This window comes from Pelecanus crispus, chromosome 9 (assembly GCF_030463565.1).
Source record: "Pelecanus crispus isolate bPelCri1 chromosome 9, bPelCri1.pri, whole genome shotgun sequence".
Classification (NCBI taxonomy): domain Eukaryota; kingdom Metazoa; phylum Chordata; class Aves; order Pelecaniformes; family Pelecanidae; genus Pelecanus; species Pelecanus crispus.
The window spans coordinates 14,977,897-15,121,629 of NC_134651.1; the positions used below are offsets into that span (position 1 = coordinate 14,977,897).

The 143,733-nt window shown below is 42.6% G+C and overlaps 3 protein-coding genes and 1 pseudogene across 10 annotated transcripts in view; 2 read left to right on the forward strand and 2 right to left on the reverse strand.

The window, feature by feature from the left end:
• The first annotated feature begins 1,854 nt into the window (after positions 1–1,854).
• PLAAT1 (phospholipase A and acyltransferase 1) lies at positions 1,855–2,958 on the forward strand. The gene is made up of 3 exons (XM_009481331.2): positions 1,855–1,993; positions 2,173–2,441; positions 2,857–2,958. The coding sequence occupies exons 1-3, from the start codon at positions 1,855–1,857 to the stop codon at positions 2,956–2,958; spliced, it is 510 nt and encodes a 169-aa protein (XP_009479606.1).
• Positions 2,959–5,511: 2,553 nt separating this feature from the next.
• LOC104032410 (putative cation-transporting ATPase 13A5) lies at positions 5,512–41,670 on the reverse strand (annotated as a pseudogene).
• Positions 41,671–52,547: 10,877 nt separating this feature from the next.
• Positions 52,548–95,279, reverse strand: LOC104028375 (putative cation-transporting ATPase 13A4). The gene is made up of 30 exons (XM_075716037.1): positions 95,217–95,279; positions 87,420–87,593; positions 84,733–84,870; positions 81,831–81,901; positions 81,658–81,738; positions 80,711–80,780; positions 79,745–79,879; positions 79,250–79,322; positions 78,469–78,600; positions 77,078–77,248; positions 76,491–76,648; positions 72,983–73,171; positions 72,613–72,674; positions 71,742–71,892; positions 70,279–70,365; positions 69,428–69,581; positions 68,727–68,838; positions 66,762–66,886; positions 65,608–65,771; positions 64,426–64,548; positions 63,700–63,779; positions 62,300–62,342; positions 61,285–61,394; positions 60,365–60,461; positions 59,538–59,610; positions 58,124–58,298; positions 57,446–57,660; positions 55,847–55,935; positions 53,517–53,597; positions 52,548–53,051 (listed from the first exon to the last, which is right to left on the reverse strand). The coding sequence occupies exons 1-30, from the start codon at positions 95,277–95,279 to the stop codon at positions 52,830–52,832; spliced, it is 3,618 nt and encodes a 1,205-aa protein (XP_075572152.1). The 3' UTR covers positions 52,548–52,829.
• Positions 95,280–99,051: 3,772 nt separating this feature from the next.
• OPA1 (OPA1 mitochondrial dynamin like GTPase) overlaps positions 99,052–143,733 on the forward strand; it is a 75,025-nt gene continuing 30,343 nt past the window's right edge. For 3 of the 8 annotated variants that reach the window (XM_075716028.1, XM_075716025.1, XM_075716027.1), the window contains exons 1-28: positions 99,052–99,084; positions 102,423–102,741; positions 103,060–103,156; positions 104,358–104,465; positions 105,665–105,718; positions 106,355–106,422; positions 116,264–116,317; positions 119,050–119,154; positions 120,137–120,223; positions 121,141–121,254; positions 122,480–122,560; positions 122,929–123,003; positions 123,315–123,386; positions 123,551–123,650; positions 124,169–124,299; positions 124,830–124,902; positions 124,994–125,066; positions 125,831–125,946; positions 127,121–127,185; positions 128,157–128,233; positions 131,051–131,216; positions 131,743–131,895; positions 132,527–132,635; positions 133,253–133,332; positions 134,541–134,681; positions 136,047–136,163; positions 137,495–137,588; positions 138,926–139,036. In XM_075716028.1, the coding sequence (XP_075572143.1) occupies positions 99,056–99,084; positions 102,423–102,741; positions 103,060–103,156; positions 104,358–104,465; positions 105,665–105,718; positions 106,355–106,422; positions 116,264–116,317; positions 119,050–119,154; positions 120,137–120,223; positions 121,141–121,254; positions 122,480–122,560; positions 122,929–123,003; positions 123,315–123,386; positions 123,551–123,650; positions 124,169–124,299; positions 124,830–124,902; positions 124,994–125,066; positions 125,831–125,946; positions 127,121–127,185; positions 128,157–128,233; positions 131,051–131,216; positions 131,743–131,895; positions 132,527–132,635; positions 133,253–133,332; positions 134,541–134,681; positions 136,047–136,163; positions 137,495–137,588; positions 138,926–139,036 (2,869 nt within the window). In that variant the 5' untranslated portion in view covers positions 99,052–99,055. Of the gene's footprint in view, positions 99,085–102,422; positions 102,742–103,059; positions 103,157–104,357; positions 104,466–104,594; positions 104,618–105,664; positions 105,719–106,354; positions 106,423–111,481; positions 111,593–116,263; positions 116,318–119,049; positions 119,155–120,136; positions 120,224–121,140; positions 121,255–122,479; positions 122,561–122,928; positions 123,004–123,314; positions 123,387–123,550; positions 123,651–124,168; positions 124,300–124,829; positions 124,903–124,993; positions 125,067–125,830; positions 125,947–127,120; positions 127,186–128,156; positions 128,234–131,050; positions 131,217–131,742; positions 131,896–132,526; positions 132,636–133,252; positions 133,333–134,540; positions 134,682–136,046; positions 136,164–137,494; positions 137,589–138,925; positions 139,037–143,733 lie in introns of those variants that run through there. The other 5 variants (XM_075716026.1, XM_075716030.1, XM_075716024.1 and 2 more) reach the window with 4 other exon arrangements.

Sequence of the window (143,733 nt, forward strand, 5' to 3'; positions counted from 1 at the left end):
TCGTGCGCAAATGAACTGTCAACTTTATGCTGGAATTTCACCGCCATTATAAAAGCATTTGTCCTGCCTGTTCAGCGGCAGCTTCCTATTGCACTCTCGCGCTTGCCAGCAGTGCGATTCTGTGAACGCAGAGCGGTGCTGACCGCGCGCCTCCCGGTGCAGTCGGTGGGAGCACAGGCCAGGATCCCAAGCAACAGGGCCCAGCTGGGCCCAGGTCAAGCAGATTTCTGGGTTTCCATGGATACACCTTGCTATTTCAATACCTCAAGAACTGCCTTGGCTTTCCATTGCAAAGCCTCACAAATACTTCAGACTTGAAACAGGGGCTGATACGGAACACAGAATTGCAATTCAGTGCTCCACCAAATTAACTGTTTCATGTCAACAGAAGCCAGAAAGATGATAAATCTTCTGCTGTTCTAATCTTCTAAATCAACTGGCTTGCTCACCTGACTTTTGAAATGCTGGGCTTTAAATGCACTGCTTAGTTCTACTCACCCAGAGGACAGTTTTGTTGATAGCAAACCCTCCCTTTCAGCATCCTGCACTGGCAATAGCCAAGGAGACAGCCCTGCCTGCTCAGCTGCCTGCGCTGCTCGCCCCTCGGCTCAGAGGGCTCTTGTGGGCACAGCCAGGAGACTCCTCTGATGTCCTGAAGGAAATTCCTGGGCCACAACACGAAAGACACATGAAAAGCCATCCTAGAAATCTCTTTGTCCTAAAACGGCCATTGGGATTTACTCTGAGCTCCGCCTCCTTTGCTTCCCTCCGCCAGCAAAGCAGCGAAACGGCAGCTCTGCGTTGCCTGGGGATGCTCGCTCACCCTCGGCCCAGCAGCGCAGCTGCCCCGGCTCGGCTCGGCTCGGCTCCGCACACCGGAGCCCACCCCCGCGGCTGGCGGGGCCCCGGCAGAAGCTCCCGGCCCGTCTTCCCCGGGGGCAGGAGGAGCTTTTCCACCCGGCGGGCGGTTTTGGCAACTCCCTCTGCACAGAGCGGCTGCTGGCCGGCTGGCAGCTCTCCGGGGACCGTGCAAGCGCCGCCTGCCCGGAATGCGCCCGGCTCCTCGCCATTTATAGCGGCCGGGAAGGAAAAGGCAAGACCCGGCCCGGCTTGCGCCGCTGCTTCCCCCCGGGGCAGCAGCCCGGCCACGGCAGCAGCGGGACGGGCGCTGGGGGTGAGCGGGGCAGCTCCGGGGGGATGCGGAGCAGCTCCGGGGGCGGGGGCGGGAGCAGGCGCCTGCCGGCAGGATGTGGCCCCCTCCGGGGTGCCGGCGGCGGGCGCGGGTGTGCCGAGCTCCCGGGGGTGCCCCAGAGCCCGGGGACGGGCTCGGCACCCCGTGTGCCCCCCCGGGGAGCTGCGAGCCTGCGCCGGAGCTGGTCCGGTACTGGCACAGGCGGAGCTGCCAAAGGAGCACGGCCGGGAGGGGACCGGCGGAGCCTTGCTGGGGGGGGAGCGGTGGGGACAGTTCGGAGCGCTGGCCCGGGGAGGGGGCCGTGCGGGGGGCGAGCCGGGGACAGGCGCTAGGAGCTGGATGCCGGCCCGTAATGGCTTCGCCCTTCGCCTGCAGCGCTGGGCGGGCGGGGCGGCGATGGCCGTTCTCGCCCTACGGCAGCGCGTCGCCAGCGGGCGGGAGCGGGGGCCCCAGGCCGGGCCCCGCAGGGACGGGGAGCGGCAGCGGCAGCGGCACCGGCACGCAGCAGCCCGGTGCCCGCCGAGCGTGCCAGGCCCTAGCGACCTTCCTGCCTGCCATCCCCCAGCAGATGCCCTGCGCACATCCCGGACCTTCCCGCTCCGCCGCGCCTCGCGCCTCGCCTGCCCAGCGAGCGGGGCATGTCCTGACCTCACGCGCGTGAGATGGCAGCCGTCGAGAGCTTCAGCGCCACGCGCCCCGGTGACCCCCAGCCTGGGGACCTGATCGAGATCTTCCGGCCAGCTTACCAGCACTGGGCCCTCTACTTGGGGGACGGGTACATCATCAACGTGACGCCTGTAGGTAAGGCTGGTGCAGCCCAGCAGGGTCCAGAGGGGATTTTGGGGTGACCCAGGAGCCCTGTCTCTCTCCATGGGCCAGTGGTGGACCCTGTGCGTGGATGGCATTTCCAGGAGCTAGCCAGAAGGTCTCGAGGGGCCAGATGGGGGCTGCCTGGCTCACCCCATCCCTGCCTTCCCCAGATGAAGGGCCCCCAGCCACATTCGCCAGCGCCAAGTCAGTGTTCAGCAGAAAGGCCCGGGTGAGGATGCAGCTCCTGAAGGATGTGGTGGGAAACGACACCTACCACATCAACAACAAGTATGACGGCACCTACACTCCCCTCCCGGTGGAGGAGATCATCCGGCGTGCCGAGTACCTCATCGATCAGGAGGTGTCCTACGACCTGCTCGGTAACAACTGCGAGCACTTCGTGACGCTGCTCCGCTACGGCGAGGGTGTCTCTGACCAGGTAAGTAACATGGGGTAAGCCCCTGCATGCCTCGCAGCGCACCTCCTTGCTGCTCTCTGTCAGCCCTGGCCCAGGGCACAGCCTGCAAACTTCATGGGGACAGCAAAGCCCCAGGCATGGGGTCTAAACCATCGCTGCCTCTGGCCTCACCGGAGACCCTGACCCAGGAGGCTCACTGTGGTCCCTCTGCACCCTGATAGTGCCCTCTTACTGCATGGCACAGCTCAAGGATAAAAGCCTGCCTGTTACCCCTTCTGCTTATGGGGCAGGTGTCTCTCGCTCATTTAATTGCCTTGATTATCTCCACCTGCTCTTCATTAGCATGCCTGGGGGTAAAAAAAAAAAAAAAACCACCACAACAAAAAAAACCCCACTTCATTACGTTTCCAGCCTGTGTTTTACTTCCCCTTTGCAGGCCAACAGAGCAATCGGTGCTATTGGGTTTGTAACAGCTGCCGCCGGTGCCTTCTCCTTGCTGGGCTTGCTCCGGAGCAGATCCAGAGAGCGACAGTACTGACGGGCCACTGGGATGAGCCTGGAGCAGGGCTGGGAGCCCCTGGCCAGGAGGGACCTGGGATGGTTTGTGGCCAGAGCTGCCACTGAGACTTACTAACAACTCTCTCGCCCTTGCTGAGAGCAGCACTAGCCTGTTTGCCATATCTGCTTTTATTTCATTGCCTGTGATGATTTTTGTGGTGGTCTGGGAGCACTTGCAAGCAAATTCTCCATCCTTGCACTCCTGGTGCTCTGCTGCGGGCTGGTATGGGCTTTCTACACACATGCTGGGTTTATCAGCTACATCCTGCGGGCCCTTTCTGTGAATAACCTATTTTAATGTTAACGTGTTTTGGTTTGTGGGTTTTTTTAATTCAAAGTAATGCAAAAGTATTGCTGAGGGTTTATTGTGTGTCCTCCAGCTGAGGGCCTGTGCAAGTGGAAAACCCCAGATTCCCAGGCCTGTGAAAGGGCAGACAAGGCATGTACCGTGTCGTGGCACCTGTGCCTGCGGTGAGATGCTCTGAGGGTGGGAGGTACGAAGGGCAGGCAGGTCTTACAGGCTGTATCCCTCAGTGTTTTAAATGACTGCTCTGTTTTTGGCATGATGGTGTTTTGCTCAGTTTTCTCCTGCCTGGAAAGCATCCCTTTCCTTGGCTTCTCTGACTCCCTTTCGGAGCAGCAGACCCAGTTTGGGGGGGTGGGGGGTCTGACAAAAAAACCCAGCTAGCTTTTTCTCTGACAGCTGTTTGTTCTAGGTTGGGACCGCTGTACTACTGAAATTTCCCTCTTCATCCCTGTAAGTGCAGTAATTGTTGGCATTGGACCTGACCAAGCTTACTAGATGATCTTTAAGGTCCCTTCCAACCCAAACCATTCTATGATTCTACTCCTTGGGCTGCCAAAGCATTGAGGTTTAAAGAAAGACCACCATGGATTGCAAGGGCAGCTGGGAGCCTTTGCCCCCCAGAGCTGGGGCCATCAGCTCCTCAGTGACCAGAAGTAGAGTTTAAGCAGTTTGTAGCCCCAGCACAAGATCGATCTTCCTCCAGCGAGCAGGAAGGCAAAGCCAGGGTCCCTGCAGTGCTGCGAGCAGTGTACCTGGAGAATGAGCTGTGCAGCACCTATGCCCCATCCCCAAATCTACAGAGCCCCGCTATTTCCTTGTCACAGAGCTGATGTGTCATTTGTCTTAGAAGAAAACTGTTCTGGAAAAGTGTGATTTATTACTCTTTACCAGGAGTATCCGGTTTGTGTGTTTGGAACCATGTTATTTGCAGACTGCGTGTAAGAAATTAAATCTGGTGTTGCTTTCACCACATGCAGCTGCCTGGACTGTAAGAAGAGATGAGAGCAAAAGAGCTCTCTGTAAGAGGCTTTCTATTTTTGACTGCTCTTGACATGTACATAACAGGATCAGAAGTTTTTTTTAAACATCAGTTGTTTCAATGTTTGAAATAACAAAGCCAAGACTTCTGGTTGTATTTTGTAGTGCCCTCTGTTACTACATTTAAATAAAGTTCCTCTTTTTTAATATGGGAAAACATACTATAATAAAACTGAACCTCAAAGTCCTTTTTTGCCTCCTGCAAATGTATCCAAAAGTTCTTTCATGGCTAAACTAATTGGGAGGTTGAACTACTTGAAAGAGCAAGTAGAGAGGGGTTCAGCTTCTTGTGCCTGTCCAGCAGCCGTGTGCCAGAGCATGTTAAAACCCCTGCTTCTTGGCGTGACCTAGTTAAAGCAGGAAGCCAAGGCTTAGCTCTGCTTTCTGCTGTGTGACACCAAACCTGAGCCAGGACCTGGCAGCAGCAGAGCTCGAAGTGGGGGGGCCATGTGCAGCGGCTGTGCTGTCCTCTGCCTTTGCAAGCTTGAGTGGGGCAGATTCTCGCCGTCCTTCCCAGCCTGGTCTTGCAGCAATCTGTGAGCTTTAACCTTTCCTGTACTCAGAGCATTATGTCTGCAAGAACTGGCAAAGGACACTGGGTGAGGGCAGCGTATACACCCTCTCACATCTGTAATTCACTCTGGGATGCAAGAAAACTGGAATTACTTCATCTGGGGAACTTTCTCGTAGTTCTTGGAAGGTGCAGCATTTCCTTTAACTCGGACTTTTGCAATTGTATGCATGTTCCTCTGTGCGGTCAAGATTAGGTCACTTATTTTGGACTGCCTTTCCATCAAGCCCAGTGGAAGCCCGATGGGTTCAGTGACAGGATTTGGTGGAGCAGTGGCTGAAACACAGAGTGAAAGTGTGACTTGGAGCAGCAGAAGCCATTGCTTCGCTGTATTCAGTATTTCTGAGCCTTTCTAGGAGATGTTAATGCCTGAGACCCACTGTTGCCATGGAGTAGAGTCAAGGCTGTTATTTTACCAGCAGCCAAAAGAATAATCCTTGCTTGTGTGTGGGGGCACAGCCAGCACGGGCCCGCCTGCCGCTGAATGGATGGGTTTGTGCAGGGACTTCAAACAGCTGAATCTGGTGTGCATCAAAGGATGAAAACACAGGCTGTTCAGTGCAAGCCGGGGAAGCTGCCAGCACTGCGCAGCCCCACGCCCAGCTGCAGGGCCTCGCCTAGTCCTCAACACTGTATTCATGGCTGGGGTTAATATAAATCTCATCCGTGCTTTTTGCTGCAAAGTCTTTTGCATTTACGGGAGGCCAGCTGGGATCCCTCTGGAGCATCCTCTGCCATTTTTGGTACTGGCTGTTTGACTGGTACCCAAACCAGGTTAATCAGCAGCCAGAGGTGCTTGTTCTGCAAGATAACATCCTGTGGAGTGGCGTGGCGCAGGGTCAGTGCTGTTGCCCTTCACTAGAAGGGAGGAGCGCTCAGGGACAAAAGCCATCCCTTGCTACACATGCAATCCCCCTGAGCCCCGCAGTGCTGGATGGCTGCGTGCACTCCCCTTCAGTAACACGGCTGCCAAATGCCACCCTCCTCACCCACAGGAAGGCTCTACTCAGTTACATCAGGACAACGCTGATCTCAGTCTGTTTAGCTGAAGGGGATAATCAAGGGGCAAGATTTTCCTCCTGGGGCTGTGGGACAACCAGGCGCTGCTGCTCCTTGCAGGGGCCAATACCCAGTGCTGGATACAGCTAGCCTTGACCCACAAAACACTTTAGGGCTTAGTCATTACTGCAATATCCAGCTGCAAGCCAGCCTCTGGCCTGGTCGATTGTAGGACAAGAGGGAAATGGTTGTTTCAAAATCACTGCCAAGCACCTGACCCGTGCTGCAGTCTGCTCCCCTGCAAGCCAGGGCAGCAGGCTCCTCCCAGACAGCTGCACTTCAGCTCGCTCCCTTTCATAAAGGCTTAAGAGATGTGGTCTAAATCCTGTCTGGGGCTGCATAAAATGGATTTGACTGATACACATTGAGTCTTAAGGGAAAAAAAAAAAAAAAGCCTGAGGGTTTATGCTTCTGCAGGAAGAGAGTGTTGCTGCAAATGGGGGTGGAAAGACCTGACCAGACGCTGCTCCTGTTCACCTCCAGGAACAGGCAGCAAACAAATGCACTCACCTCCATAAAAAAAGATACACAAAAGGTGACCAAGAGCATCAGTAAGATGTAAACTCTCCAGATCACAGGGAACAGCAATTAGGTTTAAATGCCTTGCCAAGATTTGCATCTGTTCCTAATGATTTGAGAGGATGACTAACATTTTCTCAGTGGCAGGCATAGAGGAGGCAGTAGGAAGTGACAGTAATTCCTTGTCACAGAGATCTTGGGAGGTTTCGTGCCAGATTCCCCATGGCACAGAGCCACCTAACTCATCTTGGCTACTTAAGCTACTGCTGAGACCTGCAGACTTCTGGGGAGCTGCAGCTCACACAATGTGCAGCTCCTCTCCTGTGTATGTCCATCCTAATGCCAGGCCTCCACCCAAATCCATCCCGTGCAGGACGGCTGGGGACGAGCTGCAGGGCTCGGCCATTGCTGATGTTGGGCAGCACAGCTGGAAGCAGCTGCCTGCACTGTGCCCTGGCTGAGTGCCCGGGGGGGCCGAGGCAGCTGTGGCCCCACGTGAGTTCATGGTGCTCCGGGGGGTGGGGGGGGGGGAGCGGCAGCAATCCCTGCCCACTCGCTTCTCCGGCCAACAAGCCTCCTCCAACATGCAAAACCACAATCCAACCTATTGTGCTTTTCTGTTAAGAAGAAAAGCTCAGCACGCTATAAGCACTTTTTCTTCTCCTTGTTGCCACCCAGTCTTTAGAGGAGAGGAGGACTACCTCATTAATCAAGCCCTTGTCATAAGGATGTTACAGAAGTTTGAAAGGGTTGCCCAGTCAGCATCAGATCAGCAAATTCATTTCCAAGATGACTGTAGCTGTAGCTTCTGCTCTGTACACTTAGGTAAAGGGTCAGCAAAATATGTGGCATGAAAAGGAAATGCACATTCCATTTGCACTTACCTGCATGCCACTGTACTCAGCATCAATGTCGGCAAAGAAGAGGAGGAGGCAGGTTGCAAGCTGGAAGGCCAGGAGGACTGAAAATACATCTGGGGAAAGGAGAGCATTTGTGGCCCTGGGAGGGAGCGGGGTTGGTGACCAAACTCTGCAAATATGTTGACAGGAGCCCCAAATGCTAATGCTGTAAAACTGCCATAATGTAAAATGCCTTTCTTTCTTTTCCCCCGCAAAAGAAGAGCTGTGGAATTGAAACTAGAGGAGCTACTCCCCAGCAGCCTGTTGCAAAGCTCAGACCACCTACACTGGTTTTTCTTGCACAAGTGATTTGGCACGTTCTGAGTCTTATACAACCACAGAAGACTGCCTCGAAAGGGCACTGCTGGGAGCTACACGAGCATCCCTTCCCCTGCGCTCGCTCCTTCACGTGCTCAGCTGCACGCCTGGACCGCAGGCAGCAGAGGAGGCTGCTTGTTCTCATGGGCTGCCCTCCCAGGGAGGCCCAGGTGCTTCTTGCACCCAACAGGGTGCAAAGGTGGACATCCACAGGAAGAGTTTGTCTGGCTTTGTATCCTCTTCCAAAGGAGCAGGAGGCCACAGAGTGATGGCAAACGGCTCAGACATCTGGAGGTGCCAAACTCCTGGCAATTACCAGGAGCTGAGCATCTTAAAACTAGCTGGTAAATTGGGTCAACAGCTCCCAATGGCCTCCTGGCAACCTTCTCACTGCCAGGGAGGAGAGGGGACAGGGCTGAGTGGGTGGCAAAAACAAGGGAATTGCTCTTTGCTTCCTCCTAGGGATTGTCCCCAAACAGGGATAAAACACAGAGAAGCGTGTGCAGATTTCTCAGCTGACAGCGTCCTCTGTCCCATCTCAGCCTGGCTGCTTGCAGGGCAGCTTCTTTCAGGTCTCACCTGTCTTCTGCAGGTGATCAATGCCCTGTGAAATGCGTTTGGGACCTGCCTTTTAACAAAATACCTAACAAAATCAACTCTGCTAAGATTAAGCCAAGTCCTGCCCTCTCACCCATGAGCTGCAATTGCAAAGAAGCTATCAGTCAACCAATGGCTAGAAGGGCTAAATCATCTCGGCAAAACTCAAACAGAAAAAGAAAGGTTATTGTGACAGGATTTTAACAGTGATATTATCACGGGCTTTTCTCTCGTCTATAGGAATGGAAGTCAGGCAAGGTAAGACTGTGAATCTCAGAGGAACTCTTTGATGTGTGTATTTCAAAACAGATATATCTGATCCTCATGTGCTCTCTGTGTTCACAATAATACACAGTTCTGCTCTAAATCCAGCCCATCATCTTCTGGAAAGCATACGTTTCTCCAAAACAAGATGCAGTCTCCTTTTTCAGCTCTGCTGCTTATCTCTAGGAAGAAGCTAACATAAACAGTGTTCACTGAGCTTTTTTAGAAATGGAGAAGTAGGAGCTCACATACACCAACAATTATTTAACATGCCAGTCAGCAGTGTGGGTACGGAAAAATCCACAGCATCCCTTCCCTAGCAGCCTCTCCTGCCAGGGTTATTTTGGGGCAGGAATGAGAGTCTGTGGAGCACATGCTACTCCAGCTCTACTCACAGTTGGTATAGATGGGCTTCCAGAAGGGTTTTTCCCTTGGAAAACACAAAGGCCAGAATGATGCGGTTGATAAAAGACCGTGGCCACAGCGTAATGTCTTTGTAACCGAGGGCAGTGCTCTGGGCACCGCTGCTGGCAGCGTTTCCCCCTGGGCGGGTGGGGGACATGGTCTGGTTCCCTGGAGAGCGATGTCTGTAGGGTAACACCCAGCGTTTTGTTCCAGCTCTCTCCAGCAACAGTGAGCTGCAAACAGCAATTCCCTTTTCTTTCCGACCCAGCCTACTATAATCAGGTATTGCCCATAGGAGTGAAAACGACATGTTTTAAAACAAACAATAAAAACCCCCAACCCCCCCAAAAAACTCAGCTTAATTTTCTGGTTTGTGCCAAAAAAAGTGGGCAATGATAACAGTGTTCAAGAGACATGGTTATGAAGATGCGTGCCCCAGCTGCCTGCACACCGTGCCGGCACGCTCGGCTGTGATGCATCCATGCAGCCGCAGGGAAACGGCCCCGCTGAGCCCTGCCGTCCGGGAGCATCCCCACCGAAACGCCTCGCTGGGCCTCCTGCCCCACCGGTTCACTTCTGTGTGACAATATGCTGGTCGTCAATACATATATATTATATTATATATTATATTATATATTATATAACATTATAGATATATAATACAGTTGGGCTCTGGAATATGGAGAGAGACTTTTTACCTTTCACAAGAATGGAAACGAGACGGCTTCCGAGCTCGCAACTGCTTTTAAGCCAAGCTGGATTCCAGAAAAACCCAGCCCCGGGGCTGTTTATTTCCCGGAGGAGCTGGGCGGCCGGACCCCGGGGGAGGGCAGCCACGGGGAGTGGAGGGGCGCAGGCGGGTCCCCTGAGTGCCCCAAGCCGCTGCCCGGTGCCGCCCGGACGCACCGGGGATGGGCGCCCGCCGCAGCACGGCGCGGCTCCAGGGCACCGGCACCGCCGCTTCTGTGTTTCCAGATGGGCAGCGCCATGCATGCTTCAGAGGAGGCGTTTGAAAAACACGCGTGTGTCAGCCCTCGGGCCGGCCCGCTAGATTTCTGTGTGGCATCTGCAACAACTTAATTTTGTCTTGGCAACGCTCTGCCGAGTACACGCACAGTTTGGGGGGACAATTGTCCCACTCAGGTCCTGCGGCGTGCCCGGCTGCAGGCCATGGTGAGGCGGGAGTGTCCCCACACGCAGCAGCAACCTGGTCTGCAAGCTGGGGATCAGAGACAAAAAGAGAGACTTACCTCTGGCTGGCCAGCGCTACATACCAGGGCTGCTTCCAAAAGGAAGCCACAGGTTTGCATGCATGGAGAGCAGCAAGGTAGGAGACATGAGCTGGCTGGGAGGCGACAAGGGGCCGGCTTTGGATAGGCTTCAGTCAAGCTCACGGGAGAGAAACTGAAGACATTCGCAGTCTGTGGCAGCTCGGCCCACCAACGTCCCTCTGCATTTGCTGGGCAAGCAGAGCCACACACAGACCCCCATCCACTCATCACTGGTAACTGCTGCAAAGCCTGGCCCTAATAAGCAGGCAAGAAATGGTTTGATCTCCACTCTTTTCCATCTGAACCTCTTCTGAATCCCCCCCTCTGGAGAACACACAGAGAGAAGATGGGGAATATCATCGTCACTTGAAGGTGGGGATCTCCAGCGGAGTCTAAGAGCTGTACTGGGTCTCACGCCAGGGACACACAGGGGACCAGGAGCTGAAGTTACACTGTCTGAGTCCCATGAACAGTCAGAAGAGCAACTGCTCCTCTTCCAGTCGAGTCTCACATCCAAACCCTGTCGGTTATGTACAGAGTTCTGCAGCCATGTTTGCAAAGGACTGTGAGCCAAATCCCACACTCTGGGAATTGCTCTAGCATCAATGGTTATGATGTTACTGACAGCAGAACTTGGCTCCTTGTTTTAATTTTTATTGGGAAAAGAAGTCAACTATTTACACTCAGGCTTTCACACAGACACAGCTGGCTTCCCCGAGCTGCTTACTTGTTAGGCAAACCAAAAGGGTAATGACGATGTCTTGTATCAAACACTGGCGATTCCCAAAGATCTGCAGTTGCTGGAACAAAACCAAAAACTTTTAAAGGCAGCACCACCTGAGAACTGATGACAACTTTGACGATACAAACTGTAGCATCTGATGCTATTTCAGAGCAATGTCATGCCACAAACTGTAGCATCTGATGCTCTTTCAGAGCAATGTCATGCCAGCAACAGCAGCCTCACAGCCCTGATGCACCCCTATGAAGACTAGCAAGCCCAGCTTGTAGGCTGTCAGCTGGGTCCCACTGAACGAACCCCTTGCTAATTCATAGCGCTTGTGGGCAACCCAGTGGCATTTGAATGTTTTCCCGACAGATACCACTGTCCCTGGACCACCCAGATGAGGTCACGCACTCCCAGCCCACAGTAATAGCAATGACAGCCGGAGTCTCACTTTGTGCCAGGTTTGAAATGTCTTGAGGTAGTGGGGGCATGGACGAAGTTGGCGTGCCCACCCTCGTGGCTGGGGAAGCTGTCCCCATGTGGTGACCCACCAGTGCTCCCTGCTTGTCCCCACGCCTCGGCTGTACCTTGCAGATTCGCAGCAGCTCACTCGGTTTTCTGCCCTTCACCCTCCGCGGGACCGCGCACAGAAGATGTGCGTGAACTGAGGCAAGACAGGTGCCCAGAGTAAATCCATACATTAATTTCCTTCGCTGTTTTTCTTTTCATGGATTAAAATTTTAGAGGATTCATCACATAACTGGTGATACACAATGGTAATTCTTCCTTAACTACCCTCCTTCATCTGCCTGAGACTCCTTTTTCAAGATTTCTCCAGCTGAGAGAGGCAGCTGCTCTCCCAAAGCCCCTGTTTTACAGCAAGTCCTGCTCCTGGGCCTCCACCACCCAGCTAGGCAGGACTTGCCCCCCCTTCTATTTCCCTTTCTTCTTTTGGAAAAGATGAAGTTTTATCACTGGGCTTTTCCCCTGATTCTGGGGGTCCCTACCACCAAGCTACCCCCTGCCAGTAATTATCCAGCTTTTCACATCTTTGTTATTCCTTGAAGCCCTGTATGCCTTTTCTTCCCTGCCAAGTAGTACCACTAAAGATAAAAACCTATGGTGAGCATAGCGCACTGATAAAAGATGGGCATGAAACACCCAAAACACCAGAGCAGTACCAACAAACTGAATCAGGCCATGAAGGGTCAGGTATTTAACACAGCAAAGGAAGCAGCCAAAGCAGCTCGACCTTCCCTGCTCAGAACACAAAACAAAGCTAAAAACCCCACTTACAGCTACACTACTGCGGTTTTAGTGCTACAGGCAGTTTCTGCTTCTAAGGAGGGTAACTCCTTTTTTTAGGATCTTTAAGAAGAATAGAAAACAGTTCAAATTCCATATACAAGTATTTTGGCCTTAAGATACTGCAGAGCCACTTAAGTACCCTTCATCTGCAGTGTTTTTTTTTCTTTGGTTTTATTCTGCAGCCACAATTTTTATACCTGGATTAAGCTGCTCTTTCTTTTTCATTACTAATTTGCTCAACAGCTCTGGGAATCAAGCGCATTTCTACGCAAACAGGTAATTGTCTTTGCATAAATTCAGTTAAATGGCATTATTACTGGCTGTTCCATGGCTGTGTGCAGCATATGGATATCAATATTTTAAAGTGATATGACACACGAATGACATGAATGACAAGCAAATCTATTCTGTGGTCACTGTTATACCTGCCCTTTCATGTGACTCCCCTGCTGTACCTGTTGCAAGAATATCAGCCACCATGGGCAATGCTCTCCTAAAACCACAAAAAAACCTCCCATCACTGGTATTTGAGGATCAAAACCAATTCAAAAACCCTTCTGCTGTATTTTATATAGTTACTGAGGAATTAGGTTTGGTTTAGCAGCATCCTTGAGGGTAGGGCCTGCCCACTCGCGACCCCACACGCTGAGCTCAGAGCAGGCAGCAGCACACTGGGACAGCACCAGGGCAGCACCCAGCAGACTCACCTGATCAGCGCTGGCACACGCTGGATGTTGGGGATTTGGGAGGTGAAAGGTGAGGCCATGGATGCCTCCTGCTCTGACAGTGATATCCCTGCATGGGCCATTTTCAAAGCCTGAAATCCACAGGAGTAAGAAGATGGAGAGACATCCACCCACCCCTCCCACCCCGTGCAGTATGTTTACTGGTGCTTTACAAGTTTTGCTTCAAGTGTCCTTTGTAATTGATCTTCCTCTATTCTGTGGTCCAGCTGATCTCATTTTCCAGATATCTTCCCTTCCCTGGAGCTTAAATATTTATTTTGTTCATTTAATCCCACTATACCTATTTACAATCCTTTGAACTACCCTGTATGCTGTTTGCCTCACCGGAGTTTGTGCATACCTTGCCTGTTAAACAGTCTCCCAAAGTATTTAAATTACCATTTTATCCTCTTTCTATTCCTTTCAATCTCCTGTTCATATTTATTTTATTGCAGTCTTATGAGCTCCTTGTCACCTGGCCTTGTCACCTCTGGTTTAGTGCTCAGGTGTAGGCTACGGACAACTTTTACAAAGCAAGCTAATGCATTATTATAAAATTATATTATGATAACATTTATTATAATAATATAATAGAGACTATAATAATTATTTTTATGGCTAAGACCCTCAAATTTACAATTGTCAATTTGAACAAACGTGTAAGGAAAAGTCCCTTGCCCCTATTTCTGGGGGGAAAAAATCAAAATAGTAATCCTCTGTTATTGTGTATGTTAGTATAAAAAACAAAAAAAGCATGTAGATAGCATTTTACAGTGACAACACTGACCGAGTGTACCCATGGGCTAATTTGGGAAATGCTAGTGACAAGTGGTGTTGGGTAGCCCCTTGTCACAGCACTCCTTAGGTTGGAAGAGATGAAATCCAACAAGAACGGGAGATGAGCTCCTACGTACCCCGCAGTCATTGGCGCCATCACCACACATACCCCCCTAGTAACTGATGGAGGAAGAAGGAAGACACATAAACCTTGCACGTAGCTGTTTGATCCCGTGGTGGAGCACCTGTTGGCTTAGCACTTGCAGGTACATCAGATCAGGGGCCTCATGGTGGCCCTGGAGAAGGCGGTGGCTGTTTCCAGAGGACAAGCTGTATATGGGGAGAGGTTGGGGCAGAGCGTACAGAGCAAAACAGACACAGGAATTGCTGAAATAATACAGCAGCTCCCAAACCACAACACATGAAGTTCCTCTGAGAGGGCAGGAAAGTTCAGCCCTAGAAGAAGCACTACATAACCAATAATTAACTGGGTTTTTTTCAGAAAGGTATCACGTCTTGTTTATGCCTAGCATCCATAGTTAGCGTGAGTCCTGTTTGGGGAGGAAACATTCCTTTTGGGGGACCTGAAGGACCATGTTTGGGGTCAGACTCCCAAATGCACCAGGTTGTTTTCAGCTTTGCTAAAGCTGCAGCCAGGACAGCACCAGCAGCTGTGTGGGAGTTGCTGGGGGGGGCTATTTGTATATGTGGGGGTCTGCCTCTGTATTTTTATCTCAGCCTCATTTAATGCTGCCTTCTGTACTGCACCCTGATGGGTGCCTGACACTTGTAAAACCCTCTAATCCCATCTCCTGAACCCTACCATGGGTTTGCTACCCTTAGAGTTCAGGTTTCCTCTAACATGAGATTTATGCTGCTCTGTTTTCTGCCTTGCCTGCTCTGTAGGAGGTGCTGGGAAGCCAGCGATCACCACGTGCACTGCAGCAGCCTTTAGAGCAGCAAGGAGTTATAAGTGTTTCCCAAGTGCTGAACAGATGGTTGATGACAGCAGCAATAACACTGCTTGGCTTGAGGTTTCTCCTACCTGAAAATCTGGCCAGAGAGTATAAAATCCAAAAATCTGTCCCAGTGCCAGCTATTTTATGAACTGGGTGACAGGAGTTGAAGACTTCTGCTGCTAGATGTGGGTATTGCATGTTCCTGATGCCCCTGCTGAGCAGAGGCCGTTGTCAGCTATGGTAGTGGTACATGGGAATGGGATTGATGTTTTTAATTAAACTGAAATTGGGAAGGTGACCATGCATTAACTCCACTGCACAGCTGCTCGTAGCACCACAGCCACCCCTGTCATTTGAGGCCTTAGAAGATGCTGAAAGCAAGCTGTTTGGGTTAAACTCGAGGCATGGTGGGAGGCTGCCCAGAATTGTCAAAATGTGAAGTGACAACACTACAGCTGCTGACAGAAACTTTCTCCAGCTGGAACACCACTGCCACTTAACAAAACAGGGAGGGCAGGTAAGTTCTTTGTTTCCTCTGAACTTACTTTTGCCAGCAAGTTGTAGAAGTGCATTACAATACCCTGACAGGACTTTCCATTCATTGCAACATGGTAGCTGCAGATTTCTCCTTCCAAGGTGATCTCTTCCTTGGTATTAGCGCATACCTCCTAGAAATAAGACAGCATTTATTCTCAGACTGAGGTCATGACATGCCATTTCACTCCACATTGTCAGCCTCCCACCAGGCAACCAGGGACACAGCTTTCTGCAGCATCCTTTTGTAAAACTGTACACCTGGCAGTACTTGATTTTCTAGCTGTGTTTCCACACATAACTAATCCCTGTTAGCCACAGGCTGCTAGTTTAGACACTGAAGTTTTGTCCAGCAAATAGTAACACAGACTAGTATGTATAATTGCATTAATTCTGCACACTTCAAGTGTGATTGAAGTGGCCACTGCATCTGCAGAGCCATGCCAGTTATTCGTGTAGTTATTTTGCCCTGAGCAAAGAGCCATTGTATTAATTATTTCTCCCTAATAGGTTCATGGTCCATACCACACCTCCATATACCCGGGGGTAGATACAAACTAGCCCCCAGGTTTCCTCTGTTCCTCGGAGCTACTTACAAATCCTTAGCAAGGAGCCCAGGCCTAAGGAGCCTGGATGTTAGATATCAATTAGACATTAAAAGCTTTGTTAACTCCCCCGGCACCTGAAAGCAACCATCCCTGGCTGTGCTTACACGGGGAGCAGCTGTGTTTGCTTTGCTGTCTTCTGTCACTCACCAAGCAATGGAAACTGGAGTGGAGCCCTCTGGTCTGTTTGCTTCGACGAGGATGACTTCGCTGCCCGTGTGAATCATACCCACATTCCTGGCCACTGTGACACCTGTCTGCAGGTTGTCCCCTGCAAGGATAGTGGAGAGGCTTCATCTCCTGCTTCAGGCAGTTCTCCATCACCAGGAGGCTCAGGAACGCCAGCCCAGACTCTGCCTCCTCTCTTGGAGCAAGGACAGAAACACATGTGCTGTTTCCCATGGACAGCACAGAGAGCAAGACTCTCCCTGCAGTTTTTGTTCAATGGGAAAGGCATGCTCAGTGGGAAACAACTGCTACGAGTTCAAGACAAGCAGCGCTCAACAAGCGCCACCATTTCTGCAGCTTCAGCCAAGCTGCTGATCCACTACATTGCTGTCTCCAGGAAGGAGCAATTCAGCAGAGATGTGTGTGCAGAGAGAGGTATAGGGATTTGCAGGAACTGGCTGGCTGAAACCCACAGATTATGGCATACAGAATTTCTATTGCAGTCCCAATCCATTGCCATGTAGAAGCACAATAACCAGCTTTTATTACGCTTTGATAACAGATTCTGAAATTCAGCTCAGTGAGCCTTGCAAGAGCTCACTGTAAAGCAGGCAATTAACAGTGTAATCAGCATCTGCTGAGAGGAAGGTGTTACATGGTACAGCTTCCCAATAGGCTTCCTTTGGCAGGAGGGGAGGGGAAGGTTTGGGGCAGGTCGTAACAAATCGATAGGAAAGCAACCCCACAGCGATACCGGCGGCTCATCAGCACGCCTTACCTCTCTAGGTTGCTCACGTATACATCCTTTCCTAGGTTTAGCACTTCATGGTCCAGGGCAGTGACTCTGAAGCCTTGGTTTGTGTACATCTTAAGCTCCTTTAAGAAATTAGCTGGGACTGTTTACAGGAAAAAAGTTTCATAGTTAGAATATTCCATCCTTGCTGCTTGCCTTTCTAGGGTTAAATGGCTGTCCTTTAAACCACTTTATAGCCTTAGTTACAGCACTGTGGCCTCTCATAGAAGTCAGCTGTTTTGTGCCAAGGCTGTGTCACTGACTGTTCAAATAAGCAATCTATGCATCTGTTTTATACTTTTAAAATGCATGATAAAGTAGAGGTAGATAAGATGATTACTGGGCAGAGGACAAATGACTGACTGCATAATTCTGTCCTAAGCTTTACTGCATACATGCTGAATGACTGAGGAAATTGATTTTATATTTATGCCTTAATGTGCGAATTCTCCAAAATCCTAATTTTTCAATTCTCTGATCATTCCTGTGACTCGAAAAGCAAAGAATTCCTTTTAACTTTGCGGTATTTTGTACTTACTACATACTGCAATCACAGCTTTACAGTGCAGTACCTAATTACTCATTAAGCTTTAATCAATATAGAAACAATCAAGACAGGATAAGACGAGCAATTTAGAACCCTGAGAAAGTGGAACATAATTTTGAAGACATTTTTCTTGCTTATGTTGACTTGTTTGGAGGTTTGCGTCATTAGATCTTAGATGGTTCAAAACTATATCTTTCCATTTTCCCTAAAAGCATTTTCACCTGGTTTTGGGTCAGTGCCATCTGAAATAACAAAACACAGAGCCACAGACCATTGGTACTGTGTTTGCTTGGCATCCTTTTGAAGTATTCAGTGAATGTGACCTGAGCTTCAAGTTTGCAGACAAATTTGATTATAAGCCTATAATATTGTTCACATACAAAAAAGAAAAGCCTATGTTTACTTGCAGAGAGAGGACAGAAGTCTTGGCTCGGGTGTTAATACCAATTATCCTTAATAACAGTAATTTGCATATCCACAGCAAGTTTCCCATCACTGAGATTTAAAGCCCTTGCAGGCTGGGTCAGTAACTCAATGCTGAGTTTACAGGGCAATAAATTAGCAGGAAATTTAAGAACTTGTACAGCGCATCACACTTGCTGTGACACATGCAATTACCATGATCCTACGTCTGCTCTGGGTATCTTGACATACCAGCATTATTTATGCACTGTATCTTCAGCTGATGCAAGTCAGCTAAGGGATGTATAGGGGCTGAACCTCAGGCTGTGCATCTCACTTGCTGTTGGGCTGTGTGCATCTTTAACTTACAAACAAGCAATGGAAACTTGTTTGTAGTATTAATTAATGACATTTAACAAGGCCAAGGCTTGCTTGTGGGAAGAGTCATACACATGCAGTTGCAGTGTGGCCAGTGGGAAGAGTGAGTGCTGAAAACCTTTTAGGATTAGAGCCCAAACATAAACTTCAGTTTGGATTAAGTCCAAATAAACACTCTAAAGTTGCCCTTTCCCAATTCTGTACCAGTTCCTTGTCTACAAAAGCTGGACACTTTTTCTGATGCTCCTTTCATGTACAGGTCATTCTGTTCCTCTCTGATCTTCTGTGAAACAACAGACATCGTCTGCAGCCCAGAAGAAAATGGGAATTGATGTAGGATTGCTGTGCCTCCCATGGGAGCCTGGAGAGGTCAGGAAAGTGAGCTGTTATTTAAGTCATTGATTACACAAAGCAAATCTGTTCTGAACTTCAGCTCATTTGAGGCTTTTTTGCTAAGGTGATTTATTATTAATAAGAAATTATTTCCCTTTTGCTGCCTTCTGGCTATGGGATCAGATCACTGATTACAAGTTTAGGAACCACAGTCTCAAAAACTCTGTCTTCCCAGTGTACTTCCCAGGAACCTCAATGTTTTTCTTTATATTTAACTGATTTTCCAGGCTTTGTCCCATTCTTTCTCTTGATAGCCACATATTAATGTGATATTCCCTTATCTACAGTCCTGGGAACTAAAATTTGATGTGTTACAGTGACATTACCATGGAAACAGAGCAATCCTAGAAAGAAGATTGATTTTCTTGTTGCCACAGCACTGTCTTCCCGGTATTGCTAGCAGAAATCACACTCTTTCCACTGGGAGGATGCTGGCTGGTTCAACATTTGGACTGGAAACATAACAATTTTCAGCTGTCAAAACTTGGAGCTTCCTAAGTATTCTTTAAGAGGAGCGTGAAGAAAACACCACCATGCTTTGGGGTGATGCTGATAAATCTGCTAGTAGGGTTGCACAACCATTACCAGCAGGTCTCATGGACCCACGTCCATGCTTCTAGCTGTAATGCCTTGTCCTTACTCACATTGCCTCCTGCAGATGAACTCATGCTTTAGACATTTATTCTGTTTACACGGTTTCTCTGCATTAGTTTCCACTTAAACTGATTGTGTAGTTTCATTTTGCCAGGAGCTTTACAGGGTGAGGACTCAGAGAAGTCTGTATCTTTTATTAGCACAAATAGTGGAGTTGGAAATGAGGGGCTTTTAAGGCACATGAAGTGCTTTAGATGCCACTTCAGAGCAGCATCTCCACTTTAATCAGAATTTGCTTTTCTGGTGCTATGCTTCCAGGGTGTTTTGGGGGAATATGCAACACAGTACCCAGAGCGGTTGAAAGGCATTTTGCAACTGCTAGCCCAGATAAACAAATAGTGCACATACTAGGAGTTTGCACATGCTGCAGGTTGAAAACACAGAATATTCATTCTCGGAAAGAACTGGACTTACACTGCTGGTCTAATGACGCAGGTGTGGAGAGCACTAGCCCCATCCTGAGCTGTGCTGGAGTCATCTATCTCCTGTATGAGGAAAAGTGTTATTTCTGATACTTTTTTTTTCTGGCTTCACACCTGTCCGTTAAAGCAGGGGCATGTTTCCCCCTTACTGTTGCACCCAGTTGCAGAAGTGTTTTATTATGATCTAGTAGGTCTTCCTATCCATCATCAGTGACAGCCTCCCTGCAGCCTTGTCCTCAGCAGAAGCCTACATGGCCCTGTGTCTTGTGACTTGATGAGAGTAAAAACCTGTATCAAATTGTGTGGTTTCTCTAAGCTCAAGTTCCACATAAATTTAATGCCATATCAACGATGAAGGGGAAGAGAGATTATTACCCTTATTTAGCTGGTTTTCTCTTCCAGTCTCCTGCTTTTAAAAGACTCTCACTGATGTTCTGTGCAAAACAGGGAGGTAATTTTCAGCGTAGGATGCTTTTAGCCCTCCAGCTCTGTTACTTTACATGCTGCCAAGGCTCATTCACCCTCAGTTCCCTTCCGCTGTCATGTGGCTCTGCTGCTACCTGCTCTTTCACAAGAGTGAGCACCAGCCTGATGCCTTCCTGCAGTGCTGCTGAAAGAGCTGCCATCTGTTTGACTTATTGATTAATCTCTCTTGAGCAAAAAGTTGAAGGAGAAAAGATGATGAGGCAGTTAACTGCAAAGACCCAGAACCCCTCCAGGCTAGGACGTGGCAGGGAGAAGAGCAGCCCCTTTCCATCTCATGCCTCCTCACATCCCACTCCCACCCAAGGAACTCTCCGTCCCCATGGATGAGCCCTGAGGCTTAATCTCTCGCCACCTCCCCAGGTCTCTCTGAGACTTGCTGTTCACTCAGCTGGAGGCTCCAGCCTTGGTTTCACCATAGGGGTGTCCCTTTGCTAATCAGAGATAACAGCCTTTAGCATAAGGGCATAAAAACCTGCCTCTGCGTTTCCTTGGTTGACTTGTGGTCTGTGCACCACGTGGCCAACAGCGTGGTCTGATCCCCTGCTTCCAGCAAGCAGCAATCAGGCTCCCCCTCTGCTTCCTTACACTCCGGTGTTTCCAAATCAAATTAAGAGAGCAAATGCAGACAGCCCAAGGAAAATGATTGCTGGACTATCAAAAGGCAGCCGCAGTGCTGCAGATCTGCCATGCAGTTAGTAGAAATAACAGAGCAAATTCCAGCTGCTGTGACCAGTACTGCAAAGGAGTTTCCCCTACAGACATGTATTTGAGCTTGACTTGTGAGTAAACCCCCATAGAGTGCGTTGAGGGTGTCTGTGTTTTGGATGTGTGCAGAGGATGCGAGTCACATTGCCCAGTGTGTGCCCTCAAACATTTTCAGGTCCAGCAGATCTCCCTGAATCTTCTTGTCCAAAACCACCAGTGAATGACAGCTCACCATAGCTCCACACACAGGTCCCCAGGGCAGAGGAGCGCTGGATGGGAACTTACGGATTTTTCTGAAACCTGATTAAAAGCAGAAGGTTAGTGGGACCACTTATAGGAGGGATGCAGAGACACAAGTCCTCAGTTACTGCATACAGGTGCTGCTCTGCTGTATTCAGTGGAGCTGAGCCAAATCACTGCAAGCAACGCGCTGTCCTACCCATCCTTCTGATTAACAGGTCAGATGCATTCAGGAGGCCAAAGAGTACCCAATAATTAATTGGCACGAGTTCAACTCGATGTGAAGTAACGGAGACAGTAAAACACTCAGAGAGGCTGGCACAGGCACAGGCATCCTGCTTGGCAATTGCTGTTTGGTATTAGATGAAGCAGAGAAGACACTATCAGAGAGGAAACAACTTGCAGCAGGGATCTCAAAGAAGTTTGGCAATGTGCCCTAGGAGAAGATTTGTGAAGCTGCAGTATGGAAAGGGGGTGCATCTGCTCAGGCTGGTGCTCTGCACCCACTGGGCTGGATAAGCACCATCAGCCTGCTCTCAGCACCCTTGGGAGTGATGTGGGAGAGCCACGAGGAGCCCAGCCTTCACTTCCAGCTGTAGCTTTTACATCTGCATAGCCACAGACACCAGATACTTGTCCCTCACACCTTGGTTTTAAAAATGGGTAAGTTGGTTGACTCCTATTGAGTTACACTGAGGCATGCTGTCAAAGATTCATGCCCCAATTTCTTTCTGTGGAAAGCCTTGAGGTTTATTCCCTCCTTGGCCCCGCAGTACAGGCTGAACAGATGCAAGGCTAGGCTGGGTGAAGGCTCTACAATTTCATCATGGAAGTTATTTCTCAGCATCCTCTCTTCACACACACACATTTTTCCCCTCTAAGAAACTGGCTGGCTGACAGGTTGTGTTTGTCAGACCACAACACAGCCCATTACTCTTTAGGCTGGCATGTTAAAGAGAAATATAAACAGATTTTATTTACCTTTGATCACCACCAGCATCCCCTGTTACTAACACAGGCACAGTGAAATGCATCTGGAAGCGAGCAGCATGACAGCTCGCAGCTCTATTAAAAGGAACAATGAATCCAGGGCCTGTTGTCCCTTTGGGCCATCCAAGTCTGTTCTGTTTCCAGCAAATTATACCTTGTTCTGAGCCTGGTCATAATTGGCTTATTAATTAATTAATACTTGAGAGATGCTGTGAGACTGCTAAATACCACATAAAACCAGCAAACATTTATATCTCATTAAATATACAATAGGATATTTTGCAAGTTGAATGAAATTCCTTTACTGTCATTGCCTTGCAGTATTCAGCTTAGCTGACAGCTAGTCTTGTAACATATTTAAAAATGTGAACATTTAAGAAAAAGTAATTATGCAAATAGGCTAATGAGATCAATGCAGGCAGCAATAGCTCCTCCTTGCGTTTTGGCAAGCCACCAGCACTGCTTCCCAGCTGGCTGCAGATTGGAGATGTCTGCAGAGACAGCCTTACGTTTTGGTACCTTGCAGAGGTTTTTTTATTACGTGAATTTATTCTGATATATAGATCCAGTTTTGTTCTGCTGCTCATGTGAGCAGACACTACCTGCAAGGCTACCTTGACGGAAATCATTCTGGCACTACCACGAGCTGTCTGCCTTTGGTGGGCTCCAAGCCCGTTCAAAGTGCACCTATTCAGCGTGGCCTCCCTGCTGCACTGGAGAGGGCCAAGAAAAGACTGTTGTATGCGCCTGCGGTTTGGTCCCACTGGAAGAATATTTTATTGGTTGACACTTACTAATCTCTTCTCATTAATTTGGAACGGATAGTAATTTTCTTTCTGTCCTTTGAGGAAGTATCGGGAATGTGATTTTTCTCCTCTCACAATAAATTCATCCTTTCATTCATTATGGCATGATTATCTCTGTGGTGTTGAAGTATCTGATATATTAACAACTACTAATGAAACCTGGGAGTTGATATGGGGTGTGTGATTTGTCCTGGCCCCTGCTAAAGATTAATATGTTGAGTTTGGCATAATATGAACTGCTGAGCTGAAGTCTGTGATTGTATTACAGTAATATGAATTAAATAGTATAATTCTGGATATAGTCAAGTTTATTGTTTACATAGTGGTGATTTCTTGAGGATTTCAATGGTCTTTCAGCTTGGAATTGAGATGGAGCTTGCCATGGGTTTGAGGGAGCTTTGCAGGTCTGATCTGTGGTCTCACAGATTTTTTTTTTCATGGCATTTACAGAGGGTAGGTGAGATTTGACAGGCACCAACGTAGTGGCAACACTTAATTTCAACAGAAGGAGCATTATCCTAACATTTAAATGATGAAAGGTTTATTGACTAGATTAAGAATATTTATTGAACTGTGCTGAGAATGACATAATTGAAAAGCTCTGTACATATTCTCCAAATCCCTGCAGGGTAATTAAAAGCACTCATGCTGCTGCTGACTTCTGTTTGCCTTGAATTAGCAGCGACCTTTACAGCTATGCCTGCCACAGCAGTGCCCAGATGCTCTCCTCGGAGGGAAGGAGCTGAGTAGGGAGCAGGGACACCCATTGCATTCCGCCTCCCCAAATGCACCTGACCACCTCTTGCTGCATGCTATTTGCTGTCTCTCTGTATCCTATGCAACTTGCCTCCCTCCTAACTAGGCATTTGGGCAGTAGGTTCACACTGGAGATTAGTTCTTGCTAAATTAAATCCTTCCTTACCAGAAGGGATGATGCCCCACAGGTCCAGTCCATCTTCTGTCAATGTGCCCATCTAAATTTAAATAAATATCTAGTTACCCTGCTACTGCCCACCCCTTCCTCTGCCATGTCCCCAGAGGTCCTTCCCCAGCTCCCGGGCAGGGTGAGGAAAGCCTCCTGCCCACAGTGTGACCCTGCTGCATGGACACCTGTAGAGGATTTTTCCCTGGGATTAGAACAGGGTAGATGAGGTGAAAAAAAAATATCCCATGTTCCTAGCAGCCCCCAGCATCTTTCAGAGCCCCAGGAAGAGCCTTACTTTGTCAAAGCAAACAAGGTTGATCTGCCCACAGATATTAATCCTCTGTGGGCTGATGCAGAAAATCATCTTTTTCTTCAGCCTCCTTTGAGCATAAACAGCACGTGTTGTCAAGGCAGCAGGGATAGCAGGAGGCATGGCCACAGTGAGGATGAGGAGGGCCATAGCCACCACATCTGCCACCACCTTCTGCAAAGAGTGAGAGCAACAGGGGCGGTGGGGTAGGAGCAGCCTCCCTCCCCTGCTACCGCCGCTCTCGGGGGACCCACCTGTCCTGCCCAGGAGCAACACACACCAAGCTCTGCCCTGGGGATGACAGATTTATTCTGCTTTGTTCTGTCCACCTCCCCACCCCGCCATTTCTGGCATCTGAAAACTGAATTACAGAAGTGAACAATATTCCAAGGACCTTGAGTGACTGAGGGCTCAGAGCTGGCACCTGCAGCAGGGAGGCATCCCTCGTAGTTACCCTGTGGGACACGAGCACACACACTGTGTACATGAGTCCAAACACGCCAATGACAGAGAGGCCTACAATGAACTTGAAGGCATCTCTGTAGAGTTTGAAGTTCACTGGCTTGGGGTAGAGCATGGATCTCACCAGGCCACCTTTAGCTGTCTTGAGCCCTGTGTGAAGACATGTGCCATACATTGTGTACACGACATAGTGGCGACGTACCGCATTGGTGCTGTTTGAAAATGGACAACATTGCACAAGCCTGAGCCATCAGGTGGCAACAAGCGCTTCTCAGGGACAGCAGACCTGTGCTGGACTTGAACTACAAAATGAAACTATCTCGCCTACCAGCCTTTGGGGCTGCTGCTTTCCCTCTGCTGGTTAGCAAATGATAAAAGAAATACCAGCTTGCAGCACGACAACTCTCACTGGCCCTCTGCTCTTCGACTTCGTCTGTATGACTTCTGTCCCGCAGAAGAGGGTGTGTCTCTGATAGTCTTCTCTGCTGTGGGTTTTCCAGGGCATTGGACTCTCCATGAGGGGCAAGGGGGTTTTAGTAACCGGAATGCTTTCACCTAAGAACAACAGCGTGCAGCTTCACTTAAAGGGAATTTAAAAGTCTATCAGATTCTGCATATTAGAAAGTGACAGCACCCTTTAGGTGCTCAAGCTTGCCTGACTAATTAGCTTGCTTATATACTTACACATGTGGATTTATGGTGACAGCCATTGTAGTTCTAGTTTTGGAGTACATCAGATGGCTTCTCTGAGCGTTTTCTGTCAATGGGCTTGGGCCAAATTTTGCCCGACCCAAGTTCATGTCTTGTAGTGGCTTAATGTTTAGGTATAACACTGACCCCTATGCTTGAACAGAACTGCTGCAAGATCAGAATCCAAACACTCAAAAAATACATACTCAGTGTGTGAGTATTTTCACTTTCTACTCCTGACAGTATATTAATCCTACTTGTTAATGTAGATGAGAAATGCATATTACACAATGGCAGTGTTCAGAAGCCCAAGACAACTGTGAATTATTCAAGCCACAGTTTTTCCACCTCCTGCTGCAAACTATTCTAATAAATAGCAAACAATTTGCTGTCAGAACAGATAGAGACATCTCCCTGACAGACAATCTGCACAATGTTAGCATTTCAAACTCCAAGGCTGCACCTGTGAGCACCCCTTCATTCACAATGCAGCTTCCATCACTCAGGACAGCATCACATGGGAGAGCGTGCTTTTTTCCATCTCAAACAAACATGTCTCCAGGGACTAAGTAACCAGACTCCAGCTCTTTGCAACCTGTAGAACAATACAAAAATGAACTTTACTTGTGCACAAGTTCTGGGCAATTAAAAAAAGTCTCAAGGCACACACATCATCACTAAACTTCTACATTGCATGATTTAAGGCCAGTGCTTCTTAGAAATAATACTGACTGAAAAGCAATAGCACAAAGATCGGCCCTTGTCTAAACATGTCCCTCCAAGTGGTCATCTCCAGTTTGATTTGCTTAGCGCTTATTTGCATAAAACATTCTGACCAAGAAAACCCATCCAAGGCCTTTACATCTCCCATCACCCTAGCAATTTCCCAGCTCAGCATCTTTGGGAGGCAAAAATAGCTATAACCCCTATTTTATGGGCAAGGAACTCAGACGCAGGAAAGAAAGTGCATACCTCGGCGGGAGCCATATATCTAGACTCCTTGAAAATAGCTCACAAGCTACTTGACAAGATTGTGAAAGTAGCCTATAGCAGAGCAGGGAAGCAGGTCTCAGAAGGCCAGAGTTGTTATCTAGTTGCTTGTTTGTGAAATTAAATTTTCCAAGCCATTCTTGACTCTTAACACAAATTACTAGGTTCACCTGTATCATTACAGATGCCACAGATAGAGATGATAACAACAGATGCATCATTACCGCACCACATTGGCTGCGCCCACACTTCTCACTGCCCTGCCCGGCTCACCTCCCTCTGCCCCATTTCTCCCTGCAGCTCGCCCTTCACATTTCAGCCGTAGAAATCAACAGGAGCTGTGCAATCCCAGATACATTTCAACATGTTAGTTAATTATACAGGCTGGTGAGGAAAATGAGACACAGATGACTCACCTGCGCTCTTTGTGCAGACTGTAACCTGGACTTCATTATGCTCTTCAACGAGGTCATGCAGCTTGGTAGACTGCTGTTGATGGGAAAGCAATTGCAGTGTTGAAACACCAATACTCAAGCGAAGCAGTAGGTTACAATTCAGTGATCATGCTAAAATCACAGAAACTGAGCTCTGCTGAGTTATCCCAGGGAGATTTCACATCGCATGTTAGAAGTCAGGATGCAAGTTCATCGAGTTAACCTAGAACAAGCTGCTGTGGGAACACGGACCTAATTTTCTGTTTGCTTCTGATTCATGCTGCTGTATCTCCCTTAGTCTTCAAGGGGCTATTCCTGCTTCGTGCCAGATCAAGTTTCCTTAGCTGCAATGTTGTTATCTGTAGTCCCTTCATAGAGGGTTTCTTTGTGCTCAATAGTTTCATCTTTGCTAGGAGGCTATCAACAGGACAACCAACTTGTAAAGACTATCATTACAAAACTGTCATTGCAAGAAGAAAAACAGAAGTTCTAATTTAGATGAGTGTCTGTGCTTTGCCAGTTTTTGCAATCTAATTCAGACAATTACATATCCTGAGATAATGATGAAGTCAACTGTCATTGCAAGGCCATTAGAGAGAATGCCTTATCTTAAGTTGCAATTGCAAAAAACTGATCCCCAAGCGTGGATTTCATTAGCATTGTTCTTGTGAAGATGTCAAGCCAGTTTGAAGAATATCCACAGGCCCCAAACACTGAAATTCTTCCTGCCAAAATTATCAGTCACACAATAAAACTGGCCTTGCCAAAGAAAGCTGAATGGACCTTTGTGCTCTGCAATACCAGGACGTGACACGAACACTTGAAGTACAAAGGTGCGCTCAAAGAGACGTGAGCACTTATTCAACATGGGAGCGCTAGTCATCCCACAGATATTAGTCAGAGATACAAAAACGTGATGCATAGCCAACACACCTGTGCTGGCAAAAGCCCCAGCTATTCACAAAGCCCTCGCTGAGATCAGTGTGAGGCAGCAATAAAAGCATGCCCTTGGCAGAGCAGAGGGTGCACAGGAATGCCTCGTCAGCACAGCACACCAGCAAGCACATACTGCCCAAAGCCCTGAGAGCCTTGGGGCCTGGGACCTATGCGGGGAGTGTGCTGTGTGCCTCCAACCAGCCCAGGGAAAAGCAGAGTCGATTCAAACAAAGCCAGCTCACAGAAGGGCAAATTATTGCATCCTCCTGGGCAGCACTTCAGAGCAGTTTGCTGTACCACCTTCTCAAGGAACCTTTCTAAGGGCCGAATCTTGCCCTTCCCCAGTAATTCAGTGCAGAAACAATGATTTTAGCAGTGAATTTGGAGGCAATATGAGCTGTGCCTGGCTTTGAAACAGAATAGAAGCATGACAGTCAGGTCAGTGCAGCCCAGAGCTGCCATCCCTTCACCCTGCCACCACCTTTAATCACATCATGCTGTCTGCAGGAACTGTAATTCTCAGTGCTGTCCTCTAACCATTCTATTTTTTCCTGAAGATTAACAAAACATTTACCAGAACCCAGGAATCCCCAGTTAGTTTCTGCTTTTAAATCTTGACAGTGAAGAGGAATGTGATACCTAAAAATCCAGACCCAAGAGACTAAAACATTGCCTGGCAGACTCCTGTTCCCATCACTCTTTCCCATCTGTACTTTCATTCACATAGTTTCTCTTTTTTCCCTATTATATCCTTTCTCCATGTGACTTTTGCCTTCCCTGTGTAAAGTGGGCTCAAATCAAAGAAATGTTTTCCCAACTCCCAGCAAGAGTGTTCTGCGTTTCAAGCAGGAAGCACCAGGAAGCTCATCTGGCTGCATGAGGATACTCGGTGGCAGGAAAATGTGTAAGGCTCAGCTCCATTTATTTGCCTTTGCCATAGTAGACACAAGGTTTCAGGCTTACCACAGGTGAATGCTTTAGCTTAAAAAGTGAATGAGCTGAGACTATTAGAAAATGCTTCCAAGCAGCTGTGTCTGTGGCAGAAGTGTCAAACAAATTTGAGAAATAAAAAGTCATGCTTCTTGCTGCTGCTAAGGCCTCCTATTTAGCCAACCTTAACAGAAGTGAATCCTCCTGAAATTACAGTAGGAACCAGACTCATGGATATAGTCCACCTTCATAAAGTCTTACAAAGATCAGGTATCACACTTCAATCTTCTCTAATTCTTGGGAAGTTCAAGACCCCCAGGTATGACCCTTTTAACTCTTAGAATCATAGGATCATAGAATTGTTTAGGTTGGAAAAGACCCTTAAGATCATCAAGTCCAACCATTAACCTAGCACTACCAATTCCACCACTAAACCATGTCCCTAAGCACCACATCTACACCTCTTTTAAACACCTCCAGGGATGGTGACTCAACCACTTCCCTGGGCAGCCTGCTCCAATGCTTGACAACACTTTCCCTGAAGAAATTTTTCCTAATATCCAATCTAAACCTCCCCTGACACAACTTGAGGCCCTTTCCTCTTGTCCTATCATTTGTTACTTGGGAAGAGAGACCAACACCCACCTCACTACCCCCTCCTTTCAGGTAGTTGTAGAGAGCGATAAGGTCTCCCCTCAGCCTCCTCTTCTCCAAACTAAACAACCCCAGTTCCCTCAGCCGCTCCTCATAAGACCTGTGCTCCAGACCCTTCACCAGCTTTGTCACCCTTCTCTGAACATGCTCCAGCACCTCAATGTCTTTCTTGTAGTGAGGGGCCCAAAACTGGACACAGTATTGGAGCTGTGACCTCACCAGTGCCGAGTACAGGGGGACAATCACTGCCCTGCTCCTGCTGGCCACACTATTCCTGATACAAGCCAGGATTCTATTGGCCTTTTTGGCCACCTGGGCACACTGCTGGCTCATGTTCAGTCAGCTGTCAACCAACACCCCCAGGTCCTTTTTGGCCAGGCAGCTTTCCAGCCACTCTTCCCCAAGCCTGTAGCGTTGCATGGGGTTGTTGTGACCAAAGTGCAGGACCCACACTTAGCCTTGTTGAACCTCATACAATTGGCCTATAGAAATAAATCCGCAGTAATACAGCAGAATACACAGCAATAAAAAATAACCAGAAAGAGCATATAAATAGCTACTGTGTCTGTGGTAGATGAAATTGCTAGCAGAGTGCAGGATGGGGAGCTGGCAAGCTGCGTGGCAGACTCACCTGTCTGAGGTTGTACACAGTTAAGCCAACAGAAATTATCAACAGGATTTTGATGGCCACTGAATATTCAGTGTAGACTTGGCTCAGCCACAGCATGAGGGTGAAGGCTTGGAACATGTAGAAGGGGTTTAAAATCCGCAAATGCAAATGTAACGCTTGTCAGGGGATGGGCATAACACACGTCAGGAGAGATCGAGTGTGGGAAGAGGTGAGAACATTTCATTACAGCACCCAGGAGTCTTAAACACCAATTTGAAGGGCTGTTTTACCATCCCAAGGCAGCATTCTTTCATGGCTATTTTAGAGCATTAATAGCCTCCAGCTCTGAACTTACCAGCTTACATGTAGTTCATGGTGTTAGTAATTAAAAGCTGTTACTAACCAGTTACTATGCAGCAGCATCTATGCTGGCAACTTTAAGTCAGACTTAAGGGACCGGAAGTCAGTTGGTTTCCCACTGTAGCCATCTAACAAAGGTGACCTTAGCATTTCTGATACTAAGTAATTGCTACACAGGAGATACTACCCAAATGTGAAAAAAGACCAAATTACAGTAAATGTCTTTAATACTTTGTTATTTAAGAAAGTCACTATGAATATGACATTTATTTGGAAAAAGAAAAATTACAAAGAAGAACTAAGGGTTTGCGGGGCCATCAGTAATCAGGCTTAGACTACAGCTAAAATGAAGGCTCAATTTCCTTGTACTTCCATACTTTTGGCTACTCTACATTGCATCAGTCTTACAACACCATTCATCACTCACTTTAATACGTTATGCTAAAACAGGCAACAAGCCCCACTGAAGTCTGTGAATATAATTTTGGTTATTGTGGTATCTAGCTAACAAAAAAAGGGTTCAATGAAGTTTTTCAGAGATCTGCCCACCACTTGGCTTGTCTGAAGGAGTGACAGACATTTCTTTAGACCTGGTATAACTAAAATAGCCACTGAAAGAGCTTTCTGCATAAAGATTGGAACTGAAATGAATTATTCATCTGACAAATTTGGTCCCTCAATGAAAATTTAATACTTTCTTTGACATTCAGTAGGACAAAGAGATAGACACTAAATCAGGATGCCAGTCTTCGGCCACTGAAGCAGTATCTGGACTGAAATACCACAAGCTTACGAGGACCAGTATGCCTCCAGGCACCACCATTAATATTTCAAACACGAAGCTTCAGCCTTGGATGGAAGCGCAAAGTTCAAATTAAATAAACTTTTTAGAGTGCTAGGCTGGAGTTCTCTTCAAAACCATCTCTAGGCAGCACTGAAAGGTTGGTAACATCAAATCCAACCAATTTCAGGAGCCCTGGAGCTTTTCGTGTATTTTGTAGGGTTTCAAACAAACTCCACTTCAGTTCAGACACATGCTATCTTGGAGTCCCAGCATTCATAACTCTTTTCCATTTTAAAGTGTTCATGTAGCATCCATAATCCACTGAAGTGAACACAGATGACCTGACAGTATTCTGTATGCAAAGCCTCTGCTTACAGTTTGGCAAAAATATACGTCCAGCATTTCTGTATGTAAACTCAGCAAGTAACTATCCATATGTGTATCTCCTCTTATCCACAAGATGTGTTTGCTTTTGTCTTCTGTAGAGGAAAAACGGTCTTGCAGTGTGTCCTTATTTATGCAGGAAAAAAATTACCTTGCATCTATATCATAGGAGAAAAGGAAATTACCAGATGAACAAGGCAATTAGAAAATCAGAATTTTGCAAATGCTTTCTTCCATTCTAAAGTACACTCCTGATTTACACTGCTGTTAAGGCCACAAACAAGCTTGCACAATTCTTTGTACTACCTTTGGACTACTAAAACAAGGCTATTAAAGAGGAACAAGTGTGCCTTAGTTGTACCAATAAAATTTTCACTGCAGATCATTATCAAGAGCCTGCATGAAAGGACAGAGTTACTGATGTGGCTATGGTCAGTCCTAGCAGGTGCAGAAAGCACAAGCATTCCAGGTGCATGTCTCTACTCAGGGACTCACGAGGCAAGATGTCCCAGCTCATGGGAGATGTTCAGTCAGGAATGAGGGCCTACAGCAGAGAAGGACGACATCAGTCCCCCCCACTACTGCTATCCAAGAAGGGACACAGTCATCAGGAGGGAAACATTTAGCTCTTACAAGTATGCAGCACCAAGCATGCTCTTAGCTTCATATTCTTCCCTGTAACCTTCTGCCAGGAATGTGTGCTAATAGCCATAAAGGAGGTTCACCAACTTTCCTCCATGGCTTATGCATATGAAGCATCAATCACCCCATCCCATTGTGCCCAGGTAAAGTCTTCAAAACACTTCAAACTTGTCCCACCAAGTGCTAGTCTGACTTACTGACCTCTTTAAAAAGTAACTTCCAAATAGGACTAATTTCAACTTCAATGGCATTAGGCCCACACACCAGCTGCCTGGGAAGGTAGGGAAGAGTTCCCCATGTTATAGCTTAGTCACACAGGGTAAGACTTCACATGGAAAACTGTGTGCCCAAATAACATTAACACTTAGCTAAAAAAGTAAGTCCTGGGGGCACCATGTGGCTGAGCAGGACAAATAAGCCTGTCAGGAAGCTATTGTATCTGAGTGGACTTCACACAGAGGCAGAATTTTGCTGTTTCCTTGCCGAAAAGATCATCAGTTTGCTGCTAAACCTTGTGATGAGCTTTCCAGAGGGCTTTTAAGGAGGTGATGGCAAAGAAAGCCAGTCACGGCTTGCTGTGCACTGAACCCCAGATGGAACCAGTGGCGTTTTCCCCAGACTTAGCCTGGCATCACTGAGAAGATAATGAGCTCAACAGAACGTAAAGGATATGATTTTGCACCTTTCTGAATGTCACCCACACAGTTTGCACTGCCTTACTACTAAGATGAGTAGGAAGAAGCTCAGATGAATTTGAAAGGAAGAATTAATAGGTCACACTGTCACAATTAGCTCATACGTCTACTCGTATGTAGACCATACCTGATCTTCTGTTCTTCCCTTGTGAGGCCAGCTCCAAACTTGTGGTGTATGCTGTGACATGTGTTGCTGTCTTCTAATAATCTAGGATAACAGGAGAAAGTTCAGACAAGGGAGTCCCCTACCACAAAGGGTTTTGTAACAGGCTGCTGACACTCACCCAACTTTCTTGAATTCATTTACAGAAAAGTCCCAAATATAATGGATTTTCTGCACCTGGATACATCTCATCTGCAAGACCAAATAGCAAAAATTCCTTTTGCCATTCAAGGGAAAACCATCTCACTGTTACAGAAATGCTTCCCTATGTTTTAGGGGAAAACTTGAGCTTATGTAAACAGGATTTGCAGGAAGATGCTGACAGAGCACCCTGGGAACCTCCAGGTGCCTGACTCCTATTTTCACCCACCTCCTCCCTGCCATCTTTCTTCTTCATTTTATAGATGACTTACCTTTAACTGTGGCTTCATTATGGCTCTGTTTATGACAGAATCTTTATCAGCTACAAGAGGACCATCTGAATTACTACCAACAGGTAGTGCCAATGTGGACAAATCAATCCAGGTCACCTTCTTCCGGGTGTATGTCTGAAACTCATCCTAGAGAAACAGAGCAGAGTTCAGTGACAAGCCCAAAATGTGGCCTGTGATAATGTTTCCTGACTCTGGGAAGTATATATGAGATTCCAGAGAACTACAGTACTGTGGCATCATTGCAGTCATAGCAAATGTAAGTCTATAGTAACAGGGATGTTGGTATCAGTGTTTTTGTACCAATCAGTAAAGCACTTCGAAGTCAATCTCGCAGTCATCTCCAATTGCTTTGGTTCATGCTGCGGAGCCATTTCAGAGAAGATGAAACTAAACCAGAAGATGTGCTTCAATAGCTACTAGATGGATATTCAGTCTATGGGATCAGACTAGAGCTAGCTGGAAGTAAAAGCTTTCTGAAATACTTCTGGTGTGGACACTGAGTCCTCAGCACCAGCTACTTTGCTCTACAAAACTCCTGTAATGCTGTGTTACTTGCTATACATGCACAGCCAAAAGCAACTCAGCTTTACTGCTATACATGCATTTGTCAGACTGAATTGTCCTTTAATCAGTTGAGTCTAATGTAACTAGTTACGATGAGCAATAGATTACACATTTAGTGGTTTGAGTGCATTTATTTTAGGAATATCATTGCAATGTTGAACATTAAGTGTCTTAAGCATTTGCTCTGCTAGAACTGAGTTGGTTTTAATTTACAGCCATGGAGTCTTAGAATATAACTAATGCCTGAAATCTAGCTCTCTAAAACCCATCTCCTCAGCATTCTCCAATAACTTTAAAGCAGAAAGGCTACTAACAGCCACAACTTCTGAAGATGAACTGAAGCCAGTTGGCTGCACCCCATGCACATAAAGGAAAGGAAAAGGCAGAGCTGTTTTATAGAACATGTTATTGGCAGAGGGTAGCTGCTGGAGCCTGTGGATGGGCAGCAGCAATGCCTGAAGTCTGCTTGGTGCCCAGCCTTCAGGCAGAGTAGCTGCGCTCTTGTTAGTGTAAACATGGTCTATTATGCAGGGTTTCAAACCTTGCAAATAAAAATGGTTGGTCCCCTGAAGCTTGAATCATCCCTGCCGCTCCACTTCCAAAAGTGGAAAGTGTTATTAGCCTGCTACATCATGCAAAGACAGACAGGCTGCCCTATCTGTGAAAACAATAGGTTCGGCAAGTAACAACGAGCTATGAGGGTTCACCTACTGTTGTTCTGAGCAGAACAACGTCTGCTTCTTCCAAGCTGCAGCACATGCAGTTTGCCCACACGTCCCACTTGGGCTTCCAGTAAAACAGCAGCAGCAGAGCCCCACAGGACAAGAGGTATCCAGCAATGTAGAATACCCTCCGTCAGCCTTGGGTTTTGTAGCCAAACATAGAATCACAGAATCATAGAATCGTTTAGGTTGGAAAAGACCTTTAAGATCATCCAGTCCAACCATTAACCTAACACTACCAAGTCCACCACAAAATCAGTTTAGGGTAGAGTAATAATTTCATGTTTCCTGGCTTGGTACAGCAAAGAGAAAGCATTCTTTGTTAACAGGTTTGACCTTGGCGTTTGTTCATCAGGAAGCTCAAGCTTATTGAAAAGAAAGGCTGGTGACTGAAGCCCTCCCTCATAACTGCTCAAGGTCATTTTTGGAAATGAGAGTTTGCTGATTGATATGATATAGTTAAGAATACAGCAGAGCTGCTGAAAGGAGGATGCTGCTGGGCTGCTGCCGGCAGAGGAGCGTTCTCACATCAGCTCTCCCAGGGTTAATGAAGAATTAACTCCAGTCTGGACAAGACTGCAGCTGACCCGTCATGGTAACACTTCTCTATCTGCAGTGCTAGCACCAAACAGCCCTGCCTGCCACCGAGGAGGACATCTCCATGTGAACATAGTGCTGACTGCTGAAATCTATCTTGCAGCAGGAGCACAGAGTCTGCCTCAGGGAAAGAGAACTGCCAAGCCCCTAGCAACTCCTCTCAGGTACCGTACCTACTGGTGTGTTAGCTTCCACCACATACACCTTATCTTGAAAACATACATAGAAGGGCTCTTTTTGCTCTGTACAATCTCTTCTTCCAACTTATTCCCCAGGTCGTCTGTCATCTTCCCTACTTGCCCTTTCATTTTGATAGCCCAGAAGTCATTCATCTATTTGGTGATGCTCCACTGTCTGTGAAGGAGATTAAGTCCATAGCTTTAGTTTTTCCCCTCGAGAAGAACTTTGGATTGTTGTACTCTTTGGTTTGCTTTAAACCTGCCCATGGGGCTAACAATACCTTTAATGCCTGTAGCATCCATAACTGGATTCTTCTTTACACACTGGGTGCTTTCCCAGCCCTCTGAGAACACTGCAGGGCATGAGGGAAGGGGGGAGATGCCCCATCCACAGCTGGTGTCTCACAGCACCCAGGGATACCAACCCTTTGGACACATCACCCGCATCCAGCCTGGCCACAGCTCTCAGCAGTGAGACAGCAGCCTTGGTAGGTGCCACCCTGGCCCTGCAGCCCTACATCCACCCCCTCAGCATCTGTGCATCTGTCCCTTTCTGCTTCCCCACAGGCACCAAGGCAGGAACCCAGGCAGCCCCCATGCTTTGTGCACCCATGCTATGGTAGATTGTGTAAAAGTTTATTTGGGAAAAGAATTTTGGTTTAAGGCTGAGATGAAAACCTAGAAAAAGAGATTTAATTTGTTGTATTGCATCCACTGCTTGGCAGGGGGGAATGTATTGCTTTCCATCAGATGTCTCCATTCCTGCTGCAGTGACCCATTTGTTTCCCTATCCAGGGCACTTCCCAGGCACCTGTCAGCTCTCTTCCCTGTCCAAAAGGCCCAGCTCCAGGCAATCCCTGCAACTTCACCCTAGGGCTGATGGCGAGGGCAGAAGAGCGCTGGCGCTCAGAAGCAAGCGGAGGAAGCAGTGGCATCGCAGGCGAGCAGCTGCAGCGCTGCCCGGCCCATCGCTCCGGCACCAGCTGCCGCCCACGGCTCGTGGGTGCTGCAGGACAGGCCCGTGCAAGGAGCTGCAGGAGCAAGCCTGCGCCATCACTGAGGTGAGATACCCAACCCAGACCACAGGTAACAATTACCCACCCATCAGGCAGCAGCTGCATGAGGCACCTGCCCCTGAGGGGGTGTCAAGTGACCCTGCAGACGTAGGCAGACGTAGTAAGTAAAAGGAAATGTTCTGGTACGTCTACTTGTGACAACACTTAATGTTTTTCCAGAATAGCTTGCCAACTGAAGTACACAATGAGATGGGATAGTGTAACCTATTGACACAGTTTATGTAGTGAGAGGAAGGGGAGGAAATGGTGTTTTAAATTATTTTAAAAAAGAATAAAAATGAGGAAGTCCCACGGCTGAAATATATGTCAGAAAAATGCCAGAAGGGTGACTGGTGCTTTACAGGAAAGAGTTTGCAACAAAGCAGAGCTCCTTGGAGAGAGCTTGTACAAACAATTGTACAGGTTCAACTTCAAATATAATTTTAAAGTGATTTAAAGGCAGTGGAGTAAGTGCCTATTTAGGTTTAAGAGAGCAATTAACTTGATTTATCTGAACTCTGATCATAATCAACAAACTAAGCTAAAATCAATGCATCTCAACTGAAATAAAGATAATCATGCAGCCCTTACAGCAGGTTAGTAAAATCCACTTCAAACCAGCTCTGTAGGATGTGCAGCCCTGCTGTATACAAAATATTATTCCTTCAGAGGCCACCGAAATTGTAGTGTTTTCTGGGTGGGAGGACAAACCACAGCGTCCACAACTAAGGAAATTCGAGGAGACTTCCATTTTCTTGCCTTTTCATAGCAGCATTTTTATAAATACACTCTAAATGCAGGCCTGGAAAACAAAGAGCCTGTTATGGGGGTGGTTGGAATGACAGGAGGTGAGTGGGATCACCCCACAGGGACGGGAGAGAGTCAAATCTGCAGCCAGATGTGGAGGGACGGGTGGGGAAGAGCTGTGGCATTAGGGCTGAGTGAGTGCAAGGCTGGCTGTCACGCAGTGAGAGCATTCAGGATTTCCAGCGTGAGCCGAACACGGGCTGTTGCCAGCAAGTGGGGCTCTCATGCACAGCTGTATGCTAAGCACAGCAACTGAGGAACCTGAAAATGCATTAGACACGATGGAAGATAATCAATAGAAGTACGCTGTACATGTCTAAAAGGGCTGGTTTAAATAAGCGGAGCGGTGCTGTGAGCTCCTGACACCCAGGGTGCTGGGGAGGTGCCCCTTCCTGCAGGCTGCAGGAACCCAGCATAGCCAGGTCATGCCAAGTCCTCACCACTGCGCTGGCACAGGGCCAGGCAGGAGCCCAGTCCTGCTGTGACAAGCAGAAGCCCAAATCCCCCAGGGCCAGAGAGATGGCCTCAGCTGGTGCAGTCAGTCCCCACATGGCTGCAACACGTGGCCGATCAACTGGCTCGCTCCGCACAGACGAGGTACAAAGGCAGCCGGTGCTCGTGCACAGCCTTTTCTCAGAGAATACACACTGGGCATTCACACAGTACTTAGGAAGAAGCACTGAAGGCCAGAGCTGAGGGAACCCACATTCACAGCTGATTCACCCCACTGAGCCTGTCTGCAGTAAGAAGAGGCTTCTGAGAAGTGCAGTACCTGGAAGCAAGGCTGCTCCAGCAGACAGGACCACAGGAAGATGTATTAGGAAAAACACCACTCAGCCTGATACAGACAACCTTGCACAAGGCAAGCTGTGTCAGCAGCAGCCAGGGCAGAGCTGGGGCCCTTCTCTGCCAGCAGGGTTGCAGGCACAGGCTGGATGGGGCAAGGGAGGTGTCTCCTGGAAGTGGGTGCAGCTCACCTGGCATGCACAGGCTCCCAGCTAAAGGGCTGCTTGTGGCAATAGCTTCACTCCACCCACCCACCCATCCATCCATCCTGGCCCTCCATCCTCATCAGGGAGCTGGCATCCCCATTGCTTCTTATGCAAGTAGAGGCAGGCATTGAGGGCCACATCCACACACCAGCTAGTGACTCCCTGAAGAACACTGTCTGTAGCAATCAGCATGACACAGATGATCCCTAGCTGACTCCTTACCTGTCTCCCACAGCAGATTTTTCATTTTGTGCTGGATCCAGGCTGCTGCAACTGGCCCAAGTTCCCCAGTCTAAAACAAGCTTGCATGAGCAGCAATCAAATCACAGCAGGAATTTACTGAAGGCAACTAGGGAAGCTGAAGGCCCACTGCTATTAGTAGCCCTGTAAGCAATCCTGATACAGAGATTCAGGTGTGCTTTACAGGGCAGGATCTTTCCCACCTGTGCATGCCCTGAGCACCTGCATCCCCATGATGGAGGCTCTTTGAGTCCCCAAGGCTGGGCAAACAGTAGTGACACTGGAAATGCTGGGAAGCACCTGCTAGCAGCTTCTACTTGCAGAGGACAGAGACTCCTGTCCTGGGGGAGCGTGCTGCTGTGCTTCCAGTGCATGCAGCACATATAACTCTCTAGCAAATACAGGAGTGACAGGACTATATTTTACACCTGTGCAGAGGCATCTACTTCTGTGCCCACGCTGTGCACTGGAAGTATCTGCATTCCAGCTGTTCCTTGCACAGAAAGCTGGAACAGGAGGTCTTACTCCCACCCTCACCAGACTCTGTGTGATCACTCCATGTTAGCAGGTAGAGTTTCCAACTCATTGTGTTTGCAAAGCACTCAGTGTAGCCCTTCCAGGCTGCTGCACATAATCAATAATCAATCACAATCAAAGACATAAAGTAGGTTCAATTAACATTAATAAAGAACCCTTGTAAGGACAGAGCAGCTCCGTAAAAGCTGCTGTAAAAGACTGAGAAACAACGTATTCCTGCCATGAGAGCTACAGCAGACTTTGGTCATCTGCCCAATCTTCCTAGACCTGCTAAGCAGCAAAGGCCCTTGCATTTTGGGAGAAGTGATTTAATCACTACCTCAGACAATTGTCCAGGATAAAACTCATTTGTAAGCACTTTCCCTATGACTTGCTTTCTGATTCACAATGACCCAGTAAGGGAAAGTGTACCCATTAGTAGAGATCCTCACAATTAGAATGAAAAAGACAATGGAACAGCCAGCAGGGAAAGGGACGCTGCTCCCTGAACAGATGACTTCTGGTGGGCAAAGAGGTCTCTTCCATGTTTCATGCCTCTGGACTGAAGTAGTACATTCCTCACTTAGGTCTTACTTTGCAAACCAATCTCAAAGTCAGCAAGGACTGATCCAGGGTTTTGCCTTCACCAAGGCTACGTTGAAGAGACGGTACCCAAATGAGGAGTGAAGGTGAAGAAGAAGTGGAGGCATATCCACAATGGGCATGTGGGAAAAGAGGCGAACAAGGAAACCAAAACCCAGCACAGTCCCTGTCGTGGTTTAGCCCCAGCCTGCTACTAGGAAGAAAATTAACTCTATCCCAGCCGAAACCAGGACAGTCCCCCACTCCTTACCAGCTCATTTTCTTCATCCTTGTTGAGGAGCACACAATGATCCTTCCAAAGCTTTTCCTCCACCTGACCACGTTGTTTTCAGTCCTGGATGGCCTTGTCAATGGGGTCAAGCAATGTTGAACGCAGTTACTGACTTGAACTCAGGCCAGTGTTAAAGTCGGCTCTCACCATGGTCCTGCCTGCTGCCTGTGAAAGCCTCACAGTGCACACACTTCTTATTAGGCTCCCAGGAGAGGGAGGAAAATCCACACTGACATGTAAAGCCCTTAAATGCCTGGCTTATGCAAGATGTGTGTTTCTCTGCCTCCTGGCTTTGCTGTGCTCACCAGGGTGGGACAAGCTGGAGCAGAGCTCCAGTGGCCAAGGGAGGGAGGGCACCTGCAATCCTGTTTAGGGGAGATGGCTCTGCACAGGGCTCAGAGGGAAATCGAGGCACATGGCAAGGAGAAGTGTGGGAGAGTGCCACAGCCCTGCACAGAGCTGACCCCAGAGCAGCCACCCGAGCACCGGGAACTGCCTCCAGCATGTCAGAGAGAAGCATCTGCGCTGGGGAGATCACAGTGTCTGGGCCTGGGCTTGGTTTCAGCGCAGTGGAGGTGCATGCTGGAGCAGAGGGTTTCAGGTGTGGATCTAGTCTGAACTTCCCCACTAGCTCTGGGCATCACCTCAAACATGAGCTTTGGTTAAAATTCTGCCTGAGTTACAAGGAAAGAGCAACAGGGCTGGATGGCTCCTTTGGAGAAGCCCAGCTGGGTGACACAGGACCCTTGAACAGCGTGCAGCGTGAACCCCTGTGAGGCACGGAGAGGCGGGGGCTCCAACCAGCCCCCCTGGCAGGGACAGCAGAGGCAGGCAGGCTTGGGAGCCCCACCGTACATCTTCCAGTCTCTCGTGTCCCAGCTCTCAGTGTTGTCAGAAACATTTTTCAGGCATTAACCTGAAATTGTTCTGTCTCCCCCCATTCTCCTTCTGTCACAAAGTCTGAAAATAATCATTTATCCAGGCAGGAGAAATGTGCTGTGTTATTGTCCTGGAATAAAGTACATGTTTGTGTGGCTCTGAGTTTGCTCAGACCCTTTTTGGCTCAGCCACAGGGAAGCAATTCTCTATCACCGATAAGAACAGGGGATTTAAACTCCATAAAGAGACACAATCTTTGTACACAGCGTATTTCCGCAGCGATGGCAAATCAGGAATTCTTCCAAATTCTCCTTCCCTCAGGTGGGAGAGAGAACAATGCCCAGGGACTGCAGTACAGCATATCTGGAGCCCTCTAAGTCTCCCTCAATCTGCAGCTCCATCCTGAAAAGAGCTCCAAAAATGGAGAGAAGCACCTTTCACTAAGCAGACTACTAAGAAAATAAAAGCATTTATCTATGTTTCTTCTCTTTGAAACAGAGCAAGGGGAGGCCAGGCTGTCTGGCCCTAGGATGACCAAAGAGCAGTTGACACTTCGCTACACCCTGAATCTACCTGGGGCTGGCTCTGCATAGTCCAACCAGATCCATCTTTTGGGTGTTCTGCCAGCTGCAGTTGTGTCCATGAAACAGCAAAGATGGACCAAACACTGAAGAATCCTGAAAAATCAGGGTGGTGGTGGAAAAAATATCTGTTTTTCTTTTTCTTTTTAAGCATTGTCATTTTGAACTGTCTAAAACCTGAATTGAATCGGATTTCAATGTAAGTAAGCAGTCCCCCTTTGTCTCTATCTCTCCTCTGAGAGGGCATCAGTAACCTCATCCGCCACACTCTTCTGCACCTCAGCCACAGTCATGCAGCTCCCTGGACATGATACACTTGCAGTCATTCCACTCCCTGGTTTTCAGAAGCAGTGCCCATTTCTAAAGGTCTTGTACCTGCCTCTTACCCGAAGTCCAGCTGTGTCCTTTGTGGACATTCTTGTGGCAAAAGGCTTGTACACAAAGAGATAAAGTGCAACCACTGTAAGGAGGTGATTGCCTACTACCAGCCAATGCCTCCTGTACTCTCCAGGGGAAGGAAACTCAAGAGAGGTATCATTAGCTGGGTGGTGTTACTAGTTCTCTCTATTTTGATCATCCAGGTGAGGTGCGTTTCATTTACAGGTGTCGTGGTTTAGCCCCAGCCAGCAACTAAGCACCACGCAGCCGCTCGCTCACTCCCCCTGCCCCGGTGGGATGGGGGAGAGAATTGGAGGAGTAAGAGTGAGAAACACTCCTGGGTTGAGATAAGAACAGTTTAATAATTGAAATAAAGTAAAATAGTAATGATAATAATAACAATATAATAATGATAATAACAATAATAATATACAAAGCAAGTGATGCACAATGCAATTGCTCACCACCCGCCAACCGATACCCAGACAGTTCCTGAGCAGCAATCGCTGCTCCCCGGCCAACCCCCCCAGTTTATATACTGAACATGACATCATATGGTATGGAATAGCCCTTTGGTCAGTTTGGATCAACTATTCTACCTGTGCCCCCTCCCAGTTTCTTGTGTACCTGGCAGAGCATGGGAAGCTGCAAAGTCCTTGACTAGCATAAGCAGTACTCAGCAACAACTAAAAACATCAGCGTGTTATCAACATTATTCTCATACTAAATCCAAAACACAGCACTGTGCCTGCTACTAGGAAGAAAATTAACTCTATCCCAGCCAAAACCAGGACAGCAGGCATATGACCTCCAGTCTCTGGACCGGAGTCTCAGCAGTTTCCTGGCAGGATACCCACCACTACCACCGCAGTCTGCGCTTGCAAAGTGCTCCCCAGGCTGTGTGGGACACCTCCAGCCCCAGTCCACCAAGCTGTGGAGGCAGCACCTGAAAAGGCAAAAAAGAAGGACTCGGAATTACAGGCCAGTCAACCCAGTTTGAATACATAGATGGATGTGACAGAAAATTCTTAAGCAGTCGGTTTCTGAGTACCTAGGGGATAATAAAGTGATAAGGAGCAACTAACATGGATCTGTCATGGGAAGATCCTATCAAACCAATCTCATTTCCTTCCTGACAGGGAGATGCTCCAGGGAACAAGAGAGAAGCAGCTAATGTGACACATTTAGGCTTTTGACAAAGCTCCCCGTGAGATACAAAGATACTGAGAAATAGGATTCTTTTATGATATGCTGAAGGGTTGAACCCTAAGTAGGTGTCAGTGGTTCACTGTCCATCCCAAGGAACCCAAAATATTCATGGTTTTGTTAGCAGCTTGGATAACAGGATGGAGAGGACAGCTGAAAGGTGTTCATGATGCTGAGCTGATGGAAGCACATGCTTTAAAGCAGGAAAGAAACAATGCAGCATGATTTTGGGATGCTAGCCAAATAATCCTAAATGACCATATGAAATTCAGTAGAATGCTGCACTTAGTAGCTAGAAGAAAGAAGCATAAATTTAGGAGGTAGCGGTCAAGTAGGTGTATTACAGAGAAGGAGATGTAGCTAACTGCAAGTTGACTTTTATCTTGCCAAAAATGTGACTGTCATTCTGAACCACAGTAGCAGGAAGCTGGTGAGATCTGTAAGATGTCAGGAAATTATTCCACTTGACTCACTGTTAGCAAATTCTCGGCTGGAGTTCAAGCTCTAGGAAGGTGCAACCTAAATGGCAAGAGTCCAAATGACAATGAGATGAGAAGTTTGGAAAACATGACACATGAAGAAAAGTTGAATAAATTTGTTTAAACTAGAAAAGAGAAGGCTGAAGGGAAACATAATAACTCTTACAATACACAAAAGATAGTCAACTATTTTTTTTCTCCTTATTACAGACAAGGAGAAATCAGACTAATTTCTTATTAGATTAAACAATTAGATTTTAAGAGTTAGTTTAGATATTAATGAAGATTTTCTAACTTAGAGGAGAGTAAAATACTCAAACAGGCTACTTAGGGCAGGAGGAAATCTTGTGCAATAGAAGATTTTAAGGAAAAGCAGGACATAGTTTGCCAAGGACGATCTAAGGATGGGTGGATCTTGCCTCAGAGCAGGGAGATGGACCAAATAACCATGATGGGTTCCCACCAGCCTCACGCTCCAGTGGGTTCTGCAGGAATCCCTGCCCAAGCTCAGTAAAGCACAGCCCAGACCTTAATTGCAGTGGGGCAATGGCTCTCTGTGAATTCAGATCCAGGTAACTGTATTTAGCAGGACCATTCCATTTATTCTTGGGACCAACCAGTCTGCAGTGAGACACCTGCACAGCCGTGTCTGTCAGGACTTACATTTCTTCACTCCTGCCTCTATTTTTTCTTGCATATTTTCTGCTGGGTTTGTATTTCTCCTGATGTTCCCATCATTCTGCCCTCCTCTCTCTCCTTCCCTGGGCTCTGGTCAGGTTTATTCCTAGCACTGGTGAGTGTCTGATACCAAGTTATTAAAAAAACTTAGCTGTATTGAGCAGCTGAACAAAGCTATTGAAAAGCAAAGCCATGCTTTCATTTCAAACCCTTTCTCCCAGTGTCCAAGTGCTAGCAGTTACCACCTGGACCTCTTAGCCCAAATAACCTTGCTCTACCTCTACCCGCTGTGCCCCAGCCATCCCATAGGTTGGGTTATCTGAGTGCAGTCCTACCAGATGTCTGAGATTGACATTTTTAGAGCATGTAAACAGACCACAGGCTTAACGACTGCATTCTTCACTTCATCTACAGGTGGTGGAGCCAAGAAGGCAATTTTACTTAAAAGTCATCCAGGTTTGTTTCCTGACCTCTTGAGAAGCATGAATGAGACACGCTGTTGGTAAGCACAGTGAACTTTCCAGTAACAGCCAAAATGATTCAAACACTTGCAGGGTATCTACAGGCACTGTACATGGTTCAGGTATCAGAGGTGCTGTAGCTGTACCACCGCAACACCCCATGCACTAATCCAGCATCCTGGAGAGGACAGTGGGTCAGTCCACTTAGGACACTGCTCTTACAGGACCAGGCACCTCCAGCACTGGGCTAAGTCATTCCCAGTGAGCTCAGGGGAAGCGTGCTGCTCTGTGCAGTGGAGAAGCATGCTGCTCTGTGCAGCACCCCCTTCAGCTGTGCACACACGGGGAAGAACCCATGCAATGCTACAGGCTTGGGGAAGAGTGGCTGGAAAGCTGCCTGGCCGAAAAGGACCTGGGGCTGTTGGCTGACAGCCGGCTGAACATGAGCCAGCAGTGTGCCTAGGTGGCCAAGAAGGCCAACACCATCCTGGCTTGTATCAGGAATAGTGTGGCCAGCAGGAGCAGGGAGGTGATTGTCCCCCTATACTCAGCACTGGTGAGGTCACACCTCCAATACTGTGTCCAGTTTTGGGCCACTTACTACAAGAAAGACATTGAGGTGCTGGAGCATGTTCAAAGAAGGGTGACAAAGCTGGTGAAGGGTCTAGAGAACAAGTCTTATGAGGAGCGGCTGAGGGAACTGGGGTTGTTTAGTCTGGAGAAGAGGAGGCTGAGGGGAGACCTTATCGCTCTCTACAACTACCTGAAAGGAGGTTGTAGTGAGGTGGGTGTTGGTCTCTCTTCCCAAGTAACAAGCAATAGGATGAGAGGAAATGGGCTCAAGTTGCACCAGGGGAGGTTTAGATTGGATATTAGGAAAAATTTCTTCAGGGAAAGTGTTGTCAAGCATTGGAGCAGGCTGCCCAGGGAAGTGGTTGAGTCACCATCCCTGGAGGTGTTTAAAAGAGGTGTAGATGTGGTGCTTAGGGACATGGTTTAGTGGTGGAATTGGTAGTGCTAGGTTAACGGTTGGACTTGATGATCTTAAGGGTCTTTTCCAACCTAAACAATTCTATGATTCTATGATTCTAAGAAAAAGCTGGAGAATTGCTCTAAAACATTCCACCTGCCAGCAAAGCAAACAAAACATTAGGACCTGCATGCAGATGGGCTGAGAGTTGACAGGGGGCACAGCATGGTGCTTTGTCTTGGGGAAAATGGATAGATAAAGGCATCTCGGAATCGCTGCTGACTCCTGGTCCCTTCCTGCGGGTCTGTTCACCTGGCACAAGCACCCACTGCTCTGCACCTCTCGGCTCACCAGGAAAGTCTGTTTTGGCATTGTCCACAAGAGAACAATCAAGAGAAATCTGAATCACAGCCTGCCTGAAAGCCTTTCTCTTCCCCTTTCCATAGTGCTGCCCACTGCACTTGCTTTCCAAGGAAGACCGTGTTGTCCCCATTGCCACGCTCCCAAAGAAACACAGGAGCCTGACCTGCTGCTGGGGCGATGCTGGCTCGGGGGATCGGGCTGGCAGGTAGTGCTGCAGAGCTCAGCTGAGGTGAAGCCCTCAGCATGAGCCTGCACCCACAGGGTTGGGTGTTATGCAGGGGAACACTGTGGGACACATCCAAGGCAGCATCACTGAGGGGCTCCTCAAGGAGATCTGGGCATTTTGTGTGTGATTCCTGCAGCTTGAGCCAAAACACATGTTGCCTTGCCCAGGTACCTTGGCTGTGTATTTCTCTTAGTTATCTTATCTACATACCTCACCTGTCTACCTCGCTGACTGATGTGGAGGATAGAGGCTGCAGTGTAGTGTGGGGAAGGCAGCTTGGGTCTGTTGGATTTTGCAGGCACTGAAGATGCACAGCAGAGTCAGATATTTCAGAGAGCAAGAGAAGGGCAGCGAGGGTAAGGTGAGAGCCCTGACGAGCTTGTTCAGAGCTCTGCCTTTGTCGCCATTTCCCTGAGATGCCAGGCAAGGCCCCTGATTCTGCACAGGGGTTTATGCCAAGAGGCATTTGCAGCCTTCCTTACTGACAGGTCTAACAAGAAGGCTGTGTGCCCAGCTTCGCTGGACTGCTATGCAGAGAAAACCCTTCCGGAGGGCAATCCAAACCTCTTCCATTCAACTCCAGCTCTGAATAGCTGCCGGAGGCATACGGCTCCAGTCCCTCTTCAGCTGCTTAGTCAAGAACAGGGGATCTTGGCAGATTCTGAGTGGGGCAGATCTGGAGGGCAAAGAGCTCTCCGCCCAGAGCCATGGCAGGAGGAGGCACAGAGACAGGAGAGGGGCATGCTGGGGCTGCCTTTTTCATCCTCTCACTTTTCACGGTTTGAACTGTCCTCCTTGTTGGTGCACAGAATGTCCCACCTTACTGCTCTTCAGGTCCTTTTCTTTCTTTGTGCACTTAATAAAGCTCTATTTTTGCTCAAGTACCAGGTGTCCATTCAGCTGTAAGGAAATGTGAAGCTGTAGCTATGCCAAAAGGTTCTTTTGAAGTATAAAGAAACCAGCAGGTAATATACAGAAAGCAGTAAAATAGCACCCTCTGTCCCCAAAGAAGCAAAAAGAGATTTATAATTAACTTTATGTTTATTTCAGCAAATAAGTCAGGCTGTATTCAGTGTAATGTATACAGTTAATCAGGCACAACATGGTCCATATAAATGAGCAATCTCCTATGCCTAGAAGTTCAAAAGTCAGCTACAATAAGCGTTTAGTATCTCTGGTATGTAACAACACATGTTCTCCAGTGCTCACAGCCCACACCACAGACCACGGGCTGGTCATCAGCCACTCATCCCAGCTGCCCTCCAGGGCATAGGGGTACGTATGTTACATTCCTCGTTTCTGTTCTGTTCCTGGAGATGTTCTCCATTTCTCCTGAGGATCCTGTCAGTGTCCAGGGCCCTTTCCCTGTGGCACAACTTCCAGGCAGAAGACAATCATCAGCCCATGGCATGTGCTATACCAACACCCCCAAACTTTGGAGACAGTACCATGGTGCCTTCAGCCCTCCAGAGGTGCCCTCTGTCACCAGGACGTGGCCACCAAGCCTTGCATGGGTAGTTCCACATGTCCTCATATTCTTCCTTGAATTGTATGCTTGCCTAACCTCACAACAACCCAGTCACTGGGACAGAAAGACTGGTCCAGTTGACGCATGCCTGTCTCGCTTAGAGCCTTGGACTCAAGCCATAGGCCAGCATGTCCACATTCCTGCTCTACAGTCTCTACTGAAGGGATGGGATGCTTCTGTATGACTTGTGCTCTGAAAAGCTGTGAAGATTTAACAGGAGCAGTGACAGAGCATCATGAGAGGCAGCTTGAGGCTCTCATGCAAGTCAGCAGTGAGTGGGCAGTGAGCTCTGTGCAAGGGTGATGACAGGGAGGAATGGAGTGGCAGGCTGGAGGTTCAGTGCAAGGAACAGAAGGCAGCTGGCAGTGCCCAGGGGTGCAGTTCCTGTGACCTCGGCAGAGCTTTGCGGTTTTACAGCAACAGGCAGTTCTGCTTAGTGTAGCTGTTAGACTCTGGCTGGCATGTGCATGGTGATTGCATGCAGTAGTAAAACTTTGTTCATTGAAGAATGGCTGAGGGAGCATTGCTGGGTTTCATGGCTTGCAGCTACTGAATCAAGATTTACTTGGCCTTGAGTGGGGTATGAGAGGGGAGAAAGACATAAATGAAATGTGTCTCTTGTTCTCTGAGCCGCTTCCCAGGTCCAAAAGCACTTCTTCCAGCACCTCCCAAATAATCTGTAGGTTCAGGGGAAAGAGCCTGTTACGCTCTCCTGATGTCCTCTTTCTCTCTCCAGCCTCACTCTCTTCTTGAAATAGGATGCTTTTTTTACCTGGAGCGATTTATCATGTGGCCTAGGTGAAAGGCTGGGACAATTACATAGTAAAGTGGGAATTTTGTATTCTAACCCTGTCTGCTAATCATCTAGGAAGTACCAAAGAGATTTATTAATTAAACAAGACATACGAATGGGTGTTTCTTTCCCCTTTTACCTACAGTGACCTATACTGAGTAATCAAAGCTATGTCAGTGACAAGCACCTCCAGTGGTCACTGGCCACAAAGGCCACTGTGAAAACAGGGCACTCCAGAGCAGAGACAAATATGCTTTGTATTTCAGACACACAGGACATTTAGTTACTTTCTTAGAATAGGAATAATGTCCCTACTGTTGATAGCCAACCAGGAAGAAAATTTACACAGCCTGGCTTGGCTGTGTGTTTGAGTGTTGCCATTCCTTGTATGCCTTTGGCAATTCACTGAACCATCATGCAGCACAGGACGACCCTCCTAGCTCAGGGGCTGCGTGCCATCTGCCCGCAAACTAGACAAAGGCTGTACAGGGTTAAGGACTGTCTGGGGGGGGGACATTAGTGCAGAACGCTCCAGGACTATTTTTCCAACATGAAGACTTTAGAGGCCATAAGAGTGAGTAATGAGTCCTCTAAATTCAGTTGTTGGCACCAGACACCCACAATATATGATAACTGAATTTTCTGTTTCCTTTCCTTGAACTGGGTGGTCCAGGTACCAGCTATCTGTGCATTCCTTCCCTGGTTGATTCTTGGCAGGAACTTTGTCTCCGCAGCCTCCTCTGTAATTCTTCTGAAGAGCTGTGTTGTGCATCAAGTTCCTTAGACAAAAGGTGCTATGTGAGTGGAAAGCTGGTATGTCTTGTAAAAGGTTCTGGCTTGTTAATATTATTGTACGCCTACAGCTATTATTGGCGAGGGTCTGCATTTGTTCCTCCTTTTGTTGTGTGTGCTGCCAAGCAGGCTGAGTGCTGATGAGTAGACAAAAACTGTGATGACTGTATCAAGATAAACAAGTAATAAGTAATTGGGAAGGACAAAAATAAGTGGTTTTTTTTTTCGTTAACTAGGACAAGCATATTTCACAAGGAAAATCAAATTTTCGAAATAGCTGTTCAGAGTGGCCACACGGCTCAGTGGATTGGCTGCGCTCTAGTGAGACTGCCCCTTTGACTTAGTTGCAGAAAGCTAAGCAGGATAGATGGCGTCTGCTGGCAAAAACCACTGGGGGTCTTTCCAACCAGAGTCCACTGCCAGTCACAAAAGGAGAAAGTGAGCCTGGAGCTTCAGTCCTCTAGGAGATTCTTCAGCTATTCAGACAGCTTGGACTGCAGACAGGAACTGTCGAAGCCACATACAGGGCTGTCAAGCTGTCTCTGCCCTTAATGCAGCCTTGGAATTTGCAAAACACCCCTACAATCCGCCTACAAAACAACTCTTTTCATTTAGTGGCAAAGTTTTATTTCTGTTTCTCTACTGGTCTGTCAGTGTTACAAGCTGGGAGTGCCAAGCAGCAAGTTCAACCGCTCAGACAGAACTGAGCACCTACATTGTACCTGCTTCTCTTGCATGCACAACAAATGAGGATGGGCAAAAGGAGCATGGCAGGTGCCTGGTAGACAGACTATGCAGGCAGGAAGCTGTTTGTTGCCATCCTGATTTCCAGAAGTATGAGATCCTTCCAAATTAGAGAGGCCCCCAAAATGCAAAACGCAGACACGAATCCTAAACACACTTCAAGCTTGTATTTTTGCTTATTCCTCATCCTGACCCTAAATACCTTCCAGTCCATGTCTGAGGGGACCAGCCCAGCACTGGGAAGTGGACTGGGACCTCTGATGTTCCACCAGAGGTGAGGGAGCAAAACACAGGGGCTTTGATGTGTGCATACAAGCTGGTTTCTGCAGCAACACGTGCATAACACATCACTTGTCTCCCAATGGCCAGAGTTATGCTATATAAGCAGTTCAACACAGCTGGGACACACTGCATAGCTCTGCTGATTGAACTGTGGCTGATGCCACTGAGGGAAGATGATAAAGTATGTCCCGGTATGGCTGGAGACATTGGACTTGCATAGGAAGGTGGAACACAACACTGACATCTTAATGAGTGCCGAGGTTAAATATCACCTACCATCTGAATTCGGTTCTCTTGCAGGTAAGGCTGTATTTCAGCAGCAGGCAAGCAGGTCTTTATCTGTCGCCCCTACAAGCGCCACAGGTTTGCCACGAGTTGGTACTTTTATACTGTCAATTGTGACATAAATATAAATTACGTGCCTAGTCTGCAATGCTACTGCAGCTGCCAGTTTATCAAATGGAGCAGCATATTTCTTGTGTGCAGGAGTTCATAAATAGGATAGAGAATTTTGTCTCCAAGGAAAATGTTACTGTATCTCAAACAGAGGATGGCAGCAGTAACTCCACTAAGCTGCTCTATGGTGTCTCCTTAAGCTGCAAGGAGTGCATAGAGCATCTAGCCTTCACTTTCTAATGGATTTTGCTGCAAACTGGGAACTAATCCTAACTTTGGAGACACTTTTATGAACAAATGTGAACCATTTCTTGTTTGTGACAAGTTGTGTGGCTTTGTGGCAGGTATTTACCGTTAAGTAAACTGCAGTAGGTAGGAAGGTATTTACTCCCCATTTGCTTATGTCAAACTTGTCTAAAATGGGGAAAAAATTTCTTTGAGTCAAATAAATGTTTTATTCAAGTTGAAACATTTTTGGCTTGGGTTTTTTTTTTTTCTTTTTAGAAAAATAGTCTTAGTTATTTTTTGTCAAACTAAATTCTTTTCAAACACTTTTCTGGTACAGACATGTTGAATCAAAACAATCCATAATCTCTTCTGATTTGCTCTTGGTTTTCCAGAGCTACTTTTCACTCAAAAAGACCAAAGGAATCTTTACCATGACCCCCAACCTGCCTGATTCTCTGGGTTTCTGTGGCAATGCAAAAGTGCTACAGCATTGAATAGTGGGAACATGCAGTCCCCAGCATTGAAGTGCTCCCAAAGTGCTCCTCAGCCCCAGCCAGGAAAAGCATGGGCAAGCTCCAGCTGTGAAAAACAAATTGTGCAGTCAGTTCAGAGTGGACAACTCCCCTGCGCACCATATCCAAAGAAGGAAGTGTTCCTCTTGGTCCGAAGCCTCCCTGACTGGTATCTTCTTGTTTTACCCAGGTGGGGACCGAGATTGCAAAATACGGTGAGCAGGAAGTCAGCCTAGCATCAAAGGGCCAAGAGAATATGCACTGGGAGAAGCTGCTTTTTTTGAGTAGGTAAAACCTGCAGAAATGTGCAGTGCTATTGCATTTATGTATGGCAGAAGCAGCACAGCAGAGTGAGTAAAAGTCACCATCAAAGGTTAACAGGTGAGGGATATGAGTTGAGGAATGACACATGGTGTGTAACATGTGCAATTATGGTTGGAAACCAGAGCCAAAACCAAAGATGGTTCAACTTAAGAGCATGCCATGGAATTTAATCAAATTATTCCGAGACCTGTCTCCCTGGCTTTTAATTCAGGCCTTAAGCCCTTGAGGGTAGTAACCCCTTCAACGTCTGCTTCTTTTGGCACTGGTAAACCAGGAGTCAATGCCAGGCAGCAGCCCAGCTGTGCAGCATCAGCTCTAGTACAGCAAGCTCACACCAGAAGGGACAGCATGTCCTTGTAGACCCACAGGATGAGATTATAATTTGCAATTATCATGTGTTTCATTCTACTTTTTTAAAATGGATATCCCAAATACCTCCCTCAAAAAAGAATTGTTAAACAATGAAATCATTCTGCTCTGCAGGTCAATAGATTTTTCACCCAGAAAATGCAAGTACCATATGTTTTAAACTGAGAAGAGGGCAAACAGGTTGCCTGGTAGCAGTGAGCTAGCAACAGAGCTCTGCATTGATCCCATCATGGAAAGAGCGTAATGATGCTGGGAGTGGATGCTTCTAGAAGGCTTTGGCTATTTGCAGCTCCTTCCAGCTCCAGAAAGCCAAGGATTGCCAGAAGGGGGAAAAAACCTCAACAATCGCCAGACACCAGGTAGCAGTATCTGAAACCCTGAGAGCTATACGAATCCCAGGAACTGCCTATGTTCAGCAGTCTTTATCAGGAGTAAGTTCTACTTGTTTTCTCAAAGAGGATCTCCCCAGAGGAGTGCTGGTATCTGAATTAGCTACTTCTCATCTGGAGGAGCCCCCACTTTTATGGACTGCGTAATGCAGTTCAAGAGAGGGATGCAGCAATGGGGTGTTTCAACCATGAATACTTTGCCAATATTCAGCAAGCTGTTCCATTTACAGCCGGCAACCATTCATACATGGGCAAGGGGACAGGAGAAACACTGTTCTGGCTTTATGCTACTGCAGCCAGCTTTTCTGCTTCCAGTTAATTTAAAAATAAGCCAGATCTGGTTAGTCTCAGAATGGAGGGACAGTGATGTGTCAGTCCTTCCTCTTTTCTTATGTCTGAGATAGTCCTTCTACAGCCAACTGCAACTGTCCTGGACATGTGTCCTCTGCAGTTTCCTTCAGAGTGCGTCCTCATTGCTGTCAAATGTTGGATTGCTGTGGCCTCCCATATTTCCCTCTACTGATATTGCCACAGAATCTGAGAAGAAGATTTCATTCAGAGGTGGCCAGGCTGAGTCCTGCTCTAACACTCGCTGCAGCCTCTTGTAATGGCTCTTTGAGTGGTACCGGCAGGTCTTTTTCAGCAGCAGCCATAAAGGTCTGTTCTCGATGACAGCTTCCTGTAAAAGCAAGAGCAAAAGGAATATTCTGGAGGACCTGAACAGCAGTTTTCTCTCTTCATCCTGCTCATTGATATCCCTTAAATAGCCTTTTACTGACCACTTCTCACATCAGCTCCATGAGAGCTCTCCACCAGAAAACTGGGACCAGCTCCTCCTGACAGTCTTCATGATCTGAGTAGAAAACGTCAAAATTCGCCCATATTTCTCTAGCCTGGGGCACGGCCCGATACATCCCATTCACCAGAGGACAGAAAAGATGGTTGGGCCTTGCATTCCCTTATATCTGATTATTCAGATGTGGGGCTTTGAGGAAAGAGAATAAGGGCGAGGTAGCAGCAATGGCTCCTCTTTTACTAGATATTCCTGAGCTGGGCTGAGGAGGAGGCAGAAAGAGTGAGACCTGACCCTTTCGTCTCTCCAGTTAGTGCTAACAGGTACATTCAATGAAGCATGCTCACTCACCTCAACAACAAAGGACACAGCAAGTGTGACTGCAAGCATTATCACCATGGAGATCCGCCACATGGTAGGGGTGCAAACGAGCTGGGAAAAAAGCAGTAGAAGCTGTTGAACAACATGTATGCTCACTAGACATGGGTGGGAGTTTGTGTCATAGAATCATAGAATCATTTAGGTTGGAAAAGACCTTTAAGATCATCAAGTCCAACCATTAACCTAGCACTGCCAAGTCCACCACTAAACCATGTCCCTAAGCACCACATCTACGCATCTTTTAAACACCTCCAGGGATGGTGACTCAACCACTTCCCTGGGCAGCCCTGTCCAATGCTTGACAACCCCTTCTGTGAAGAAATTTTTCCTGATATCCAATCTAAACCTCCCCTGGTGCAACTTGAGGCCCTTTCCTCTCATCCTATTGCTTGTTACTTGGGAGAAGAGACTGACACCCACCTCGCTACAACCTCCTTTCAGGTAGTTTTAGAGAGTGATAAGGTCTCCCCTGAGCCTCCTCTTCTCCAGGCTAACCAACCCCAGTTCCCTCAGCCGATCCTCATAAGACTTGTTCTCTAGACCCTTTGCCAGATTCACATCATCAAAAGCCAGGATCCCATACTGGCTATACACTGCTGATGAGCCAATATTGCTACTTGTCTTGAGGAATTACTGAATAAAGATGCTTTTAAACTCATGATGCAGCAAACTGTCCTCCAGAACTGCAGCAGGAAATCTAAATGCTTCCTTTCTTTCTAATGTAGGAAAGAGTTCAAAGTCTGAGTATTTCAGCTCCAAACCCAGTTCTAGCTTCCCACAGCTGGCAGCACTGGCTTTCTGGCTGTAGCTCAACTTATTTTGGAGATGCAGCTCAGATCCAAAATTTGGATCAGCAGTTTCTCCAGGGCTAGGCTATTGCAGAGTTTATTATTGCCACTCCCTCCTTTTCTCTTCTCAGCAAATCCAGTGCATTCCCTGAAGGCAGCCTGGGAGTTTTGCAGTTCTCCCCAAAGGCATTTTAGCCCCTCACAGCTGCAGCGCTGACAATGTCCTGTGTCACCACAGTCCACAACAGGACTAAAACTTGCTTTAAAGTGCCATCTCGTGGCAGGTTCTTTAACTGGGTCTGCCCGCTGAGCTGCTGCTCTGGAAACAGTTATGGTGAGGCTGCTTTAGCTAGGCTGCTTGGCCTAGCTAATTCAAAACCCAGGTCCATTCCCCTTGTCTGTGTTTCTCTTTCCATGTTTCATTTCCATTTCAAAATCCACTTGCTAACTGTCACGCAAAGATACAGGACTGGAAGCAGCATATTCAAAGCCTCCACGCTTCATCGTTCTGATTATAAATGTACTGAAAAAATAGCTGTGTGTTGCTTTTGTTGTTTTGTTCCTGTGACTCCTACCACAAGGCTACAAGAGTGTCACAGTGGAGCCGGTTAACATCTGCCACCCTCAAGATACTAATTGTCAGGTCCACTGACAACCCTGTCCTATGGCTGATGTAGATCCTATCCTGACCAGCCGGGTTAGCTCAGTTGGTTAGAACATGGTGCTAATAACGCCAAGTTCACAGGTTCAATCTCTGCTTACTGCAGGGTGGGGTTGGGCTTGATGATCTCTCAAGGTCCCTTCCAACCCAAAGCATTCTATGATTCCCTTGCATTTCCCCTAGGATGGATTTGCACAAGGCAACTCCCTGCTTGCATTCTGCAAGACTAAATAAGCCAAGCCCTACTGGTATTTAATAATCAAGGATCAAGATAGATCCTCTATTGCCATGACAGCCCCACTAGTCTTTCTCTACAACTGTTCTAAACGCAAATGCTGCTTTAGGAAACTGTGGGCTGTCTAAAATTTAAACAGGGAGTCTGAAAATACTAGGGACTGAGAACTGATTGCTGCTGTGAGTGCTGACTGGCAGATCTTCTTTACAAGAGGATCTGTGTGCAAAGTAGCACAGCCTGAGAAACACACGTGCATGGTGCTTTAGTTTAAACATGCAGGGCCTAGCCCCTTTCTTCTCCTGGCTTCACAACTATCAAGCCACCAACATACAAGCATGGTAAGCTTAGTGATGTCATCTTCTGTTGCATAGACAATGTGCTGAAACAATCAAAAGTACATGTGTGGCTGTCCAGGTGTCAGAATGCACGGATCTTAGTTTGGAGCTACCATATCTCCAGAAGTTCTTCAGTCCCATCATCTAAAATCCACCTCTTTAAATTTGATTTGTCTTTAGAAGTGCCGTGCAGAAGTCTGTGCCTTTTGTTAAAAACAATCCCAGTGCACTTATAATGGGACTGGCAGTAGGAAGAAAACCCACCTTGCAACAATACTCACATCCATCTTAGAGTAGAGATCATCACTATCAGCAAACATCAAGAAGAGGCAAATGCCCAGCTGCCCTATAAGCACCAGCATGAACACATCTGAAGGGACAAGAACAAGTAAATAAAGCCACAGGTTTATGAGCAAGCTCAGCTGCTTGCCTTTACTACAGAAGATTGTAATCATTTTATGTGTCAAACAGTCAAAAAAAAATCCATGAGACAGGAAGCAGCTTTCAGCAAAAGAAAAATGAACAGAGTAAAACCCCAGCTTTACTCAGTCAAGCAGATATATGTGAGGCTGGGACAAGCCTTGTAGCCACAGATTTAAAATGCCAAAAGAGTATTTTGAACATTCAATCTGACCTCTGACGTCTGAGAAGCCTTCGAGCCTTCCAGTGAGTCTCACTCTGAGCTCAGTTTCTCCTGTCATTCAGAAAAATGTCCAGGATGTGGTCTTGCTCTTGTTGATATGATTACAAACTCTGCCCTCAATTTCAGTGATACTGAGACTTTGCTCTCGATCAGGATCTAAAGAGTCTAAGCAATGGAAATCTATTGCCCTCCCCATCCATAGACAAATGTTCCAATGATGAGTAAATTAATTTTCTCTTCAGCTGGCATGCACCAAACTTCACCCCCAGCCACTCACTCTGGTTTTGCCTGGTTCTGGGACACTGATGACCCACTCTTCTGCTATCTGAGAGGAATGTCCCCTCCTCACTATTATTATACTAGAGCAGCAAAGCCATGAAACCTGCAGCATTAATTTAACTCTTCAGCCAAAAAAGAACTGAACACAGCTTTGCCTGAGAGACAGCTGCAGGATTTGTCCCACAGAGAAAAAGGACAGCTCTCCTATGCCTCACTGCCACTTCCAGAACTGCCACAATCACATGTGCTCATCTTCCCTTCACATGACAGTCTTTCAGAGGCGGAATAGACCTACTAGACCACACTACAGCCCCTTCATGTTATTGCCTCCTTTGATGTTTCCTCTTTAAAGAAGTTACTGGTCATAGAGTTAGCAAATGCTAAACATCTCTGGTTCTGGAATAGGAAACAGGGCTTCTGTAAATGTGCAGATATCATTGTACGTTTTCTGCTCAGATGGGCCCAAAAGAATGCCCTGAACATGAGTTCTCTCAAATACTGCTCAACCAGCATGCTTTGGGGAGACAGGCATAGGGCTCTTCCAGAGTTATTCTAAAGACTAAAGCAAACTGAGACCACCTAATTCTGGCTCTTCTTGGGGTGTCTCATTCAGGCTGCCTAAAGTAACATGATGCTTCTGCCAGCCAGCACCACCTTCCTGCTACTCCTTAAAAGGTTTTATCAAACTCCATTTGTCTGTTTCAGAAATCTGAATGCCAGGGCCAAGTCTTCAGCAGTACAGAAGCACAAAGTGTGGGCCCAGCTGAGAGAGCTACTGGTTACAGGATGCCACTGGCACTAAAACTTCTCAAAAGGTGACCTTTAGTCATTTAGAAATCTAATATTGGGCTCCTGCTTTTTTGGCTGGCATCACTTTGGTCAAGTTTTAATTTTCCCTAGTGAATTGACCTCCTGAGTTGACTTACTCACAGATCCCTCCCTCTCTCCCCATACTTACAGTTTGTGTAGATAGGTTGCCTGAAAGGCTTTCCCTTGGAAAACACTAGTGCTACAATGAGGCAGTTGATGGTACTTAGCAGCCACACTGTGGTGTTTTCATAGCTCTTGTAGCCATTGTCTGTTTGCCCATGGGCTCCATCTGTCATCCCATGGAGCCCCAGGCTGGAAATAGAGGAAGAATTCTCCGTGTGGTTGGTCATTGAGAGGCAGGCACTGAAAAAGAGTGTCACACTCGTCAGCCAACAATCACTGTCCTGGTTATTTCCCCCAGCTTCCACTACTACTATCAGGAATCCTCCCTCACAGCCATGATTTGCTCCTGCTGTCACAAGGATGTAGGTTATTGGCAATGTCCTCGATCTTATCCACTGGGTTGAGCTTGCTGGAGCCTGAACTCAAATCTACTTGGATACCCTGCTCTTCCCTGCAATCAAATACTCCTCTTTGTGCTCAACAGAAGCATTCTCACCACATGCACTGTGCTGCACAGCAGACTTGCTGGAGACCGTAGGGACCTGCAGACAACACTGGTTAATGTGTCTGTACCCTGTGGGGAAGCACGGGGTCTGCCTACAGCTGCTGATCAGGCCTGTAGTTAAGCTGATCAACAGTATCATGCAGACCTGTGCCACTACATCTGCCCTGTGTCACCTAGAGTCCCAAGAAGGGGACCTACCTGTGTATGTCGGTCTTGGAATACCAAGGCTGCTCCTGGACCACCAGAAAACCAAAAATCTGCATGCTGAGGCTGAAGAGGATGTTAAGTACAACAGAGAGCAGCAATGGGGGTGAGATGAGCTGGCTAGGAGGCCTGTAGGGAACCAGCTTTGGATAGGCACCTGTGAAACTCACTGAAACATGCACAGATATGTTTACCAGTGTGTCCAAAATACAAGCAGTGCTGCTAACAGTCAGTAATATACAGCAATGGCCAGCACTTTTACAGTCTGTAATGTTCTTTATAATACATACAAATACTATATCAAGTACAAAATACAGAGTTGTTTTCTTACAAAATCTTATTGGCCATAGAAGAGGTTAATTAATGGCATCTGACTATCATGAGGCATTTTTGGAAAATAAAATGTTGGATTTTTATTTTATTTGGCTACTGTCAGGCCCAAGGATATAAGGATATGCTCAAGCTCTCCTGTTCTCTTTCTGTCACTTGTCAACTGTGCCTTGGGATTTTCTGTTGCCCATGTTCTGTGCATCCTTGTGGACTAAGCACCTAGTGCCCAGTTATTTGAGCTGGTAGAGGACTGCATTAGCTGACCCAATAGGTTTTCCTCTGTTCTTAGGTTTAACAAAATTATCCAGACTTTGAATAAAAGAGCTATACAGAAAGCCTTGATGCAGTGTTCCAAATGGGCTACTTACAGTAAGGGAGCTTTTGGCACCCAGTATTGTGGCTGACCCTTTTAGACTTGATTTAAAGGCCTTTTCCAGTTGTCTGTGTTCCAGCAGGGATGGAAGACAGCTATGTGGTTTTGCTATATGCTTTTCATGCCCCTGCCCTTGCCACTCCTGCTTCTAAACCTCTCCCTGCATTTACTCTAGCTCAACAACCCTGTCTTTCTTTCCCCTCCAGCACTGGTTTCCTCTCTTATTCTTGGTTTACAGCTTCCTGCTGTGTCTGACATCTGTCATTTCTTTCTTCTCTATTTTCACCTCTCTTTCCTCTCGTGCCTGCTGCCTACACAACTTCAAATATGAGTTGGACTCCCAAACAGTCAATCCCTACACTTTTTCATTTGGGCATGGATCCGCAGGTATCTTCTTAATCTGCCTTCCTAAGTCAACAGGAAAAAGCCTGAATAGACTTTCCACTGCATCAGGTCTGGTTTTACTCCCTCTAGAGATAACATCCCAGTTATCAACAATGTTCAGCAAATGCACCACTAAGAACTACCCGTCTTATTTCAGAGCTTTTCTCAAACAAGACACCTCCTCTACTAATCTAAATATCCTGTACTCTATGCAGTCTCTTTTTTCTTCCTTTCTGTACATAGAATTATGCATTTCCAAGGAGGTGAAAAATATTTAAGATCATTCTCTCATTAATATATAGGATGACTTAAGGGACTTACTTGTCAAACCAATTACAGTGGTAATAGCCAGATCTTGGAACAAAAATTGGTAATTCCCAAAAGCGTTTAGTTGCTGAAAAGAGGAACACAAAGAAAAAAAATCACAAATCAGACATTTGCCCTGGGCTTGTTTACATCATCTCCTAAAAGCTGTATTATTTTCATAGAGCTAATGTGCTGCTGTTTGTTCTGAAACACTACTCAGCAGATAAGGGGACCACACAATCCACCACCCTGCCAATAGGTTCATCATCATTGGGCCTGCAGTGAATACTCTCATTTTGTGCATTGTTCAGACTAACGATGCTTCCAGTTTACTCAATGCAATAAAAAAGAAGGCTATTTGGAGAGACGTGCTTTCTCAATGCCGGGTGACTTCTGAATGCAAAGCCCTCCTCTCTATTTGGGAAGAAGCCATGCAAAAGTGGTTTAAGGCTCTCCAGGCGATTTTGCTTACTGTCAAGTTAATTCATGGTTTAAATGCTGAATAAATTGCAACAGCATATGCTTATGCCAGATTCTCCCTTTTCACAGACATATGCCCTCATCCAAAATACTGTTCAGTATCTCAGCCTTCTTTTTACCCAGCTTGGATCTTGAGCCCACTGGCTGAAGATAATGGGAAGAATCTTTCCAGTTTTCAGCTGAGGGTACAGGAGGACCATGTGGTCATGCCACAGAAGTCTGCAGCTCAGATAAAGGTAAAGCTCCATACCCTAGTTTTATTGTGGCTTTTATGCCATGTTTCTCCTACAAGGGAGTCCTCCTACAAGGGAGTCCTCCTACAAGGCTTATCCAGTTCTAGCCAACATGTTCCCAAGACATACCCAGTACAGTAGGAGAACACCAAGGTATTGAATGGTGCTGTACAGTGCCATGTACTTGAACATGCAGAAGGAAGTGACAAGGGCAGCACGGCCTTCCCTGTGTGAAGACATGAATAAAGGACAGCAATTAGGTGATGGGTCTGCTCCTGTTGCCAGTTCTCTCAAAACACTGTTGAAAAACAAGGCATGTGTCACAAGTAGAGAAGTGTCTACCAGTATCTTTCCTGCTGGGAGGTTAAATAAATAAAATCTGGCCTGCATGAAAGTAAAATCTTCACTTGCAGAAATCTTGCTGCAAGCAAAAGGCCTTGATTCCAGTCACCTATGTTCGCAAGACTATAATTTACCCTAGTGAGTTTTCCTGCTGACATTAATAGTGCAGGTAGCAACTCCATATGAGGAAAAATATACAAAGCCAAGCAGCTGCTCAGTGAGTTCAAACTAACAAGTCTCTCCCCCTGCAGTGAACATATAGTATCCAATGAGGGTAATGCACTCTCCCTGGTTATTCATCTGGTCCCGTAAGCAAAATCAGGACCCTGGCATAACAGATGCTAACATTTTGTTTGTGTAGGGTATCAGAGGCACAGCCTAACAGTAGCATACAGGTTAATTTGTGGACATTTGATTCAGCTTTATGGACCATTGTTCATTTTGCTATTTCTTTTGCATTTAAAATACTGCTAATGTCATAAAGCTCAGCTGTAGATGCCCTCCTCCTGTAGTATTGAGGGAGTTAAGGTATCTTAAAGGAATTTCAGATGGGAACTAGACAAATAGTAATTTCAAGGTCAAAGACATTTATTTTTCTCTAGATATGTACATTCTGGCCTGGTGGGAACTGCCAACACTAATATTTGAGAGGAGTGGGAACTGTCTCTGTTATGAAATAGGAAGCAAAAATAAAAATCCATGCTTACCTGATTAGCTCTGGCACACATGCTATGCTGGGGGTTCGGGATGTGAAAGGTGAGGCCACAGACGCCTCCTGCTCCGACAGTGATATCCCTGCATGCGCCACTTTCAAAGCCTGAAAGTCACATTCTTCTTCAGCACTCACAAACCAGGAAGACACAGCAACTGACATGTCAGCCAAGAAGTGACCCCTTATTACAGGATGTGTTCTGTGAACAGCAGTCCCTCTTCACTCCCTGGGTGTGCTCCACCCAAAAGGCTCCTCCAGTGGGATGTGGTTGAGGCATCGGGTCCAGAAGAAGAATGGGGATGACAGCATAGGAAAGTCCATTTTCCACAGACCCCAAAGCCATCCACTACCAGCTGCAGAAGACAGGTTTGTCTCTGCCTCCTTTGTCAGCACTTATTTGCAGTCACACCTTATGCAGAAAGTCTAGGTTTTCTGCTTGCTTCCCCCAGGAGAATCCTTGGGACTCTGTGTTAGGCCAAGTGAGTGCTTCACTGCCTAGGTGGCATTGCTCTCACTGCCACAAGGATGCATGAAGTCATGGAGTGAATTGAACCTGCCCAGAAGGGAGTTATGGGTCCCTCCTGAACATGAACCCTTCCTTTTGGAAAAAAACCTTCTTCTAAAATGTGCATTTACCAAAACCTTGTAGGTCTACAGCTGTTCCCCATGGAAACTCCTCCTCACCCTAATCTTCTCCACCCTCAGACACTGAAGATGTTGACAGAAACCCCAGTGGAGGACTTGGAGAATCCTCTGGTGGTTTTTGCAAAGGAAATGAATCAGTCCTTGAGACCACAAACTGCAACAGTCTCTGCCTAGGACAGCTCTTGCATGGTAAGGACTACACTGTGGGATCAGGCCTGAATCAGTACTGGTGCCAGTACAGTTGCTCTGTGAATAATAAGCAGAGCACTCCCATCTCCAGCATGTGCTCAGTTTGAAATATTCTACTGGCATTGCATTCATTTTTCATTTTTTAAATATGTATATTGTAAAGAATTTTCACTTACCCCGCAGTCATTGGCTCCATCTCCACACATGCCCACAAAGTAACTAAAAAATAAAGTGACCTACAGTTCAGTTCTGGGTAAAGTAAGACCTATGAACAGGAGGGAATCAGAGCCTCCTCCATGCGAGTCATTTATGCAAGTCATGCGAGTTTTTTGTTAAAAGCCCTTCTGGAAAGCTGAAAGACTGAAATACAAGCCCAGGACTCTGGACTGCGCTTGAGTCTTGGGCTTGCACCTCAGATGTGCCTACAGTAAAGAGTTTCTGCTGTGATGGACTGAAAAATACATTAGCATTAAGTTTTATGTTCACTACAACAGACTCAGTCTCCCACCCTCACCAGGTTTAAGGTCAATCATAACAGAGAGAAGGGCTAATGGTGACAGCCCTGCTCAGAAAAGAAGGATTGCAGGCACTGATACTTCATGTTCACTGGGAGTAGACATGAATGGGGACTCTGCTTTGGGGTCCAGTCCTGCCAGAATCTCCTGGGGCAGACAGAGAGTGAGAGAGGCAGCTGGAGTAGAGAGAGAAGGAGAACATGGGCTTAAAAGGATATCTGGAGACAGCTCCCCAGCCTGAGGCTGAAATAACCTTGTGAAATGATGAGCCCTAAAAGTAAATCCTTGTATCTGCAGCATCCAAATGAAATCAGCCTAGTGCTTCAGGAGCTGACTCACTTGTGTCTTGTACTGCTGAGGCCTGGTTTTCAGTGCAGGGGAAGTTCTCACTGGGAGGCACTGATGGTGGTCCAGGGAGGCCAGACAGACGTTGGGGTGCTCACAACTGCTCACACCAGGCTGATAATCTGAAACAGCCTAAAGCTTACCCTGCTCCAGGGCAAGGCCAGGGGCTAGCTAGTTGAGGTGAGGGTGGGGGTCTTCAAAAGACTTGGGAAACAGCTGAATAACAGGCAACAAGACACTTGGGACTCAGGAATATATATACACCTCTGTGACTGTGAGCAGCACAGGGCATACCAATCCAGACTGCCCTGCCATGTTTTCTAACCCATCACACTGAGTCAGCAATAGTGCAGTAAAAAGACTGCTAGCATCAGAGAAGCTGCAGTGCTGGGAGATATTCCTAAAAATCTTGGGTAGACAAGTGCCCCTCCTTCAGGCCCAGAAAGAGAAGTAAGAATGAACCATGATGTGAACAAACGAAACCCAGAATCATGGGAGTGTTAGGTCTTTGATGGGATGCCAAACCAACATCGACTTCAGTGTCTCTTCTTGAACAGGTTTTTGGAATTTAATTGCCAAGCTGTACATCTGTGGAAGTTTCAGTTTTGTACACTTCCAGGAAACACTGTTAGACAAAAGCTAGCTCTTACTAGACTCTTTTGAAGCCTGGAAATTCATCAAACACTCCTAACTCTTAGTGCTCATTATGAACTTACTCCAGCTTTTGAAACTCTTCTACAAGGCTGGATTTCTGACCAGGAGACATTCTAGCAAAAACTGTTCCATTCAGCAGGAGCTGTAAAGAGAAAAAAGGAGGTGATTTTTTTAAGCACTTGAGGTAAGAGTCACAGTGATTTCAGTGATAATCTGGAATAGGAACCACCAAAAATTCACATTTCCAGACCACTGATGCTAGACTCCAAAGCAGGAAAGGCTGATGATCAAAGATAAAAGGTATCTTAATTAATATTTTGAAAAAATAACAATCACAATAAGGACAAGAGGCCTGGTGTGTCATTTGAATTACCTGATGAATACAGATTACCAGGCAGGGATTTAAAAGAGAATTCTTGAGACTATCCTTTCCATAAAACAGACAGGTCATGCTGCATTGCATGCTGTGCAATACTGTGTTTTCTCCTGTTCTCCAAAATATGGCAGAATCACTACTATACAAGGGCCAGGCATATGGGCACAAATGTTTTAAGTCATGTCCTCACACCATGAGGCCGGTCTGCTCCTCTCATATGCAGAAAAAATCCAGGGATTTTCAGATCCTTCCCCATACATTAATATCAGAGATTCATCCAGCCCGTAAGTATTTCAGGGTTAGAATCATTCCCAAAAGATGTTCTGGTACAGATCTCTTCAGCTAATTGTATCAGGACAATCCGAATCTGCTGAATGGCAAGCCTACTCCAGTTAAATAATCCAGATCTTACCTTTGGAAGTAAGTGCCTGAAATGCTGTGCTACAATTTGGTAAGATTTTCCACTCATGGCAAAATGATACTGGCCTGATCCCAATGCCAGCCTGATTCTTCGTTCAGTCTGACTGTCATCCTCCTATAAAACAAGACAGAATGAGTGCTGCACCCAGACCCTCAAAAGCTACTATGTGCATTTACACAAGCACTACTACAGACAAAGAAAAGGACATACCATGGGGAGGGCAGCTGTGAAGACTCTAGGAGACCTGGGTTCAAGGCCCATTGCCTTTGCCTGGATTTGTAAAGGGATTTAGGGTGTAATGCCATTAATTTCAGTATGAACTGGGTGCTTGATATGTCTTAAAAACTGGCCCTCAGCATTACCACATTGATAGAATTTATGCAACAGTGCCAATCTGGTGGGCTGCACTGTGAGTGAGAGGGGTTGGAGAGAGCATATGGGCACCACAGCTAAGCATGCCTTTTTGCAGTGAAATACAGTGAAGATGCTGCTCAGGCTGAGCTCTGGTAGAAAGGAGCCCCTCAATAGCCCCTGCAGAGATTCCCTACCATCTGCCTGACTCTAATACTTCTCAGAGAAGGGTCAGCACCTTCAGACATACTCTTCAGGGAGAGTAACTGGTCTTCGTCTCAGTTCCTTTGTGGAGATGCTTGATGAAATATATTTTTTTAGCATAGCTAGCCTATGTTTCACTATGTATATGCAATTTCTCAACAGTTAATCTGTTTTAATTCTGCAGGTATGGGGAAGTGCTAACTCTACCTGCTTGAACAAGGCTGGTTCATTCAGTGCAGTTCCACAGATTTTAAGTCCACATCTATACTATCAAATTTATCTTGCAGGGGAAGGAAACATGCTTTAAACTGGCATCAGCTAAGCATGAGGGCTACAGACAAATCTTTCCTGGGTTTCTGCAAAGCTGTTCTCAAACTTAGCTAGGCAGTTAGTAGAAACATGTTCACAAGATAATATGCTAGGACGGAAGCTCTAGGGGAGTACATTTTTATAAAGATCCCTTCCTTTTAAACACTTTACTAGCACATAACATTCTGACATGCAGACAATGGTGAATGACTGGTCTCTGTTATACTAGCATAATCCCACTGCATTATTTAAAGCATTCCAGCTTAGTTTGTTTTCCTGCTGCACAACACCTGCTTCTTATATGCTCACCAGGCTTCCATAATCTTCAGTTTTGTTTTCTTCTAGTGGTTTCCAGGTTATAGATGCCGAAAAAGATCCAGGTATTTTGTTTGCTTCCACAAGAATCACTCTGTTTGTTGGAGAAATCATCCCAGCATTTTTGGCAACAGTTACAGCTGTCTGGATGTTGTCACCTAGAAAAATCAAGGGGAGTGTTATCTAAAAATTTCTGCAATGGGGAATTATTTATGGAGGAAACATTAGCCTTTTCCTGAATTCCGTTTTTTCAAATGTATCTGCAAGAATCACTAAGATTTCAGTGTCTGTGCCTAAGAAAGTTTTTGATAAAGATCAAAACTTTGCAGATGAGGTTTGTTTCAATAATTAAACATATTTTCATCTGGAAATGAAATATTTTCATTTTCATCTGGAGATTAAATATTTTCAGATGGGGAATGTGCTCCTAGATTATATGTTTTAGCCAAAACCAATAAGGGATTCACTGCTAAGTTGCTGCTAGTATCACTGATTCTCATCAACTGGCATTAGATGGCTTTGGTGTAGGATGTGTGCTGAAAGGGGTGAAGCCCAAAAAGACAAGATCTGTGTGACTCCTGGAAAAATGACTTTGGACTGTGGAAAAATTGGTGGTTATCCTATCCAAATCCAAACCAGCTCTTCAAGAAAAAAATGGGATAAATAGGGACTGGTAGGCATGAGTTACCAGATGTCACAAGGTTCAGTGATTTGTCCTGCATGGACGGCATCCATGCTCTGTCTCTGCTCATTTATGACAACAGGATTTCATGAGGCCTATAAAGAGGGGATCTTGCACGACATGTCTTTGTGCATGTCATCTGATAAACCTTACCAGGGAGAACAAATGGACTCACTGGAAAGCATCAGAGGAACAGGAAAGCTCTGATCTGTGGTGAAAGTGAGACAGATTAAGAGTTCAGTATCTGACATAGCCCAGTGAAGTTGTCAGGGATATAAGCCTGCATGGTTCAGCTCATGTCATTATTACAACACAGATGCTTCTTGGACTATAACAATCTGAAAGATACAAATGTCTGTGCCTTTCTTCCAGTGGTGGTGACAAAGCAGCAGACTGCTCATTCAAACTTCATTGAACTCCCTGTCTGGGCTAATGGTCACATAAATAATCCACCCTTTTTAGATACCTGTAACCATAACACTCCTGATGCGGGCAGCATTGAGCTCTTCCAGGACAGGCTTTGTCTCCCTCTTTAATCGATTCTCCATTATCAGCAGACCCAGGAATGTCAGATCAGATTCTACCTCCTCCCTAAGAGTGAAGAACAGACAGACAGCTTTAATTCTTCTTTTTGCCTTAGGCCTGTTTTTGCATTGCATTTGCTGATAGCCAGTTATAACTGTTAACCACCCCACCTAACTCAAAAGAATTAAAATAACTTGTTAGTTTTCAGCAGTCCCAGGCTGTTTGTCTTTTGTGGAGCTATTTCAACACCAGCAGGGCTTGTTTCCCACTGGCAGCAAGTGGTGCTGGTTGTGTATGGAGGATCTTCACTTGACTTTTCACCCTTCTATTCTCTTCTTCCCTTGTTCTGAAGAATGAGTTCAGTACATAGCCAGCTTCCAGCTCATGTTTGCTTAATTACCAAATCAAAAAAGAGCCAATTTCAACCTACCTGCTCCACACACCAACATGAAGCCTGATGGATAAGTTGGACTCTTTTCCATTCATGCACCATCCTTAGCCAGCATGAAAAAGCACCCTGAATTTCCTGCAGGATTCCCAAACTGTGGTGGTCTGATTTGCATAATTCATGCACACTTAGTCCTTCTCATTTGAGGACTGTACAACAAAGAAACACACCTTAGTAAATGTATCTGCTACTCTTGACAGTAGGACCTGAGCAAACAGCATGTGGTCCCTCCTACTCTTTTCTTTACATCTGTGCTATTTCTTCTTTTACAGTTGAACACATGTAGTTGAGAACAGAATTTGGTAAATAATCCCACCCCTGTGTCATAAACTAGAGGTCTCTCAGGGAGACAGACTGACTCTGAAGAGTCTGGAAAAAAGAAAAGCTTTCAAACACTGCAGTAAGGAGGAGATGATGCCAAACACTTGCATGGCAGTCAGAGTAGCTGAGTCAGGTGGTATCTGAATAGTCACTGCCTTCACAGTGGATCTTGTGTTTGACCTCCAGTTTTCTTTTTTCTCCTGGCAATATATACATCACGCATGCTATAACTGCACACACAACTGCAGAAGTCTGAGTCATATCACACACATTTTCTTATTGGGTTGGATAGGTCTGTTATGACACCTGTCACAAGAATTAAACAAACCACTTTCACTTTGCCTCAGTGTCACTGGTCCTTTCAGCAAAGCAAAAAGCCCTGTGAAAGAGCAAGTGAGCCCCATCTGGATTAGGACCTGCAGCTAGTAAACAGGACAGCAGATGCTAAGTAACCACAAATGTTTCATAAGTGTTGTTTCTGGAGTATCACAGGCAAAAGCTAGAGGGATTTGGGTAAAAGCAAATGGATTCATCTGTAGGTGTTCTTGTGTGAGGCCCGTGGAAAACTAACACCATGAGCACAGCCAAAGAGTTTGCTAGCTTCTCCAGAAACTAAAGAAAGCTAAAGCTAGAAAGCTAAAGGAGTGGACCAAGACAGCAGCAGAAGATAGTCTGGTGACTTTGACTGGGCTAGAGAACAGGCAGTGTAATAGGGATCATCTGCTGCCTTTGCTTAATCAAGAAGCCAGGATAACAAAAAAAAAAAAAAATAAAAGGAGACTTCTCTTCAGCTGAAAGCCTGGATAAATCTGCAACAAGATTGGTAGAAATGATGGACTGAAGGAGGGGTGTACTAGACTTCAGAGCGTACTAGAGTTATACTTCCTATGTTGATCCACTGTTAAGAAATGTGTAAGGATTCTGGACATGTGCTATAAGCATGGGGTAGTAAAGTGCCCTCTACCCATTCTCAGACAGACCTATACCCAGATTTAAATCAGGTTCCCTCTGGCCTAAATCTAACAAAACTCTGTACTACAGCCCTGCTCTTGGCAGGGGTGTTTTGGTAATGCTACTGTGTGAGGCACCACTAGCCCATGGCTTGATGCGGCTGATAAGAAGCAGTCTATTGCTTACCTTGTTAGATCGGTAGATTGCTTCCCTGCCTGTAGAGATTTACATGCCAGTCCGATGACCCTAAAGCCCTGTGCTGTGTAGAGCAGAAGCTTGCTTTCGAAGTTCGATGGGACTGTACAGAAGAGGAAGAGACAGTTCATCAGGGCATTTGACTGCTTTCTAATAAAAGGAAGCCTTGGAGCAGGGAAGGTTCCTGTCCCAGAGGGCAGGTACACCAATAGGCCAAGGACATCAAGGAAAGCTGCTGAACTGAACTTTGCTCAATAAGAAAATCATTGCCTCTCCTCTGCCACTTTGCACTTAGGATCTAAACTATTCTGCAAAGACTTACCTTCTTCCAGTGTGTCATGAAGGAGCTCTGCTCTTCCAGCTGCCTTCCCAAGGCTTGGAGAAAAAAGAAAACTTTTTCTGGTGTATGTGGGACCAGTAGACAACTTTGTCAAATACCTGTTCTGGCAGAGACTGTACACCTTGTACAAGAGTATGTACTTGCTTTTATCTCTTAGCAGTCCTCCTTTGCTGAGAAGGGCTGTATGAGAACTTAGCCTTAGACTTGAAGCACAACAGAGAGAGTCTAACTTTTCAATCTGAAGTATGAAGTCTTAGACGCAGAAATCTCATTTGGACCTTCCACTTCATTGCACCATCAAAAGTCACTTATATGTATGTGTTTCTAGGAAGCATTTATAAATGTTCATTACCTGTTTCTGCTCTACATAACATGGCTACCATTTCTGGAGCCCCTTTTGTGAAGACCTGTTGTTCCCCACCAATTTCCTGAGCAATGACAGACATTCTCTGCAAGGCTGAAGAAAATGGAAACTGATGTAAAATGGTAACTCCTTCCACTGCGGCCTAGGAGAAAAGCAAGTAGGTTAGATACTGCAGCAAGGATTTTAAACTCAGGCCAAAGGATTTTAGGTCTGTACTTTGGGACATGGTAAGAAGCTAAGCACGTATAATGGGCTGATTTGTCACAGTGGGGCAGAAAGGACTGACATATAAAGAGGAGGTGAAATTTGTATAGAAATACTTTGTTGAAGCAGTAGGAAACATTCACCTGACAGTTTTAGCACACCTTTAGATGTAATTTACTCAAAGGAACTCACTAGTCCTGCTTCTTTAACAAGACTCTGCTAGGTCTTACACTGGTCTTGCAAAGGGAAAATGGATGTCTGAAAGCGCCCCCCTTGGTGTATGTCACCAGTAATGGTCTGACATCCACTACCAGACTCCACTGCAGTTCCAAGTGCTTTTAGAGATCTTGACCATTCACCTGAGTCTGGATTGAGTCTCAAGCCACCAGGACAGGCAAATTCCTGAGCTGGACAATTTGTCATCCAGCATCCCCCTGCTTCTGGTGTGAGCAGCAAGCTCCCCCAGGCATCTTTTTTTAATCAGAGAGAGCAAGGCAATCTCTCTGCAGGCAGTACAAGACAAAGTGTGGAAGAGCTGTCTTGGGCTAGGGCAACCAAGTGTTTCTCTACTGAAAGGTAACTCCTACACTGACAGTTTAACTTGATCATGAATGTGAATCTTGCAAATAGCTTACACTGCTGGCTTTAGGCCCAGGTCTAACAACTGTGGCATGTGCAGATCGTTGACCTTCAGTCTGGTGTCCACTGGAATCATCTATCACCTGTGTATTGAAAGACAAAAATATTTCAGATCACAGCACCAGTAGAGCTGAAAGGAACCTCAAGGAATCATTTAGAGCTCTTCCTTCCCTCAACACAAGGTATCTTATTCATTCCTGATGGGGGGTTGTCTGATCTCACACTAAAAAGCTCCAGTAATGGAAACCCCACTGCCTTGGCAATCAAATCCAGACCTTCACCAACTTCACTAAGATACTGCTGTAGTCTCGCACAGCAAATAGATTATGTCCTCTCACTGACAATAAATCCTTTACTCATTACAACCCACTTAAATATGCAAAAAACTTTAGATATAACATAGAACCATGGGAAAATAATAAGTAAGAGTTTGTATTAATGTAGAAAGCACCACCCTCTGCTCTTGAAGTACTCCACAAATCAGCTGGTTTTTTCAATCATCACAACATGACTATGAGGAACAAAAATATTTTATTCAAAAGGCACATGATTATTCATGTTTCACAGGAATTATTTAAAATGATTATTCCTGTTTAATTTATAACTTTGATGGGTGTCTGCCTAAGGCTGAGATGGCAAAGTGATGACCCTGGGCAAAAACACCCTCTAGCTCCTGTTATTACTGGATAGTTTATTCCTTGAAACTTGGCTGTTTTACATATTTTGCAGATACAAAACAGACAGGTGTTAAGTACGGATGTTGTCACCCATGTAACTAGCTAATCCTGCCCTGAATCTCTTATCTTGCATCAGCAATGGCTTGTGGCTATACCTTCCACCAGGTAATTATGGGCTGTTTTCCTCTTAACCATCTCAGATTTGAAGCCTTTTAGTTTTCATAAATGTTCATTTCCCGCCCCCCGACCCCGCAACTGATCTGAGAGTAAATAGCAACACTGATGGCTGTTTGTAGGTAATGGCACAGAGACTGAAAGCAGAGCTTTCACAGCAGCATGGGATTTCAAATCTGAAGAAGGCAGAAAAATCTCCACATTGACAGAGGTCTAACAAAGGTCAAAATCTTGTATCTAGTTCAAAGCTTGCAGAATTCTGTTACATGCTCTGTAAAACCAGTCTTAATCTGCATATAAGTCACATCTGGGACTTCCCGTTATCTGGCAGCAGCCACAGTCAGAGTTGATACCCCAGTGGGATTTGCATGATATCCACCACTTCCAGTCAAATGAGCTAAGTACCCAAAGTACCCCTAGGTGAAAGCTCTAGGCAGAAACAAGGAATATTTCTGCAAAAGCCTGAGCATGTGGTATCTCTTCTGGGTTTTAGCTGTTTTACTTCTGTGTGGGAAGTGGCTATTTGCATGAGAGGGCTTGGGATATTTCTTCTTTGCGAGAATACCAAAACTCCCCACCACTATTGGCATAACAAAGCACAGCTTTACCCAGTTAGTGGCCTCAAACATTTTCACATCCAGTGGATCTCCTTGGATCTTGCCCTCCCAAACAATTAGTGAATGACAGACTGCCATTGCTCTGAACACTGGTCCCCAAGGCAGGCTGCGGTCTGCAGGGAATCTGTGAATGTCCTGGAAGCTAACGCAAAAGAGAACATAAAAAATATCATCAGAGAACACCGAACAACATGTGACTAAGAAAAAAAAAATCCTAAGTCAGGGGGCTGTTAAAGCCCTATCCTGTGGTCAAACCACAAGCTCGTCTCTAGGAACTTGTCCTCCCCCATGAGCTATTTCTCACACACCTGTTAAGGGCTGGGACACCCATGCTCAGAATAGGTGTATTCTGCATAGTTAAGGAGTCCATTGGGATGGACAGAGGAACAGATTATTATAGAATATCTTCCTTGTGGCTTGTGTCATGACTCTTGAGCTGTGAGGCTGACAGAAGTTTGATCATTTTTGTGCATGCACCTTTCTGGAAATGTAAATGGGCAAAAACATGGGCACTGAGGGTACTGAGCAGCAATCTTGTGGCTTCCTGTCATAAAGGGTTGGGGCACTGCTGCAGCTTTGAGATCTAACCTAGCATATCTACTGCAGACTACCCTGTCTGGGCATGCTGTGCCAAATGCTGACAACAGTGGCTGCATCTTTTCATGTGGACCAGGACCCCTGGAATGAGGCAACAAACTCATTTTCCAGAGGCTTTAGAAATAATATTGGAAGTCTAAACATGGGGAACTTGAAACTGCTGTTTGACATTAGTTGTCTTTCAGATTTGTTTATATGTCTAGGAGGAGAATCCAGTCACTATCCCACCAAATTTAAATGCCATCAGTGTGTCAAGGAACCTTACCAGTTTCTTTCAGAGGGCAGCAAGCCCCAAAGATCCAGGCCATCTTCTGTTAAGGTGCCAGTCTAAGTTAAAATGTACATTTAAATTAACTTCCCACATGAGAGCTCAAAGAGGAATAAAAAGCAAGACTTATTTTAAGAAGTTACTGTCCAGAAAATGCCAGCACAGTGCAGAGCAAAAGTGCTACCAGCCAATTCCTAGATTCCAACAATCCGCAACAGTGTCTGTTCAGACAACACAAACTTAAGTACGCAAGATTGGTCAGTGTGTTTCTAAAATACAATGGAAATGCTTGATCAAAACCCATACTCTCCCACCCCTAGCATGGCTCCCATTACTAGTAAGAGAGTAACCACCACATAGCAGTTACTTTGTCAAAGCAGATGAGGTTCAGCTGTCCACACATGTTGATCCTCTGTGGGCTGATGCAGAAGATGCCCTTTTTCTTCAGCCTCCGCTGGGTATAAATGATCCCTGTTGTCAAGGCAGCTGGCAGAGCTGGGGGGACAGCAATAGTGATAACATCCAAAGCCTTCTTCACCACTTCTCCTGCCTCCTCCTGACATAAAACCAAAGGCAGTTATCAGCAAGAGGGTGGCAAGGAGTGCTGCTTGGATTGTCTAAGTGTAGCCCTCTTCATCCCTCCTCTCCTCCACTGCAGGTGCTTCAGGCTGTGCTGTTTTCTGCCCATGGTCCATCACGTATTCATCTCCCTAAGAAATTAATTGCTTTGATTTAACCAAGGGCTTTAAGGCTATACCCCTGCTGAAGAGCAGCCTTCAGGCCTTCTGTCATTCTCCATGCCAACAAACTGGCCAGGTAGAGCTCACAGTCTCCTCCAAAGCACATGAGTTCAAACATGCCAGGTAGGTTATTGCACCCTCAGTCAAGCCCAGTTTCCCATGATACAGCACACAAGAATCTGACATTTATATGGGCATTCATCCAACTGCCTACAGGCATAGCTCTGGACTCCATGTTAGAGTGACAGGTGAGACATATGGGATGGTGCTGAAAAGGAGGGCAGAATGCATGAGCTAATGATTTCTTCTGACCTTATGTTCTAGGAGTTGTGAAAGGAAATTGCTTTTACCTGCAGGAAGAGACATGGAAGTAAAAGTTACATTTCTGAAACCAATCTCTAATTTGGGAGCCTAGAGGTCAGTGTAAAACTGACTGCCGGTATGCTGAATGTCGGCACTGTTATTCTTGGCAGTTGATATCACTGCTAAAGGACTGAATGTATTTCAAATTGAGGTCCCAGAACTGAGACACTGCAAACTAAAGCCAATTTGCCAGTCAGAAGGATCTGTAAACCATCACAGACTTCTATTATTACTGCTTCTGAGCTTGCGACTTTGACTGTAAATCATGTTGCATTTGATGGGCTGAATTTCCATCATGTTCTCATTCTCCCTTCATTGATATTGTTTCAGACCACAGAAGGCACCAGTTTGATAATATTTTGTACCTACCTTATGTCAGAAAGAAGTACTTACCACCTTTAGATAAACACACTCACAGAGGAGAGAGCATTTAGTACATCACATGACTTAATCTTACACCAGTCTGACAAGACAGTTTCAGCTGCTGTGATAACATCAGCATGTATTTTACATATTTCAAGGGGGAAGTTAAACAAAAAGAAGGAAAAACTGCAAAGCAGACACCAGGATATGTTCTTAAACACACCTTCTTTGATATTCCAAGGGGAATTAATCTTCTGAACCAACTGTTTATAGATTATTCCAAAGAAGAAAAATTATTCAAAAGCTGAATTGCAGAATCAGCCTTGCAACTCAGGACTCGGACTTCACATTGGCAGAAAATTATCAAGGCATGAAATGATTTCTTGAAAGTTTTTGAAGAAGTTCTAAAGCAATTAGGCGTTAAAAATTGCAGAACTACTGTTTACATTGTACAGCTATTTCTTATGTTGACCTTGATGCATGAGAATAAGTGAAGTATTTTTAAAACGGTTTCAGGCAAACCCTCCCGAAATTTAGAGACCAATATAGCAGGGCCCTAGGTGCACTAATGGGCCTTAATTACCCTCACTAGCCTCACCTCCATCCACATCCTCTGCTCATGGGTTCAGGAGCTCCATTTAAGCTCAGGCCTGGGCATTCAGTCCTTGTCTGAGCCATGTTGCAGGTGTACCTGCCTCTAGTACTGTCTCCTGGATGGACACCTTTAGCCATAGAACATAGGCATGTGTTGCAGCCTTGCCTCTTGTCCTCATCTCCTTCTGCTTCTGACTGGTCTGCCTGGATTATTTACCACTTTGCCTTGCCTGGGACTATTGATGAGCTGTTACCAGCACCCAGCTCTCCCCACCATGTTCAGATTCTGTGAACTGTAATACAGTGACTGTGCCCTGGTTGGTGAGGACACTACCTGTGCTCCGGTCATCCTCAGCTCCTGGCTTGCCTTCCCATAGGGAATAGCTGGCCCTTGCTGCTTCCTGACACAGTAAGTCTTAGTTCTACATTGAAAAACTTGATTAAAATTGTAATACAAAATTAATTGACCCTTGATGTATATAGCACATATACACATATACATAGAAGAGCTAACACAGTGTTCACAGAGGGAATTAATACCCCCTAAACCTCCTGGAGAACTCTGGAAAAAATCAGTGGAGATGTGGGTGACTCAGCTGATACAGGATAGTTGGCTTTGCAAAAGTTATTTCCTAAAAGCTGTCAAGGATATTAAGCTTAGTGATAACGAAGTGAAGGTTATCTCCCTTCCAGCCCCCCCCCCCCCCAAGTGACTATACAAAGAGATGGAGAAAAAAAAAGGCAGAAGAAAATGGGGACTAATTTACATCAGTAAATTTCAGGGATCTGTGTTTATACCTGTACTGTTCAGGGCTCTGTAACATGGAAGAAAGGTGGCTGAAGGGGTGGCCAACGATCTCTAAGTCATGAATAGTACAGGAAACATTGAATTGAAAGCAGCTATTTGCTACTTCTCTAAAACAAAAATCTACAGTGCCTTCAGTGATTTAGACAGCAGCTTTAAAAACGTTTTTGTGCGGTACATAATGAAACTGTGGGAGTCATTGCCACAGGTGCTGTCAAGTCCAAGGCAGAAATGAATTCAGAAATATATTAAAACACACTCTGGGAGATTTTCAGTGGCTATTACAGCTAGATGATCTAGATACAAAAGACAGCTTACTGAACTGTTAAACCTTTCTCTTCAAGAAATTAGAAGACTATACCAGGGAAGAATTGTTCTATACTTGCCCTACTTCCTAACCAGTTTCTATAAGCATTTGATACCAGCTACTCTCAGAGACAGTGGACAAGGAGAGATGGGTCTTTGATCTAAATTGAAGTTTTTGGAAAGCTGCCTTTTCACAATGACACATCAGTCTATGTCCCATTTAACCCATGACTCACTTGTGATTCTTCCAGGAATGTACAAAAAGTGCCACAAAAACTCTGTAAAAGCTACTTGCAGAGTGCTAAGCTCTTGGGATGTCCCATTCTCAGAGTTCTAGAAAGCATTATGCTGATTACATGCATTGATAATTACATGTATCAGCAAGCACAGGGCAGGCAACACACGAACAGAGGCAGTCAGCATACAGAACGCTGCTGGTAAGACATGCAGTGCTTGCACAGGATTTGCTAAGACCTCAGAAGAAATGACTGTTGGGAAACAGTGGGGTTTGGCACCTTGGAATTGAATGTATGAGAGCTTGTGACTGTCGCAAATTCAATTACATTGTAAAATGTCCTCATATACTAAGGCAAAAAGGAGAGTGACAAGGACCCTATTTTTATATATATATGTATTGGAAGCCACTCAAGTTTCAAGTCTCTTGAAACTGGGTGTGACCATTTCTCCTACATTTAGTAACTCACCCCATTAAGTGCAAATACACACACTGTGTAGATCATTCCAATGGCTGCAAATGCTATGAGGCACATCAGGAACCGGAGGGCATCTCTGTACAGCTTGAAGTTCATGGGTTTAGGATAGAGAATGGACCTCACCAGATCCCCTTTGGCCGTATTGAAACCTGGAAAGACAAACTAAAACCATTCTAAGGGGAAAACATTTCCAAAAGTTCTCTACAAAGACTGGAGGGCTTTAAAATTACTCATGATTTCTGTAACTTAAGAAAGAAGGCACAGATCTTTCATTTCAGTATATGTGGCCTACTCTGCAGAATATAGGAAAAAGTTATTTTTGTCTTAAGGGGGAGGATTTTTTCAATGTCACAGAAGCAAAGCGAAATTCTTTGTAATCATATGCTAGTGGTTTTTGTAAAAGTTATGCCAAGCGAATGGAAACAATGCATAATAGCTTAGCCCAGCCCAGGATATCGATTCTCCATCTGACTGTTGTGAATTTGGATTAATGCCTTTAACTTAACGTGACTGGGCACATTAAGTCAGACTGCTCCAGTGAGGAAAAAAAGGAAAAGCAAACTGAAGTGTTGACTGACCAGTTCGCAGCACCACAGCTTTCACTACTCCTCTGCCATCTGCCTTGGTCTGTATGACCTCTGTTCCACAGAAGAGGACATGTTTTTTGTAATCCTCTGCACAGTGCATTCTCCAGGGCTTGAAGTTATCAGCTTGGGGTAAGTGGGTCTTTGTTACTGGAATACTTTCTCCTAGGGAAGATTAGCTCAGATGAGGAAAACTGCAAGTACACCTTTAAATCAGCCTGATGACTTTCAAATAAGTACGGTATCTAGACATTTAGATGGTAAGTTAAAGGTATTTACTAGAGAAACCAGTTTAGAGAAATGTTACTTTTATATTGTGACATCTTCAGAGTGAATAAGAATTTGAAGCCTAGCAAGCAAACAGACTCTGCCAGAGAAAAGTTCTCCTTTGCATCAGTGCAACAGCTTCGTTTAAGTCTGAGAACCGAAAGCAGTCCAATGACTCTGAACCATGGCTGTAAATAAACACACTTGAAAAGATAACTGAACACCAGTTCAGTTCATGACTCTACTTGATGGCCACAAGTTGTTTACCTAGTTTGAACCTCATGTGCAGGTCTCTACACTATTCCCTTAGGCAGATTAAACATGATATTCCATATTTCCCCTTCCTAGTAAAAAGGAGAGCCTTTAGCTCAATGCTTGACAGCTGACAAATATCCTATTTATGTCAGAGCAGATACACTAAGGTGAAGCAGAAGAAATATTTTCTGACAGCTGAAGCTTTCTAAATGAAAGGGGTTTCTGGAATTTCTCATTTACATGAAATTTCAGAACTGTGAGTTTCAGTTTGATCTGGACCAAGAAAAAATTTAAAGACAAGAAACAGAACTATGAACATCTGCACCAAAAATCCTGCTTTACAGTGAACTCTCCCACCTGGTGTGTCCTCCACTGCTATCACATGAACGTGGGGCTAAGTGTCTGGAGGGCTAGACAGACACTGCAGCAAGTTGGAGATGTTGCAGTGATCAGCGATGAGACATTCAGAGTGACCGAGAGAAACCCCTATAGCCTGAGTGGACTGCGGGCCCTGTGTGGGAACAGCTTTGCTCCATATCTGCTGTTTCTTCTCCTGTCCTGCTCACTTCACTGTCCATTCTTTCCTTTCTAATCAGAGGACCCCTTCATAAATTCTGCACCCCAGAAAGGAAAAGGATGAACTGCCCTTCCTAAAGTCTGTCTTGTCTATTTAGATAAGCTGGAGCTAACTACAATTCAGTCTTTATTATAGCAAACACCCAAAAGAATCCCCTTCTAGGCTAGCTATGGACTATCTCATCATAAGGGTGATACATGATAACACTGTATGTCCTGTGTCACTGGCTGAAGCCCTAGGGCTAAGATGATGTTTTGATGGTAAGCCTGGGAGGGATAAGCTGTACCTGTCAGCATGCTTTCATTTACAATGCACTGCCCGCTGATCAGGATGGCATCACAAGGCAAAAGGGTTTTCCCCTCTTTCAAAACCAGCATATCTCCAGGAACAAGATGGTGTGATTCCAACTCTTGGAAACCTGTAGGTGACATGTAATGCAAACTTTGTGCTTCATATATTTCTCTGTGGTAAGGGGAAAAATACAAGGAACTACCTGCTGAATAGATTGTTACTTCTTTATAATGGCTGATAAACAAAGGACCACAAGTAAGACCTAAGAATACAGCCTCCAATATTTAGAAAAGCCTAGGCATCCATTTGAACTGCAGAATTCCTTCTCATCTCCCCAGGAGCCCAGCCAATGGTTATTGTTCCAATGCGCTGACCTAACTGAAGAAGCTTGGATCTACATTTCTCAGTTTGACTCCATCTTTTTGGATTGTGCTCTAAATACCATGGCAATGAACAGACTTTGCATGGAGCAATTAGGTGGACTCACAGCCAATTAATGGCTATGTGGTTGGCTTTGTCAGCACTGCTTTAAGAAAAATTACATAGATTTCCTGATAATTTTTTGCTAAGGCTGTGCTCAAACAGTTATGAATATGATTGATGTGCCACAACATACTTCTAGGTCAAATTAACCCAATCTGCAGAAGCTAGTTAATCGAGCTGAGAGACAGAAGAGGAAACTGCTTTAGAAGGAATTTGATACTACACATTCTTGGGTTTGATATAAATTGCTATAGAAACGAAACATATTGAAGAAAGAAGTGTACAGGAGTCACCTTCCTTATTTCTGTAGACAGTGACCATGATGTTGTTATGAGACTCAACCAGTCTGTGCAGTTTAACCGATTGCTATAAATTAAAGGAGAACACACAAAAGTATTACATCTTTCTTACATGATGCAATTCATCCACTAACAATTATTCCCTTTTGTTATTTGTGGTTATGAGAGCCTTCATAAACAGGGGTCTGGCTCTGCCAGGAACTATACAATCATATAGAGAAAGAAATTCCCCACCCTATTTATGGAGAAGGTGTAACAAAAGGTTACAAAGCAAAGCACTGGAATGGGGAAGGGAGGATGTGGGTAAAGAACCATACAGAGATTATGATGACTGAGAGGCCAGGCTGTTGCACCTGCTACTACACAGTGTCACAAGACTAAACCTCTGAGTAACTCTCATAGCACTGTACATGTGCATGTTGTAACATCCTGGCCTTTCCCAGACTTTAGAAATAAATCCTCCTTGTGGAAAAAGGTGAGATGTCTCACCTGTCTAAGATCATATACAGTCAAAAAAATCGAGAGGAGAGACATGATTATGATGGCAGTGGCATACTCCATGTAATCTTCGGCAAACCACAGACATACACTGAACAGCTGGAACACGTAAAATGGATTTAAGACCTGTTTGGAGAGAAAGTAATACTCAAGAACTGGCCACATTTAAATGGATCCAGTATACCCAGCCCGTCCATCCTGTCAGAAACAGGCTGGAATAAAAGCTATTGAGTTAAGTGTTGTGTCTCCTGACCCCCTTCTAATTTTGTTAGCAGTGGCTTCAGTTTAATCAGATTGGACCATCTCCATCTGACAGAAGGGCCAAATAATCTGGACCAACAGAATGTTACTTGGGATGTGAATGGCTCAGCCTAAGCCTTGTTTTGCTTGCTTCTTTACAAGAAATGTAACAGAGGTGAGAGAAGAGCAGGCTGTGCCATGAGGAGGGAGCTCACATACCATAGACACATCTCCACAAACACCCTGTTTAGGCCACGTATAGCCAGTTCCTGTCTCAAAAAGATACTGATGCTTTATATGGTGCTGTGCCCGGAGTCATGAGCTCATTGGATCTCTCTGCAGCTGTACCAGGCTTATACCAGCTACTGCTGTTCACTTAATCTCTGCTGATTAAGAGATAGCCTTTGCCTGGAAGGTTTGATTTCCAGTACAGCTTGTAAACATTCACTGACCCTTGTAAGGCCAACAGAATGAGCTCCCAGGACACAGATACATACAAATACCAAGCAGCCATACAGGCATCAGGATGGAGGATAGGGAACAATGGAGAATAAATGAATTTATGGTGATTTCATGGAACAGCTTTAAACAGGATTTGAAAAAGGAGTGTTTGATGAGTGAGTACTGGGAAACCCATTCAGACATAGACTCCATTATATTCTGTATGCACAGTGCCTCCTCAAGTAGCCTAGAATAAAAGCAACAGAAATGCTTAACCTCTTTGATGAGTAGTTTCCAAATAGGCATCACTGGAACATCAATAGTGTTTGGCCCACATATAACTCTCCTGTATGGGATAAAGATACATCAGTTACAGATAAAATAGTGACAATGTACCTCACTCAAGAAGCTGCAGCTTTCAATAGTCCTGAGAGCTTGTATTGATCACAATTTAAAGGCTGTGAGGATCTTTCTCCAAGAAAAAGACAAAAAATTAAATGCCCCTACAGTGCTTATGTCAGAAAAGATGGCTGTACCAGTGAAATCTACTTAAACAGGCAAGAGATGTAACACAGCCTTTTAGGCAAACATTTCCATCACGCAAAAATTCCTTTGAAGCACAATAAACAAATGAATTCTGCACCTAAAACTAAATGATCTAAAACCAAATAATTCTGCATAAAGTTAAGGGTGATTTGAATGTAAGATGCAACATGAGCTAAGGTGAGGAGCTGGATTTTCAGTATTCAATCAGCTGAAGATCATTTCTTTATTTAGCAGTTTCAGGAATACCTATTCTGTAAAATGTCTAATGATAAAGTGATTTGTGAGAATAAATTCAATGACCAGTACTAATTGATTTAGAAGTTCAATACAATTACATGGAGCCCCACTGAAGAAGCACACACACAACTCATCTGCACCATCTCATGGAGACTTTCTCTTACTCCAAATAAGAACTGCTTAGAGTTAGTTACAGGACATAGTTATTTCCTGATTGAGAACAATAAGAGCGATGAATACAGAGACATTTCAAAAACTTTGACAAGGAACACACAACATTCTCTAGCCCTTTCACTCAATTTTTCATGCATGGCCATTTCATCTAGAATTATGTGCATATTAATGGATACACAAGAAACTCAAGGCAAGTGCACCAAAAGCAGTGAATTTACACCTCTTTGAAATCCATACATTGAGTACTTGTGTTTTAAAATGTGTACCTGACATTCTGTTCATTGCAGGTGAGACCAGAACCAAATTTGGCATGTATAGCTGAGCAAGTGTGGTGGTCTTCTAGGGCTCTAAAATATAAAGGGAGTGTTTTCCTTAGGACATTATTGACAAAGAAGCTTGACTTCCTCAGAGACTTGTGTAACCAGGGTACTGAACTCACCCAACTTTCTGGAACTGTTTTGCATAGATATTCCAGACATAGCGGATTTTTTGTACTTGGATACTTTTCACCTGCAAAACAAAACAGGGACAACAATATATGCAACACAGCAAACAAAAGTACTCCCAGGCCTGCTGACAGATCTCAGCTAGGCATCCTCACTAGGGTGAAGCACAGATAAAGCAAATTACACAGGGGCCAGAGAGGGAGAGAAAACAGGATTGCATATACTAACTCCCTAGTTATGTTATAGAGTGCATTCCCCAATTCAGTGCAGGTTCCAGCAAGCTTTACAGATCTTTAGGTCAAGCAAGTACAAAGCAGCATTCTTCTCTCCCCATTTTGTGAAGCAAGGATTACAGTCCTCACTCTCATTTCACAGAACGAAGGGAAGAGATCACTGATGCAGTGGTGGGTACGCAGGCAGTTGTCAAAGCCCGTCTTCAGTCAACAACTCCTTTATCTTCTGTCTGGCTTTGAGGAAAGCAGGGGCTTTTGGGCAGTTTGCAGGCATGGTGCTGAGTCCTTCAGCTGAACAGATATACCAACAGACAAGAAAGGCCATCCCAGAATGCTTCCTGAGTCACTGCTAATGCTAAGCCCTTGCAGAGCAGTTACCCATTAGGAAGACACGCTGCCATTTATAACTTGCAAAAGGAGTATGTCCTGTGCTACGCAACAATAACGAAGCCTATTAGAGATAATGGCACTTCATATCAGCTGGAAGAAGGCACGGCTATGCACCTATACACATAAGTAATAAAGAAATCAGCTCTAGGGGACTCTCCCTACCCAGTGCAATAAGCATTATTATAGGCCAATGAAATCTATACTCAACTCATACACTGACTCAAAATGGAGCTATAACCACAGTCGTTAACCTAACAAGAGGTCTGTAGTTAGGAATTCACACAATATGAGCTGCAATATATGCAATGCTAAAAACCAGTGGGAAATGAGGGACTCAAGTTGCTGCTGGAACAGGTCCTTGGACAGCTCTTGGGCACTACACATTACTCTGTGGACTTAGGTAGCTTAAAGGGCAAACAGGTTTTATAACTGATGTATAAGTAGGGGCTTTTGAACTGCTAGTGAAGGATTAAACTGTTTGCTCTTTGCTGTTTTGAAATCCGTTCTTTTCTATCTAGATGTTTTGATTCATATAAAAGTGTTGTTCAAAGGGCCTATTATTTGAGGGCTGTATTGGGCTTTTTTATGTTATTAATTCGATCCTCTGAAGAATGTTACAAACCAGTCTTCACTTTCATACTGTGCCAGTTGATTAAACTAACTGGCACTAAACTTTTTTACATACATTAATATATGCCCACACAAAACAGCAGTAATAACAACAGCTTTGCTCAGCTAAAGTTAGGTTTATAATGAAAATATCTACTAAAAATTGATGTAGATCAAAAATAAATGCTAAGAAGTTAGAAATCTATTTCCTGGAAGGGGATATAGCTCTTTTATGGGTTCCCCAGTGCAGTGATCTAGTATCTATAATCAAGAGCCAGATACTAGCAAATGTACCATTGCATTCCTATTGCTCACACCAATTTAACGTGTAATGCTAATCAAGACATATAACTGAACTGTCTGGTACTTGTTCTAAAATGGGGATAATTATATTTACTCAACTCATGAGGGACCTTATGATCTGCTTGGATCAATTAATCATCTACTGTCTCCCCAGTGCCTCACTGGGATCTCAAAGCCATGGAACTGGCAGAGACCAGGATACATTTTTGCAGGAACAGTCTGTCGTGATTTAGCCCCAGCCAGCAACTAAGCACCACGCAGCCGCTCGCTCACTCCCCCTACCCCGGTGGGATGGGGGAGAGAATCGGAGGAGTAAGAGTGAGAAACACTCCCGGGTTGAGATAAGAACAGTTTAATAATTGAAATAAAATAAAGTAAAATAATAATAATAACAATATAATAATAATTGTAATAATAATATACAAAGCAAGTGATGCACAATGCAATTGCTCACCACCCGCCCATTGATACCCAGACAGTTCCCGAGCAGCGATCGCTGCTCCCCAGCCAACCCCCCATAGTTTCTATACTGAGCATGGCATCATATGGTATGGAATAGCCCTTTGGGCAGTTTGGATCAACTATTCTGGCTGTGCCCCCTCCCAGCTTCTTGTGTACCTGGCAGAGCATGGGAAGCTGAAAAGTCCTTGACTAGCATAAGCAGTACTCAGCAACAACTAAAAACATCAGCGTGTTATCAACATTCTTCTACTAAATCCAAAACACAGCACTATGCCTGCTACTAGGAAGAAAATTAACTCTATCCCAGCCGAAACCAGGACACAGTCAACAGTGCAAGATCTGACTCCAGCAAATGTAATTTGAAGCACAAATTGGTGCATACAAAGGCAAGAAAGCAAAATGTGTTTCAGACCCTCCTTGATGAAACATTTCTGGAAATACTGATGCAGCTCTGCCTAGGCACTTTTCTGTTCTATTCCCCTTCAGCTGCATTCACCCCTGTTTTCATGTGACTGTGGGAGCTGTGATGTTCAGTTCCTCACAGTTTCCCTTCAGACACAGAGCCACCCCTAAATTCCTTGATTCCTATGCCAGGAATGAGTTTTTGATTTGGAACTCTGGTTCTTCACTACCAACCCCAGTGTCTGGAAGCTCTCCTACCCATAATGTAGGTCTTCTCTCAGGAGTAGTGAGGATTCTTTTTTCATAACCCACCTCGGAGTAAGAGAGGATTTTTACAGACATGAGTACAGTTCTCCAAAATCTCTAGCTTGTTTTTCCACAGCTCACTATGTTCGTCAAGCTGCAAGTTTCTCAGCTGGATATGTTTCACAGCTCACTTTCACTCTGTGAAGCGTGGCTACCATCTCCCAGATGCTGCAGGGAATACTTTACTTACTTGTAAACTTGGCTTCATTATGGCTTTGCTGAAGATTGAGTCTTCCTCAGCAGTGGGTGGATAATCGGATGTACTTTTGATAAGTGCAGACACAGAGATCCATGTCACAGTCTTACGAGAATAAACCCGAAATTCATCCTAAATGAATATACAAGAGAAGTGTCACAATTTCCCTCAAAACCAGACCAAACTCACTATCACCTTGGAGTGAATGATTACAGTAGGCCTTTCTAGAGCACTGCTCCAGCTTTTTTAAAGAACTAACCACCAGGGGCCTCCCAGCACCTGTGACTGATAGATAAACCAGCAGAATGGGAGTGGAGCCATGGTCCTGTCAAAATGTGAGTACTGCAAATAATTCACTGACCACAGGTCTGGTGCTTGACTGATAAGGATGGAATGTGAACACCCAGGTCATGATCTAGGACAGGCAAACAGTACAGGACAATCTGAGATGCAGTGACCATACTGTAAAGGGAAGATCAAAAGGAACATAGCATTGTACTGCAAAATGGATGTTTAGTGCCAATACTGTTTCACAGTCATTCCTGTGTTAACACTTCATTGAAACAAGTGTGTTAGCACCATGCCTACCTTATGGTACCTTAGACAAGCTTTTGTCACAACCTGAGTTCATGATCTTGCTATTTTGTATAAAATAAGTTCAACATTGGAACTGCCTGATAACTAGTGTTGGTAGTACAGTCTTAGAGATTAGAGCAACGACTGTAATAAATATCTTCATGTTAAGTTTCAGTCCTGAATACCAAACCACACGCATTAAAGCCAAATATGAGACTGACTTATATATCACACTCAGTGTGTGAGCAGTTTGGCAGATGGAAAAAGCTGATTACCTCAGCGAGTTAGGTTCTGAAAGCACAGTTATTAAACTTCATTTGGAAATGACAACAGAAAAAAAAGATTCTGTACCAAATATGAGTCCTTTTGAATAACTTAAGGGTTCAAAAAAGAACTTTAATAATGTTTATATATCTTATTTATTTGTGCACTTTTCTTCTTAAGCTGGTATTTTGAGTAGAATACCATTTATTTTCTGATATTTATCGTTAATTTAAATTTCAGAATCAGTAGACATTGGGATGCAGATTGAGATGGGAAGCAGTGAATAACACAGGTGCTCGTTACTTGAACTAAAGTGAGTCAAAATTCAATAACAAAAGTGAGTTAATAGGCTCTTATATTGCAATTGCAGAGATGATGATGAATGATGAATGAAGGTTTTATGTGAAGCAAAAGAGAATTCCAAGGACCAAGCTGATGGGATTACTTGTATCCTCATTAGCAGTAGCCATCACATTTGAGAACTGACATAATCAGAATGCAGGGAAAAAAACAAAACGGTCATTTTAATACAAAGAACCATGAAGGAAATCTGAAATTGTCAAATGCCCAGAGCACACTTTTAGAGAGCTTCCTGATAACAAGAACGTACAATATGATTCAATTCTTGTTTAATTACATAAAGGATCATTTAAAAACTCATTTATTTGAAAAGTGCTTGGCATGGCAAATCCATTTAAAATGACACACAAGAATAGGTAATTAAAAATGCAAACTGAAGATTAAAAAGGGAGATTAAACCTAATATGCTTATTTTTTTAAAAAAAATACATACCCCCCAGCCTATTAGGATGCAGATTGTTTCAATATAAAATATTCAACAGGCAGATCTGTGATTTTCAAAATCCAAGATCTTAACCACATGCTGCTCTGCTCATTTAAAAAGGCAGCTCAAATACAGGGGTAGCAACTGATCCATTTTGCAACTGCACATTTTGCAAAAGCCATTGTTCAGGAATCTTTGAAGCAGAACAAATCAAACTTCTACAAGTAAACCAACCCTGCCAGCTCCTGGAGTATTCAGGGTCAGCTGGGATTCAGAGTCAAGTCTCAGTTTGCTTCTTTTAGTGTTGCAGTAGCTTGCATGAAATTAAATCAGGGTCTGTGTATGTTGCAGTGCTTCAGAACACTCCTCAGCAGACAGAAATCTGTATTAGGAAACTACTAGCAAAACATAACTGCCCTGAAAGCATTAACTGCAGGACTGCAGGCTTATTGGACATGGGGAAGGACTGATGGAAAATGGAAACATACAGCCAAGAAAACAAGCAGTCTAAGCTTGTCCTCTTCCATATACTAATCCCTCATCACGCACTGCTGGGCACTGCTGGGGACAGAGCTAGACAAATTCTAAATCTAAATCTTTGGTTTGGCCCACTGGCTAAATTTTGGAAGAGAGAGGCAGCTTCACCAGGACAGCCAAGTGAGGGAAAAAGGATCTGCTGGACACAGCCAATCAAACTGATGCTTTAGAATCTGGAGCACAGATCTGCAATTTAGAAAGCACAGGGATGGTGGAAGGGAGGAGGAAGTACTGAGCAAATAACACAGTCCTGAAACCACAGATATTACAGGTTTTTTACCCCAATTTCTTTCAGCTTGTTGTCTGATCAGCTGTTACCCTCCACTCCAATCATCATCTTACACATAATTTGTGGAATACTTGAGAGTTCTTTAGATCAATGATGGCAAACATAAGGTATTATTGCAGGGAATCAGCAATGTAAGATATTTCAGCTAACTGGATTCCTTCCAATTAACTCATCTTCCATTTAACTACATACTAGGGACTAATTTAAAGATTAAAGTAGGCAGGCACCTACTGTTGTTCTGAGCAGAACAACGTCCGCTTCTTCCAAGCTGCAGTGGATGCAGTTTGCCCACACATCCCACTCGGGCTTCCAGTAAAAGAGCAGCAGCAGAGCCCCACAGGACAAGATGTATCCAGCAATGCACAAGGCCTTTCGGCAGCCTTGGGTTTTGTAGCCAAAAATCTCCTGTACAGCAAAGACAAGGAAAAACTCATTACTGTTTCTCTTAAAGAAACCCCTGGAATACTACATTTTCCCATCATCCACTGCTCTCCTATAGGTCCTGCTTGGTATGGTACTGTGAAAAAACAAGTCATAGAACTTGTATTTGGCTTCTTTATGTGTCCTAAACATGACTAGAAAAAAATTTTGCATGTTCCACAGAAGTTTTCATCCACCTTCACAAAATCTGGATTGCTGTAGTCTGACCAAACCTCTAAAAGAGTTTTATGTAGTTGTGAAACTCAGCATGAGACACCTATGTGTGTGCATGAGTTGGAGTGATATCAAAATATAGAAGCCCTAACCTTTAAGCCCCAGGTCAGGAACACGGATTTGCCTGGTCAGCTTTTTAAGGGTGAGACAGCTGAAGAACTTGAGTATGTCTGTGCTAGGGGATGGAGTGTAGTGCAGACCCACTGCAGCAGCTAAGACAGTGCCTGCTTCAGAATCAGAAGCACTACTGCTGTCCTGCCATAGCAGTGAGTCTGCATTAATGCACCTACACTTTAGAGACCCGGTTAGTGTCTCTGCATGGTGCCAAATGACAGTGTGGCTGCACCAGCTGGAGCTGCTTTGCACAACTCAGCACAGACACAGCCTTTGTAGGGCTGTTACCAGCTTCCATGATAGCTCCAGTATGGGGATTTTGGACCTTGCCAATGTGCCACTGTCCTAACATCCCAAAATAATAATAACTGTTACTAAGAACAACTAATGAACACTTGCAGAATGCTTTACATGTTCAGAGGGCCAAAGGAAGCTACTCACTGTAGCTGTATGAGTAGGTATTATTATTCCTTTTTTTAAAGCTTTTTTTTGTTACAGTGAGGCAAGATGACTTGCCCCAAACTTCAAAGGGATGACCGTCAGTATTACAGTTTAAGAGCTGCCAGGTCTTGGTACTATGGCCAAATTCCCTCTCAGTGTGCTAGCACGGACTTGGTAAAGGTGAAATTAAATGAATACAGTGAATTTATAGAGGAGACCCAGCCCTGATCTAAGATGGGAGATTGCATGGCTGCAATTACATCGGGTGACCAGGAGAATTTGCTAACATAAGGGTTAAGATTCCTCAATCTCCTTCTTCCTAGTATATGTGCAGCAATTGTGCAATCTGCTTCTGACGATCAGATATCTGCAGCCACAGATATTGCAAGATCCATTCATAAGGTGAGAAGAAAAGGCAATGTAATTGGAAGGATGAGTAATGCATAATTCCTGGTTCTGTGCTGGTGTCTGCTTGTTATGCGAAACGCAGGCCCTACCCAGTGGTTCCACATGCTGCCTCAGCCTACCTGCTCTATGTCATTCTCCAAAAGACAGACTCTATCTTCCTAGGTAATCTCCATACAGGGTTTCTAAAGGGAAGACATTGACAACTGTGGGGAAAAAGTATGGTAAACTACACAGGGAAGTAGCCTGCATTGCACAGGACCTGGTTATACCACCTTGAGGTGCACATGCTCAGCATTTTCAAAGGCTTCTATAATCTCTGAGCAACCCAAGAGATTAAAGCAACACTGCAGCAGATAGAAGGAAGCTCATGGAGGACAGCAGATAGGCAAAGTTGCTAGAAGGTAGATGGTGTGGCAGGCATGTGCTATTAATATTCACATGCTCCTATCAACAGGTAAAGGGCTCTCCATTCACCTCTGTCTAGTTGTATCCTTAACAAAAAGGTTACAGAATTATTGTCAGCACCAGCATACAGAATACTACATACGATGTGAACTTACTGTTCACAGCAATGGCTTACTAGCAAGATCCAGATGCTTGGATCCAGACTTCACAGCTTGTCAGCAAGGCAAAAGAACTCCCAAGGAGAAGAGACGCCTAAGGGAAGAACTGTTAAAAGAACGTGCCTTCGGACTTCCTCCAGTAAATGGCTGGACCTGGAATAACTGGAATTATATTTTCAAATTGGGATGGGCATGAATATCAGGGTGGGGAAGAATGAGATTGCTGCCATGTGCACCTTGCTTCTGCCAGTGAATCATTCCTTTAATTTCCAGCTTTTGTGCCTTACACCCGAAGTCTGAGAAGTCAGTAAAGCTGTAGTTAATACAATTAAAAAGGGAGAGGGTGGGCATTCGGCATGTGATTGGCAGTCATTTGGGGTCATCTTCTGTTGGCAGTGTTCTCTGCTGAAATGCTGAATGATTCCCCAAGCCTGATATGACAATATAACCACAGAGCTAGGGCAGACTCTGTCTTTCTCTACCTAGGAAACCATGCACCTATTTATCATAATATGTATCTGAGTACCCCTACACCTGCATATGTTTCCAGGCCTTTCTTTTCCAGAGTAGTTTTCCCTCCCAAAAGGGCTTGATCCCTTAGATCTCAAGACACTTCCCAAAACTCAGCATGCATCAGTATTCCTCATCTTGAATACCAGGAGAAAGGAAGACAAGGAAAACAGCTCAGCTGGGAAAAAAAGGCCATGCTCTTAAGACATCCACTATCCTGTCAGCTGGATCTTGTTGCTTCTCACAAGGGACTTTCCTGAGATAGATGGATAGATACCCTCCAGCTGTTCTGACCCAGTGCACATTCTGCCCTATGAACACAGGTGTTGGTTCAGGTTCATTGGTTTGTGTCTTGATGAATGTGACATTTCTGAATATAGTTGTTGAGGAGCTCTACAAGGAGTAAGCTGGGAAAGAATAAACATCAGATGTTAACGGCTGTTTTGTATTTGGATGTCCATGCAGGAATCTAAAGCCCAAGCAAAGCATGGTTTGGAAACGTCTGGAGCAGGTTACCTGAACCACATCATTCAGAAGCAAAGCTAGGCAGGGAAATAGATCGAGCTCCAGACCTAACTTGTGTCAAAGTTCCCTGGGCCAGAACCTTTCAATACTTAATGTCAGAATAAAATGTTCTGTTAGGTTGAGGTGTTTTTCCTGACCCTGTGCCTTCAACCAGAAGGGCTATAGCAATGAATGCTGCATTCATAAAAAAACATTTGGTATGTAAATAACTCCTTGTTGAAACAAAAACAGTATTAGTACAAACACTTCTCACTTGTCAAATAAGTCAACAAAGACACACACAATGTGCATAAAAACGGGGGGAACAGGCACACACATCATGCAGGTTTCTCAGCAGGTTTATCTAGCCACGTGAATGCCTTACAGTAATTAGGGTTTGGAAATTCTTCAGGCTTATTCAGGATTCACTAGGCCTATACTACAAAGATCTCCAAGCAAATGCATGTCCACTATGGCAAACAATACTTCCAGGGCTGGCAGAAATCCTGGTGTTGATGTCACTAGTAAGAACATGTCTGTCAGGTCTGTTCTATGTTGTTAAAGAAAAGAGAATAACTTTCGCTGGGTTGTATTTCATTGCACAAAGAGGCTGTGCTGATGCAGACATGCTTCTTTTGCAGATGGGTCTGATGAACACAGATTTGCACCTTGACAACCTCTCTACTGTGTGAGCCAGTTTTTAGGGCTCAGTGTGCATTTGGCATATATAACATTACACAGCCAAATAACCTAGGTCCTCGAGGGCACAGACTAAGAGATGGTGGAAAACAAAGCTAAGATTAGCTATCTGTGATCTGTAAGACTCCAAAGGGCTTCTCCTTATCTCACAGGAGGTAGCACTGTCTACAAAAGAGGCTGGTATGCAGGGCTTATCTCATCTCTGTAGAATAATTTCTAATAATTTGTAGTGTAAAAACTTTGTTAATATCCCCTTTCTCTTGAGACTCCCAAGAGTCAGAAGAGTGACTAAAACAAAATGGTTTAACTTGTGAGTGAAGGGTCTAGGGAGGGGCCATGGATTATTGGACAGAAAAAGCTGCCAGACCTGCTCAGTTGGCAGAAAATGTGCTTATTCCAAGAAAGGTTCTTAGCTGCTTTCACAATCATACAAAGCCACCACTCAAGGGCTTATCACTCTAGTGTCCAGCAAGTCTTCGTTACTTATGTTTAAAAGAAGAATTGCCTGTAACTGCCAGGCTATCTGCACAGCAGAATTTAAATGCAAAAGTCAAACAAGTTCAGGCACCCTTTTCTTTGGTGAAAACAAGGCCTGTAGCTACCAGGAAGGAGCCTAAACAGTGGCTGTGAACTATGATATTTCTGGCAACCCAATCACCAGGTACCCTATTACAAACAACCTGTTGCTATAACAACAGATAATAGGATTAGACTTGAAAGACTGGTTAAGATTCACAAGGAATTTAATAACTGAATCTCATTCTTACCAACTGAAACCTGTTTCATCAGAGGTTTTTTTCTATTCCCTCTGAAGCCAGTAGCAACATTCACTATCATTCCATTAGGATCAAGGTTGTGCCTTTCAGATTCTATCTTAATTTTAAGAGTTAAATTTCTCAAACTCAAAAGACATAAAACTCCTGGCTCAGATTCCCTTCAGAATTTTGGCATCCCAAAGGAGACAGACAGCCAATATGCTGCCAATATGCAGCAGCAAACTGGGGTTCACCAGCTGACTGACTGAAGTTGTCCCATTCCTTCAGACATATGCAACTGAAGAACACATGCTTAAGACAAGCTTCTGGCAAATCCTTCCTAAAGCAGCAGCCTGTCATTAGGGTTTGTGCGAAGGAAGTGATTAGTCCCAAGCTGTACAGAGAGGAGCATCAAATTGGCAGAGGGCATAAAACTGTGTTTTTCCTCCCTCTTCCTATTCCACCACCAGTTACTTCTTCTCAAAGCCACCTTCAAGCAGATCTTTCTGAAGGGAAAGGCGGCGGGGGGGGGCAGAGCAAGCTAATTCCTAAAATAAATCCCTTCCTATTACCACACCTATTAGCCCTCTCTGAGGCAAGCTGCTGTGTCCAGAGTGCTCTCACACTACTGAGATCTTTCCAGTACTACAAATGGTTATGAAGAGATATTTCATGCTCCGAATGTACATTGCTAAGTTTTAGCTGGGTACCAGGAGAATGAACTCTCATTCAAGCAAATGTGCTCCAGCCACATAAAGTAATCCCAAAGATGTGCACAAGAGTATATAGGGTAGATTCTTAAATACGGGACTATCTAGCATCTCAGCTGTACCAAGAAATGGAAACACTGAAGAAAACTTACAAGTATTTCTTCTCATTAGAGCTCCCCAACCTTCCTCAGCAACATTGACAACTAGTTCAACACAGGAAAGCATTGGATGTCCAGAGTCCAAATGAACCACTTGCATGCTTTCAAAATTACTTGAACTATTTCACTCTGGAAGAACTGGCACCTGCACAATGTCAGCTATTACGTTATTACACCAAGTGATACGATCTTGTTTGAGGAGTCAGGAACTGCTTGTTAATAATTTGGTTCAGGTGGATTAAACTGACTGTTAAAAATAATCTTGAAAAATATTTTTCATGGCTTAGAATTTTAGAAAAATTGTTGCAGGGTCACTGAGACCATTATGTGCCAGTGCCACTTGCTGTGGCTGCCAGTAATTTAAAATACACGATTTCAACAAAGAATGTCTACACACAATTCTCTTTTACCCCATGTACTCTCCTCTCCTCTGCTTGAATACAGCCTTCTTTGTCTCAATTTTTTTCTTCACAATTTATCTCACCTATGTATTACTTTCTTTTTCTCTTTCACACAAATACACACACTAGCTGGTTTTTTCCTTGTCCTCTTACAGTACCTCAGACACCCTCACAGATATCTTCCTCTCTCATAACTTTTTTCTCTCTCTCTTACACATATGTGACAGAGACACAAACATACCTGCCAAATCCAGCACAATTTGGCTATGGTTTTAATTGCACCTACTACGCAACTGCTTTATCAATCTTTTTTCTGTGATTTTCATTTGGGAACCCCAGATGAATGAGCACTGCTCATGCTCATTGCAGGCATAGAGAGCATGACAACTGCCAGACACCCTGGATTCACAGTTCAGATTGACTCAATACTGTGCACACACACCAGCCGGGCACGGAAAACCTCAGATTCACAGCGCAGATCCCCAAGCACTGGACTTACGGCACATGTGCTTAGTATGATACTGGTGAGAAACAAGAACATTACTGGGATAGCTGGCTCTGTGCAAGCACAACTTAGATGTCCCAGTAGTGCACAGCTGGAAATGAACATGGAGGGTACAATGGTGTGGCTCTACACAGCACCAGTCACTCCACTTAAACCTAATGAGCTCAGGCTCAATTCTGGCATTGCTAGTGACAGTGCCAGTAGTGGGAAGAGAATGACAGGGTGTTTATGGTCCTAGAAGGACAGGGGCAGGGTGGAGCACAGACACAAAACCAGCAGCCATTTGGAGTAGGGGAGCAGTGGCACATCAGCACCAGGGCTAGAGCCAGGAGCAGGGTGCTGCGAGCTGGTTTAGTAACTCAGCAGCAGAGCCAGTTGGGTTCTGCATTGCACTGAGCTAATTAGTCCCCACCCTCAGAGCCAGTACCTTGCGCTTCCTGCAGTGCTCAGTTCATGCTGCTGGATGACTCTGCACTGCATTCTCCAGCACATCCCAGATTACCCAGGTTTGCATTACGCAAAATATGATATCTCCCCTTCCCTGGATGGCAGAGAGCTGACTGAAAATCTACGTTTCTATCTAGGGATAACAAATGTCCACATTTTTCCATGTCATGGTCTCTTTTTCACTAAAACAGAATTCTCAGTGACTAGATTTTGAAGATTTCGCTAGGATTTCTGGAAATGAACAGTCATGTCAGCTTCTAAGTGACTCTGTTTCACTAGCTTTGCTGGGGCTGTTGTATACCCAGAAATCTTACATGCACTCATAGCAGAGCTACAGTGGCTCTGCAGCATGGGAATTTTGAGAAGCACTGCATTTACCAGACATGCATGAGAATCATTGCTGTACAGCTGCATCATGGGTCTGACATCTCCAGCAGAAGCTGTTAGACAGACAGAATGCATGTGTGACAAATAGCTGATCCGTAACATGCAGTAATGCCAAAGCAGCTAAGCAGCACTGCATTTACTACAGTTGTGCACTGAGCTTACTATTTAAGAGAAGTGCCATGCAGTAGATCAGATATTTTGTGTAAGCATAGGACTTATTTCTACATGTTACAGAATGCATGTAAACATACTCCTCCCCTGGGAAACTCTGTAAAGAAATACAGTAGTTCTGTATTTAGAAATCCAGCTTTATACAGGTGCCTAAGCTGGAATAGTGTTGTCAATTCAACAGACTGCATTTTCTCATAATTTATGCAAATATAACACGTGTTTTTATGTTCCAGAGAAAGCCAAGGTTCCCAGTCCTCACCTAACTGGATCTGACACTAGAGATTCAGCTGTCCAATGGTTAGGAACACCACTCCAGCCCATCCCTCAAGCTCATATAAGACTACTTCCACCTAGATTTATAATGCCACATACATAATCTGTCAAGTCATCCCCTGTTGGAGGGGATAACCAATTAAACCCAGTGAACACATAAAACTTTCTTTCTGCTAAAAAAAAATTATATCCCTTTCTAACTGTATGTTTCTGCTATGGGAACACCCCCACCATCCAAAACTAAATTACAGACTGTAGCATTTTATTGCAGAACATGTGCCATCTGCTGCTTTGAGTTGAGAAAGACCTAGACAGAGATACGACTCACCATCTCATTCTCTTCTCCCTGGTTAAGCTGTGCATAATGGTTCTTGGCAAGATTTTCCCCCATGAAATGACCCTCTGGAGACTTTCTAGAGCACCCTCAGGACAGGTCTTCAGCGTTGTGTGCTTGAACTTCCACACTGAGGAAGCGCTCCAAGTACACACCTTTCTTATAACTCTGCTGATGTTTGAAGAATAGAGCTCCTCCCCCTCTGTGGGGTTAGCAGGTAACATTCATCCCTCCTCCCTTCATTCTGTTTTTGGAGTTTTGCAACTGCGAGAGTACATGCAAAATTCACTCAAAGACACTGCAAGAAAGAAAAAGCTAGATCTCTCAAGTGTTTGCCACAATATGACTCCAGGTCATAACTCTGATAGGTGCAAGCAAGTGCTGTTGGCATGCAACTTTCAGGGGAAGGCAAGAGGTGAATATTTTTCTTTGAGAGATTATGGAATCACTGGAGACCAGGAGTGTGTCCAAATGAGAAGGAAAATAGGCATTGCTGTTGTTACACTCTTAGCAAACAGCCTGAACTAGTGTTCAGCTGTGATCCCCACATATGCCTTGGAGAAAAATTCAAGCTCTGGCATTGCAAACAGGGGCCCCAGTTTGTGCAGGTGGATTTATGCACTGACTGCGTGTCAGGATCCAGCCATGCAGGATCTGTAACCAGTATTTTTATTCATTATTAAGAAAATCACAGAATGTCTTCTGACCCCACCATATAGCTTCGGGAAATGTCACTGAGGTTATTTACTTACTGCTGGGGGAAACTGGAGTTGCCCACTGATGTCAGTGAGCGGGACACAAATGTCTCTGACCTCCAAATCAGGGCCAAAAGGAAGTTGGCAGAAAAACAGCACTGAGTGTTTTATCACCTCCTTCTTTTTGCTACTGTGAGGCTGCATTTGTTTATTAGTCTTGTGATTCATTCTCATTACTATTTCCTTGTCCTTTGCTACTTTTTAAGAAGTTACACACCAAATATTTTAGGAATGAGGTCAGGAAAGGCAAACCTGTTCTTCCAGCAAATATGTTAAGGAAACTAAAACATTATTTCTAGGGTTACTGGAACAGATCAAGAGGTGCCAAATTAGTTCCTATTCATTAGCATTTTACGTCCGTGAGGCATGAACTTGTACAAGTCCCAGACATCTCAAGCACCAGGAAAGACCACTGCCTATCCTGCAGTGAAAACAAAATGGGAGAAATGCAGGGAACTGAGAAGAGAAAATGAAGGAACTAGGTCAATTAATACAATAAAAGTTGCCCATTGCTAATAATGTGAGCCAGGTACAGGCCTGCAAACCTGATGTGCATGTATGCACAGCACAGGAACAGGTATGTTTGTAAAATGCTGGTGACAAGCAGTTTGCATTGGAGCTAAGTTGTTTGGTCTTGATACCTAGCACGCTTTCAAAAGGAACCCAGACCAGAGGCTGGACAGAAAAGGATATAACTGTACTAAGATGTGTTAAGGGTGATTTGTTGCGACAAGATCAAGGGGGAACAAGGCGCTCCCCATACCCCAGCTTCAGTGTTACCCCTTCCTTCCTCCCACTGCAACCCTAAGGCTAGCTTTGACCCTTTCAGCTTTTCATTTTGTTCTTCTGAGACCCAGCAAAAGGAACTCCAGTTATTACACAAGAATCACAATTTTCAATTAAAAATTAAGAAGAAAGAGTGCAATAAAGACCATTTCTGATAAACATGATTATATGGGAAAACTGAGCAGTGCTACCTAGAAGCTATAAAAGACAGGAAACAACTGCTATGGTACCTTTTCCAAGGCAGGCTGATGATTTTGGGAAATGACTCATTATTTTGGGAGGTGCCAGGGGTGCAAAACGGGAGTGCCACACGCTTTCTCTGCCTGGTCAGCTTTTGCTGCTTCCCCAAATGTCAGCCTTGCTCTTTCTAGTGTCTGTAGAAGACTAGGGTGTAGGGGTCTTTGGCTGCCCTTTCACAAAGAAGAGAGATGAGCTGCATGGAGAGTATCCCACCAAACCTGGGTCTCTAAGGAAGAATCAGGGCTCATGCAATCTATTCACTATTCATAGGCTTAGTCCAGCTCCTGTTGACAATTTCTGCTCCTGCAGAACACCCTTATTAGGGAGATTTATATCTTCACAACTGAAAAACAAATTAAAAACAGATTAAAAGTGTAAAACATTCATCATTTCCATATCTTGGCAACCTTTCATAATATTACAGCAAAATCTGTTAATCCAGAACCAATGAATGTGGTGGAATTTGTTCATTTTCTTAGCAGGTTCACTTTCTCCCAGGGAAAACACTTCTAAAGCATCCTGAATTGGAACCTTTGGGCATTGCATGCCCTCTACTGTTCAAAGTGAGAATTACATATTAGTTTATAAATAAAAACTGTTATTTGTATCGTCCTATAGAGTATCGTCATTCTTATTTTTAAATTAAAATTTGCCTAAAAAAACAGATCTAAATCACAAAAATAACTGGTCAAGTTAAATACAAAAGCAAAGGTAAGATTTAAAATATAGTCCCTTAAATTTATAAATAAATCTAAAAGCAAGCAAGCAAGAGACAAAAACATGTGCCTCACCTCATCCCCACAACTTTTATCTCAGTCCTGAAAATACATGTATGTATTATGTCATCCTTGTGCAACTTATTTTGCTCTGAAAAATCCCACTGTATAAATAGAAGCTTGGCCTATAAAACGCCCGAAATCTCTTTTTCTGTTTAGCTCAGCACGTGATAGCCAGTTCTGGGCATATTACAGAAAGGAAGCTGTGAACCAACTGGTGACAGTCCACAGGACACCACAGGGAAGAATGACAAAGGAGTCGGAAAACATGGAAGAGGGACTTAGGGTTGTTTAAAGAAGACTGAGAGGAGTCACAACAACAGTTTTCAAATTTGTAAATGGAGAAAATAATATTCTCCATGTCCACTGTGGAGATAGTTAACTTGCTGCAAGAAAGATTCAAATCAGCCATGAGGGAAAACTTTCTATTAATATTAGCAAGCACTGGCATTGCCACATGAACACTCCAATGCTGAGGTCTTTATGGACAGGTGAGGCACGCAGCTCTCAGAAATGACATAACTAGAGGTGATTCTGTCGGAGGACCGATGGAGAGATCTGCTGAACTCTCCTGGCTCCTCCTCTGCCTCCCGCTTCCATATGGTCCTGCCGGCAAAAACCAACTCACAGAAGCCCATTTGGACGCGCCTTGTTCTCCAGCTTTCAAGGCAGCGCTGCCACCCATTTCACGCACTTCTTCAGCGAAACAACGGCTGGGAACTCATCTGGGAATCTTATTTAAGCAGCGTCGAAGACCTTGGTAGAACCACAGGCCTCCACCCGGGGCCGGGCCTCACCGCCCTCTCCAGCCCTGACCCGCCGGGCCAGGCCGTGGAGCCGAGCCCAGGCCGCCTCCGGCCTCGTTGACAACAGCCGAGGGTGCCCTGGACCGGCCCCGGGGCACAGGGGTGAGGCGGCGAGCCCTGCCCCTGCCGTCGCTGGGGTGCGAGTGGAGACGCGAGGCCCGGCGGCGGCGGCGGAGCCGCGACCTCCCGGTCGTCCCCCGCCCCGGCCGGGCAACCCCCCACGGTGCTCCCTCAAAACCCTCCCTCGCCGCTGGCGCGCCCGGAACCTTTGCGCGGGGAGGCGCGGTTTCCAGCCGGGCCGGTCGCAGCGGACCGCGGTGCCCGGAAGCGGCGGCAGCCCTGACAGCCCGCGGCCGCGGCGGCTCCAGCTGCCCTTGCCCGCAGCAGCCCGGGGCGCCAGGCGCGGCGGCGGAGCCCCGGCTGGCGGCCGCGGTGCGTGCGGCTCCCCTGGGCCCCTCCCGGCCTTTAGGATGTGGCGGACGCGGGCGGCGGCGGCTTGGTGAGCGCGGCGGGCCGTGGCAGGGGTCAGGGCGGGCGCTGCGGGCCTGGCCCCTGGGGCGCGGCGGCTGTGCGGAGTGAGCGGCCGCCAGAGCCTCGACCTTCTCCCGCCTCTTCCGACCTCGCGGCCTCCGCGCCGGGCGCGGTGTCAGTTGCAGCACCCGTCCCGGCTGAGCAGGCCCGGGGCACTGGGGGGAACAGAGCTGCCCGCGGGGGAGGCCGGAGCCGCACAGGGGGTCGGGGTGCGATGGAGGGGTATGGGGGGGTGTGGCGCAGGAGTGAGCCTGAGGCCTGCTGGGGTGCGGCTGCTGCTCACGGGCGGGGAAATTCCCCATCCTTCAGCTCCCGCGGGACCCGGGGGTGCGATGTGGAAGGGAGCTGCATCTCCTGCATTCCCGCCCTAGGGAGTTTGGGCCGCCTTCATGTCCAGACGTTGGCCCTCCCCAGCAGCTACCTTATATTCCTCTTCACCGTTCTTCTACACGATTGCAGACAGGAGCTGTGAAACTGAATGGCTGGTAATCTCACAGTGTTCCTTGGCAGATTTGAGAGCAGCGGCAGGAAAATAAGTGTTGTGTAGTGCTGAATGAGAAACAAAATAACACAGTGCTTTTTGTTGGGTTACATTTGAAAGACTGCTTTGCAGTCATAGCTACTAGAAGTGTATGTAATCTATCTTTACAGAAAATTTGTCCCAGCTGAGGTGGGGATTTTTTGAACTCTTAAACTGGAGCAATATGTGTAAAATGTTAGTTATCACTTCCACGTGGCATGCTTGGCTATCAATAGTAACAGGTCACTTTTTCTTGTTTTACAAGGTATCTGTAATCTCAGTGCAATGCACGAGTAGTCAGGTTGCAGGCCTGTAATCAGGCAGATTCTAATGGCAGAGCTACTCATGTCTGGAAGGCTAATTTTTGTCATTGTTACTAAAAACAGCTTTCCAAAGCCTTTAAATTTGGAACTCATTAAATACTTCATTTAATAGCATTGTTTGGGTACACTTTTCAGTCTAACTGCACTTTTCAGTGAAGATCTTAAGGTGGGTTTTTTTGTCAGTATTCATCAGGAGTTTTTAGCAGTGGGAGGAGAGAAGAAAGGAGAAAACAGAAGTTTTGGTATAGATGGAGTAGTGGGGTTTTTTTAATGAATTATAAGATTTTTTTTATGTGCACTTAAAGCAGGTAGGGTTTGAAATATGTGATAGCACTCAAAAGGCAATTGTTGTTGATCGAGTTCTTGCTATAACAATTTGTTGTGGAATTCAATTTTTCCTTCAGTTTAAACATACACAATGAATGCTGTAAAACACAGTGTATTTTAAAAGAACAGTAAAAGAGAAGAAAATTACATAATATTCCAAAATGCCTTTAACCTACATGAAGACTAATAATGGAAGCGGCTGCCATAGTATATGCCCCTACTTGGTCTCTGCTGAAAATATTAAATATCTGTGTAATGGTAGTGACTGCAAAACAAAAGAAATAACAGCCCAGTCATCAGCTGGCTTTGTACAGGCTTACCATACCCTGATTTAGAAAACTGTTTTCAAAAGCAGGAAATAAAACATTTCTAGTGTGGAGGCACTTTCATTTTTTTATTGTTATGTAGCCACTTTGGTACTATCTGTGGTTAATTTCTGAGCCTCTTGTAATTCCTTGTCAAAGAGGAGAAACTTATTACTGCTTTAGGGTTTGTTCTGCTCCTGCTTATTATCCTCTTTCTAGATACTAACACAGCCTTCTAGATAGTTTAGTATAGCAGCAAGAGGATACCCTTCAAAATCATAGTGACTTTTATGAACAAGGACTTTAATAATAGTCAGTGGAGTTCCCTTTTTTTAAGCTTTCCATTGCACTAAAGGAAACTCTAAACATAGATCATCAGGAGAATTGGTCTTTTAAGAGAGGAAAATGTCTCAATTCACATGATTCTGATTTTTAACTTATCTTCCAAAAGCTCAATTTCTGGATCAAAAGTGGTTTTATAACAAAGTCTTCCAACTCTTTGGGTATTAAGAATGTGTTTATCATAGACAATGTCATCTGTAGTACATGGAAAATCTCAAGGCAAAAACTGTATAGATTATAGAACATGTTATTAGAAAATGCTGTAATATTTTCTATTTCATATGATTCACTTATTCTCTTCAAGATCTGTTAATTTTAAATGATTTAGGATTACAGGATGAGTAATTTGGCTTCTCAATAGTGTGAAGCACTTTCATCTTTTGCATTTGTCCCCTTTGTAAGTAGATGCACTTGATAATATTGAAAACCCTGAAAAAAAAACATCAAAAAGCAAGCATTAATTTGAAGGACTGTTACTTAATTCATATTTTGCATCCAGTGTATTATTTAATAGTAACCATTTGGATATGATGATGAAACTAAAAAGTTACAGAAGAAGTTGCTTTTTCCGGAGCAGTTGTCTTTTCTGTAAACTAGCAAAGCTATCTCAAAATGTTGAAGCATGCAGATAGTGTAATTGAAAGTATACAAGGAGTTTTATTCCAGCCTATGTGTTTGTTTTAATGTAGGCAGGATTGATAGGGTTCCTGTGTTTTAACATGTGCTTTTTATGGCTGAGCTTTGTTTTCAGAGTCCAGTCTTTCAGACTGAAATTTTCCCTCTTGCATGAATCTGAATTACTTTATTGAAGTCTTCAACAAACACGGTGCAGCCATCTCCAGAAGTAATCTTGTCTATGCATGACCTAAGACAAAATATTAATGCTGTAATCCTAGAACTGCAGAATATTAGAGTGAAAAGAACTGAAAGATGTCATTAAGTACATGCTTCAACTCCAAAGGAGAATCTGCTTTGCCAAAAAAGGACAAATGTATTTTGCGAAGGAATTTTGTCTGTGTATTGTTTTTTTTTTTTTTTTTAAGTTTGAAAATCCTCTACAAACTTAAATGTTCTCTGCAAGTTCATTTTGAATAACAAGATAGGCCAAACTGTCAAGTTTTCTTTTATGTTGAAAGTTGATCATAGCCTTCTGTGGACTTTTGGCTCCTGTTTGCCCAAACTGTGTTTTACCACAGGCATGTTACTTAATCCAGTGTGGAAGTTAAATTTAATTCATAACAGATTTCATAAATGCTGTTTAAGGTTGTGTTTCTGTAATCACTAGAAATGCTATGCCCATTAACAATGTTTACAACTTTTTATTTTCCTGGTAGCATAGCAATGATAGCTGGAAAATGTACATTCAGAGTGATGCTCTAATTTATCTGTAACCAGCTAAAATGTAATGTGAATTGTTTCTAAAGAGGTTATTGAGTTAATGGTGTGTTAAGGAAATCTGTTACTTAGTGTTTTTATTTCTGTCTTTTAGTGTCATCTGCCGGAGTTTAGCAAATAGCAGCTACAGAATAAAAAGGAAATCACCACTTCAAAACTTGCATCTTGTTTCCCGAAGTATACATCATCTCTACTACCCAAGTTCAAAATTTCAAAGACCTCCATTAAGGATATCCATTCAGCTGTTCTCTTCTCTTAATCGTCTTCCCTTACGTAAAACAAAACTTTTAGATGTCAGATATGGATACCAGTCCCGCAGGAACTTTTGGCTAGCTAGACTAGCGTCAAGGCTTCTCAAAATTCGCTATCTTATATTAGGATCTGCTGTAGGTGGTGGTTATACAGCTAAGAAGGTATTTATCTGTGGAAGCTATTTCATGCATTTTGTCTTTGTTGTTGTTATATATTTCAGAACAATAGTTCTTGGAATATCCACAAAAAATTACAAGATATCATTACAGGATGACAATAAAGATCAGTGAAAATGGAAAAGAGGTTGTTTAGAGAACTAGTATAGATTTTAAAAGATCCAAGTAATATTACTCGTATCTAAAAGATGGTGGGTTAGTATGTTTTATATGTAGCTATTATTTTTCAATAGATTGCTCATATGCTTCTCTCCATACGTTTCTTTTTCTGTTTTTACTATATTTTTTTCCTTTTTGTATTAGACATATGATCAGTGGAAGGACATGATGCCAGATCTCGATGAATACAAGTGGATTGTTCCTGACTTCATTTGGGAGCTTGATGAACATATTGACTTCGGTATCACAAAAGCTAAAATGCTACTCTATCTGAAGACTAGCATATGTACAACTTAAATATAAGGGCGTAGGTCCTCAGTGCCTCTCCCCAATGCAGTAGTATCTTTATAGCTGTAATTTGAGTGAACTTGTTTGGTGTGTGTCTTACCAAGATATTTGTATCAGTGTGTTTGTAGGAAGAAATTAAGCATCCCTTAGCACTGATGTTCCGTAATTCATCCTTCCGTTTGAGAATCTTCTTGGTCCTTTCATATGGGCATGTAATCCCATTATTGAAAGGAGACTTGCAACACAATCAAGGGGGCTTGCACAGGTTTTCGTAGTATCATGCACAAAGTTCTTTCTACATGAATGACACTTCCAAGTAAAAAATATAAATAGATAAGTAAAAGGTATGTATGATTAAAAGACCGATTGAAAATGCAGAATAGTGAACCTACCTATCTAAAAATTATCTTGAAGATACAGAAAAATGAAAAATACAGACTGTGTTTTCCTGAACCTTCTGGTTACAGCAGGCATATTTTCAGATGAAAGATACAAATCTAAAAAAAAAAAAAAAAGCACTGAGTTACTTCTTATATATGCAGGGTAGTAAGGTGGTGTCCTTATTTTTTTGTTTTTAATTAAAAAAAGTTTATGAAGATTTTACTACATGTATGAGCATTGCATAGATAAATGCAGAGATTGAGTAACTGAGACAAATGTTTTCTTGTTCTTATTGCTAGTGGACAGTACATTTTTATGCTATTCTAAAGCTAATAAGTGGGGTTTTTTTTAAAGGATTACAAAATTGGCTTATTTGTGAAATTGAAAAATAATCTTTTTTTAAAATGTACAAGAGGTGGGCGTAGTTACACTGTCATGTAATTTTAAAGCATCCTCTACAAAGTATGTGACAGAATAGTGTATGAAATGTGGCGAAATGCAGCAATGAGATTTAGAGTATTTCAAAGTACCTGAGGCAACCAACTTATCAGGAAGTTCAAAGTCTAAAAATGGAATTGGTTTTCCAGATCTGATAATGTTTTCCAACACTAATGGGGGGAGGTGCATGTGGAAAGATACTTTTTAATTCTTCATTAAAAAAGAAAAAAGCCACGTCCTGAAACAGTTGCTAGGTTTTACAGCCTAAGCCATTTTTGTTCATGGAAATAATAGGAAAGAAAAAATACTCATTAGCTGTTGTACTGTTTTCCTAGAAAAACTTATAAAAGCCCTTCCTGATGCAGATGACCTTGCCAAACTTCTGCCTGACTTTGACAAGATTGGAGAGAGCTTCACTTCGCTGAAAGGAGTTTTTTCTCCTGGTGAGAACAATTTTTCAGCTTAGTTTTAATTTTGAAACGTAAGCTATTACAAGATGAGGGTACAGGTATGTCCTTAGACACTAAAAGAAGGCGGATCCTGAAAATGCATGCCTTTTCATTGACTGTCTCGTCTGAAAGTGTTATGGACACAGGTAAGTGTAATGTATTTTTAAAAGCAAGAATTCTAGTACTGAGTAGCGAGAACCAAAATGTGAAATTGAATAGAAAACTAGAATTCTTGTACAACTCTAAACAGATTGAAAGGTAGATGCTTCATAAAAGCTGGATGTGTCTAGCTAGAATTTGGAGAAAGTGAGAGTGGCGCTGGACAGTAACAGTGCCACAGCTGTTACAGGAGAAAAGAGTTGGATTATTAAGAATGATGATTCTTAATGTTGCAAGCATGTGAAATAAGACATTTGTGATGAAGGTATTCTTTTGGGTTGAGTGATATTTTTCATCTGGACGTAGCTCTAGAAGGACTTGGTTGAAGATTTAGCTGAGGTAGGAGCTATGTTTCAAAGGAGTAGATAGGTGTTCTAAATGCTTCACAGAAAGCGGGGGGATGGTTTTTCGATAAGTAGTAGGCTTAGTGGTTTTCAGATTTGGGGAGATTTAAATAAGACATTTCTGATCAGTGGCCTTTTTAAAACTAAAAAATTATTGATTTGATCATTATATCTGACTTGCTCTTGAGCACAGCTCAAAACTTCACCCAGTCATTCTTGTAATAGAGTGAAAGATTCTTCCTATTATATACCTTAATAATTATCAAACTACATACATCTGTATGCATGAAAGATTATATCTGTGAGGCATCGTAGTCATTGCTCTAAGTGTGTTTGGAAATATTTCCATATCAGTGTGCATAAGAACCATATTTTCTTTTTCCAAAAATACCGTTAATGGTGGAACTAGTTTATTCATCTTATAAACTGAGCAAGCAACTAAATAGGGATGAAGTTCAACAAAGTGACAAGTAGATTACAATCTTCTATGTATTTTGGCTGTTTAAAGTTGTGGTGTTATTGACTGGTATTGTGAGATGTCACCTATTATTTATTATCATACTCACGTGGACATAGTTGACATTTATGGTTGTGCAGTCCTCCAAATGAGACAAAGATCCCTCATCTTTGTTTTGCATTTTGTTTTGTATTTATAATTTTTATTTCCCCTCTTCTGCTGATTTTTCACAGGTTACAATTTGGTTAGTGAAGTCATAGGAGCTTCTGATCTACTTCTGTTGTTAGGTGTGTAAAAGCCCTTTTTACTGCCCTTAACCTGCCTCTTTAAAGCAAACTCTTAAAACACTACTATATTAAGAGGAGTAAATATCAATGTGAACACAACTATTTAGAACAATTTAATATTGAATTACAAATACCTTCCAGTTATTTCAAAAATTCTTAGGTCCATCCCTGTGAGAATGAATAGTTGATATTTCTCTGCTGGAGTCCTTAGCAGGTGCTTTTTAGTTCAGGCATTTTCTAGAAGCTTGTTTTGAAAACCTGTGTCATTACAATAGGAAAGAATATAATATTTTTTTTCTTGTTACAATAATACCAATGGAATTTGTATTATCCTTCCATGTCTACCAGAAATAATTAATTTTTAAAAAGTTTTCGAAACTTTAGTAGTCTTAATTGACTGCCTATTGCCTTATGATATTTGAGTCACAAACTAGATACAAAATTTTCAGATGAGTTTTAAACTTAATTTCTTTTTCAGTTTCTTATGGTGAGCCTTTTTTTGGTTGATAGTGACTTCAAAGATTATTTGAATTAATAATTCATAGGTGTTGAAACTTTAATTTTATATGAGGTGTAGTTTGAGAATTTTTAGGTGCCTTTTGCATGTTATAATGAGTTTCTGTAATTATGTCCTAGGTTCTCCAGGAGAAACAGCATTCAGAGCTACTGACCAGGGATATGACAGTGACAAACAGTATAAGAAGGTAATACTCTCTTGCAAAACTAAAAATGTCTTGACAACAGGTAATTTTTTTTAAAAGTGCTTCAGTAGCTAGTTGTAGATGTTTATTTGAATTAGCTTGAAAATGACTTTAGTATGCATTGCTGGTTTTAATACATACACAGTACAATGATAATAAACATTTTGGTGTAACGAAAATACAAGGCAGTCATAAAAGCCTTTAGGAATTGCATTCCTAAGAAACTTGGTTTGCAATAAGAATGTATTTTTTGTGCATTTGTAATTTTTCTGGGCATGTTCTCAGTGGCATTTGAGCTTATAGCTTATTACTGAAGTTGGTTTAGGCTTTTATAGTTATTTTCAAGTATTTCTGCTTGCAACCTCATTTCTGTTGACGTTTTCACAGTTGTGATTCTTACTTAAGGATCTCTGTCTTAATAAAGAACTTCTGTTTCTTAAAGCAGTCTGTCTTTTTACTCTCTCTATTCAGAAAGTGTACATCACACTTTTGTTACTCTCTTCTGGGAAAAAAAGTTACTGTATTTTGATAACTAAAGTTTTAGCATTTTTCCTTGAAGTAAAGAAGGTTAAGTTTAATTTTTTGCTTTCATGAATAGTAGCTGTCATTAAATTCCTAAATTGTAATGTTGCTCATTCTTCAAAATTTTTTAGTTTTCCTGTGCATATTTTAAAAAAATCTTTAAAAAAGGGAAGGAAAACAATAAGTATCAGGAATTTGTAAATTATTAAATATTTATTTTTGCAACTGAAAACTTTGTAGTGTCTGAAGTATAACTGGGGCTTTTACATAAAAGACATTTCTGTATATGCAGGCATGTATACATTTATTCCACATTAGTTCTGCATGGCAATATGTAGTGAAACCTGTACAAAGCTTGCTTTTTATGATTTGTTTATTCGCTTTGGAATAGTGATGGATTTCTACATGAGAAAAAAGTTAGCTTTCCCCCCCCGCCCCTTTGTCAGTAAACTCTCAATTTATTATTTTATTGTTTTACTCTTTTGAGTGATTGCTTAGGACAGGTTTCACTGCTTAAAACGTAAAAAAACCTTTACTATTGATTTGTGGGGAAATGGCCATCTTAATTTATTGTGTTTGATAATTAAATTGAGATTTTTACTGAGTGGCAGTAATACCACTTCATTTTTTCACATGCAGTTGTCACTGCATTTTAATGTTGCCAACAAAACTTTGGCTGTGGTACAGAAAATATCAGCCCACGTTAAACCCATATGACTTAAAAATTAGTATGCCAGACTAAATTTTATGTTACTCCAGTTATATGTGGTATGTTACACTTAGAAACTGTTGTTTTGCTAATTTATGTGATCCATTTTGGTTGTAACATGTCAAACAAGGCACATATGAATAGCTAGCATAGCATAATCACTTGGTTTACTGTCAAGCAAAATTATTATTTTTCTAGGCACTGGGTTAGATGGCCATTTTTCATTCAATGCTTTCCACTGCCAATCAATGCTAGTTTAAGAACTGTGATTGTATGGATGTGTAAAGTGCTATAGCATGGTATTAAATGTATCTGATGGCTGATGAGCTGGTTTTCTTTGTCTCCTTGTGAAGATAAGTACCTGGTAAAGATATAGGAATTCCTCATTTGGAGGAATGTTCTATGGAACCGTTATTGGGCATGGTCTTCAGAGGGGTCTCTAAAAACTGCCTGTAGAATGAGCGAGAAACTAGTTAGTTTACAAGATAACTTTGAGAGAGTGAATGTTGTCCCTAACACTGAATCAGGCTGTACTGCTTCTTGACAGCTAATGTGGTGTTTATCTCATAATCTCTCATTTAATACAAAAGGTACAACTTTTTGAAAAGAAAACAGAGTTACCTGAGTGTTCAGATAAGTAATTTAAATAAATGGTGGAGTTTAAATCTGTTTCTACTTGGATTAAATAAAAAATTTTGTTCTTGGAGAAAGAGGAGAGAAGATAGTTATAAAAGCTATAATGTAGTATAATATTTTATTGTATTGTATGTGTGGGACTAGTTCAGTCTTGCACTTAAAATGGCAGTGTTACCTTCTTAGAGCATTATTGTCTGTCTCCAAACTAATTTTGTCAAGAGTTTCAGTTTCCTATTAAAGCAAGCAAATTCCAAAGCTTAGCCTGATTTCTAAAGAAAATTTATAGTGGTTATAGCTGTGATGAAGTTGGTGTGAAAAATGTGACTCAAGTATTAATTTGGGGCTTAGAAGCCAGATAAAGAAGTAATTCAGAACCATCCACACAGTGCTTTTTCTGCCTTTGGTACCCTGATAAAATCTCATGCCTTGAAGAACCTGATGCACTGTTCAGGACTTGGCATTGCTTAGACTGCCTCGCTCAGCCCACACAGGGTCACCTTCAGTTAGTGTAAAAAGCAGCATGGTAATTCTACAGCTCTTCGCTACAGCTACTGCTGGAGAGTGAAAAGGAGGCTTTAGTAAGGAATATCACTTGACTCTGACTTTTTTTTAATATTGTTTGTTTTGTTCTTTCTTGCAAGTTATGCGATAAAGTTTCCATAATTTTCTCTTTTCCATTCATAGCACCATTATATTCCTAACTTAATTCCCAGTTTCATGTTGTAGGTACTCTGGATAAAATTGTGACATTTATTCAAATTCTTAGAAATTGATGTCTTTACCTTCCTCATAATTTTCACCCCTGTATATCCCTCAACATTTAATTATTTTTCCTGGAAGGACTTACTGTGGCTCAGGTTTTCTCATGAACAGTCACACTGAAGTCAGTGGGAAATAGTAGAAGGAGTCAAGAAATGCAAAAAGACAGAGCTTTGGTTGGTCATGAAAATGGGACGTAAATACTTTAGTCATGGGAAACTTTTAAATTAGAGATAGTCAACTAAGTACAGCATATTAACTTTTAATGTAAAATAATGTATTTTTTTAAAGCATATGTAGTAACAATGTCAGCACTTGTTTTGCCTTATTTTCTTTATTGTGCACCCAGATTCTCGTGATGACTTTGCAGGATTTGTGCCACTCTCTCAACTAGTGTTATTCCCCTTTACATTGTTTCTTTGATAATGAAAATAATAATATAATGATTGTAAATTATTTTGGTTTTGAAATCCCATTAATTGATCAATGTTGATTTTTCTAGATAAAATTCTTTAAAATAAATACAGTTTTACACTGGAATGATGGGGGTGGGAGGGTCGGGGAACAGTGGTAGTGTCCACTGACGGAGAGATGTAACATTTTTGTTTGTGTCCTGGTTCATACCAGCCTGGGTGTTGTGTGTATAGTTCTGTGCTATTTAAGTTCTTGATATTTATTTATTTAATTAATTAAAACCTATAAAGTAAGAAATAGAAAATAAAGGAAATACAATTATTGACTGATACAAAGAAGAAAGTGTTACTGAGAAGCCTGGTAAATCACTGTATTTTTTACTTGAGTATTTTATTATATTATATTTTATTATTTAAATGGTGTAACTGTAGTTGAAAAGGGCTTTTCATACTTTACTATGGAGTAAGAGTCACATGGACGCAGATAAGAGGGACCCAGAAAGTAATTGCACATGAAATAGATTTGGTGACTTCAAACATTTGTTACAGTGCCTGTTTAAATGCCAAAAGGCCTTCATGGCAGGTTTTGTACAGTGTTTTTTTCTTGTATTTTCTTGACCCATAGCATAATTTTTAAAGGGACTGTGTCAGGTCATACTGAGTTTCCTTGTTTGTGAAATGGCAAAATATTATTATTGTTCCTCTAACACTAAGTGTAACCCTGAGGCTGTCTCTCCTTGCTGTTGTATAGAAGCAAAGTATTTTGTTTCACCTGATTTCTTGACACTCTTCTAATGCGCTTGCTAGTCTGGCAACATAGGAACTTTTAAATCTTTAAAATGGTTTAGTAAAATACAAATGTGAAGTTTTTTCTATTCTTGAAATGTTATGCAAATCACCATTTAACAAATGTTTGGTCATTTGATTGTCTTTCCTTTTATCCATTCTCTCCTGTGTTGTTTATCCTCATGTGTACATGCCTGTGTGTGTATTTTGTGCAACAAATGTATAACTTGGTGGTAGACATCTTGAATTCTTACACCAAAGTTTTATTTCAGGATTTGTTTTTATTTCTGTAGTGCATTTTTGAAACCTTTCATTTCACTGAATGTTTTCTTAGATGATGATGTAGTATTTTTTGAGGGCTTTATTTAAATAGTTTGTTAGTACTTCTGTCTGCATTCTCTGAAATAAATTGTACATAAAGTTCCAGGAGATTCTGGCATAGTATCTCTAAACCAGTTTTGAAAGACAGCTCTAGCATTATGAGAATATTGGTGTGGAGGGAGAAGAGAAGAAAACTAAGCTTCATGGAAATGCTGAATATGTAAAGGAATAAGCATCAAGTTGCAGGGGTTTTGAAGTGATCAGGAAGGATGATGACAGCATGAATTTAAACTGCAGTGTGTTACAGAAGTGGAGAGAGGGCTTTTTCTTTCTTAACGCTCTAGAAACCATTTTGCTTCTCCTAGTTTGAAGGTTAAGTAGCAGGCAAAGTCATCTTTCTATAAACTGTCTGTATTGCTGAGAATAAGAACAGAATGAGAACTTTTATGTTGTTGACGAAGTTGAGCCTATTAGCTATTGTGCACAACTTTGTGTAGAATACCCAAGACACTCTCTTTAAATACGTGCATGGTTAAGTTGTGAAAAATTGCTGATACTGAAGAACTTCTGGTATGAATAATTGAAATGAAAGCCTGAAACTTTTGAGAATATTTTAAAGCCAGGATAGTTGAATTTTTTTTAAGGTTTAGGTGCTTAGTTAAAGTTGAATATGATTTTAAAATGTAGCTAAAATGTTTATTGTTTTGTTCTACTTGGATTTGCAAAATGCGTGGTTTTGCTGGCTATATCCACTCCCAGCTAGCTAGCAAGAGATCTTGCTAATGAAATTTCACTTTTGTTTGAACTGACCCACTCATACCTGTTTTTCATCTGTCTTTGTTATGCCCTTTGGTTTAACTTTGTTCTCCTTACACCCCAAATCTTTCCTCTCCTTTTTATTATAAACTCATGGCAGGGCCTGCTTGGTGAACTCATTCTGTTACAACAACAAATCCAGCAGCACGAAGAGGAAGCACGCAGAGCCGCTGGCCAATATAACATGGGCTCTTCCCAGCAGAAGCGAAAGGTGATGGCTTAAGGGACAATATGTACTGTATTCACACTAATCAAATACTTCACCCTTCTGTTTGAGGTAGAAAAATTAACTAATTAAATCATGGGCCCAAATAATAATTATTACAGCCAACTTCACGACAGGTGTATAGTCCTCTTTCAGTTTAACAAAGTTGCATTTAAAGCATGGTGTTAAAAGCCAAACAAGTACTTTGTGTCACTTTGAAGTTGTATGCTCTCTGCCTCTACAAAAACTGTTATTTAAAGTTCATATGTTAAAAATGCACTTAAGGGAAGTATGTGAATAAATGTCAAGTCTGTTTTCTCTACTGTTGCTTGCTTACTGTAGCTCTGTCTTGTAAGAGTGTAGCTATTTACAGGCAATATATCTCTGGGAATATTTTTTTCCTGCTTATACTCTTACCAATCTAAAAATGGCAGCAGCTCCTTAGAAACAATTTTGCACAGACAATTAAATACTGTTGTTAGTAACAGTCTCTACTGTATATTCATCAAAGGTATTCCTTTGTCAATTTTCCCTCTTAAAGCATAGTTTATACTGATATGCTGTGGTTGTTGAACATCTGCACATCACTTTGCTTAGTTTAAGCTCTGATCATTTTATTAATTTTTATATGGCTGAGATGAATTGGAAATGCTTCCTAATTTGGGATATTTTAGTTGTCTAATCTGTTACAACCCATAATTCTTAACCACATTTTGTTGTTGGCTGCTTCTGTGTCCTCAAAAAATCTTTCTGATTACTCATATTTTTCAACAGCTTTGGAATTGAGCACTGGATGCAGAACTTAATCTTCTGTACATCTGAAGATAACTCCCACAGAAAGAGGAACACAGTAAATGTGGATTAAACTTTTAGACATAGTTCCATGGCTGCAATGGTCATGCTTTTTAGTCCATCAACAGAGTAAATAACTTTGTTCTCTGAAACTAAAGTAGCGTTTTAAATTTAAATATTTTACGCTCTTGCTATATTTTTTTTTTTTATGGTTTAGAGTTACAACCCCTGGCCACTCTAAACTGGTAATCTTCTTTTAATTGGGGGCGGTGGGGGAAAGATGGTCAAAGACAATTTTTCCTCATATTTCATTTTTCAAATTTACTTAGTTAATATTCTCTCTGGATTTATAGTAATAGTGATGTATTCTGTCCTCAGTTATTAATCTAGGCATTGTGTAACAAAATACAATGGAAATTATTTGAGATTATTTTATCTCAAAAGGTGTCCTATAAATGTCCTTGCATTCATTCCCTTCCAGATGTGTATTTTGGTAGAAGAGTGAAGATGTCTTCAAGGGTCTAAATATTCTCTATTTGTTCAGTTACTCTTTATTAAAAAAGGAGAATTCCTTCAGCCTCTGTCAGATTGTATACAGTTTTTTCCAAGAGCTGAAGTATGGAACAGTAGCTTGCAGTTCATAATAAAGTATATGAAGATGTAAAAATTACTGGAAAGGCAATACAATATGTGATATATAAAAATGTATTAGCCTAATAAACACAATCAGGAAAAAAATGAGCTTGTACCTTTGTTTCTGATTTGAAATTCTACCTTGTCAGTACTTTCTTGCAATTAATTCTACAATTCCCAAGCTGTGAGATAGCTGTAAGGGCTATCTTTGTAAATGTTATCCTGACCTCCAGGGCAGACACTCTGTGTTCTCCGAGTGTTGAAATTCTAACTGCCTTTGCATATAAAAAGTTTTATTTAGCATTCAAGTGTGCTGTTTGGCATACATGCCTAATGACAAGGAATGTGTCTTGTTTGTCACACTAATCTTTTTGCCTGAAAGAAATTGAAAGAGATGGTAAACTATTTTCTTCAGTATCTTGGTATGAGGATATAACTTAAAGATTCCAATCACTGATCCAAATCCTCCTTTGGAAGAAAAAATTCTTACTGTCATTGCATGCCCTTTTGACAGGGCATAAACTAACGTTGTTTGTTTTTTAACTCGGTTTGCTTGCCTTTCTACTAGAGAACATGATCATTTCCTTGCTGTTCTTAGAAGTTCTGTTGCCCAATTTACTTGCATATTTTCCATTTTAATTTAATTACTCAATGTTAAATCTAATTAAGTTGTAAACTGAATAATAGTAAGAACTGTCTCACAAGCAGGAGAGGCTATTAAAAACAAAAATGTAATTGTTTCCTGGGTTGGTTTTGGGGGTTTTTTTTTGGTCAGCCTTTTGATAAATATTTAGCAGTATAATTGATCAGTCTTGTATAGCTGCATTGCACATGGCTGCTTCTTACATACATTTTGTCTGGGCCTTGATATTTTCATTTATATTACTGGAAATGATTGTAGTTCTTCTGTAGATGATCAGTTTAGAATTATTTATAGTATGGTTAGAGAATATACAAAACCAATAATTGGTTTCAAATGTTCTGAATTTTCAGAGGCTCATATTTTTTTTACACAATATCTGACAAAGGTTGCTGGAAAGCAACTGCTGTGCAAAATGAGTAACTCTACAAGGAGCTTTTGGTAGTCTGAGTAAGCAGGTATCTGCATCTTTGTGTGCAGGAGCCCTTGATTAAGAATGGCCCTACAGTTTTCTTTTCTCATAAGTCTTTACAGTGGCAGTGGAGAAAGGAGGCGGCATCTTGATGTACAAACCATGCTGAACTGGATCAAACGAATACTGATGTGCCTATATAGACATATTTTAATAGTTGATTTTTTATTTTATTTTTTTGTGAGTAGAAATCATAGATTAGTCATATGTGACTTAGTACTTCAGGTTATTATGATGGTTTTAGCTTTTATTGGCAACTTAAGAATTTTTTAGCAATATTACGAATTACGTGTTCAAAATACTGTATGTACTAACTGCAGCTAAATATTCAAAGCACACCTGAACCAAATGCTGAAGCATATACAACATTCTAGAGCTGTTTGTTACCTTTGACATAACTTACCTGATTGTCCTTGTTAGAATTAATCATCTAGTTCTAGATAATTCTTTGCTTCAGATCTTGCAACACATAGCTGTGTGCAATATTTTTGCTTACTGTGTTTAACATAGGTATACTGTACATAAAAGACAGTGCTTATGTGGTTAGAGGTAATCTGTGTATAAGTATGTACTTCAAAGATGCATCAAGGCCCCAGAAGTACTTTCAGGAACAGCTTGCTTAAGAGCAGAGAGCGGGGAAAATGTTCACTGCTTTGAAAATCTGCACTGCGTGGAAACACTTTGTTTTGCTTTTCTTTCCCTTATTTTCTTGCTGCTTCTGACTCTCCACACCATTCTCTTTGCCCTTCTATTTTTATTTTCCCCTTATGTCTCTGATGTGTTTAAAGTGTGTGTATATGTAAATGTTTATTTGCATATACCACCCTGTGGCTGCATGCATCAAGTTGCCCATGTGCTAAACTAACCCTGTTTCTGGTGCGCTTTTGCTATCACTGAACTAATTAACAGAAATTAAAAGGAAGTTAATTTACAGCACTTCCTCTTTGCTGTTTATGAATAAGAAAATTATTGGATATAGATGGAAGTGTCAGCTTGGATTGCTTTCTCTAAAGTGCAGGCATAATCCCGTGTATTACAGGTTTAACAGCTAAATAATATCAGTCACTGTGAATAACTGGATTTTCTTGTTTAATCTGTAACAATTGGTGTGAAATTATAGTAACTAAATTGATTTGTGTCTAAATGACAGCCATCCTCTGCATGTTAGATAATACGCTTTCTGATACGAAGCTAACTTGAGTTGTAAATGTCACGTGAGCTTTATTATATGAGCTTTATTTAAATATTGAAACTTTTACTGGTATCATTCTTTCAGTAATTGTTTAGATTATATTTTTTCTAAATTTAATATTTCATCAGTCAAGCATTAGATTTTGTTGTTTGTAAATATTTAGATCATATGAATTTGTATTGCACCATTTATGCTTGTCTTGTTTTTGTGTTATTAAAAAGGGATTGTTTTGAACAACTGTTTATTACATCTTGATGAACCTATTTTAAGAATATTTGACTAAAAATGGCTCTAATTACCTGATCTTACTCCATTTATGCCTTGAACTTCAAAATGTTTTGTATTATAATATCCTAATTTTTCCAGTTTTTAATGTAATATAAATAATTCTAAAATAACCCTTCAAGACTGTCCTGCAATTTATGAAGTTGTGCATGCATGTTTAGGATTATAATGCTGAAAAACTAATATGAAATAAGAATCTCCTTGAAGCTTCAGAAACAGTGAATACTCACCTGAAAGTAGTTTCTGTAGCAAGCAGGTGTTTTAGTGATTGTATCCCATTAAGATCATGGTAACTCAAGAAATGATCATGTGAGATCCTGGGAGTTTGACCACTAAAATTACATTTAGGGCAGTGGCGAGAAAACTGAGCACCATATAGAGTTTTCTTTCCCCTAAGCCCACTTTCCTAGTATTAAGCCTTGAAGGGTTAATTTTTGAATTTGCATGTACTGGAATTTAGACTCTTTTTTTTTTTTTTTATGTGAACCTCCTGTTGCAGATGGAACTTTCCATCAGCATTAGATCTCAAATGCTAATTGAAGAATTTCACTTGCTTTAAAATGCATGTAAAGTGAATTTTCTTACATGGAATGAAGCTTCCAGTTTGTTGTTTGGTTACAAACTAAACAATACGTTAGTAGCCATGATTATTTTTCTTTGTAGGTTTCTGACAAAGAGAAGATTGATCAACTTCAAGAAGAACTTTTGCGCACTCAGGTAACTTTTCTGAGTTACTGATGGCTTAAGTAAACACTTAAGTGCAGCACACTCAGATTTGCTGGACAAAAGCACAGCTGAAATATAAGATATTTTGGGGAAATGCAGTGCTTTTTTCAATCTTTGAGTTTATCAATACAGAGTTGACTGTGATGGCACAGACCAAAGGTCAGTCTCGTCTGTTCTTTCTCTGATAGTGACTGACAGAATGCAAGAGGGGAGTGTTAAGAATAGGGCAAATGTGTAACCATACTTTCCCAAAATACCTTCCTTGCCTTCAGTGCTGTATATTCCTGAAATGCAAAGTTAGCCCAAGAGTGTTACATAAATACAATGGTGATATTCCAGTTTTTAACTTCTTATGCATGCTAACTTCACTCCTAACATTCTGCAGTTCTCTTTTATAGCTTCAATGCTACTAAATACATGTGTGATGTCTTGTATGTTTAAATGGCACATTTGTTGCAGAAAGGAAATTAGTTTACTTATTAAGGAGTTACATTTTAATCCCTTAATCTAGGAAACATCATTACTAGTAAAGTCAAGAAGTTTTTAAGTGCATTTACTGACCAAATATTAGAGGTCCAAGAGGAAAAATAGACATCATATGGGATATGTGGGGTGAGACACTTAGATTATTGTACAGCGGCATTCAGGAGAACCAAAGTATCTTTTTTTTTTTGCTTTCTTCCATCAAGAAAAATAATTGCAGTTACAATGCTAGAGTGTGTATAAGCCATGCAGCGTTCATAAAAATCTGTTTTGTGAAGCAGTAAGCAGTTCTATCAATTAACGCTATTTCTATGATTGAACTATTTGGTATAAAAATTGCTACAGACAGTTTAAAACCTCTCTTTGGGATTTTAAAGAACATTTAATGCCTTCAAGAAACTGAAGAGGATGGTACTGTTCAGAGTGATGTCCTTCGGGGAAAAAAAAAAAAAAAAAAAAAAACAAAAAGTGAAAATTTGAGCAATAATGACAGCTGTTGGTAAGGTTTCTTAATATATGTTTCTGAAAAACATTGCTTCACAAAATCCAAGCCACTTTCAATTTCTGAATTTCTGTCTTCCATCTAGTTCAGTTGTAATTTAATATGGTCTGAGAGAAGATTTGCTTTTGCAAGTGAAACCCTGTTTTCAGTATTTTCTCTGTTACGTTAAAGAGAAGCCTGCCTCTTTAGCTGGCAGAAAAGGAAAAGATCTGCAGAGATCAGCTTTAGGATCACTGCTTTTCAAATTGGCCTTTCAAAAAGTGCATGGCTGAACTTCAGAGGACGTAGGAGTTCAATAATAGGCATTTGGAAAGCCCATTTTTTAATCTGAATTTCTGTATATAGTCAATGCATACATGTTATCCTTGTTCACCTTACATAAGACTTATAATTGCAACCTGACAAGGTTAAAACAATAGTAAATCTAATATCTTCTGTCAAGGATGCAAGTATATAGGAGCATTCATTAAGAACAAACTCACAAAAATAAAACTGTTTTCACATTCTCTGAAATCTGGTCTTGCATTCAGTAGCTAATTTAAGAATTCCTTGCATCAGCTCAACCAAGGCACATTTCCAGCCCTTCTGGGGGGTAGTGTTCATAATAGCGGGCAATACAGCGTGCAGCTGCAGATCTGGTTTACAAAGAAATATTTCATCCCTTAAGCACTCCTTACAGAGCAGGAACCATGATTCCTTAGCTATATGACTTACAGGTCTCATTTAGACAGCAGCACTTTTTCCTCCTAGGTGTGTTGCCTTACAACAAACTTATAAGGGTTTCCTATATTGTACCTTGATGGGGCTTTTCTGTGAAATGTGGTATAAGGTGGGACTCCTTCCTGTCTCATTAATTGACTTGAACTTCACCAAATCTCATTCCAACACAGTTTTAATCTCCTTAGTTAGCAAGGCAGATCTAGTTATTTTTAAGCTAGATTCTTTTTCAGGGTTGATGCGTATTAGTCATATTAGACGTTACTTTGGTTCACTTGCTTACCTAAGTTAATGTACAGTTAATCTTTTAGCCTACAGTATCTGTAGGCTTCTAAATTGATTGGCTCTTTGGCTCAGCCAAATTACTTTGATATGGGGATTTGCAACCTCTTTATGTATTTGCTAGTTTTGAAAGCAACTCTTTTTTTTTTTTTTTTTTTTTAACGGCTTGTAATTTGATTTGTTCTTAAAAGTACACTCAGGCCAAATACATTTCTATGAAAACAGTTTTCAGAGAAGGTATCAAAACTATATTCGTGCCTCATCTTCAGAGGACTATCATAATCTACTAAATGGGACTGAGCTGGTACAGTTGTTTCCTGAACTGAGGTTGTATACTGAAGAAAAGGTCTAAACTAGTCTTGCAAATTCACATTTAAGCCCTGTGATCTTTTTAGTGAACAGCCAGTTCCCACTGACACTAATTTCTGTCTGACTGCGTATTTGTAGCTCTTTTGAAAATGATGCTTGTTTAAGATGCTTAAAGATTGATTTATGTATCCCCAAGTTTGAACATTGTGGTCTTATTAAAATTTTTGAAGCGAAGATGTGTTGCCAGAAAAATCCTAACAGTCTTCTCTTGATGGCCTTGTATTTTAATAAACTGCAGTGATTCCAAAGGTTTCTATATTTTTGAAAGACTTGCCTGAAGGGTAGTATATTTTTTCATAGGTAAAACTTTGCTGATGTGAGTGTACTATTTCCATAATTTCAAGAGTATATTTGTACCACTGTTTTGTAGCTCAAATACCAAAGAATGCTTGAGCGATTAGAGAAGGAGAACAAAGAATTAAGAAAATTGGTACTGCAAAGAGATGACAAGGGAATTCATCAGAGGAAGTTAAAGGTACTTGTGTTACAAATCAGCATAGAAATATAATTATGCCATATTTTCCATGATGCTATTCTAAATGGCATTTGTTAATTCATATATGAAGTTTCAACATTTGTTATAAGATATATATGCTAATTTTTGACATGTTAAAGTTTTTATACATCTTTTAACTATATCATTTTTGAAAATGGCTTCAACTGAAGAGCACAAAGGGGTTACAAGTTCTAATTAAATAAGTAAGTGGGTAATGTGGGTTGGGTTTTTTGATGTAGCTTCACTGTATTTGCTAATAAATATGGTTCCAACTCTTCTTACACACACAGTCTGATACTTCTGTGCTTTGTCATGAGTCTTACTGAGTTTGGTAGGAATATAGTTGTGGGGTCAGGAAGCATCTTTTAATGGCCCTGTATAAATCCACAGAGATTGAATGAAGTATGCTTTTGCTTTGTCTGCCAACATCCTGAGCGTTCTGAAAATGGACTTTTTCTGCCTCTCTCTGCGTCACTTGCTGGCCAGTATGGATCTTCCTCTTTCCTCTGGGAACTGGAAGATAAGGAGCTCTTATTTTTACAGAATGAGGTTGATAGCTCTCTAGCCTTCTTAATGCTTACTCTTAATCAAGCTGAAAATGTAAGTCTGTATGTTTAATGAAGAAACTTAATTCAGCTTCTTAACTTGGAAACTGTGAAGTCTGAGTGCTGTTTTTCTCTTATGCTGCACATAAGAGCTCTCATTTTGCTCTTTCAGCAAGATGCATCTGCAGCTGTAGCATTTTCATCCACAGAAGGCAAGGGATGACTTTGCTTTGTATTGTACTTCATAAAACAGAGATCTGTGCTGCAGTATAGACAGTTTAGGTTTCAAACCATCAGGAGAGAATAAACACATTTTTACAGATAAGTTTGCAGAATATACAGATGAAGTAGTCTGAAACCCAATCCTTGTTCTGTTAATTGGCTGTGTTTTTTCTCTGTACTTTTTTTTTTAATAGAAATCTTTGATTGATATGTATTCTGAAGTACTTGACATCCTGTCTGATTACGATGCCAGTTATAACACTCAAGATCACCTACCTCGAGTAAGTAGATAAAAAATTCAAGGCTTTCTACTGAAACACCAGTCATAATTGAATAGAATGTTTAGTTATATTCCAGAATAATCCAGAGGTAGTGCTAGGCTATTTTCTTGTAACTCCAGGGGTTTTGCATAAGACATGTTCTCCATTTTAAATGCAACAAGAGAATTTTGAGAATACCCAAGGTAACTATGTTAAGTCTGCCTTGGCTTGTAGATAGAACCCTGTCTAGATCCAGATATTGCTGCTGTGCTCAGCCTTTCATTTTAAATGGTTTCAGTGAGGGCACCCCAGCCTTCTCAGTAGTGTAAAATCACTATTGTTTCCCAGTGTGTACCAGTGGAGCTGAGAAGGTAGGGTGCCCCAGCTAGCTCCCAACAGTAGTGCTGCTGTTGGATGGAGGGAGCGTGAGAAGGGGTTTGGCTAGCCTGACTGCTGGTGTAGGGGAGAGCTGGGAATGCTTCCTGCTCGCAGAACCACCTGTAGCTCTGGTGGCTTCTCCAGGGATCCAGTAAGATGGGGAAGTGACAGCAACTACATCAGAATTCAGCCTTCTCCAGGCAGAAGCAGGATCTACCAGATGAGTAGTCTTCAGTGTTTCACCTGCTGAAAGTATTTTGTACAAGGAGAGAAGAACTGTCTGCTGCAAGAACAGCAAGCCCTTCCTGTCTTCATTAGGTGGCCTGGCAGGTTGGGCCCATAGGGTGCTTTGTGGACTGTGCTGTCTTAAGCACAAGTTGGTTTTTTTGCATAACTAAAGGTTAGCATTTATTCAAGGATTCTATGTCTAAACCAATGCATTTATTGTCAAACATAATACAGCCGGTGTTGATGCAGATTAACATCTTTTTAGTCAGCTTTTGTCTAAGCCTCCAAAACATCCTGCTGAAAGCCAATGGCTGTTTAAACTTTCACTTAAGGTGGTGGTGGTTGGAGATCAAAGTGCTGGAAAAACCAGTGTGTTAGAAATGATTGCCCAAGCCCGCATATTCCCTCGAGGGTCTGGGGAGATGATGACACGTTCCCCTGTTAAGGTAAGAAACATCATAATCTCTGAATCAGCATTTGCTCTATTGTTCTCCCTCTGATTAGAACATTAATTGAAGTATATGTCAACATTCGTTTATAAAATGGCCTCTAAGCAAGTGAGTTGTTGCAGTCAATGACAAAACTTCTGCAGGCCTGTGTATGATCCATATGTACTATCAGAGTATAGAATCGTAGAACATAGAATCATAGAATCGTTTAGGTTGGAAAGGACCTTTAAGATCATCCAGTCCAACCATTAACCTAACATAACCAAGTCCACACTAAACCAGTTAAGGGTAGACTAGACTAAACCATGTCCCAAAGTGCCACATCACCCGTTTTTTGAACGCTTCCAGGGATGGTGACTCCACCACCTCTCCGGGCAGCCTGGTCCAATGCTTGACTACCCTTTCTGTGAAGACATTTTTCCTAATATCCAATCTAAACCTCCCCTGGTGCAGTTTGAAGCCATTTCCTCTTGTCCTATCGCTAGCTACTTGGGAGAAGAGACCAACACCCCCCTCACTACAACCTCCTTTCAGGTAGTTGTAGAGAGCGATAAGGTCTCCCCTCAGCCTCCTCTTCTCCAGACTAAACAACCCCAGTTCCCTCAGCCGCTCCTCATAAGGCCTGTGCTCCAGACCCTTCACCAGCCTTGTTGCCCTTCTCTGAACACGCTCCAGCACCTCAATGTCTTTCTTTTATTGAGGGGCCCAAAACTGGGCACAGTGTTCCAGGTGCGGCCTCACCAGCACCGAGTACAGGGGCACAATCACCTCCCTGCTCCTGCTGGCCACACTATTCCTGATACAAGCCAGGATGCTGTTGGCCTTCTTGGCCACCTGGGCACACTGCTGGCTCATGTTCAGCCGGCTGTCAACCAGCACCCCCAGGTCCTTTTTGGCCAGGCAGCTTTCCAGCCACTCTTCTACAAGCCTGTAGCACTGCATGGGGTTGTGTGACCAAAGTGCGGGACCTGGCACTTGGCCTTGTTGAACCTCATACAGTTGGCCTCGGCCCATCGATCCAGCCTGTCCAGATCCCTCTGGAGGGCCATCCTACCCTCGAGCAGGTAAGAGTAGTAGTAGTTCCTACTGTAAGTAGTTCTGTGCTCAGTAAGCATTACATATAGTTGTATGTCTGCACTGGGAAGTATACATATGCTATGTACTACTTATGTTTCTCTGGGTTACATTTACCATACTTTCTCATAAGCCTTTTACCATTTAGGTGACTCTTAGTGAAGGTCCCCACCATGTGGCTTTATTCAAAGACAGCTCTCGGGAGTTTGATCTGACCAAGGAAGAGGATGTAAGTATAAAGAAATGACTGGAAGTTAATGTGACTTTTATTAATTCTCTGAAAAATTTTGTGTCTTTGTGGGCTGTTAGCCCCTGTTTAATTAGAGTGAAATATGTTTGGTGGGGCAAGGCATTATATTAGTTTCTGTCTTAGTATGGTTTTTGGCTGGCACTGAAGTGGGTAAAATGTAGCAGGAGCTGTTGTGCCAAGACATTTTCTTTTTGGTGTATGCAGGGGTCTGCAGGTAATCTGTCATTTAGTGCCATGTTTGCCAGACTTAGTTATTCAACATACCTTTGAGACAGTATTTATAAACAGAGATCTGAAATCCCTAAGTAAGCTCTTTTACTTATGTTGGTTTGCTTTTCTCCAAACAGCTTGCAGCTTTGAGAAATGAAATAGAAATCAGAATGAGAAATAGTGTGAAGGAAGGCTGCACTGTTAGCACTGAGGTAAGACTTGTCGAATATTTAATGCAAGTATCTGTACATGTATATCTCTTGTAAGTATTCTTCAAATATGAGACTGTGGTGAATCCAGTTTGTGTATACTTAATACTTTGCACTATACAAAGTATATTTGGACTGTTAAAATCAGTTTTATATCACAATTACATGCACATAAAATTGGACTTCCTATTTAAAATTACAGGCTGTTGCTGGTTTAAAGCAATGTGTGTGTAAATACGTGTGTATGTCTGTGCATGTAATTACATACAAAGTAGGTGTGTGTATAAACCTTTAATTTCAATTTTATTTCACAGACCATCTCCTTAAGTGTGAAAGGTCCTGGTTTGCAGAGAATGGTATTGGTTGATTTACCTGGAGTCATTAGTGTAAGTATGCAATTAAAAAAAAAAAAAAAAAAGAAAAAAGAAAAAAAATCTTTAAGACATGTGAGGTAGTGTTATTGGTGAGAACATTAGCTGTTGTTTTTCTTTTTTACATCTTTCTGTTTTCTTTTTTCCTTTAAATTTATATCTTCATATACGTATTAAAGACTGTGACATCAGGTATGGCTCCAGATACGAAGGAAACTATCTTTAGCATCAGCAAGGCCTACATGCAGAATCCTAATGCCATCATCCTTTGTATTCAAGGTAATAAGAGTCCAGATGGTTGTCCAACTGGCAGGATTTTTTATTTTTTAATTCTGATTCTTATGTGACTCTGGGAACTCTCCTGATTTTCCCCCCCCGCCATTTGTGGTAATTTGTATAGTGTTCACAACAGCATGCTGTGGAATGTCTGTTTGTAAGTTAAGGCACCTTTGGTATCAGTGGCAAAAAGCAACTTTTTGATAAGAGGTGTTTTATCATTAAAATAAAATTCAAGATTTTTTCAAAAGTGTTTTTGGAGGCAACAGACAATAATAGAGTTGAATATTTTGAGCAAGCTGGTACTTGTTCAAAACTTACACAACTACTACAAACTAATTTTTTTTATGATATTGGGAACAAAGCAAATTTTCACTGTATGTCCCCAAAAGTTGACTATAGGTGTAATTTTACTGTTTTTAAGTTGTAACATGAAACTTATTTGATGCCTACTATATGTTCGGTACTGCATGTTAGATTACGGTGTCCCTAAAATATAACTTGGGTTTTGTTTATTTTAGATGGATCAGTGGATGCAGAACGCAGTATTGTCACAGACTTAGTAAGCCAAATGGATCCCCAAGGAAAAAGGACAATTTTTGTGTTGACTAAAGTTGATCTTGCTGAGAAAAATGTGGCTAGCCCAAGCAGGGTGAGTTGAAGCTATTTTTCTCATGTTGTCATGGCTAAAGTCACATATGGAAAATACTTGAGATGGTGTCAGAAATATTGGACCTCGCCCACCTGTTCTAGCGGGTTTTGAGTGCTTATTTCTGTATTCAGTATGATTTTCTTGGGGTGGTGGTTGTTTTAATCTCAGGCTTTGCTTTCAGTGATCAGCTACATGACTTCAGTCACAGCTTGGCCACAGCTTGCTATAATACTGGTTCCTTTCATGCAGGTGACCTGAGCAAGTTCCATTTCCAGAGAAAGCTTCAGGATATTCTGGGATAGCTTTTTTCACTTTATTTTGTGTTTTGCTATCTTATGCCGTATTTGTTTTATGCCTTTATATATTTTTTTTTTTCTTTTAAATATCAGTAGGACTCATAGTCCCGTGACAGACTGTTTCTTATAGTAGTCTATGCATAGATACAACTAGATCTGGCTTTAAAACTGTGCTGAAGGAAAGAATATCTCTGTGCAAAGTTAACCTTTTTTTTTAATCCTTTATTTTCACAGATCCAGCAAATAATTGAAGGCAAACTCTTCCCAATGAAAGCTTTGGGTTATTTTGCAGTTGTTACTGGAAAAGGTAGAGAGAGCTCTGGCTCTGCTTATTTTCTCCTTGATAGCAAAGAAAACTGTCTAAATGGAACTGTTGCAGCACTCTTTTCTTTCTCCAGGAAACAGCAGTGAAAGCATTGAATCTATTAAAGAATATGAAGAGGAATTTTTTCAAAATTCAAAGCTGTTAAAGTATGTGGCTATTTATTCCTTTTACTAAAATGAGCCTGTTTTTACAAATGCTAGCATTGTTTTTTCTTGTTGAACTTAAAAAAAGGATTGCAGTGTGGAAACGCTGTTTGAGATTGTCTGCTTAAATTAAGTATCTTGTTGAGGTGACCAAGTTGGCCTGGTTTCCTAATGCTTGCTGTAAGTCAATGGAGAGAGACAGGCATCTTCAGGTAGCAATTGATCCCACTGCAGTTCTGAACCTCTCTCCAGAGGTTTCTGTATCTCTCCGTTGGCTCTAGAAGAACTGAGTTCCCAGCCTATGTCTAGGCATTTGATACAGCTGAGAGGAGTGAATCCAGCCCAAATATGAGTTGTAGTGCCTCTAAATATCAGTCATCTTGGTGTGATAACAATGTTGTATTCAAAGGGTTAGCTTGTGTGTTCTGCTGGAAGTTCACTGAGCAGAGTTTTGATTTCACAGGCTTGTATTTCTCAGGAAAGTAAGCTGCATGGTCTTTGGGACTGCAGTACCTGCACTGCAACCTCTAGAATGAAAATTTATTTGTGGTGGGGTTTTAGGGGGTTGATGGGGTTTTTTTCTCCCCTTGCTTTGGTGATTATCTGCATTGAATATTTTGGAGGAAGACACTGGAATTTGGGTTAGGTGCATATTGACATGTTATTCTCTGCTATAAAAAGCAAAGCTTTATCCTGTTAGGAGAAAATGGGGGACAGAAAGCATGGGTATACACAGAAGAATTTACTCTAGCTGTCTTTCTTTACAGGACATGTATGCTGAAGGCACACCAGGTAACAACAAAGAACTTAAGTCTAGCTGTGTCGGATTGCTTTTGGAAGATGGTGAGAGAGTCTGTGGAGCAGCAAGCAGATGCTTTTAAAGGTAAACATCTTTTCAAAAACAAAGTGAAATAGCAACTTGCTGTTAAACAGTTAGTTCTTCCACATACATATAATAATGTTTTGCTAGCATGCTTGGGCAATTGTGTGTTATGTATTTTATATGATCACCATTTCTCATTAATTGTGTCGTGGTTTAACCCCAGCCAGCAACTAAGCACCACGCAGCTGCTCGCTCACTCCCCCTGCCCCAGTGGGATGGGGGAGAGAATCGGAGGAGTAAGAGTGAGAAACACTCCTGGGTTGAGATAAGAACACTTTAATAATTGAAATAAGATAAAGTAAAATAATAATAACAATATAATAGTAATAATAGTATACAAAGTAAGTGATGCACAATGCAATTGCTCGCCACCTGCCAACCGATACCAGACAGTCCCCAAGCAGCGGTCGCTGCCCCCCAGCTAACTCCCCCAGTTTATATACTGAGCATGATGTCATATGGTATGGAATAGCCCTTGGGTCAGTTTGGATCAACTATTCTGGCTGTGCCCCCTCCCAGTTTCTTGTGTACCTGGCAGAGCATGGGAAGCTGAAAAGTCCTTGACTAGCATAAGCAGTACTTAGCAACAACTAAAACATCAGTGTGTTATCGCATTATTCTCATACTAAATCCAAAACACAGCACTACACCAGCTACTAGGAAGAAAATTAACTCTATCCCAGCCAAAACCAGGGCAAATTGGTAATTGCCCCAGTTGATCTTTACAAAAATACATTAAAAAAAAAAAATCATGGTATGAAGGACCAACTTGCTCGAAAAGCCAAAGGAGTGAAGTATGAAGAAAAAAAATCATTTTTTTTTAATGGGCAAAACACAGTTCTTCTGTTGGATTCAGTTGTTGTTTAAAATGGCTTCTTTATATAAAGATACCATCTGATCAGCCTGGGCAGGACTGGCTTGTACAGAGCTGGAAGTTGAATGGCCCTCTTTCCGCTATATTTTTTTTCAGTGCATGAATCCTGCAATTTGCAGACATAATATTGAAGCACAGACATCAAAAAACTTTGCTCATTTGCATAGAACCTTAAAGTTCTTGGAGGGTTTGTCATAAGCAAGATTTGTGGCAACTTTAGGAGCTGCTAAACTTTTAAGATAGTCATGAAGTGCATATAGACAATTAAAAAAACTAAGCCCTTGTTTCTGATTTTTGCAGCCACACGTTTCAATCTTGAGACTGAATGGAAGAACAATTACCCCCGGTTGCGAGAGCTTGACAGGGTAAATTACACTACTGCTTTAATTTGTGTGCTACAAAGTGTTGAAGGTTGTGGATTAAAACTTACGCCATTTAATCTCATTTGTAAAGGCTTCTTAAAGTTCACATATAGTACTGAGATATTTTAAAATGTGAGGGCAGTGTAAATTATTCTAGGGGAAGGAAATACTGAGCTCTGTGTTTTATGAAATAGTGTGCTTCAAAATTGTGATGCTTCAATGCTTAACAAGTCCTTCCCTCTTGTAGTATACAGTTAACTGACCTAACTAGCCCATGGGAATAGGTCAGTGTTTCTTTGTCATCATGACAGAACTGGCAAAGAGAAGTTACATTCCCTGGTCTTTCAGATAGACGGAGTAACAAAACAATTATGTTCCCATTCTCTAATTCTTTTATAGAGGTCCTGAATATTCAAATGCCATGCCTGGCCAGAGGCATGCAAGAGATGGGTGGGAAGATGTGTGGTAAACCAGGGTAGCTTATGACAAGCACATATGTTGTCCAGAACATGACCAGAAGGTATCATTTTAGGCTTAAACCAAATACTTTTTCTTACAGCCTTTTTTACTCTTTGTATGGAAATACAGAATCATAGAATGCTTTGGGTTGGAAGGGACCTTTAGAGATCATCTAGCCCAGCCCCCGTGCCGTGAGCAGGGACAGCTTTAACTGGATCAGGTTGCTCAGAGCCCCGTCCAACCTGACCTTGAATGTTTCTAGGGATGAGGCCTCCACTACCTCTCTGGGCAACCTGTTCTAGTGCCTCACCACCCTCATTGTAAAAAATTTCTTCCTTATATCCAGTCTAAATCTACCCTCCTTTTGTTTAAAACCATTACTCCTTGTCCTGTCACAACAGGCCTTGCTAAAAAGATTGATATGATCAAACTATATATGATCAAACTATATATGATATATATATGATTGAACTGTACTTAAAATCTTATTATTTCATATTCTTCCTTTTGCACAGAATGAACTGTTTGAAAAAGCAAAGAATGAGATTCTTGATGAAGTCATAAGTTTGACTCAGGTCACACCAAAGCACTGGTATGGTAATATTTTTCCTTTTTTTTTAATTAACTAGCAGAAGCTTACCTTTAAAATATAAAAAGTTTTAGTAAACAAAACTCTCAAATATAAATAAGGAACTGTTTTTCTTAGGACAATGTATTATTCTCTCCTTTGTCCCTGTGGAAGTAGTCTATGTTTGTTTATTATTCTGGATCAGTAAATACTTGTATAATCCCTTGACAAAAGTCATATGATGTCAGTTTGTGTTTTGTTCTGTTTTTATACAGTATAATGAACAACAGATATTGCTCAAAAGTGAAAAGGAACGGGCATAATAAAGATATTTTCAGATGTTCATTTGAAGTATGAATCAGTAATTCCTCTTAACTTGATGTTTGGGGATTATCATTGTGCATATCAAAATAATATATATGACCTTGGAAAAAGAAGTTTTGTGTATCTGAATCAGAGATTTGGAAGTTTAAAAATTATGTAATTCCTGGCTGTAAAAAGAGCTGATCTGGATGTTTGAGAATTTCATCCTACCTGTGGATCTCTTTGGTAACCTCAACCAAGTAGCACCATACTACACTGGCCTACTTCGTAAGGTAGACATAGGTGTGAAAGGAGAGTTTAGCCTAACTATTTTAACAGTGTAGCATCACTGCATAGTAAAGCCACTGTAAATGCAGGCTGAGAGGAGAATAGCCAATGTAAAGGATTACTTTGACAGCCTGTACCACAACTGAGAACCATGAAAAAAATATTTCTTTAATGCCTTTGCCTTCAGTGACCTGAATTGAACTGTTACTTGGTCATAGATTAAAAACCAAGATAAAAGGTCTGACTCTTAATGATATTAGAATAATTCTGGGCATGTGGATGTGTTCAGAGAACATGTTGTAGGCAGCATATTAGTCTGAAGTTATGTCTTAGTCCAAATGGAATGCAAGTTTGCCATTTTGGCGTTTGCTGTTGTTCACTGTGTAATAGATGCTGAAGTACGCTAGCCCGTGTCTAGTCTGCTTCATTTTATGTTGTGGATTGGGTGGGTGCATAACATGAATATTTCTGTGCATTTCTTTTGAAAGTTAAAATGCAGTGGTGATTCTAGTTGTATAACACTTAATGAGCTATAAAGTAGAACTGGAAATCTAAGTCATGAAAAAATGCTTCTGTTAGCCATTATATGCAGCCTAAAAACAGCAGTGGATTTGATGAATGCAAATGTTTCTGTCCTGTTAAGATTGCTATTGCTTCCCATTAAGTTTGATTGAATTAAGCAAAGCAAAAGTATATTTTTATTGACATGTCAGTAAAGAAGGAATGAGATTGCATTTGTTCTTAATCGGAGGGCTGCCCTTCTCCTACAGTGCATTTGTAAGTGGTAAAATGCCTAATGGTTTCCAGCACACCCTGTAAGTGAAATTAATGTGACACGTCCCCAGTTCTTTTAATGGCGATCAAGAATGATTGATAATTGGTCTTTGTTTGAACGCTATCCAAATCATCCTATTTTGAACAAAGCTTTTTAAGGAAAACATTTTTTACTGGTGGCAATATTAATTTTTATTTATAGTGAATTCTTTCAACATTTAAATGCTTGAGTTCCTTTCAGTTTTGTATGAATACTTTTACTACCCCAAATATGCCAAAGATCTGTTCCAACAGTAGAAAAACTAGTGGCTTTGATTGCCATTTATACTGGTATGTCAGAAGAACAGCTTCAGAATTTTTAAATCACGAAGAAGGATGCCTTAAACACAAAAGAGAAATTTTCAATTATGCCATTGTTGAAACACGGGGAGGAGTGATATTTACGAGAAGTTCTTCAGTCCTTGTCCACAGATGGCCTAGTTAGAGTAGGGGCATTATCAGGGATGAGGCTTGTGTCTTGAACTTCAGCCCATTTGGAAGAAAGGGGCTTGAGTGAATCTGATAGTCTTGTACCACCAAAAAAAGGCAGTTTTTATTCTTTGGCTCTGGCATCTCACAATTCTACCAAGTCTGGCACTCATATGACCTGTTGGTAAGCTGATTTAACATGCTGATCTAGCATAAAATTGACCTGCAAGAAATGCACAACCTGTACTGGAGACTGTGGCAGGAGCAGAAGGAGCATGACTGCCTCTGTACATACCAGCTGTATGTTACACTGGTCAGCTGAGTTGTCTCACTGCAGCTGCAAAGTTTCCTGAGTAAGTTTATTGTCATTTTAAAAGGTTAGATTGTTTCCATTGTTACTTTTTGAAACGCATCATAAATAGGAAAGTGGTGCTTAGTTTTATAGTGACATGAGGCACGTTTATAAATGAATGTCAGTATACATTTTGGTAAAAGGTTGGACTTCTCAACTTGCTTCATTGTTTATCAAATCTGGGAAAAATCAATGAAAATCCCAGATGGAAAACTACAGCATGTTCCAACAAACAAATCAGAATACTACAGAAACAAAACCCACATGCTTTTTTGGGAATGTGGACTTTTTAGTTAAATCATTTCAATGCTTTACAGTCTGCCCCCTTGTCGTTCCCCCACCTGCCATGCATATGCGCACACAGCTCTGCATGGTTATACTGGTATAATTAAACGCTGCAAGGAACTGTTGTGCATTGCAGTGGCAGCCATAAGAGTCGTAGAGGCCAACTTCTGAAGCTGTCTTTGCTGCTGAAACACTATGTGTTTGTGTCCTTAGTTCCAAGTGGATTTTGGTTGAAGTTGTCTCCTGATGTTAAGGAGTATTTCCTGTGTTCTGTAGTCTTGTTTTTTCAGTGTTTCTAACAAATTGAATGCATACTTGTTAGACACTTTTGTATTGGAAGCCATCATATGTGTTATAACCTTCTATTTTAGGGAGGAGATTCTTCAGAAAACTTTATGGGAGAGGGTATCTACTCATGTGATTGAGAATATCTACCTTCCAGCAGCACAGACTATGAACTCAGGGACATTTAACACCACTGTGGACATCAAACTGAAGCAGTGGACTGACAAGCAACTGCCTAATAAAGCAGTAGAGGTGAGAATGTAGTTATTTAAAAAAAAAAAATTAAAAATTATATGCAAAGTTGAAATGAAAGCATAGCTCCAGAGAAGTAAGGTGGTGGTTTGAAGGGCTGACTACAGTTGTTCTAACCAGTTTACATGTCAGAAAAGGCTAGCAAGATCTTGATGTTGAGAAGCATATACAGCAGGAACATTGTATTTTGCTCTTCTGGTTAATTTTGCCTATTAATGACCAAAAACCCCCTCCTTTTAAAAGGTTAAACAAACCCTTCAAGCTACATATATTCATATTTAATAGGTTTATGCAAGTTTAACAGAATTCCACTTGCTACAACATAGCGAAGCAAAGTTTAGTGTTGACTTTATTAGTAATGGATAAGGCAGTAAAGAAAAGTCAATTACTTGCTCTTATGCTTGTACATTGTTTTCAGAAAGTATGCACATTTTCATACTTGCAAGAATTGTCATAAATGTTCCTTTACCAGCTGGTGCATGGTATAATGGTCCATTTCAGTAACTATTGTTTGCTAACTTTCTAGGTGGCATGGGAGACTTTGCAAGAAGAATTTTCCCGTTTCATGACAGAACAAAAAGGAAAAGAGCATGATGATATCTTTGATAAACTGAAACAAGCTGTCAAAGAAGAAAGTATTAAACGACATAAATGGAATGAGAGAGCAGAGGATAGCCTGGTACAATGTAGTGGGTTTTTTTGCATTGTTGACTTAAGTGCTGTTGAAATCTTCTTACTGAAGTTGCATATTCAGTATTTTTGCATTTTTTTTTAATGTAATCATAAAATGATAGTGACATGTCCATCTCTCCTTTTCTAGATAATACTTTCATTCAGTGTTTCTCAATTAATTTTATTATTACTTTTTGTTAATTATTGCCCTAAATAACATCTAATGAAATTGTTTTGGTTGATTCAGGAAAAAGTCCTCCATAATCCACTGGCTGCCAAAGCACAGTCTTGTGAGAATTGTTTAGCATCAGCTCATTTGTTCTGTTAAGTATAGCCATGTAAAATAACAGCATTTCATTAGCATCTTTATAGATTCTGTAATCTGGAGGGATTTCATATTGTTTGCTGTATTTTTTTACATTATTTATGCTAGGCTATAGAAGAGAGTCAAAGGAAAGGCATAAGAAAATATTTTTTGGCAGTGCTTTGAAAAGGTGCCTCTTGAATAAATCCTGTGTGCCCAATGTATGCTATTTTTATAGACATCAAAAAATGAAGAGAATGTCAGAAATATTTTTTTTTTACTAAATCCTGAATAAGTAATTTATTGTATGCTAAAGCGATGTTCTGTGTTGCAGCGAGTCATCCAGCACAATGCCTTAGAAGATCGGTCAATATCTGACAAACAGCAGTGGGATGCAGCTATTCATTTTATGGAAGAGACGCTCCAAAGTCGTCTCAAAGACAGTGAGTTGTGTGATGTATTCCACTCTTGCGTGCTTTTTAATCTGGGCTAATTTCCAGATCTGGTTCACTTCACTACAGTGCAAGCTTTTCTATCAGCGCAACCAAGACAGTGGTGACAGTTTAAGATGGTACTGACACTGATAGAAATGTTTAGCAAAATACAGCCTCAAAAGCTAGTGCAATGAGGCAACTGAAAGATAAGTAATAGAGATCAGTAGAGCCAAAAAATGGTACAGATACACAGGTAGAAGAATAGGATAAATTCAGGGAAAGTAGTTGGCCCATTTATGGTTATCAAGCATAATTAATTTTGATGCAACTTGTAACAAGGTAAGATTTTTAAACACCTGACTTGGAACCTAGAGGGCTGTATCAGTGGAGGGATGCAATTTTTTTTAGGTACTTCATTGAAGTATCTACTGGTCTGCAGTCACTTTTAAATTTTAGTAAAAGACATCAACTGTAGCCGTAAATAAAAGACATCTGACTTAAGTGTCATATCTTATGTTCTTGGGCATAAAATGTTCATTCTTGATCTTGTACCTAATTTTAGAATTATAAATTTGGCTGGTTACATATATTTTGAGTAACACTTAACATTATGTTTCCTTTCTTAGCTGAATCTGTTATTGAAGATATGGTGGGTCCAGACTGGAAAAAAAGGTGGTTATACTGGATAGGACGCACCAAAGAGCAGGTAAAAGGAAAAAAAAAAAAATATATATAAAGAATTTGTAGTTCACTACCTTTAGAAAACTTTGATTATTACTCAGTAAATTTTCAAAAATACCAACCCTCTTCACACTATGTAGATGATTGCAAAAAAAAAAATTTTTTAAATACTTCACAATTGCTTTTTCTATTCATTGTTTTAAATATTACACCACAGAGAATTTGATACACTTTTTTTCATATTGTAGGTACATAGTGGTTTGTAAACTGTTTTTCATTCTTTAACTGAATTACATCTTTACTATTATGCCATTGACCTGACTTTTAGAAAGAAGTTGATGGAAATGGGGTGGAAACTGGGCTATTCTCTTCTATAATTTCCAAGCATGCCTTTTAAGCAGAAGTTGCATGCAGTTCCCCATCATGCTCCATTTGGATTTAATTAGCATGTGATAGCATTGTCACTAGCATTCTAGTCGCAGTTGTATCTTCTGATTGACCGTTTTCATCATAACCTCTCTTCTCATTTGCTCATAGCTTTTGGAAATTTCTTTTGAATTTAAATAGCACCTTCTGTTCAATGCCCAGAGATGATGGGCTTTTTATGTTACTTTTTCTAGATATTTCTCAAACTGAATCATGCTTTAAGGAAGTAAGCAGAGTTTAAAAGAATACAGTAGAAAGTAATTTTTTCAGAGGGAGTTTCACAGTCAACTGTGTGCAGCCAGGTATGGGAGAAAGGCAGTGACTTCAACCTATCTTACTTGAATATAATAATAATAATAGAGGTAATACAGGTATGAATAATAATAAATAATAATACAAATAATAAAGGTATGAATCCATGGACAGTTCTTGCTAGCTGTTAGGCAAAATTACCATTCTCATCAGTGTCACAGGTGATACGTGAATGTGAACCCTGCTAGCGGATGTTCATGGAGGGGAAAGGAGGCTAGCACCTATGATTATGTTTTCCACCTTTCTCTTCCTCTTCTGCATTTCTGTGCATAATGAAAAGAAAAAAATATGACAAATTGACAGTGAATTATCCATTTAAAAATACTATATTTGAGATGTCTTTGCACAAGTACCCTTTTGAGTCACTTAAATGTAGTAGTTAATAGTGTCAAAGGTATTTTCTGTTCTGGCTTGTTAAGCAGGTAGACTGTTTATTGAGGAGGTGCTGATGAACTCTGAGTCTGTAATAGTTAATTCTAACTATTCTTATCCTAGAATATTCGTAACGAAACAAAAAATGAACTTGAGAAATTAATCAAATGCAATGAAGAACATGCAGCTTATCTGGCAAATGATGAAGTGACGACTGTCAGAAAGAATCTTGAAGCAAGAGGAATAGCAGTGGACCCGTGTCTGGTAAGATGCAGAATTGTAACAGAACATATGGAAGCCCCCTGGAACATTTGAATGTTCCTTCTAGATAGCATACAAAAGACTCCATCTAAACACTGAATTTGTAATCCAGATGTTTCCAAATGAATTAGTAAATGACTGCTTGCACGCAATTCACACACTTCTGTTGGCTGTCAGACAAATGCAGTACAACACTTTGGAATCTGTCAGTTTAGACTGAAATCAGAATCTGCTGTGCAGATTTTCTCACCTGCATTATGACAAGGCTTGTTTAAAATTATTGTTCAGATGTTATATAGTGTGGAATCAAGGCCTTTGTGAGCAAGATATGATAAAAACATACTGTGCATTCCTGAGCTTTCAGTGTGGTTATATGTGCAGTTTGAAGTTCATAGGTACACTGAAGAGAGGGAAATTTTCTAAAAATACTTCGAAAAAGGCAGGGGTTTTTAGAGTGCCTTGAGGGAATGTATTCTATGTTTAAAACGTTCTGGAAAATGATTTATCTCATTGCAGTGTAAGGCTCTTAACCATAATTAGACCTTTTATCTAATTAAATGTAAGATTTTAAGTAAATGAGAATTCAAACATTAACAAGCAATAGATGTAGATTTCCTTAAACAGTGATTTATTTTCTGCAGTAACTTTGGCTACCTTTTCAACATTAATACATGTACTTACTCAAGGTAGAAGAGTTATTTAAATACCTGCTGCCCCTTTCCTATACAGCACTTACCATACCTTTTTGTAAATGTCAGAGTAGTCATTCCCATCCTCTGATGGGGATACGAGGAGACTGACTGCAAATTGAGTCTCTTTTCTAGCTAAGCAACTGATTTTTGTAATTTATGGGCTTTTTTAAAAAGCCATATCTATATGCATGTTTTTTGAAGAACTGGAACATAAATAAGCCTAATCAAGAAAAGTTACAAATGTTTGTTTACATAAGACCCATTAAATATTTCTCTATGCTTTAATCTGTTTTAATTGATAAATTAATGAGTACCACTCAAAAATGTATTCTCGGTGTTATTGTAAAGATTGCATCATGCCAAGAGCAGAGCAATTTGTCCTGTTTTATAGTATATAATTTAAATGCATTTTGGCTGCAGACAATATTTTTAAGCATTCAGTTATGTTGCAAGCATGGAAGAGTAGATTTTTAAATTGACAATCATCTGTAATGTTTGCCAAATGTAACTAACATTAATCATATCCCAGTTGCAGGCAAATTGCTGAGAAATATTTAAATATATATTACGTGACAGTGATAGTGGAATTTGGAGTTATATTTTAAAATTAAATGTGATCATTAAACTATGCACGATAGCATATGTATGTAGTCAAATTAGAATACTGTTTTCATAGATTAAAGACACATGGCACCAAATTTATAGAAGATATTTCCTGAAGACTGCTTTGAACCACTGTAATCTATGTCGAAGAGGCTTCCATTATTATCAGAGGCATTTTGTGGACTCAGAGGTAAATTGAAGAACAGATACACACTGGTGTTTTGCCTTACTATTTCCATTTCAGTTGAAAAAAAAAAAACAAACCTACAAATACTTAAAACTAGCCTTACCTTTCTTTTATATCCTTTACCTTGAGATAGCTGGTGATCTTAGATATGTTTTACAGGAGGCTTGTAGTTGATAAAATGCCATCCTGGTGGTGATTATATAAAATGACCACTAGGTATCAGCCATGACTTAAACATCTGTTACTTATCAATGTGTATTGAAAATACACTGTTAAAAGCAGTATTGTGCAGCTATTGATATCTTGTTGGTATCCATTTCTCCCACTTTCCCATTGATATTTATTTAACTCACTGATATGAAAAATTCAGAAATCATCAAGTAAGGGGTTTATATGGGATATGTATGATAAGTAAGTGTTTAGAGTTAATGCTTGGAACCACATATGATCGATGGGGCGGGGGGGGGGGGGGTGGGAACGAACTATGGAGCTTACAAACAGATCTTTTAAATGACTTTCCAGTTTTGTAAACCCAAGCTTGTGCAACAAATGACAGCATGCACGAAGTCGCACAAAGAAAAGAATACACAGTTTTCTTGCCATTATATTTTAAATCAAAAAGAAATTACTGGAAAGGTAGAGCTCCTTCCTTTCTGTGGAGTTTTGTTTTTCTTTCTAATGAGAAACAATGATCTCCATGGAGCTGGAAACCTTTACTACTGCAGAAATATCTTTGCCTATAAGAGATAAAAGAGAATGAGATCATATAGTGGAGAGCTGCCTCTCCATGACACTTAACCTCCTATTCCTGTTATTGTCTTTTTAAGGTGTCCTAATGTGAAGTTAGTGCTCCCTCCTGTCATCCTTGCAAGTGTAGAAACTGTCTCTTCTGTTGCTAACAAATACAGCCCAACGCTGTCTTCAGAAGCATTTGTCAGACAGGGAGGCACACTATGGAGTTCAGCTGTTGTCTTTCAGTGTGTTTGCTATGAACAAGTATGGTGTTTCAGTGAGCATTAGGTTATACTCGCCAGCCTGCATATAGTGTGTGTGCAAATTGTTTTTTCATGATATCCCTTGATACGGCTCTTTCTGTTGAAAATCCTAGATGTAAAGGGGATGCAGTGTATTAAATAGGGCTGACATGGTTCCTGAGAAGTATTTTTCGTGTGTTTCCTTGTTACTTAGAGCAGTTATTCTGTGGGAGTTTTGTGCAAGATCAGGATATGTCTACATGAGTTTACAGTTGCCACTAAAAGTGTCGACAGATTCTTGCAAGTGTAGGATGTTCACTGGACATAGGAGGTCTGACACTACAACTTCCCTCATTTCAGCTCGAATGTAACGATATTGTCCTCTTCTGGCGAATACAGCGAATGCTGGCAATTACAGCAAATACACTGAGGCAGCAGCTTACTAACACGGAAGGTAAGGCTCATAGTGAGTTGAGGTGTTTGAAACAAAAAAATTGTTCAGAAATTTCCTAGTGTTCTTCTAGCTATGTGTTCCTTTCATGCTTAGCATGGCTGGCTGATTTTTGTGTCCTGGTTAGGTAATTAAAAGATGTAGAGTAAATAGAATTTGGCTTCCTATTTACATTGAATGATTTAGTGTAAATAGAATGTCAAATACTTAAGATGCTCTCCAGTTTAAGGTATTTTCAGCTTACATGATGCCGGTTGTCAATACCTTTTTCAAAGCAGCAAGAATTTCAATAAATAGTGACTATATTCTTTTTTTTTTTTCTCAGGTCAGTCTGGCTGTAGATTTTAATTTAAAAGTGTTTGATATAAAAAAAGATCCTAATGGATTTTTTTTTTTAAAGCCATGCAAAATGTGCCATGTAATATCTAGATAAGCTTATGCAACAGATGCTTATAAAGCATCATTTATGCAGCAATCTGCTAGTGCCATGGTACAACTACTAATAACAATCTTTGATTTGTAAAATAGTTTTCAGCCTGCCTCTTGAAAAAGGTGCAAGTAAAAGTTTGAACCTTGTCATGTGATGCAAGTTACTCTCCATGGAGAAGAAATTGCCCCTAACTGTAGAAAGCTACATTCTCTCTCTTCAAATCACCTACCTCATTGACAATTGCTGGGCTGAAAATTAGGAAGTTTCATTAGGAGGTATTCCCTCTAAGTATGAAGGGCAAGGATATGAATGTGAAGATGGACATAATACTGCTTTAAAAAGCTTTTGATTCCTCTTAGCCTTGTATATACAGCAACACCCCTCTGTGTGACATCAGTCCTTCAATACTACACTTTGCTGTCATTGTTAACTTCTTTTTCCATCTTTCACCTTTAATTGACTTGGCCTTGATTCATCGGATGAGGGTGATGTTGATAGTGAAAGTGTAACTGTTAAGAAGGAGGCAGCAAGGATGCTTACAATGAAAGACTTGTTGGACACTCAAATAAGAAACTGCTGAATTTAATAGACAGCAAAGCAGTCTACAAATATTTTTTTCTCCTCCTAAAAAAGTCATCCAATAATAATTTAATTCAGAGATAAAATATCCTTTGAAATTTAAACATCTTTCTCAAAGAATTTCCTGTCTTAATGGCCCAAACAAGGGGCTTATGTGTTCAGAAGTTTGCCTTTTCTCCAACCAGATTAGTTAGTCTGGTAACATATACTACCTCTCCCACAGACCTTCCCAAAATTTTGTCCTTAAGTCATTACAGGTGCAAAAGTGTTACCACTCACTTTTTTTTTTTTTGTTGGCTTGTTGTTTTGTTTTCTGGGTTTTTTTTTACAGTAAGGCGCTTGGAGAAGAATGTAAAGGAAGTTCTTGAAGATTTTGCTGAGGATAATGAAAAAAAGGTGAAGCTCTTAACTGGCAAGAGGGTCCAGCTTGCAGAGGATCTCAGTAAGTACCTACTCTGTAGTGGTTTGGAACTAGCTTGAAATGAACCAAATTCTGACCGCTGACTTTGAGAACATTTGATGTGGTATGGGTTGTTCATGTGCTAGCATTTAATTAATATCACAAATGGAATTTTTCTTAAATATGGTCAGATCTTACTGATTCAAAGGTGGACATGGGTAGTAGAGTGTGATGAAACAACGTAATATATGCTAGATGTAAGTTCACTGATATAAATATATTGCATCTGTATATTGGAAAAATGTACTTAGAGTAATATTGTAAAGGGAAATCCTTGTTTTTCTAGTACAACGTGGTTAATCCACACCTCAGAGACCTGTCTCTGGGTGATTCAGTCTTGACTGTGTAAGGAGGTTTTGATGCCATCTTTTTTTAATTATTGGGTGAAATATGCAGCCTTCCTGCAGGTAATACTGACTTTTAATACAGATCAGCTGGAAATGCCCGTGACTTACTGGCCAGCTCGTTTTAGGCCATGTGTACAGAAACAAAACCTATCAGACATGAAGATCTGATATGTTATGTTTATTAAGCTGAGATGAGCATTATATTAAGAGATTTAACAAGGAAGAAAATCTAGCAGATTTATCCTCCCAGAAGGATTACAGTAGTTTAATGCTTTGAGTCACTCGGAAAGCATTAAGGGGTTTTATGGTTAATATAGTAAGATTTTTAAACAGTGAAAGCCTTTAAGGGGACAATCGAGGCTGAGGGGATATTCCTGTTGTCTACCTGCACATGCAGTAAGGTTTAGACTGACTTTTAGCTGATGGGACTTGCTCTTGCACATAGATTGTTCAGTTTTTGGCTCATTCTGCTGTTACTCTGTGAAACTTCCACTTAAACCCAAGCTGTACACCTGGACTGGTAGGGGGGGGAAAAAACAATGCTGTGCAAAAGGGAACAGAAAAAAAGCTTGTGATAAATAAAGTTCATCTAGATATATAAATATCTGCATCTTGAGATCACAGGTGACCTTCCTCCTTATACCTTTATTTTGTGTTTGATGGAGCAACTAATCTTCTCTTAAAATACGACTTTAGATATTTCATTCAGAATAAATGAATTCTGTGGTCAGTGTTTCTTCTTTTATTAAGCAATGGCTTGATATCCAGGGTTCAGCAGGACAGAGAAGCCTTAGTTTTCTAAGTATGAATTATGTCTTCCATTTTTTACACCCAAAATGTAATATAAAACAAATGTTTTGCTTACAATAAACTCAAAAATCTAAGGATTTCTTTTTGATAGTGCTGGTTTGGTTATGCTGGAAGTGTTTTCTTATTATTGGAATTACTGTTATAAAAATCATAGTACTGGTATTTGTTCTTTAGAAGGTGTTTCTATAATATTTTGGAATTCTGAGTGGGAGTTTAAGTGAATCTAGGGCAAACTGTCTGTCTGGTTTTTTTGACTGGTCCCTGAAACAGCTGGTGTGACTGTATATTTTTTTTATTATAGGTTCATAATTCTCTCCAAACATCCTGTGTTGGTTTTGAAACCCTGTATCAACCTATATGTAGACATTCTTTTAGAATGGGTGGAATGTGTTTTACAAAATAAGACTTTTTCCCCTCTCTCTCTCTCTTTCTCTCTCTCTCGTGAGGTAAAACTAGTGGTAACCTGCATAGTGGGAGACAGATATTTAATGAGGAAGTTATCTCCTTTTATTAGTGAGCCGTGCTGCTTGCTTTCTTGCTTTGATGCTGGATGTTAATTTTTTTCCTGAGCAAATACTGGCATAGAGTGAAACTTGGTGATTTTGATTTACCCTTAAATATTCTGTGTTTCAAAACAAAGTAAAGGAGCAATAGAAAATACATAATGTTTAAGTTGATCCATCTTTATTTTGCACTGAAATTTACTTGGAATTTTTGCATTGTCAATTTTGCTTCTCACCAGCATCAGGAATAACCTCACATTTCAAAGCAGTAACAGCTGGGGTTGTTATTTTGTAGACTAGACCTGTAAGAGCAGCCTGCCTGTGTGTTTATAATCCTAGGTATCTGTGTATTAGTGTACATGCTTCAAGTTTGTAGTATGCATTTCATAAATTATTGTGTAGCTAAAACACCGTCACTGCACTGTATTTCTTTAGATTCAGGAGGTCACAGATCCCACACACATTTTTCTAATGAAATAATCATTATTCAGTACAAAACAATGTATGATAACATGTTTTGTTTTATTGTACCTGTGGGAAGATTTTAAAACCACAACTGCTTAGCTCTGTAGTCAAATCAGCAATGTTCTCTCTACTTTCTGCATGCTTTTATTGCAAAGTGGTTATAATTTTTATGGGTAAATGACAGGAAAAAGGGATTTCTTTGCCTTTCCCTTAGTGGATAGAGTGCTTTTCTGTGGTGCAGGGATTTTTTTAATACTCCTGAGACAGACTTCGATAGCACAGAGCACTGAACTCTCAGGTGGCTGTACAAGTGATTTCCTTCTTACAGCATTTAGTGATAATCAGGACTCTGCTTAAGGAAAGAAAATCCTGACTCCCACAACACATGTTCATAAATTATTTGTATTTTAATTAGGAATGGAATGGATCTCCTGAATCATGAAGTCCAGTCTCTCTCTGTTCCAGGCAGCTGTGTTTATATAACCCAGCTCATTCACATATCTTGAGCTCCATCTTTAAATCAGTTAATTTGTTGGGTCTTACTGTTCATACTGAGAACATGTTCCAGGATGTCATTCCTCTGATGGTTATAAACGGTCTTTTAATTTCCAGTCTAAATTTATAAATATGAGGCTGGGATTCACTTCCTGATTGGAAACTGTACTTGCAAATCTAAATTATTTATATACCTGAGCTGGGGATGCTTCCTATTGATGTTGACGATACAGCAGCACTGTCTCACTTCTGTTATATCAGTCTTTAAATGCTGAAGCACTGGAAGTGTTTTATTGTTTATTCAGGATACTGGTTAATGTCAAACTGTTTCTAACATGGGTGACCCAGTCTCATAATGAGAGCTCATATAAGACACAAAACTTATTTGAGCAGGTTTGTGTTCTACAGCCTTGAATGGTATTTTAACCCTATATATGAATGTTCCTTGATGACTTTTGGGCCCTGAGTCTTGCTGCTTCTCAAAGTTTACTTCTCAGGCTTTATTCTTGATATTTTAAAGCATGTAAACAGATCTTTTGAATGGTTTCTAACAAATTATGTATTTTATAGTGTACTGAAGGTTACTTTTTCTTCAAAAAAGGCTTTAAATGTAATGTAAATGTACTCCTTATCATAAATATCATCATTATACTTGTACCAGTGAACAATTACTATGTTTATGGAAATAGAGAAGCCCTAGGACTAGAGACCATCTGGAAGAAAGGATCGTGAGATAAAAAAAGGGGCAGAGCAGAAGATGAATAGCTGAATTGGAAAAAGTGACTTTAAAGTGTCCTAAAGTGCAATGAGTCCATAAGAATACCTGTACTGAAAGAGGCCCGTGGTCAGTGTATCCCATGTCCTGTCTCTGGCAATGAGCAGGCGTGTGTACTTGAACAGCATAAGAACAGTGTAAGAACAGGTTAAGCGTACAGTAGTACTTGCCTGGTATGCTCTCTCAGCATCTAACAATTTGTGGTTCCAAGATTTCCTAATCCTGAGGTAATATCGTTGTGATTAATAGCCATTCATGGATTTTTTTTTTTTCCCCGCCTCTGAATTTCTCTAATTGCTTTTTGAACTCATGTAAACTTTGGCATCTGCGACATCCTGCGGCAATTAGTTCCAGAGTTTAACTACACATTGTGTGAAAAAGTACTTCCTTTTGTTTGTTTTTCAGCCTCCTGCCAGTTTCATTTGGTTCCCCTTAGTTCTTGCACTGTGAAAAACATCCAGTAATCTTTCTCTGTTCATTTTTTGTGCCACTCATGACTTCATAGATGTCTGTGCTACCCGCACTTGCTGTTGTTTTTCCTGGCTTGAAAAGTTCTCGTCTGTGTAGTTGCTCCTTGCATGGACAGTGTTTCATAGCTTCAATCAGCCTTGCCACTTTTTTCCCCTTTTTTAGTTCTGCTAACCCCTTTCTGAGATGAAAGAGCAGAACTGCACACAATATTCAAAATGTATCTGCATTATGGGTTTATACAGTTGCATTATGATACTTTCTGGTTTTTAATCTGGTCTTTTTACAGTAAATCCCTGTAGTCCATTTCCTTTTTTGCCCACTGCTGAGCAATGAGCTCAGTAATACATCTGCTACAACTCCAAGTTCTTTTGTGAGAAGCAACAGCCAGTTCAGAGCCCGGTCTGATGAGCCTAGTCATTTTCCATACCATGTTTTTAAACTGTAGGGACAGTTGAGATGTTTATTGTTTTGCTGAGGATGCAGAAACAAGAGGAAGTTGCTGTCTGTCTCTTGCATGTCTAACTGGGTACTTCAGGCATATTCAGCAATTGGTAGGAACCTGTTTTAATGCAGTTGCTTACAACCTCCCTCACAACTCTCCTGCATTATTTATATCGAGAAGTTCTTCACCAAAGTTGTCTGTCAGTTGAAGAACGTACCCAGGTCTTTCACCCTATCTTAGATTGCCTCATCGGCAACGGGAAGAATTACATTTACTTCTCAGTTGGCATGTGAATCTGGACTCTGCTTATTGCTGAAGGACAAAAATATTTTTATTTGAAACTTAATTCCACACAACTTAGTATTTTACTA

What these genes read in the sequence shown, in the direction of transcription:
- PLAAT1 (XM_009481331.2), top strand. Translation starts at nt 1,855, where the DNA reads ATGGCAGCCGTCGAGAGCTTCAGCGCCACGCGCCCCGGTGACCCCCAG. An exon ending in CATCAACGTGACGCCTGTAG is followed by an intron (nt 1,994 to 2,172) that starts GTAAGGCTGGTG and finishes TGCCTTCCCCAG; the next exon opens with ATGAAGGGCCCCCAGCCACA. An exon ending in GCGAGGGTGTCTCTGACCAG is followed by an intron (nt 2,442 to 2,856) that starts GTAAGTAACATG and finishes TCCCCTTTGCAG; the next exon opens with GCCAACAGAGCAATCGGTGC.
- LOC104028375 (XM_075716037.1), bottom strand. Translation starts at nt 95,279, where the DNA reads ATGGGGGAAAATCTTGCCAAGAACCATTATGCACAGCTTAACCAGGGA. An exon ending in TGCAATGAACAGAATGTCAG is followed by an intron (nt 80,781 to 81,657) that starts GTACACATTTTA and finishes TATCCCATACAG; the next exon opens with GAGAGTTATATGTGGGCCAA. An exon ending in CTGAAGATTATGGAAGCCTG is followed by an intron (nt 64,549 to 65,607) that starts GTGAGCATATAA and finishes CTTGTTTTATAG; the next exon opens with GAGGATGACAGTCAGACTGA.